Source organism: Tamandua tetradactyla, chromosome 16 (assembly GCF_023851605.1).
Source record: "Tamandua tetradactyla isolate mTamTet1 chromosome 16, mTamTet1.pri, whole genome shotgun sequence".
NCBI lineage: Eukaryota > Metazoa > Chordata > Mammalia > Pilosa > Myrmecophagidae > Tamandua > Tamandua tetradactyla.
The window spans coordinates 80,358,160-80,502,338 of record NC_135342.1 but is presented as its reverse complement, the minus strand read 5'-3'; the positions used below and the strand labels follow the sequence as shown (position 1 = coordinate 80,502,338).

At 45.6% G+C, this 144,179-nt stretch overlaps 1 protein-coding gene and 1 long non-coding RNA gene across 9 annotated transcripts; both read right to left on the bottom strand.

The window, feature by feature from the left end:
• Positions 1-36,362: 36,362 nt before the first annotated feature.
• Positions 36,363-119,139, bottom strand: IRF8 (interferon regulatory factor 8). 8 transcript variants are annotated; one of them, XM_077133227.1, is made up of 10 exons: positions 119,074-119,139; positions 105,006-105,126; positions 56,490-56,664; positions 51,072-51,255; positions 48,446-48,534; positions 47,493-47,598; positions 46,331-46,381; positions 40,717-41,103; positions 39,290-39,405; positions 36,363-38,692 (listed from the first exon to the last, which is right to left on the bottom strand). In XM_077133227.1, the coding sequence occupies exons 2-10, from the start codon at positions 105,074-105,076 to the stop codon at positions 38,516-38,518; spliced, it is 1,356 nt and encodes a 451-aa protein (XP_076989342.1). In that variant the 5' UTR covers positions 105,077-105,126; positions 119,074-119,139; the 3' UTR covers positions 36,363-38,515. The 8 variants fall into 8 exon arrangements, with proteins under 8 accessions (XP_076989342.1, XP_076989344.1, XP_076989345.1 ...); XM_077133229.1 differs by lacking the exons at positions 105,006-105,126; positions 119,074-119,139 and adding exons at positions 59,515-59,599; positions 60,159-60,255; XM_077133230.1 differs by lacking the exon at positions 105,006-105,126 and having other exon boundaries at positions 119,074-119,128.
• A 14,018-nt stretch (positions 119,140-133,157) lies between these two features.
• Positions 133,158-136,818, bottom strand: LOC143660398 (uncharacterized). Its single transcript, XR_013164010.1, has 4 exons — positions 136,785-136,818; positions 134,534-134,589; positions 134,116-134,261; positions 133,158-133,803 (listed from the first exon to the last, which is right to left on the bottom strand). It is a non-coding gene; the product is annotated as an uncharacterized LOC143660398 (long non-coding RNA).
• Positions 136,819-144,179: the final 7,361 nt, after the last annotated feature.

Below are 144,179 nucleotides of genomic sequence, written 5' to 3'. Positions count from 1 at the left end.
CTATACTGATGAAAGGCCTGAAGGCCAAGAGTCCAGCACTCTGGCCACAGAGTACATACCTCTGACCTTGCTCTTTTTCCATCTATCCTCACTGCCACCCAAAGGTGCCAGGAGGAAAGTAAGGTGGTGCCTCAGTTTCTTAGGAACTCTGCCTGCTCTATGGAGGATCCAGAAGTGGGTGGATACAAGTTTCCCACAAAACATCCTTAGAGGCCCAGTTTCCAAAGTGCATCCAAACCTCTGCTCTCTTGGCCCCCACAGGATAGGTCAGGTTCCATGCCTGGGGAAGAGAGGAGGCAAGGTAGAGTTCAAGAGCCAGGAGAGTATGGTCTTGAGCCCTTCGTGCTGGAAGGGAGACGCCATCCATTTCCTTTCCTGAGCATGCTGGATTTGTGGAGGGCCTGCTAAGGCTTCTGGAAAACACTGATGTGGATTGGTCAGCGGCAGCAGACAGGAAAACCTGGCTGTTTTGTGAGCACACTACCCTGCTTGTTATCCGGTCACAATCATTTGCTGACCCTTTTCCAGTTCAAGGAACCTGGACACCCCAAAGGGGCAGCTCGTTGTGGTGGTCAAATATTGGAGTTTGCAGTCAGCTGGATCCAGTTCAAGTATCAGTTCTGCCTGTCCCCAGCTGTGTAACCTGCAGCACATGACTTCACCTGTCTGGTCTTGCTTTCTCCTCTGCTAAACAGGGATGCTAACAGTGGCTCCCTCTCGAAGCTGTTAGGACGACCAACTTAAGAGGATGTTCACCCAGCACTTAGCACCCTCCTCCCTTGTAGTGAGCATCAGTAAATGTGTCTAGTCATTGATAAGAATTCAGGGCACTTTACAGTTTGCAAAGCACCGTCATGGCCTTATCACCCAAATGAGCTGTGGCTCTGGCTGGAAAAGCAGATTCAACCCATCCCAAAGCAGGAGTTCTGATCATTCCCACCAGCATTTCCCTTGTCCCCACCCCTTCCAGCTACCCTAAAATCCTTGTCTCCCCCAGCATAGCTCTTCAGAAAGGTTGGCAGTCAGCCCTGAGTTGAGTTTCCATGCTGATGCTGACTTGTGGATGATTTGGGGCAGGTTACTACCCTTTTCTATTCCCAGTTTCCTCATCTGAAAAGCTCCAGGGGATTTTCTGCTGGGGCTAATGGCCGGTGCCTTCATTGTGATTTTCATACTTACCGGATGTCCTGTCTGTACCAGAGTACTTCCCATACCCAGAGCAACCTTAGGATGTTAAGCCGTTATTACCTACAGGTGGGGAAACTGAGACTTGGGAGGTGGGGAAAGGACTTCCAGAAGGCAACACAGTGAGTGAGTGGGAGAGAAAGGATTTTAACCCATATCATTCAGATTCCAAGCTCACGCTTTACATGATGGTGCCTTGGGTTCAATCCCTCCATGCCCAGGTAACCTCCTTCTAAATGACCCCAGACCATACCTTGTCCATAAACTTGAAATTGTATGGTGATGATAATATAAGGAAGACCAAACTCGAGGGTTTATGTACTGTCTAAGTCTCACCCGTGCTAAGAAAGCAACCGTCAGGTTCGCCCATGGAGAGGAGAGAGTGCAGCCTTCTCTGAATGCAGCACCCTCCTTCCATGAATGTCAAGTGTGCACCTGTCTGTATAAACCCACACCAGGTGTGCAGTTACGAGAATAATGTCATCAGATATCTTCCATCCAAAGCAATAGGAGCCTGAAGATAAGGAATAAAGAAAAGCTCAGAACATTCCACTCAGGCTTGCTCCAATCTGCAGCTTCCTTTACCAGCCTCTTCTTGAAGGAACATATCTAAGCCCCATCAGGCGAGTGCATGACTGTTTCACTCAACTCTGCTTCTCCAACACCTGAGATTTTGCCTGGCGTGTAGTTAGTGCACAGTAAATATTTTCTGAATGAATGAGTGAGGGACTTAATGACTATAATCCCTTAAATATAGGGCTCGTTTCCTATAATGATCTATGTTGCTGTTGTCTGCACTGTGCTCTCATTTTATTTACGTATTACAGGTAAATTTTTCGGCATCTACTTAGAACTCAGGACTCAGCATGTACAAGTCAAAATCTGGATTCTGATATCGGCCTTGTTATTGATTCCCTGAGAGACTTAGAGTCAGTGTTGCCACCTCTCCAGCCTCATTTGACCCAAACTTTGCATGTTCTACAGAAAAATATAAATGCATTCCCACACAGGACTGCAAGGCCTGTGCGGGCTGGAGGCAGCTTGCACAGGTCCCTGAGAACTGATGGAACACCTTCCTCCCAACTTCACATTCAGTCGGCAGCTTAGAAAGCAGCATGGTCGGGGTATTTACACCAGGGAAATCAGCAAGTGCTCAAACCAAAACTTCCGTTTGTTTCCTAGAGAACCAGTTGTTAAATTTCTACCAGCATACCATTTCAGAAGGCTCACATTTCTTCGAAATACCTGGTCTTCTCTTTAAAATCCATGTGGATCTTGCAATTACTTCAAGAATATTTTTTAAATTTAATTTTAAAAGCATAATCCCCAGTTGTATCACTTTATCTCACCACCACCCGCCCCCATCTTTATCATTAAAATGGATGCTCCAAGAAGTCTGCCAGGTTTGTCCAGGGTGCATAGCCTACCATTGAATTTTCCAGTTCAAAAAAGACAGAGCATTGCCTGATCTCTAGATATCCTTCCAGACCCAAGATTCCAAAGCGTTTGTCTCCTTTCTTTAATTAGCATCAATGGAAAGTAGGATTTCCTTGTACTGGTTCCTGTCATGTGGGGAAGAGAGAAGCTGTGACTTAGGCAGGTGCCAGCACACTGACTGCCAGTCATGTCGACTGTGTGGCGAGCATCTGGGGGAGATGAGGCCAAGCAGAGGTTTGAGTCTTCCAGAACAGTGGTTCCTTCAAGGGTCTTGCAGCCACCTGCATCAGATGCACTTGTTGACTTGACTAAAATACAGACTCCCAGGCCGTGCCCCAGACCTATAAAACTGGAGCCACTGGGGGTGAGGCCCAGGTATAAGACTGCTATCAAGGTCTCTGACTGCAGGAGAACATTCCATGGCCCTGCTGTCCACAAGTACTCTCCAAGGTTAAACTAACTAATGAGTAACAGTGATGGCCTTGAGTTAGATGGCTCTGGGGGCCAAACCCCAGTCAACCATTCTTTGTGTAATGGGGAGCAAGAGCCTCTGCCTCTTTAAGCCTCGGTTTCCCCCGCTGTAAAATGGAGGTGATGATTTCACTACCAGAGATTGTTTAAGAATGAACTTACCTGCCCCTCAGCTGCATCTGAGCTATAGGTTTTTTTTTTTGTTTGTCTGTTTGTTTGTTTGTCTTTTTTTTCTTTTTCCTTTTCTTTTTTTTTACTATTATTATTTTTATTTTTTCTCTATATTAACATTCTATATCTTTTTCTGTTGTTTTGCTAGTTCTTTTTCTTAATCGATGCAAATGTACTAAGAAATGATAATCATGCATCTAGGTGATGATGTTAAGAATTACTGATTGCATATGTAGAATGGAATGATTTCTAAATGTTGTGTTAATTTCTTTTTTTCTTTAATTAAAAAAAAAAAGAGTTCAATGTCACTTGTACCAGAAGTCCCAGCTTCTGACCTCCCTCCTGACCTCAGACCCGCCACACCAACCAGCCCCCACAATTTTGCAAGCCAATTCCTTAAAATAAATCTGTGTGTGTGTGTGTATACATTCCCTATTAGTTCTAATTCTCTAGAATCTGGAGACACACACTTCCCAGTTAAGTTTTGCTACAAGATATCTTGTCCTCAAACCTTTGAGCAGTATGAGCTGATTCACCTTTTTTAAACTTTTTGAAATTATTTATCATTCAAGTCAACAGAATGTCTGTGTAGCTTTACTCTATTATAGAGAAGAAAAAAAAAAGAATCTTCCCCCAAAAGGCTGGAGGTTGTGTCTATTTGCCATTTGGAAGTTGCGTGTCAGAGTCAAGATGGAGGCCCCAGGACCGAGAGGTTTGGGGTGAAGTCAGTCCAGGCTCCCTGAGGGGCAGGTCCGTGTCATCTGAACCACTTGTGCCCACCCTGGCTCACTTCCAAAGGGGGGGTCACGGTCCCTGGGGACTGAGGGGACCCAGGCAGTGTGCGTGGCTCTGTGTGCAAAGCCTGAATCCTCCAGCACCCCAGGTAGCCAAGCAGGACCTACAACAAGTCCTTGCACAGATAGAGGCCTGGACCTCCATGTTCTTCTCTCCCTTTACCTAAACCCCCTGCCCAACACCTCAGCTCCCAGAAGTTGTTCACACCAGCATCTCTGAGGCAGGAAACTGCAGAAAAGCTCAGCAGGGAACATGCATCCCCAGGGCTCCCGCATGAGCCAGGCATTGGTAAGCATGGCAAAGCGGCCAGGCCCTCCCTAACCAACTTGGTCACCCATAGCAAGGGGCCTGAGAGTGTTCCTAAGCCTCCTTTCAGGAAATGTTCTTTCAAAGAGTATTTTTTGAGCACCTACTATGTGCCAAGAGCTGGTGATGGGCCAAGAGTCAAGGCCTGCCACCTGCCCTCATGGTGCTGACAACTCAGGAGGGGCTACACTCTATTCGATGGTCGGTAAGGACAAAGACCCAATGGAAATGAAAGCCAGGTAACAGCACACCTCTGAGGAGGTGACATCCAGGCAGATGCCTAAATGGTGTAAAGAGAAGTCTTGGGATGACTGGGACAAGAGAGCTCCTGGAGAAGAGAACAGCACTGCCAAGGCCCTAGGGACAGCCAGGAGTTCAGTGTGGCTGAAGGTGAGGATGGGGGGCAGAGGAGGGGTGGCTTCATTTCCTAGGGCAAGCATAGCAAAGTACCACAGCTCTGGGGGCTAGAAGTCCAAAGTCCAGGTGTGGGCAGGATCCTGTGCCCTCTAAACCCTGGAGAGGAGGCTCCTGCCTTGCTTCTTCCAGCTCCTGGTGTCAGCTGGCCATCCTTGGCGCTCCTGGGTTTGCAGCTGCAGCCCTGCAATCTCTGTCCCCACCCTTGTATGGCCAACTGCTTCCATGTGTCTCCGTCTGTGTGTCACACTGGATTAGGGTCCACCCTACTCAAATATGACCTCATCTTTGCTAATTCCATGTGCAACAATCCCATTTCCAAATAAGGTCACAGGTACTGGGAGTGAGGACTAGAACATGCCCTTTCTGGCGGACAAAAGGCAATCCCAGCACACGAGGTGTTGGGGGCCATTAGAGTCAGGTCCCTCCTGGTTACCCAGTAATGCCACTCCTTCAAGTCACCCAGAAAGGCATTCAACAGAAGCAAAAGTCCACACACAAAGGATCTGCAGCCCTTCCACAGGATCAAAAACCCCACACCAGTGTGGCGATGGCTGAAGAGAGAAGACTCCCAGACTCCAGGGATCCCCACAGGCTCTCAGGGTGAGAGTTGTGAACGTTCAGTAGCAATGAAGAAAAGGTGCATGATATAATGTTAAAAAAAAAAAAAATACAGTTCAAAATGGTGCTCTTGCGGCAGGACGAAGAGGCTTAAAGAGGCCGAGAGCTATTGGGCTGGAGTGGGGGGAGTGAGCAGTGTGGGGAAGCTGGGCTTTTTTTCTTTTTCAATTTTTATTTAATACAGTTGCCAGATTATTTTTATAATTAAAAAAAAAAATTAAGGAGGAAAATCTGTTCAAACCAAACCCAGGGCTGAATGAGGGGAGGCAACAAGAAGGCTGGTTTCCCTTCCTCATGATACCACCGCAGCCCCCCACCCCCCAAGTTTCAGGGTTTCTCACCATCAGCTTCTGGAGCCCAGCCAGCCCAAGAACACAGCACCCAGGCAAGGAGGGTGCCTTACCCCAAGTAGCCACGCAGAGACCTTTGCCCCTGAAGAGGCTTCTTGTCCACAGCCTAGCTAGACATCTAAACAGTAGGGAAGAGTAGCACAGATTCTTATAGACCCTGGGAAAGTCTTGCCCCCAAATATCTCCTGGCCTCTGCCTTATCTGCCATCACTGAGACCCAGCTGGGTCACCAGGGGCCTCTCCTAACTGCCCCCAGGCTGCGCTCTACAGCCAGAAGCTAATCAGAACCTGCCATGGGCCTGCGACTATCTTTGGGAGCTGCCACTTGCCCTTGACACACAGCCCAGGCCATGAGGGGATACACGGGGGGGTCTCGCATTGGTCTCGCTTCCCTCTCAGTCTCACCTGCCCCCTCCGCTCACCTCCACCCTCCCCTGGTACCAGCAGGATCAAGCTGGCTGCTGTTTCCTAGATGCCAGGCTCCCTCTTGCCTCTGTGTCAGTGCCCACACTATTTCCTGAGCATACTGCATTCAGCTCTGCCAGGCTCAGTGCTCAACTGAGTTTTTAACATTCAACTCAGACACTTCCTCCTCCAAGCAGCCACCCCGGACCTTGCCCCATCTCAGTGTGGATCAGAGTTCAGAATGGGGTCCTCCATCCACTGAGTTACCGATCACAGCAGGCCAAGGGTGTGTCTGTGCCCCTCCCTGGCCTACACTGTTAGGCAGGGTTGTTTAATGGGCCCATGTTGCAATGAGCACTAGAAAAAGGAAGCACAGGGCACTGGGGAGTGGGATGGGAGGCCTCACATGAGGCTGGGGACAGATGGCACAATCCAGAAAAAGGTGGAGTGCCTGGACAGTATCTGGCCCTCAGACCCCACTGAGAGAGCCCTGGTATCATGTGCCAGAGGACAGTCACCATCCCAGGCTGGGAAGACAGAAGCCCCTCCCAGCACCCAGGGCACAATGGGGCAGTAGGAGCCACAACAAGCATGGAGCAAGGCCAGTCAATTGCTACCTTTCAGCCCCCGGCTGCTGGGAGTCCTTCTGCCTTCTGTGTCATGGGGTTTGACATCTACCGGAGAGGAAGTGGTCTGGGCATTTGCTAAGAGAGCCCCCCCCACCACCTGAAAGTGGCAACATCTGAGCCTGAACTGACCGAGTGGGACCCCCACTGGGATCTAGGCACTGTCAGTGCAGCTGGGGGGCGAGGACCAGGTTGGGGCAGCCATGGAAAAGACAACCTACTTTCTTGACCACCTTTCATGCACATCTAAGTGATGGTAGCCTTTTTCAAAATGGAAATACTATACAAGTTTTATGTTCCAATCATTAAGAAAAAAAAAAAAAGAACTATCCATTGTATAATCAATTCATAACACATGGAAAAAAATACAAAGATGAAACCAGGAACTGGACCCACCCAAGCCTCAGACCCAGAAGTGTCTGGGAACTTTAAAGAGAATTTTCAACAGTGAATCTTAGGTGCATGTTAGAATCATCTGGGAGCTTTTAAAAGTATAGCTGTCTGGACCTCACCTCACCTAGCCCATGGAATCTGTAGGTAAAACACAGGCAATGGACTTTAAAAGCTATAGAACTTGGAAGTCTGGGGAGGTAAGCAGTCGGCATTTCTAACTGTCCCCAGGTAACATGGGCACAAGTGTGACCTCTGTATGCCCCTAGTAGGCCCCCCAGGATCTTGGAAATGAAGATGATGGGCCAAACAGCCTACTTGCCCAATGAGCCCAACATCTCCACCTAGAAGCATTTGTTTTCCCACTGCTGTCAGACTCTTCAGCAGGAAGCACAGTCCCTGGAGAGGCATCCATAAGAGCAAAGGAGGGGGAGATGGGAGGGATAAAGCAGAGAATCTTCTGGAATGTCTCAGGCCTGACCAGTGGCAGAGCAGTTGTGAGGCAGTAGAGGCCTGGGTTCGAGTCCTGTGCAACTCTTTCCCCGTGGGGTTGGGCTGGGCAGGGAATCCCTCTGGGCCTCTGTTACCTGCACATGGAGGTGAGTAGGCTTCAGTGTCTGCCTGTAAGGGATCTTCCAGCCCTGAAATCCTGTCTCAGTTACTATTTTCCTGATTCCTTTCATGTCAGGGTAGCACAACTACACATGATTTTCAATAGAAATGATGCCTCGTTTAAGATTTTGTTGTATGATTTCAGCTTGCTTCCTCCAACTCTTATTTCACCCAAAATGCTCAGGGCTTTGCCTCCAAACCCACCCAAAATGGACCTGCAGATGGAAAAGCAGTCATCAAAGAGTCAAGGGCTTCTAGTTAATGGATCTCCAAAATTAAAAATAAAAGGCCTCGGGACCCATCCCATTTGGTTCCGGAGTCTTAACGGTTTCATATTTTAACCTCCCTCCAGGTTTCCAGCTGGTCTCTACTCAACACGCAATGGGTCCAATTAAATGAACAGAAACTGGCCTGGGAAGGGCGTGGCGAGGTATTTTGGTTGAAGCCCATCTGTGAAGCTGTGGGGCTGGGAGATGAGTGGGGAGCCAGTAGGGCCAGCCTACCCCACCATGGGTGTGGTTTCTGCATCTGCTAAGGCTCCAGGAATGTGATGTGCCTTTGTGTTGTGGAGAATGAAAATGTGGAAGTAGCTGGCTGAAGTCAGACAACAGAGGATAAAGACTGGAGAGGGTGGTCCTTGAGCACCCCAGGGAAGAGTCCAGGGGGCTGTGAGAGCTCTCACTCACTGTGTGGTCTTAGGCAAGCCACTTAACCATTCAGAGCCTCAGTTTCTTCATCCATGAAATGGGAACAATGAAAAGAACACACTGTGCTAGGCAGAATAGTGGGCCTCCTACACCAGCCAAAAAACTAATCCCCAGAAGCTGTGAATATGTTAATATAGCAAAGAGGAATTAAGTTTGCTAAGCAGCTAACCTTAAAAAAAGGGAGATTATCTGGGATGGCGAGTAGAAGAGGGAGGAAGAAGAGCAGGTGATAGTTAACAAGAAGTGAGGGAGGACAAGACTCTATCTGCCCTTGTCGGCTCTGAAGAGGGAGGAAGGGGCCACGAGCCAAGGAGTACAGGTGGCCTCTAGAAGCTGGAAAAGGCTAGGCAGCAGATTCTACCCCCAACACCTCCAGAGGGAACCAGCCCTGATGAAACTTTGATTGCAGCCCGGAACAGAAAGAGCATGTGGACTTCAGAGTTCCAGAACTGGAAGATGATTAATGTATGTTGCTCTAAGCTACTAAGTCTGCGGTCATTTCTGCGACTCACATGGATCTTGCAGATTTGTGACTGCTAAAGGCACACATGCATTTACAGCAATTGGCAGAGTTTGCAACATTGCAAGCTCGCAGCAAATATCAGCTAATTTTATCACATATGAGATCAATTTGGAGTTTGGTGCTGACCCCCTTCTTGAGATGCCCAGTGGTCCAGAGGCTTTGAGCAGCCCCCCAACAGCTGCTTTTCAAGGATGGCCCCCAGGTGATGGTAGACCGGACCCCAGGCCACGCAAATAAAACCTTAGGCCATTCAATCCTTTCCATTCAACAGTCATGTGGACTCAAGTAGGAGAGAAGGCTCTAGTACAGTGGTGCTCAAACTTGTCCCAGGCATCAGTATTCTATAAAGCTCCCCAGTGATTCTAATGTGCAACCAAGAATGAGAACCACTAATCTAGGAAGAATGCTGACCAAAGTCTCAACGCAGTCAGCGCTGGTTCCTGAGACAATGGTTAGGGCCAACCACAGGGCATGAGCCTAAGCACTTCATAAATCTATATCCTTAAACTAGCCTGGAGGGTGGGTACTAATATTAGCACCCCCATTTTATGAATGAGGAAAGTGGAGAAACTCGCCCAAGGTCACCCTGACAGAATCTAGACTTGACGTTCCCTCTTTCCTCTTAGCGGAGGACCCTTCCTGCCAGCTCCCCCGGAATCCCGGTGGTGAGTGTGGGCTGCGGTGGAAGGAGGCTTGCCTTGGGTCTAGAGAGATCTGCATTTAAGTTCAGACTTGGGGCTGGGGGAGTCAAGTATATTTTTCCATTACTCATTAACTATTACTTTTTGGTCTGCTGCTCTCTTTGAAAACATAGACACTGCAAGCCAAGCCTTATCAAAATGAGTATCTCTGCAAAATAAATTCCACATTTTTTAAAAAGATGCTTCATTTGTAAAAGAACCATAGTATGTTTAGTCCAAAAGACTCTACAATTTTGAGGGTGTCAAAGGCCCCAAGGAACAGGCTGAGGTGATTGGGCTGGGTTTATGGCTCATTACAGGGAAAGTGAACAATCGTGATAGAGTCTGTGAGGGTCACAGATGAGTGTTAAGGGAAACTGCTGGAGGACTAAGGCCTTCCTGGGCAACCTGGGGAGCACCTGAAGGATGGGGGCTCACTCTGGATTGGGTGCCATGAGAAGGCCAAATTCTGTGCCTGGGGAACCTCAATAAATCTCTGAAGAGGGAGCAAACTAAAGCAAGGAGGAAGCTGTGATTGACTGGCAGGGAAGCAGCACCCCATCACTGTTGCCAAGAGAGGGAGTGGGATTTTGGGAGGTGATTTTATAGTCACCTGGTTTTCTCTCACTCTGTGGTGGCCTCAGGTGACCTTGTATGGGCTTGGTGTTCTGTGAGATTCTGTCCACCAGGACAGCACAGCCCAACTGTGCGTGACAGACCAGCTTCCATACATCAGCTGCTGCTTTTTTCCTTCCTCAAGAGTAATAAGAGTAAATTCTTCTAAAAATACTCTGTAATCCCTGGTTTTCATGCTGGCCTTCCCCTTCATGCCTCAAGCGCGCAGGCTCTGCCTGGACGTCGTAAACATTTCCCTGCCCCACCCCTCGGCTGGCTTATTTATGAAATTAAACCATGTTTTCCAAAGCATTTTCCACACACCATTTCATGGGAGTACAGGAATAAAAGCATTCTGTGGACTTCTGAGTGTGGCAAACACTGGGTTCTTTCTGCAAGACTTTTCAGAGCTCTTACATTGTGAAACTCTGGGAAAATCTGGAGTGTTTTCAAAACTTGTTTGACTGCAAACTTTTTTTTTTCCTAAAGTAAGTAACAGGACTGACCTCCTATGGAGCAGAATTTATGAAATGCTGAAATAAGGCAGGGAGTGGGGGTGTCCCAAAGTGGTTTCCAACTCATAGAATGCAAATCCATAAGGGGCCAAGGGAGATCACTCCCCATTATCCTTTCTCACAAACATGTAAATGAGTACCGTTCAGATAGCCCAAAGGCTACTGAGATCAATTCTGCTGGCAAAGCATGTTAGAGAATCCAGAGCAGCATTTGGTAATTATATATGTTAATAATCCATGGGGATGAAAATGTGAAATGCTCTACCAGGACTGAGTAGTCTAATCTAAACCATACATACACACATCTCTGGCCTGTCTCTCTTTGACTTTTCTCTTTCCTCCAGCTAAAAATTAGCCTTTTTTCTGGTTCTTCCATTGAGTGTGCCCCTTCCCCAATCAGTGCCTTCTCACATGCTGTTCCCTCTGCTGGGAAGCCTGCCCTTACTCCTGGGGCAAGGTTAGGTCCCCTGCTGCGTTCTCCAGCAGCTCTTTCCTCTTTCTTTTCTGGTACCTTCTAGAACTAGGTTTGGCCCATGGTGGGTGCTCAATAAACATGTGTTTGATGATTCAACCAAATATGAGGGCTTATATTTTAATATGTAAACGGTCTCTAAGTCCCCAAAAACATTGGAAGCCATGGATCAAAGAGGTGCACAGGAGTACGACCACAGGTGAACCTGGGCAAAAAGTACACAGATGTCATCTGTATTATTCTTACCACTCTTGTGTAAACTTGAAACTATATGCCAACAAACAGTATTTTATTAAATAGATGTATGAGATCCCTTCTGTTTCAAGTACACAGGATTTTAGGAATTCCTCTTTCTTTCCCTCACACAAGAAACATTTACTGTGCATTTCAATGCTCTAAGCGCTTATCAATACACTGAATCTTTGCAGCCAGCCTATGAGGTTGGTCCTGTTAGTTTCCCCATTTTACAGATGAAGAAATGGAGGTTCACGGGGAGAGCAGTTTGGTGAAATTACCCTTAAGGAAGTAGGGGAGCAGGACCCAAACCCAATGGAAACTCTGCACTATTGAACAGGCCCAGAACAAGTGGCAGATTCAAGCATAGATGTCGGTTACGGGGTGTGGGTCCAGAGATGATGACTGCAAAAAATAGGTGGGGTAGGGTTTGCTGCCAAAGGGGTCTAATTCCGTCCCTCACACATGCCTCCCCACCGCACCTGGGCTGGCTTCTAGAAGACCAGAGGGCCACAGAAACCTCAGCCAAGCGTGTTGCAACAGCTCACCCGGCCACACGCCAAGCTGGCAGCCACTCAGGAAGACACGGAGCCCCGGGCGCCCAGCACAGCTGGCAGTGAGGGGCAAGCGGCCACTCCAACGAAGCGCAGAGAGGCATCCAGACTCAAGGCCAAGAACAGCCTGTCCCTCCCGCCAGGAAGACCTTCCCTGATTCTCAACCCCACATCGGGGAGTGAGGTGAGACCCTGAAACCAAACCTCCTCCAACCAGTTCCCCTTCCATCGCTAACGAAACATGGGACTTCCACCCCGAGTCCTTTTTGGGAGTCACTTGTTCCTTAAGGCAGGACGTGGAAAGCTGGATTTAGGAAGTTACCAGGCATCTTCAGCATGCAACTTCACATTTTCACTTTTCTTATCAGAAAGGTGTGACTAATCTTGCAAGCAAGGCACCATTTGGCTGTGGAACTATTTTGATGCTCAGGGTCCCTGAAACTCACCTCTCCTGCAGCATGTATACGAAGGTAGGGGTCTGAGATGAAACGAAATTCAGAATTGAGAAGAGCTGAAATAGAAACGAGAAGAGTTGGGGCCAGGAGCCAGAGCCGATCCCAGCGGCTCTGCAGAGTCAACGTTCACAGCCGCTCCTGGCCTGGGTCCCTGTACTGGAGGGGGGCATCCTGCCAGTACAAACCATTCTCAAAGGTCTCAATAGGGACACAGCACCATCCCAGAGAGGGGCGCAGGCCCCCAAGCCCCATAGATCTGGCTCCACCCAGGGGCACCCATGCAATAGGCAAAATCACTTCTCCGAGCGTCTCCTCTAAAATAGAGCAGCATGATGCCCACCCCTCCCCCGATTATGGAGGACCACATCAGTAAGCCCATCAGTTGGTGCTATGCATTCTGATGACTATTATTTATTGAGCTCCTATTTATTCTGTTAACCAAACGGTATTATCAAACATTTCAGTTTTCATTCCTGGCAGGCTCTGAGATATAGAAGGCAGGAAGCAGGAGAAACAGGCTTTTAGGGTGAACAGAGTGGGTTGAAATAAGGGATTTGCTTTGGACATTTTGAATTTGGGGTGCCTGCAGGCCATTTTGACAAACCAGGGATGTCTGGTAGACAGTTCTGAAATCCATTCCTAAAGACAGGGATTCAGAAGTTACTGGTCAATAGCTACATCCAAAACCAGATACGGCCATCTGCAAAGACCAGGGCTGACCTGGGGAAGAAAGGCCTTTAGAGGTGGGCAGATGCCTCAGAAAGTTAAACCTAGAACTACCACACGACCAGAAATTCTACTCCTAGGTGTGTGCCCAAGAGCACTTCGCACAGAGGGACTCAGACACTTGTGTTCCAGTGTTCATCATAACATTATTCACAACAGCTAAAAGGTGAAAACAACCCAACTGTCCGACATCCCCAGATGAAGGAGACAGAACGGAGTCTCCCCACACGGCGAGCTGTTTGTTACTCAGCCACAGAAGGAAATGAAGTCCTGAGACCTGCCACAGCACGGATGGACCTTGGAGATAGCATGCTCAAACCCAAAAGGACACACTGTCTGAACCCACGCATGAAATACCCAGGAAAGGCACATTCACAGAGAAAGACAGTAACAGAGTACCGATCACCAGGGGTCGGGGAAGGGCTTTGGAGAGGTGGTTGTTACTTGATGGGTACTGAGTTTCTGTTTGGCACGATGACGTCTTAGTAACTGACGATGATGATGGTGGCCCAGCATTGTAATGTCATTGATATCACTAAATCGGATCCTTAAAAATGGTTAAAATGGCAATGCTAATGCTATCAAACCATTATCACATTTAGAAAAATTTTTTAAGTGAGGGGGAAAAAATAAGGGATGGGCAAAGAGGAGACAGAAAATTAGTTTCCCACCTGGCAATGTCACCGATACTCAAACACCTGAGACAGTTTGTGAGTCTGGCTAAAGGAAGCTTCTCATGAACCCACGGACACTGTTCTAGACGCCCTGAAGAGAGGTGGCTGTGGGGCCCCACCCCCTCACCCTCACCTCTTCAGTGCCAGCTCTCAGCTGCTGGCTTTCTCCAGACCCTGTGTCTGTCCTGCCGTCTGGGCGGGGTGGGGGCAGTAGTGCCCAGGAATCCACGCCCCCAGGGACAGTGCTCTTAAATGTGCTTCTGCTTCTACCGCAAGAAATAGGCACTATCCATTTCACCCCTATTCCATGGTGAAGATGCTAGCACACAGAGGCACTGACCCCAAGGCACACAGCTGAACAGGGGCAGTGCTGCTAGGCTTCCAGCCGGGCCGCCTGCTTGGGTCACACACATGCACAGGCTCGGGTCTCCTTCCAGCAGCACCAGCAACAGCACCCACTCGGGGACCTGCCTGGCACCCAGCCATCTCTGACCACCTCTGAGGACCCCTCAGGAAGGAACGGCTGAGTTGTGCCATCTTGCCACTGGGCCCTGCCCCTTGAAGTCTGTGTGTATTTCAGCCTTGCCACCCATGATGGGTTGACTGTGTCTCCCAAAAAACATATATGCAAGTCCTAACCCAAGTCCCATGTGTGTGACCTTATTTGGAGAGAGGGTCTTTCAAGAAGTCACTTAAGACGAGGCCAAACTGGATCTGAGTCGCCCTCAATCCACTACAACTGGTGTCCTTATAAGAAGAGGGGATTTTGGTCACAGACAAACAGAGAGATGGCCAAGTGATGGAGGCAGAGTTCAAGTTATGCCACAAACCAAAGAATGCAGTAGACTGGCAGCCACCACCGGAGCCCCCCAGACCTGAGTGAGAACCCAGCCCAGCTGACACCTTCATTTCAGACTCGCAACCTCCAGACTGAGAGAACCCATTTTTGTTGTCTGAAGCCACCCCGGAGTGTGGGCTTAGCTATGGCAGCCTTGGGACACCAGTACCCCCCAACTCAGAGGCTGGCCCCCTCTCACTACCTCCCAGTGCACACCCAGGCCGTGCCCCCCACAAATCCCTCCTTACTAGAGGAAGCTTCTCTCCACACTCTAGACCCAAGGTTTAAAAATAAAAAAAAAATAAAGCTTGGTTCAAAATTAGCACAACACTCTTGCACTCAAGACATGTTTCCTGTGTTTTTTTTTTCTTTTGTGTTTTTCTGTGAGGCTTCCAAAAAAGTTCCCTCAGCAAAACTGAGACCAAAATGGTAAAGTATGCAAATATGATGGCACAACCCAGGACCCCTGTCTGTGCCCCTGCTGTGCCCTCATGGGACAGTCTCCAGAAACTGGAAGGAGAGGCAGCCCAGTCCCCAAAGCCTAGATACGATCACCAAAGCTGTGGGCACAGGAGGCACTCCTCGGACCCCATGTCCCAAGCCTGTCTGGCTCAATAGCTGGAAGGTGGATGAATAAACAAACCCTATGGTTCAAGGGCTAACAGAACCAGTGTGAGAGAAAATGCCCAATGCTTGCCTTGGCAGGTGTGGGCCCACACACAGACACAGACCCACACTCTGCACACTGGCAGGACAACCTTGGGTGCCGAGACCCCTTTTGCCAAATTTTGGTCCATGTTAAATTTCATGTTGTGTTCCAACAGCAATGCATTCTATCACAGGTGTCAGAAGAGAAGTGAGGGCATGAGCCCTGGATTCTGACTGTCACGTCATTGACTGGCACACTGGGTAACCTTGAGCATGCTGCTTAACCTCTCTGTGTCTCGGTTTCCTCACCTATAAAATGGGAATGGCAATAATACTACCTCACAGGGCTGTCACACAACTAGAGATGATATAGGAAATGCTCAAAAGATGGCAACTCTTAGCCACGAGACAACAAGCCCCACGGGACTGGAACTTTATGTTTCCACCCACCCACGCAGACCCTTGGCTTGGCACAGAAGTGCTTAGTGAATGCCCATGGGGTTGGTTAAATAATTAATCCAGTATCTTTAAGACAAACACTGAGTTGGGTGGTCTGGAGTGTAATTAGCTACAAGAAGTGGGGAAGAAGGAAAACGCATCTCTCTTGGAACTTGGCAGGGGGGTAGAAGAATGGCCCCCAACAGCACCCACACCCTCATCCCTGGGACCTGTGAATATGTTACCTTGCCCAGCAAAGGGGTTGTAGGGTGGACGATGGAATCAAAGATGCTAACCTTAAGATAGGGAGCGGCTCCTGGGTTGTTCTGGTAGGCTTAATGAGCTTACATGGGTCCTTAAAAGCTGAAGAGAGAAGCAGATGAGTCAACATCTGAGTGACATCCTCTAAGAAAGATTCTGCCAACCACAGCTGCACTATCTGCATGTGCAAAGCGCCAGCTAGAACTGGCTGTGAAGATGGAGGAAGGGGCCATGAGCCAAGGAATGCAGTGGGCTCCGGGACCTGGGAAAGGCAAGGAAGGACTCTCCTCTAGAACCTCCAAAAGGAATTCATTTCTGCCACACAGATTTCAGCTCAGAGGTCCCATGTCAGACTTCTGAACTTCGGAACTGTAAGACAATGCACTTATAAGACAATGCAGTTGTCCTAAGCCACCAGACCACAGTCTTTTGTTCCTGCAGCTATGGGACACTAACACACGAGTATAACAGAAAGCACTGTCAGGGAAGCGAGACATCTTGCTCACCCAGAGACAGGGACGAATGGGCCACGAAGTGCTCTAGGCATCTCTGCCCTAGAAGGGATGTTATGCTGCAGTCGACCCTCAGTGCTACTTTAATGGATTCCTTTGATGTTATTTTGATGCTTTTAGCCTTTTGGGTGATTGACCACAAATCTTAGGATTCAAAAGCATGTCGCCAATATACCAACACTGGGTCATCAATTGTAACAAATGCCCCACACTAATGCAAGGAGGTCAGAAGAGGGGGAATCTTGATGGAGAGTGGATACGTGAACTCTGTTTTTACTGCACAATTTTTCTGTAAACCTAAAGCTGCTCTTAAACAAGAAGCCTACCAAAAAAATTTTTAAGCATGTTACCAAGAGAAAAACACTGTGATTGTCCTTCTCTGACTTCCCTTCTGACTCCTGCACTCTCCAGACACGAAATGGACTATGGAAACAATGGACAAAGATATTTCGGAAGTAAACTACTGCTCCTTTTACCCAGTTACGACGGGCTGGATACGTCCTCAGTATTCTGTAGGGGATATTTGTCACAAATCTGCGCTGCCCAGCCTTCAAACCCCTCTGGTCTTTAGGGACTTTCCCATCCTGTGAGGGGGGCTAGAAATGCTGGATACTGGCTTTCCCAGCCTCCTCTGAGGCTGGGTGCCACCAAACAGACCCCTGGCTCTGGCTCTGAAAATAGGGACCCCAAAAGGAAGGGAACCGGGGCTGGCTTCTTACCCTCTGCCCCGCTTCTTCCACCAGTGTTGTACCCATCAACTCCTCTTTCACCTAACTCAACCATACTCAGCACGCACTGTTTACAACTAACCCTCATAACTACTTGCACAGGCAAGGCACGGGGGACAGCAGTTGCCTGCAGGCCACTGCCACCCACCCCCTCAGGTCATTCAGCGGGTGGGGGTGGGGTGGCAGTCCCTTCTGCCACCTGAGAGGGCTCAGAGAGGTGAATTCGCATCCCTAACGGTAATTAACCACCCCAAAACCAGGCAGATCGGTAGAGGAGGAACTGGGAAAAGGCTCCCGAGGACAAACAGAGCTGGGCCCATCCATAAAGGCGTCATGCCCCAGGGGTCAGGTTTGGTATCAGTGCCAGTGCACCCGGAGGAAGGCGGGTCGCCAGCCTGCAGTCGCTTCACCTCCTTCCCCACAAAGGCCCGTCCAAGCCCTGGCCCGGTCCCGGGGGCCGCAACTCGTCTCTAAACAGCACCTTTAAAGGGGTTACGGCCAGTGGGAATCTCACACGACTAGAAACCTTATAAGCAAGGGGAAATCGACACAATCAGTTACCAAAAGCCACAAGAGGAGACGGGACGGCCAGGTGAGCACGTGACGGGGGAGACGGCTCCAGACCCGGGGACGACGCCTTCCTGAGGCTTCACCCCCGCCGCGGCCGCCGGGCTTTCCCGCACACGGGCCATGTGGGAAGGGCCTCAGCGCGCGCGTGACGGGCCCTCGACGCCCAGCAACGCCGCCAAGGGGGCGGGCAGCCGAGGAGGTGACGCCCGGGAGGGGAGGAACCGAAGCCGGGGCCCTCCTAGGGCTGGGCTGCATTTCCGACTGGTGGTAAGAGGCAGGGGAGCCGACGAGGCGCCACCTCACTCCTCAGGCCCGGCCAGCCTGACTCCCCGGGCAGCGGCCCCACAGGCTGCGGGAACAGGGCGGCATCACCCTGCCAGCTCCTCTAGACGTGGCCCCACGCCTCGGGAGGTGGGACCACCTCGCTCTCAGAGCCAACCAGCTGCACCCAGCGGCTTTCCTCACATCTCATTGGCCAGAAATCGGTCACGTGCTCCTTCTTGACCCAATCCCTGCCGGGCTGTGGGGGTCATCGTTAGACTCTGATGGGGAACCCTTAGCTGCCTGGGGACCTGGGACGCGGTCCCTCACGGAGGGGACGCAGCGATCCCTGAGGGAAATCGAGCTTCTGCCAGTTAGGAGGAAGGAGAGAATGGATTCTAGCGCTCAACAAGTGTCCCCTTCACTGGCCAACTCTGATTCCGGTTCTGGCTCTGTCACCTACCAGCTGCATGACCTGGGCAGTCTGCTCACCCCAGCGTCCCCGAGTCTCCATCCTGTGCCAGGGTGGCAGGAGCAGACCCCCCAGGGGTGGATGGGGGGCTGGGATGGGAGGAGGTGTGCCCCGTCTCTGGCCACCTTCCCTCTGTCACTGGGAAGACACTCCACCGACCTCGGATGCTAACTGTCTTCCCCACGGAGCCCTTTCCATCAGACTGAATGCGCTGAAGCCTCGCCGCACCCTGGGTCTGTTTTCTCCAGAAGAAATCCTTGTGCTAGAAGCTTCTCTGGCAGGACACTCTGGTTCGAGGCCTTCCAGCGGGGCAGTAAGCTTGCACGTGATGAGCAATAAAAAAGGAGAACACGAGGCCCGCATTGGAGGAGGGTGAGGGTCAGCCCGGGACGTCCAGGCACTTCAGCAGCTGTCACTACCCCACTTACACTTGCACCCACTTGTTTGTCATTCCACAAACGGGCCTGAGTGCCCACGGTGTGCCAGCGACCACACTGGACACAGAGTGGTAACCATCGCATTATGGTTTTTGATGTCTTTGCTACTTTTAAAACAATCCTATTTGACATGAAACTGGGATTGTAAGCCTTGTTTTAAAATAACTCTTTTCCTCCCGCACAGCCTGAGATAATGCGTCTGACAATGATGTTCAGATTTTCCAACTACCAATCACCTTTAGGACAAGCCTATGGCTGTGACGGCAGCCAAGGAGAGTTTCTAGAAAAGCGCTGTGCTTGCGGTCATCTTGAGTGGAAGATCTCGGTGGCTAGAGCATCATGGTTGGCTCTCAAACCCAGAGAAAGGAAGCACCGGGTTTAACCTCAAAACAAGGAAGAACATAATAGCCAAGAAAAAGGGGGGGGGGGGGGTGTGTGGAAAGTAATCCTCTAGAGCAGAAATCCTTAGCCACAGCCTGGCCTGGGAAATTTTCCAGGGAAAGATGCTTCGAGGCCATCTCCAGAACAGCTTGGGAGTATGGCAGGACGGAGGACTTGAAGTCAGGGGGCTGAGAGGAAAGGCAAGTCTCCAGGAAGATGAACGGGTAAGGCGAATGAGAAGGAAGTGGCTTTGTGAGTCGTCGGCCTCAGAGCAGGCGGGGAAGCAGAAACCTAGCCAAGCGGGTTGCAGAGCTATTTTCAACCTTGGGGGTTTCACCCCAAATGCTCGGCATAGAGTAGCTCCCCATGAGGTGGTCAGGGCCCTGGACTCAATAGAAGGGCAAAGAGAAGTAAAATGTGGGAAGAAGAGAAGGGTGGGGGTTGTGACAGGGCAAGGTGTGCCACAGGGTAACCTCAGGCACACGATCCCCACTCTCTGGCCCCCGTCACCTTATCCACTCACTAAGGCTCAGTATGAACCTTGCTGCTTTGACAAGTGGCCACAAACTTAATGGTATAAAATAATATAAACATCTTATAGTCAGAAGTCCTAAAATCAAGGTGTCTAATAAGGCTGTGTTTCTTCTGGAGAATCTGTTTCCTTGTCTTTTCCAGCTTCTAGAGGCACCCAATTTCCTTGGCTGGGGGCCCCTTTCTCCATCTTCATAGCATCTTTACGTCCCCCCTCTCTTTGATTTCTGCTTCTGTCGTCGTATCTCCTGCTCTGACTGACCCTCCTCCCTCCCTCTTTTAAGGACCTTGTGATTACATTGGGTCCACCTGGATAATCCAGGAGAATTAATCCATTTCCAAACCCTGAGCTTGGTCAGATTTGCAAAGCCCCTTTTATTTTACAAGGTCACAGGTTCTTGGGATTAGAGCCTGGACATCTCTCGGAGGCATTGTTCTGTCCACCACAGGGTGCTACCCCCTTGAACTTAAGTCTGTGTAAATGGAATGAGTCTTCCACGAAACATGGCATCAATTGCAATGATGGAGAATGTCTATCATGGGCTTCCTTTCCTCCAGCTTCCACAGTCTTCCACCTAATCCTCCAACATTGCCACAGGTTAAGTTGCAGTCTACAGAGAAGGAAACTGAGGCTCAGGGGGCCAGGGCTGAAGGGCTGGTCAGTGTCCACACAGAAGTAAACAGCAAGCTGGGAAGTTGAGCCCACACGGATCCCTCCCCTGAGCCCAGGCTCTTGGCCACGTCAGTGTACTGCCACCCTAGTGTCAGAGGCAGGACTTAGGGTACCTAGTTAAATCAAGACAGATCAAAGGCTTAAGATGAAACTTACAAAGGGTAAATGTCTTTAAACAACTCAGCGGTCACAGCTGCGGGCACAGTGGACAGGGTGTGTCCCACTCCCTTCAGCCCATGACCCCTGAAGGACTCCGGAAATAGAATGCACCCAATGCCCCTAAAAAGCCCAAGTGACTCCAGAAACGGAGGCTTCCGATCCCAGTCCTGCCACCGCCCATCTACATCTTCCTAGGTAAATGACTTACCTCCCTAACCTCAGTTTTCTTATCTGTGAAACAGGGACAATAAAATAACCTGTTTCACTGGCCATGAGACAATCGGACAGTGGCCATACAAGGACATGGCATGGGGCCTAGTTGTGGTTCTTACGAAGGAAGAAGGAAAGGGCATGTGCATGTGTGACCAAGGCTTCCAAACACCACAGCCTGTGGAAAGCTCTGGTGCTTTGTGGGACATCGTCATGGGAAGATGTCATAAGGTGTCTGATCTCAAGACACCCTCCTGCTGGAAAGTCCCCACGTGCATGTGGGGATGGCAGAGAGCTGGGAAATCCATCTCCCCCTCCTTCCTCAAGACAGCTGGTGGGCGGCCCCCCTTCCACCCTACACTCAGCCCACAAATGAGAGCCCCCCACATGTGGGCACAGCTGGCACACCCAGAGTGGCCCACCAAGGGCTGGAAGCCCCAGAGCAAGAACTCACCCCCAGAGACTCAGCTGGTCAGATGAGACAGCAGAACCTCACTGGGGGAATAAGGGATCTGATCATTTAAACTCTGCTCTAACTTCCCCCGAGGACTCGGGTCCTTGTGGGTCCTAGCAAGAGACTAGACTGAGAGCCTGGCTCAGACTGGGGTTACAGGGGACAGACTCTAAGATGGGGAATCATGCATGAGACTCACTGGGAGAGCCAATGGGGAGGTGTACCTGGGAAGGGAGTGGGAGCGACAGGACTGCACCATGGGAGATACTGACTCGCAAGGCAGCTGTAGCTGGCCTGGGACTCAGCCCATCCCACAGGGAGCAGGAGAGCCCTTAAGAGCTGTCCTGCATGACCGTCATTGCTCAGAGTGTCCCCTGAGAGAGGCAGTTCCCGGTAACGCAGCCTGAGCAATGACAGCAGACACCCCCCTGCCCTGAGCTGTCTTACTGGGATACCACAGTCTCCCCTTCAGAGGAGAAACTCGAAGAATCGTTTACATTGAAACCTGTGTGGGATACTGAGTCATGAGCAGCATTTCCCTCATGCCTCTCTTGCAGAAGTTTCAAAAGGAAAGAGGCAATCCTCATGCTTTGCTGGTGGGGATACAAAATGGTGCTGCCTGCCTCTGTGGGAAGCAGTCTGGCAGTTTCTCAAAAGGTTAAACATAGAATTACCCTATGACCTGGCAAGTCCACTCCTATGGGTGGGGTTAGAGAGCAACCGAGGCTGGGAGCCACACCAGGGCAACTCATGGTCCAGGCACGTTCACCCACAGCCCTCATCGAGTGTTTCAGGAACCCAGGCTTGGAGCTTGGACACAGTAAGGGTAAGGGGGTCATCAGGGGACACGCTGCCATCCTTGCCTTCTGGGGGTTCACAGTCTAGTGGGGATACTGGAAAGGAAACCATTACAATGGAGTGGGGTCAGCACAATGATCAAGAGAACCCTGTGACCTGTGGAGCTCAGAGCATGGTCCTTCAACCTCAGGGGCTCGGGTGAGACCTTGACGGAGGGCATATGGTTTGAGCTAGGACCTGGCAAACCAGGAGGAGTTAGTCCGGATGATGAGGAGGGAAAGGCATTGCTGGCGAGGGCATGGCAGGGACAAACACACAAGGTCAAGCATACACATGGGGGCTGCCATGTGGAAGTGTGGTGAGATACCCTCTGAGTCCCTGGAGGCACCTGCTCCAGGCTGCTCATGGTAGAGACTTCGGACCTTCTCTTGGCTTCAACACCAAGTCCTATTTACTGACAGGGCCCACTTGGGGTGGCCAGGGGATCTTCAACCTGTTTAGCGACCCACCAGGCGCTCTCCATACGGAAGACAAATCAGACTGTGAAAGGAGTGGGCCGGGCCAGAGTGTAAGCCAGCACCTCAAACAAGGGTGTTCAATAAACATGCAGCAAGGAGCCCAGACCATGCGTCATGGGGAGATTGCAAACTCAAACCAGTACGAGGCATCACTACAGCCAACAGAATGGCCGAGACGCACATGTCTGGAAGTGCCTGGTGTTGTGCATGGCCATGGTGCCAGCGGGGAGGAAGTGGGGCGACCCCATGGAAGACCATGCAGTAGCCGTTGCTCAGTCTGGACGAGGGCAGCCCTGCTGGTCCCGCTCAGAAGTGTGTGCACACATGAGAGCCTTCCCGGCAGAACCACCTGTCAGAGTGAGCCAGATGCCCCTCCCTCCGCGGGAGACTGGACCAGTCATGACCTTTACCCCATGGATACACCCTTGGCGATGGAAAACAGCAGAAGAGATCAAGCGCAAGGGAACACTCACCATGTTTATCTGTCCACGTAATTCATACTAGAACATTAACAGAGCAAGCATGTGCTTGGGGGTTCATTGGTTGGAAAGGTAGAAAGAAAAGCAGGGGGTGATTACCCTAACAGTGTGGGCAGCATGGCCCTAGAGGGGTGGAGGGCTGTGGATTCTAAGGCACCATGACTGGCTGCAGGGGTGCTGCCACGTGCTTTTGCTTGGACTGGGTGGTAGGGACACTGTGTTTGCCTTGTGAAAACTCAGAGAAATTTGTTGCTGCATTGTGTAGTTTTTTACCTGCTTGTTGTATTTCACACTATAAGAGGATGGGAAAGATGGAGGAGGAGTAGCGGAGGAGAGAGACAGAAGGAGGAGTAACGGAGAGGAGAAAATGCAGAATCACCTGTGCCGACCAGCTCACCTCTGCCGTGGGCCCTCCAGGATTGGACCCGGTGTGGTTTCTCGATGCATGCACCTGGACGTGGGCTCACACTTAAGTGCCAGAACCACCCACTCTTGATTTCGACTCAGTTCCACCCATGATTCCCACCTGACCACCCACTGACTTCTCTGAACCATGTGCAAACAGCTTCCCTGTGGCCCCTGCACACCCACGGCTCTGCCAGGGGCAGCCAGGTGGCTTATCACAGGTAAGACAGCCTGGAGAATGGAGGAAATGCAAGAAGATTTTGTTCTGGTTTTATATGGTGGGGAGAGGTGGGAAGAGAACCCCCAGAGCCAGAGACCTGTCAGCTCTGAGTCGAGCCCTTGGAAGGTGTAGATAAAGTATGAAGAACATGTTGGTTTGGAGGATTCAGGAAATGCAGCTGCAATGACCAGGAGCCAACACAGCTCAGCATACGCCACATTGAACGGGCCTGGATTTTTCACAGTGCTACTAGTTCATTCATTGCAAAGATGCAAGTTCTTGCTTATTGACACAAAGGGAAAAGAGGAGCTGGTGTGGGACTGGTGCAGGCAGTAATGGTGCCGACCTGTGAACAGAGTTCTCCAGAGACGAGCTCTAGGTTTTGCATTGGCCCAATCTGCTTTGATGATTTTATTAACAGCATAGAGACCTAGAAGACAAATTTATCAGATCTACAGGCTGTATTTTATTGAAGGTCCAGCTGATGTGTAATGAGATGGGATTGATATTGCAAAAGAACTCAGCAGTATAGCTTGTAGTACTTAAACTGGACTGTCACAAGGATACATGTGCATTCATATACTTGAGTTGGAAAAATCACACAACTTAAAAAGAGACACAGTATCAATGCACTCATCAGAAAGAAGAACGATTCATGAGTCAGAGAATTAATAAGAAGTTGGGGGACGGGCCACGGTGGCTCAGCAGGCAAGAATGCTTGCCTGCCATGCCCAAGGACCCGGGTTCGATTCCCGGTGCCTGCCCATGCTAAAAAAAAAAAAAAAAAAAAGTTGGGGAAAGGGCCAGCATGTGAAAATCAGGAAAATGCCAAATAAAGCAGCACCAAGGTCATGTCTGCGTTCAGATCAGCAAAGGGCTCCACGGAGAGCACCCCTCGGGGTGGTCGAGGGGCCCAGTCGGGGGGCTCTCTCCCAGAGCTGGAGGGCTGGGCTTCCAGCTGCAGCACAGAGGGCGCCAGGCCGTCCGGCCACCGGCCCAAAGTGATGACTGAGCGCCCGCTTGGGCTTGGGTTCTGCTAGGTGCTACCTGGGAGAGAGAAATGCCCAAGGCAGGAGAGGGCTTCTGAAAGCCAAGCGCAGGTGCTTAGGTGGTGAGCACACAAGCCATGGTGGGCCCAGGAGGTCTGTGGACAGCGGGACAGCCACCAGGGAGAGGGACGGGGCTGGCAGGGTAAGAGCCAGCCGGGCTCAGAGGACACACAAAGGGGGAGCAGCTGCCTGGGCAGGGAGGGAGCTGGCTTCCGTTAGGATCAGATTCTGCTCTGAGTACGGAACAGTGAAACTTATGTCTTCTTTTCTCATCAGAGAAGTTGTAGGGTTACAGAACAATCGTATATAGAATACAGGATTCCCAGATACCTGTCAATAACCCTTTGCATGAGTGTGGAACATTTGCGCAATCAGGGAAAACACATTTTTGTCATTGTACTATTAACTAGTCCATGGTTTCACCTGGGGCTCTGTATTGTGTAGTTCCATGAATTTTTAAAATTTTATTTTTATACTAATACCATATATACAACCTAAAATTTCCCCCTTTAACCACATTCAAATATATACTTCAGTGCTGTTAATTACATCCACAATGCGCTGCCCTCACCGCCCCCCAACCGCACCACTGACTCTCTGCTCTAATATTTTTTCTTTTTTTTCCCAGCTACTTAAAAACTCAGCTCTCAACCCACTGAAGTGATTTCACAGCCTACTAATAGATCACACCCCCGTCTGCAGGTTACTGGAAGTGGGGGCACACGCTGACTGTGCAGCTCCGCCCTCCCCACTGTGTCCCAGAACTGCTCTGTCTTGTTCTGTCCCTATTAACCACTTCGGAAGGACTTGGGGTTTCGACTTTATCGGTGGTCCGGCGTCATAGGAACTACTGTAAGATCTTTGAGGGCCCTCACACAGCTCCAGGAAGGGGACGCCAGGCCCCAGGAGTCCAGTACCCAAGAACTGCCTTCCCGTCAGCCCCAACCCCCTCATATGCAGTCCAGAGCCAACCAAGCCATGGCATGTGTCAGTCCCGTGCCCAGACTGCAACCCCCGAGGCCTTTCATGTAAAATAATCTCATTGTGACTTCCCAGCCCCATTCACCAGTTGACAAAACCAAGGTTAGGAGTGGTTGAGGGACTTGCCCAAACATGGCAGAGGTGGGTGGGGGCAGCCCTGTCAGGCTTGGCCTTCGGGGTATGTGACTGCCCTTCCTGGCTTAGGGCTGCGGGCAGGGCAGTGGTGGGCCAAGAGGGGCGGTGGGCCAGGCGGCAGTGGTGGACCAAGGGGGGCAGTGGGCCAAGGGAGGCCACTGCCACTGAGCTCTGCTGCCTTCCAGTTTTCACAGCCCAGGGCAAGAGACATGATCTCAGCTGAAGTCAAAATCAGAAAGCTAGAGGGAATTACCTTGGGTTTCGGGGAGGCTGCTGTTCTCACCTTCACCCGAAACTTCCGAAAAGCATGCTCATTTTGAGCAAAATCATTTCCTGGACAAAAGCCTGTAGCTTCGCTGGGCCGAGCAGGTGTAGCTGTTTGGAATGTGTTGTTTTCCTTGCAACTGCACAAAAGCAGCCCGTGCTCAGAGCCCCTCAGGGTCTTCAGGCTGCCCCCTGCCACCCCATCCCCCTGCCCCCACCCCGCCCCCACCCCTACCTGTACCACGTCCTCACAGCATTCTCCACCCCCACCCCCGCCAGGCCCAGCCTCCAGGCCCCACCCTGAAGCCCTCCACTAGCCACCGCATCCTCACCCGTCCAGGATCAGCCAGCTCCACTTCCTCCAGGAAGTCCTCCACCTCTGTCCTCCGAGCTGTGATGTCTGTGCCATCGCCTGGTGCAGATCCCATGGCCCGGGATATAGGGAGTATGTTCGTCCCAGTCCCGGTGGGCAGTGAACACTCATCCATCTGAGAGCAAGTTTCTTGGCATGGCCCCCATGTTGGAGACTTAGTGTCCAGTCTCCAACTGGACACTAGAATGAGAGACACACTGGCCCTCCCATCACAGCTCGGAGCCTCCTGCAGGCCTCTCACTGGGTAGTGTTGGCATTTAGGAGGGACCAGTCTTCGCCCAGGGGTGCCTTCCTGGGCATTGGAGGGTGTCAAGCAGCAGCCCCAGCTTTGGCCCACTCAATGCCAGAAGCACCCACACAGCTCTGACAACCAAAACCATCTCCAGATATCCCTTGGGGGACAAAGCTGCCCATGGCTGAGAATCACTGACTAGTGGAAAAGATTGAGGATGCCCATTAGACAATTGCAAGAGAAATGTGTAATTGCACTTGCTAAATGCCCCGCAGCTTCCATATTGCTAGCCCTGGAAGAGGAGCTACTTTACAGATGAAGACACAAGCTCCGAGGGGGGGGGGGGGGGGCCGGGGATGCCTTAGCTTCAGAAGGGAGGTGGCCTCCAGGTCCCAGCTATGGTTGGCAATGCATTAGAGAGGGGTGTTACTGGCATATGCAGGCTGCAGGGGCTCCCCAAGGACTCAAAATTCATGAACAAGGACTCCCCTTTGGAGCTTAGGCTGCAAACCCAGCGCCTAGTGGAGTAAGGGAAACTTGGGATCCCCGAACAAGCCCCGGGCCACAAAGTGTGAGAGCCTGTGTCCATCAAGGAGGGCCTGGGCATGGAGGAAAAGGAGGGAAACAGATTCTGGCTCTGCTACTCCGAGCACTGCCCAAGGTGTCCTGGCTAAGCAAATGTGAATGGGGTTGGAGAGGGCTTCCTTGGCCAAGCTGCCCCAGAGTGGGCATGAAAACGCAAGAAAGGGGCAGGGTGGTAGCGGCTGAGCTACGGGCCATCTGGCTGGACTCCCTGGGTTTGGATTTTGCGAAGGGCTGATTTTATGGGTGTAGTGGGGCCTAAGGCAGAGAGGTCAGCAAGCTTTTTCTGTATTCAGGGCTAGATAGGAAATAGTGTCAGCTTCGCAGACCCTACGGTGTCTGTCACGAGGACCAGCCCTGTGGCTGCAGCACAAAAGCAGCCAGAGGCGATATGTAAATCCGTAGCTAGGTCCCAATAACATTTTATGCAGAAATAGGTGATGGGCCAGATTTGGCCTGTGGGCCGGATTTGCTGACGCCTGGTCTAGGGGAACCACAAGAAATAGTGCAGGGATCAGAACAAGCAAGACCAGAACTGTCACCACCCTCAGCCTAAGGGACGAGGGAGAGTGGTTACTGTCCCCAGGGGGAGTCATGCGGTATCCTCTGCTTGGGGAGAGACAGAGCCACCCCAAGGCCACCCTACGGGGAGAAAAGTGGGGTGTAAACACCCCACCCTCTACTTCCTCCCTCCTTAGAGCTCCTGCTGTGCTTTTCATTGGTAGCTCAGCTGGAAGCCAGAGGGCTGGCGTGGGGGGGGGGGGGGTCAGGGTGTGGGGGGCAGCTGCACATGGTCCCTAGAGGTCACACTCCTCAGAAGGAGGCCAGGGACAAGGTGGAGGCACCTGCACACAGGTGAGTCTCAGCCATTACTCTTAAGCAGCCTTGGGGGAGAGCCCCTTCTAGACATCTCTCAGCTTCCTCCACTCACCCCCACCCTCTTGGCCATCTGCGTGATTGCTGCCCTAGTCACTTCACCACCTGGAGCAGCCAGACCATGCTGGGGACCCCAAACCTCTGGTGGGTTTGGCAGTTTTAAGAATGTATCATCAAAGTTTAAATCTCCATCCAGCAGTGAGCTGAGGGGAAGGCATGGACCACCAAATCAGGAGGTGAGACCTCCTGGACTGAGGACCAAGGCCAAGGCCAGAAGGATGAGTCACCTTTCCCCAGGCCTCCAGGACACTCCGCACCATTGCATGCCATCGAATCAGCTGCTGGGAGGCAGGTCCCTAAGAGGAGGGGACGCAAGATGACCTTGGGAAATAGCAGCTACTCCAGGCCAGCCTCTCCCTTTGAGAGCACTTCCTGTCGTCCCCTTATTAGAGCAAAGCCACTCCAGTCAGCACAACAGTTGGCATTTATGTGGCGCCGATGGTGTGCCAGAGCCTTATCTAAGCACTGTGCTTGGATGATACTGTGCAGTGGATACTCCTGGAGCATCCGGGTGAGGCAGGAATGATGGATAATTATGGCTGAGGATACTGGAATTCAGAAAAGAGAAGTTCCTTCTCCAACATCACCCAGCCCATCAATCACAGAGTCAGGATTTGAACCCATTTCCTAGCCCATGTATGCTCACCTCTCAAGGCGTATTTCCCAAAGTTTTTCCCCCTTTCTCCTTCTCATCTCCAAACGCCACCCTCCCCTTCTCCTCCAGGCCAGCCTCTCTCCAGGGACCCTGTCTGGCCCAGTGATGCAATAGCCCGAGGCAGCCTTGCAGTTGAAATGTCCTGAAATGCCCAGCACAGCAGCCCATCTGCTTCCTCTGCTCACTGCCTCCTGCCTCGGTCAAGGACCAGAGCAAATGTGCAATGACACCAAAGCAACAGTCATTTTATTTCTGGGCTCCGGATTTCTAACTGGCTGGATTGCTCAATGCCTCACTTCAGACCCGGGGAGCAGGGAAGAGGTCATGCGAAGATAACATCTGGGTCTGCAAAATGCACTGTGATTTCTTCCCCCAGGAAAGCCTTTCAAGAAAACAGCCAGTGTCCCTCCCTCGTGGGTTGCTCTGAGGGATTTTTAATTTCAGGTTTTTATTGTTTCTAACTCCCCTTGGCCTTCAAAATTGTTTAAAGGGAAAAAGGGAAGAGGCTGAGTCCTCCATGCCAGGTCCTTGGTTTAAGTGTGTGTGGTCCTCATAAAGCCAGGAGCCGCAAGGCTTAGTCTCAGAGGAGAAAACATGGCACAGCCACCAACTGTCAGTTCAAATTAGCTTTAAAAAAAAAATGAGCTAGAATCCTCCATTTGCATGTGTTGAGAACCACCCGAGGTCTGCAGAAGGCCATCTCGTCTCCTGTCGCCTCCACTGGTCGTGTCCTAGAGGCCCAGCTGTGGCACTTTCCCTCCCAGCCCTGCCCCTCCCTTCCCTTCATCTTATATCCAGATTTTGAGCCTCTAACCCAGTTCCCCTTTGGCAGCCAAAAAGAGGGGTCTGGGGGCGCTCTCGCCCTTGCAGTAATAATTCCTGCCCTGAAGCTTGGCTTAGCCACCACCCCCTGCTGTTTTCCTCTTTTTTTTTTTTTTTTTTTTTTTTTGTTATAATAGGGAGAATGGGGCAGGAAGGGAGCACCTACTATGTGCCGGACAGCTGCAAACACCATTTCCTGCATCCCTTCCTTCCTCCCACAGTCTGCACAGGACATGCCTGTCAGAGCCTCTCCCCTTACAGCACATCGGCCGCCCCAGCCTGAACCAGCCAGTCACCCACGCCCATTCACTCAGCAAGCATTAACTGAGTGCCACCACATGCCAGGCCATGCGATGGGGGCTGGATTGAGTGGGAAACAAGGCCAGCAATCCTTGTCCTCCACAGGAGAAGACAAAGCCCAATTGCATTACAACGATTCAATGTCTTGCTATTGTGATTAAGCAATAACAACACTTTTTAGTGCCTTCTGTGTCCCAGGTACTCGCTAAGTCATTCAATGCTCATAATAGCTACTACTCTCAGCCCCATTTTACACATGAGGAAACTGAGGCACAGAGAGTTTAAGTAACGTTCTCGAACCCACACAGCTGATAAGCATGGAGCTGGCACGTGCACCGATTGGAAGCCCGCACTCCCCATCACGACCCGCCATCCGTCTCCATAACAACTGCTGCACTTCACACAGCTGACGCCTTCGGGCCCCACCATGTCCAGTCACCCTTCCCTTTCCAGCGCATGCGGCGACTCCCAGAAGCCAGCACTGGCCTCCCGGCGGCTGAGGCCTCTCGCTGGCCTCCCACAGGTACAGCTGGTAGGAAGTGCAAGTAGCTCACCTGGGAGCAGCCCCGAGCCAACCCCCGCAGGAGCAGAGGTACAAATACCCCTGGTTATGTGGGCTTGGCCAGCTTCCAAAGTTTCCCCCAGGTTCAGCCTCCTGGAGCCCACAGGGGCACAGGCATGACTGTTGGAGGTCATGGCCTCCTCCCAAAGAAATCATTTGCGCTTAAATCCTTGGGGTTGGGCCTTTCTTGGGGAATCCAGACCGGACCCTGCACAACCTCTGCACAGGGAGTGCTCACTCGGATGAACAGCTCATTGCTTGCCAAGCTCTGTTATAAATTGCTGGGATGTGTTAGCTCAGTCCTCACAACAAGCTGACAGATGGGAAACTGAGGCACAGGGCATTTAAATAACCTGCACTCACCCACTCGGCTGAAAGCGGTGGAGCTTGAAGTTCCCCCTGGATGTCCTGGCTGCAGAGTCTGTGCCTTCAGCCACCAGGGACCTTGTCTCCATGTAATGAGAACAACCCTCACATTATGATGAGATCCTCACACAAGGTATTGTATTAGCCTGAGCTTCAGGGATGGCTTCCTGGAGGAAGCAGTATTTAAATTTGAACCTGAAGAGTGAGGAAGAGGTCATAGTGTGTCCAAAGGGCCTGAGGTAGGAAGGTACCTGCGAGGGACAGGAAGATTCTATGAGTTTGGATTTCATGGAGTGGGAGAGGGTCTGGAGAGGGCCAGGGCTGAGAGCCAGGACCTGCTGCTGTCCACTGGAGGGAAGGTTCCCTTCGCCTGGCCTGGAACTGATAAAAGGCCACCTTCTCCTTTCTGAATCTTAAAATATCTTCTCTGAAATGCCTTTCTAGTAGGTCCCCAGGCCCTTGAAGGGCAGCCTTCTTTGTACAGGGTGGTTTCTTTCTTTTCCAACTTCCAACTGACATGCCAGGGTGGATTCCATGTCCAAGACCCTCACTCACTTTGAGTGAGATTTCAGCCACCCCAGCACTCACTTTGAGTGGGATTTAAGCCACCCCAGGGCTGCCCCACAGCCGTCCAGGCAGACTCTCAACACTTCCCATCTCTGACTGTCGGTCTTAGATACAGTGCCCCAGGGCCATCAGTTCTGAGTCACCCCAGCCTTGCCCCCAGAGGCCTGGAAGCTCCTGTGCAGCTAGAACTCCTGGCTCCTGGTCCACAGTTCCTGGATCTCTAAGGCGGGGAGTTGGCTGGCCCAGTCCTCCCTGCCCTCCCTGCAGCCAAGCCCCAGCTCCCCCAATGCCTCCACTCTCCACCTCACTCACATGCCCACCTCACCCAGGGCTGGACCCACCTGTACCACCTGTGGTTCTAGAAAGATCTGTGGGCCCCCGCCGGGGTTTTAACTGACCTGTGGCATGCTATTGGAGCATCTGATTAGTGTGTGCATGTGTGTATGCGTGTGAGCGTGCACCTGTGTGCCTGTGTGTGCATGTGTGTACACTGTGTGTGAATGCATGTGCACATGTGTGTATGAGTGTGTGACCGTGGGCTGCTTCATCCTTCCTGTTCTTGGTCCATTTATCCAGGAATCATCTCATCCATTCCCAATCCCCCTTCCCTTTCTCTCCCTCCCCTTAATAAAAATACACCTCTGGATTTGGAGTGATTAATCATTTTGGAAATAGATAGCAGTGATGGTCACACAACATTATAAATGCAATTAATGCCACTGAATCATACACTTAAAAATGGCTAAAATGTCAACTTTCATGCTATATATATATATATATATATATATTTTACTACAATTTAACACATCTTGAGACTTTATAAACAGATGCAGATTCTGCAGCAATAATAGAGTCCCAGCCTGCCAGCTGGGGCCAAGGTAAACATCAACCCCCACCCCCAGCCCCACCCAGTGGTTCAGTAGAGGGGATCTCATGGATTACAAGGGTGAATGTGGGACCAGGAGACCCCCCCCAGGCCCCACCTAGAGATGAGTGACAGGTGGAAGCCACTGTGCCCACCAGGCTTGACGGACCAACCGGTGTGGCAATGCGGGGCTCCCAGAACCCAGAAGCTGCTCCCCCAGGGGGGCAGGGACCAGGGTTGAGTGCAAGCCACTATCAGGGACACCACCCAGACAGGGAGAGCAGGAGAAAGGCCCAACTGCCCCCCACCCCGCCCTCCAGGCCCCTCCCTGGCAAGTCCACTGGTGTCCGGCTCCCAGGACCTGAGACCTACGTTTGCAGCCGTGGCCCCAAGTGGAGGAATCAAGCAGGGCTCCCAGCCAGGCACTGCCTATCCAGCTCCTATTGCACCCATGAGGCAGGTATTGTTGTTCTCACCAGTTCACGGGCGAGGAAACTGAGGCAGGGCCAGGTTACATGACTTATGGCTAATGGGAGGCGTGGCTGATCTAGGCAGCCTGGGGGCAGCCCCCACTCTTAACCACCTTCTCATGTCAAACAGTCCTGTACAGCCAGAGCTCTGCTGTATCACAGGCTCTGCCGCCCAGAGAAGCTTGTAAATGATTCCCTAAATAATGCTAGAAGAACCTACTTTCCTCTGAAATTTAGGTTTCTCTCCAGGTCTCCTTTCCCCCAACCTACCTGCTCGGGTGCTTTCTCCTCAGAGGATGGATGTGCTGGGCATCAGGTACAGCTCCATCCAGCTCCGGCACATATTGGCTGTGTGACCTCCAGCAACTCATCAAACCTCTCTGAATCTTTGCTTCCTTGTCAGTAGAATGGGGACAACAATGCCCCCCTCCAAGGCCATTGGACTGATTAGAAATTAAAAGTGTAAATGTCAGGAGGGGCATTTTCTAAAGGGTGTTCCAGGAAGAGTTGCTGCAAGGAGAAAGGTCTCGCCTTGATTCCCCTTTCTAGCTAGTGCCACCAGGATCCATTCTCCCCTCAGGGATGCCTGGAATACTCTTATCTTTTCCAGCCTCCCCTGTAGCTCAGAATGGCCAGTGAGATGTCAACACAAGGGCTAGTGGCAGTTCCTGGGAGCCTCCTACAATAACAGCTGGTATTTGGCATTCGCTCCCTTCTTCCTCACTCCCACCCCTCCTCTGTCCTGCTGCTGGGAATGTGGAGGAAGCTCTTGCAGCCATTTTGAGCCAGGAGGTTGAGGCTACCCTGAGGGACAATGGAGCAGATGCCAAGGTTACTTAGCCCTAACCAAAACGTTCCCCCCTTGTCCCCTCCTCCCCCTGGTGGGGAGGGAATCTTTTTTTGAAAGTAGCTATCAGAGTTATACTCAGAGAGGCGACTGATATCCACAAGAGAAGGGCTGGGTTCCTAAGATGAAAGAGTCGACTATCATGCTCCCAAGGAAAAGGGCTCACCTGCCTGGCTGTAAGTAAGGGGAGCAGAGTGGAGCCGGGGAGAGGGAAAAAGCAGGAAGGGAGGGAGTCAGGGAGAGAGGGACAGAGGAGAGGGAGGAAAGGAAGGTGGGATGGAGAACAAGGGAGAAGATGTTTCTGGGGACGAGTGGCCATGCAAGTCTCCCCTACTGTTTAAGCGAAGACCCCAGATATTGCGGAGAGACAAAGGCCAGCAGCCTGGTGCCCTGTCCATGTTCTGACCCACAGAATCTGTGAGCAAGATAAAATGTTGAGTTTCTTACCACCTCTCAGAAGAGATGACTGCAACCAGCCGGCCCCAGTAGGCTCTGCCTAGACTGCCAGGCCTGGTGGGAACAAAGCAGGAATCACACACATGTGGCTGTCACCCCCTTCGGGGTCCCAGCTGGATTCAGAGAGAGATCAGCTCCCGCAGGGGTCGGCTGTGTCCACCCGTCCACGGGCATTGTCTAAGACAGGGCATCAGACCCAGCGAGTTAGGGAAATGTTGCATTAAATGGGTTTCTTACTACGAGAGGGACCTTGTGATGTGCCAGTGTAGAATGTACATGACCGAGATGAAAATGTCCTTTCTGTACCCTGTTTTTCCTCCCACTTTTACAAAAATAGCCAGATTTCCCATTGAGAAACTTCCCTTATCCCCATATCTCAGCTCACTGCGTTGTTAAAAAGTCATTGATTATTGATCATTTCTTAGAAAGGGTGGTGAAAATATTTCTGAGTACTGAGCTGCAAAACTTTCTATTGTGGAGGGTGTGGATCCCGCAGGGAGGAACGCCTTCCTGTTTCCCTCAGGCACATCTTTATGGGCAGACAGTCCCACAGCAGACCCAGAGCCCTGCCCAGACCATCCCTTACATAAGGGCTCCCCCAGAGACACCACGGCTCTTGTCCCCGGGGTCTCTACCTTCAGCCATTTGGGCATTGCAAAGGAAAACAAAATTGTGCATCTCAGATGGATTTTGCAAAAGTTAGATTGCACTGAACTAAGTGGCAATCACTTGGAAAGTGGAAATGCCTTCGTTGTTTGAAAAATGTGTTTAAAAGACAGAGTCAAGTCTACTTTACTTTCCAGAAGGTTTCAGCTTCCCTTCATGCTCCATAAGCTGATCTGTTCAGAGAAGGGCCAACATTTCCAAAATTAGTTCACACTTAGGGCCCTGACAATGTTTTCTAGAACCCCTGGATATTCCTGAAGCATCCTGTGCCCCAATCCCCTCCTCTGTAAATAAGAACACTTCTCAACCTCTCCTCTCCCTCTGAGGGGGCTGCAAGAAATTGAGGGATTTGCCAACTGCCTGCACAGGAGTGTTGAGCTCTTGGGAGATGCAAACGACATCAAGTTTCCATATTTGGCCCTGAATCCATGGAACAGAAAAGAGCTTGCTTATAAATAAAATTCCTAGCTACAGTGTGCGGGAATTAATGTGGCTTTCATTGCCAAGTCTTCTAAGAAAATCCCACTGTCCTCTTCCCTGAGGAGTTAGCAAGCCAGCGAGCTCAAGTATTGCAGCAAGATCTTGTCTTGAAGCCTCTCACAGGAAGCTGCGCCCTGGTACACAAGGGGCCTGCGGTCAGCCAGACACGGGCCTTTGCCTCAGTTTCTTCGTCTGTAAGGCGGGAATGAGAATGGCCACAGCCTCGCTGGGCACACGAGTGGGTGGGAGGGGGACTGTGCACTGCCTTGCGGGTGGCGTGTGTACCTGCATTTGGGTCACTTTGTCCTGAGTTACTCGGGAACACGTCCCACTGGACTGTGAGTAAACTCCAGGAGGCCCGATGGGTCCCTCATGCCCCCACTCCATCCCAAGGGTCCACCATAATGAGCGCTCAAGGAAGAAGTGTCTGAAGGGAAAGATGCCCCACCACGTGGCCCTGCCTGCCTGGGTGGCCCTCCTCCAAAAGCACTTCCAGTAGCTTCCAGGACGGCGCTATCAGGGCCAAATGCTTCCTTTCTCCCCATCCTTTAGCAGACTCATCAATCAGTTCCCAGAAACCCAAACAGGCCCTTAGCTTTTAATTAAAACATGATGTGCCCCCACGACCCTGAGGCTTTCTCCAGGAAATTCTGAATGGCTAGGGCAAGTCTTCATACATTTTCAATATGGTTTTGGGGATAACAAAAAAAAAAAAATCTTTAAAACCCCAATGCAGGCTTGTTTTTTAATTCTCCCTCAGAAGGATCTAGAACCTAATGAAAATGATCAAATATTTGATGGTGAATAAAATAAAAAGGAGCACATGTCAGCTTTTTTTAAAAAAGAGCATTTTATTTTAATAATGAATAAAAGATCAATATACTTTTTAAATGGATATAAAAATAAATATTCATTCAACATATTAAAGATGTGTGCTTTTACATTCGAGTTGGAGACTAAAGTCTATTATCATAAACACTTCGAAAAATAGGCCTGTTATTCTTAAAAATATAATGCTTGCTTTGTTGGCCAAAGGTGAAAAGCTGTTTTTGCTGGAATTTCCCTATATTCAAATGTGAATTCATACACATCTAAAGGATCTATAATTATTGCCTCCTACAACATGTGGCATCTATGTCACCTTCATAAATTAGCAAAGGAAAAGTACACAACCTTCTTCGGTTCACCAGGCTTTAAATCAGTGACTCCATTCACGGTTAGAGGTCACAGGGTTGGCTGAGCTGGGTAATCTTGTCCCCAAACCTAACACCTTCTTCCCTTCTGGAAACGAAGGTTGACTGGTAGGGCCCCTTCCACCCTGAGTAAAGGACAGTGGTGCCCCAGGCTGAGTTAAAAAGGAGAAAGAAAAGAGAAAAGCTCTTCTTCGCCCCACTCTGGAGGGAGTAGAAGGCTGTCTACACCAACTTCGGAAGTGACTCAGCCAAGTCTACAAGTCTGCACTGGCTCACATCCCTAGCAGAAGGGGTGCGCCCGGAGGCACCCAATGGACACTGTCCAGTCTCTGCCATGCAGGTGGATTACACAGACACACTGACAATTTAACACAGAATGTTCTTTTAGAGGAAAAATGTCAAGTACTTTTTAATCATCTACATTTTGAAAGTGATTTTAAAATGGGTTTGGAGATACATCATATCACATGTTAGAAGGGGAACTAACCTCTGGATTTAAGCCTTCTGTAACTGTATGATTTCACGGTAAAAAATTTTGACCCAATTTTCAGTGGGCAAGTACCCTGTCTGCTAATGAATAGAGAAGGTTCTACCGGGACTAACGCTGAGACTTCTCCATTGGGGCCCACATTTTACTGTTTGGCTGAAGGGCAGAATGTGGTGGAGAGGGGGCCATCTTGAACCTCGAGGAGCATTAGGGGTTGGGGGAATTAAATGATCTCCTGGAAGGCATGTCCCCTACACGGTCCACTGCATGATCCTCAGGGACAGTGCAGGGTGAGAAGCTAACCCGCTCCACCCATTCCAGCCTGCGCTGGGCCTACCAGGAGCTGAGGAACGGGTGGGCTGGATTCAAGGCACTATCATCAAAATGCTCATGGGAGCCACAATTACTTCTTCAACTTGTGGTTTATAGCCTAGCCACTTGGAAAAAAAAAAAGATTCAAAGCAGTTTACAATAGGACACATAAAATAGGGCAATTAAAAGTAAAAAAAAAAATTAAACAGATCAAAACCATTTAGAAAAATATAAAAGAGAGAGGTATCTGGAATGATTTAATTACAGAAGTGAAAAAAATAAGTTGATCTCTAAGCTTCCTAGACAGAAAGCCACAAAGAAAATGTTTTCATCGTCTGAAGATAAAAGCACACCAGTTCACCTGGCAATGGAGATGTTTCGCTAGCACTGAATTCTAGGAAGAATATACATTCTTCCAACAAGCCAAGAGTTTTATGTTCACTTATTACAGGATGGCTGGTATCTAAATATTTTTAAATCTTATTAAAATGCTTAAAAGTAAAAAGATACTTTGCATAGAATCAAGCATATGAAATCATAAATCTATAGCTTAAACAAAGTTGGAGACCAAAACAGCCTTGTTTTTCACAAGGTAAACTTACACTTCAAATGTCTTTACTTGAAGCAGGTATTTGCTAACAATATTGAATACCAAGTCTTTGGGAATGTCAATTATCCCAAAATGCAGAATCAGAGCAACTAATGATAATTTGAAAAATGCAGAAAAACTTTTTTTTTAGTCACAGGTGTTGGTTACAGCATTCAGACCACTTGGTATTGGTTTCCAACATTTATATTTAAACAGCAGAGCTGTGACACAATTTTGTTTGAAACTTCAACCCCGCAAAGAATGCCCTTACTAAATTAAGAGCAAAGTAAGCTGACAGGCCCCAAGTCAAACGAGGACCTACAACCTTCAGTAACGACAACAGTAATTGTACTGAGGAAATGTGAGGTGCGGCTGGGGTGGACCGCAGGAGAGACTTAAACAGTGATCTGTTGGTTTTCTCTGAAAAAGGGTCTCTGGTGTGAGGCACAAATATCCGGAAACATCCGGAACACCTGGTCTGGCTGGGACTCCTCGGGAACCTGCATCACAGAGCCGGCACCACAGCTCTTCCCAGCTTCCTCCACCAGCTGCCGGACATAGAGTTGCTCAATCTAAAGGGATCACACACAAGGTCAGAGATGGAAGTGGGAAGTGAGATGGGGACTTACTTTGACTCTAACCAGATTCTCTGTTTACCCTGGTCCAAAGCTATCTTTCCTGAAGTTCCGTATAGTACCACAGGAGTGAACCCAGAATAGGCAGAATGTGGAGAAAGGGCAGATGGAGTTATTGCAAAGACTCTCCTGGATACCCTCCCCAAAGTGTCCCAACCTAGGTGGTCAGGGCCCAGAATTCCACCATTAGAGTTTCATTTCTTTGACTATAGTCAAATAAGGGCATACAAAACCTTAACCTGTCAGTTAGAACTTAAGGCAACCAAGCAAGTGGAATATTTACAGAGAGGAGGTTTTGATTAAACAAAGAAAGAAAGAAAAACAAAAACAGCAGATAGTGAGTCTCAGAATATGAGAAGCCAATTCAAAGAGGACAAGAATCCACTTTCCCCCAACTTGAAGGTCTTGCCAGGCTGGCACACACATGGTGCACCCCCAGTCTTTGCTGCCTCTTCTCCAGCCCAAGTATGAACTTGATCCTACTGTGAGGGTCAAGGAAATTTGAATATAAGCCTCAAAAGTGCCCATTCTTACCTGCACGAGAATGAGTTTGGAACGCAAAGGAGCCATATCAGGGAATTCTTCTCCAAAGCAGAGCACAACCCTGCTGTCTGGAAGCCGGCTCTGGCTGTTATAGAACTGCTGCAGCTCTGGAAAAACATGCCCAGGGGTGTTCACAAACAGCCGAGGGGTACTGGGAGACTGGGAGGTGAGAGCTGGCAGGGACAGACGGACTTCTTCTTCCACAGAGGAGGCTTAGCCAAGGAAAGGCACCGGCCACTGCAGAACATGGTCTCAAACCAGTGGCCTTTTGGCCAAACTTGAACCAGGGACCTGTTTGGCCATTTCCAGGTGATTGTTAGCTTTTTAAATACCTGGATTTGAACTCCTCTCAAAGTGGTCTGGCATTTGGGATACGCCACTCCCCAAAACCTCATGCTCAGACACTCATGCACAGGACCTGTCCCGCCCCTGAAAGCTCCTGAGTTTGCAACCCCTATAAGAAGAAACAGCCTGTGCTGACACGCTAGGCCAGAGGTTCTCACAGTGGGGTCCCCAGACCAGCAGCCTCAGCCTCGCTGGGAACTTGTGAGAAAGGCAGACTCTCAAACCCACCCCATCCTCTTGGAATGGGAGGCCCCGGGGATGGGGCCCATGTTCTGTGTTCTAACATGCCCTGGGGGGGGGGGGGGGGGCGCGGCAGCAAGCTCAGGTGTGGGGAGCCCTGGCCACACCAACCCCCTTCACCAGGCAAACTCTTCCGCACCCTCCCACCCGGGCTCACATCTTCTGCCCCCGCCCCACCCTGCCAGGCCCCCTCCTCCAGGATGCTGGCCAGACTAAGCCCAGATGGTAGGATGGACATGACACCACCTGCTGGCCCGTGTTGGAGAAGAGCAGAGAGCTTTGGAAGCGCAGAAAAGGGAGCAAAAAGCAAACCTTTGAGGTGGCCAGATGTATTGACTTTAGACCTCTCATCATTCTAGAAGCTCAGACACCCAGCCGTGATATCCTAAACTTACACCTCACAGAATAACAGGCGCTAACACGCAGCAGCTACGCGTGCAGACGCTGTCATCAGGGTGCAGTGTGTATGATGACACAGATGAAGTCAGCCAACCTCAAACGTGCCCATGAGCCCCGGGGACCCTGTGAAGATGCAGACTGAGTCGGGTTCCAGAGGCCTGGGCTGGGGGACAAGAGTCTGCATTTTGAATTGGCTCCCAAGTGCACACTCCACACTGCAAAGTGTTAAGTTTCTAATCCTCAGGAGAACCCTATGAGAAGTGCTACATCAGCACCCCCACTTTGTTTCAAAGCTGGTCCCCAGGATCATTCTGCAAGAAAGGACAGAGGCAGGATTCACAGCCAGGCAGGCAGGGCCCCAGGCCAGGCTAAGTCCCCATGTAAGTGTGTCCTTCCCCTGCCTCCAAGTGACCTGCAAGGCTTGGGGGACCCACCTCGGAAGAACTGGCTGGTATCGAAGACCTTGACCACCTCGTCACGCTCCAGCTTGTTGGGCCTGTCCTTGAAGACCACGGCGTTGCCGCTGCAGAACACACGGCCCTGGCATAGCCGCTTGACAAGCACACCCTGCCGGCTGCTGTGCAGGAGCACGCCCCGCTCCAGGTGCCCGAACAGTTTCCGGGTGACCTGCCTCTGCCGCTCGCTGGGGATGACATCGGCTGGCGGGAAGCAGATGAGCTCCAGGCCCTCGGGCCCGTACAGCTTACCGCTGGGCAGGCCGGGCTGGCTTAGGGAGAGGCGGCAGCCCTCGGGGCAGGTCGTGGTGGCCTGGCCCACCAGCTTGCCTCCGTAGTAGAAGCTGATGACCATCTGGGAGAAAGCTGCAGGGATAAGAGGGTGGTGGCGTCAGGGGACCCAGGGAGCTTCCTTGTCCTTTCTGAGCAAATGCCCAGAGGCTTTCTTTCAACACAACAGGGAGTCTTAACTTTGCTGTGCCTTTGCCCTCCTTGGCATTCCTGGGGAAGTTCATGGACCCCTTGTAGGAATAGTTTCTTAAAGCATAAATAGAGTACACAGAAATACTAAAGAAAGAAATTATTCAAAATTTTAAATACTGTCACTGTGCTAACTGTACTTCTCCATTAGCATTTCAAATGCAAGATCTGACAGCGGATCTAAAACTACTGTAATTTAGAAGTCAGGCAAGTGCAAGCGATATTTCAACAGCTGTAATTTCTTACAAAAATATGTCTGTCCCAGGCACAGCTAATGACCCTGGATGGTTACTTACATTCATAATTGAAGGAAGTGTGAACTTCCAATTCGAGGTTAGTAAAAATAAAGACATGACCCTTTCCTCAACAAATTCATGAATCCCCTGAGATCCCCTCAGGGTTCCCTGGGTTCCAGATTAAGGACCTCCGCAAAACCCTCCAACCAAGCCTGTTCTCAGGAAACGCTCTGAAAAACACCCCAACTAAGGCAGCGTTCCCCCAAATCCATTCTCCACATCACTGGGGAGCCAGAGGATGGTGGGACAACACGGCACGGAATCCCGAAGCAGTGAGTGCCCCCTCTGTGGTCCTTGCTCTTCAATGGCCTCATCAGACGCCAGTGGATGTTTCACACCTGATGCTCGACAACTCCCTTTTTCTTTATTGGCATGAGCAGACACAGGGAATCGGACCCGGGTCTCTGGCATGCTAGGTGACAAGTCTGCCACTGAGCCACTATTGCCCGCCCGACAACTTCCCTTTTAAACAAAGGGACTTAACTTGGGGCTCCGAGCCTTGGGCAGAGTTTCCTAACACTGTTCCTGGTTCTCACTGAATTTGTTTTTACCTCTGACCTCCCACTTGCAGCAGGCAACATTTGCTTTCCTTTCACAGGGAACAGCAGAGGATTCTCATTTAAAATAAACTTCAAGTTTTTAAAAAGTGAGCAGATCTGGAGAAAATTATGATGCCAAGGATAGTCCAGGTGATACCTGGGTACAAGAACTCATTATGAAGGTGGGGCTCAAGTGACTGAAGTTTGGGAACCCTAAACTAAGGTGAGAATGGAGGTAAGAGCTAAATGCAGGGATGCTACAGGAAGAAAATGCATTTTAATAGCCTTCAACTAAAAGGTACTAGTTACATGCACTAACAGTGAACAAGGCGAGTCCGAGGTGCCTTCTAAGTACCCCAGACCAGCAGTCCAGGGCTGCCTCCTTGAGCCACACAAGTTGTGAGCTGCCTAACTCTTTGTGCCTCCTAAAGCTGTGCAGTACATAACCTGCACAACCACCAGAGGCAGCCCTACGGGGACTGCTGTGGCTCCATCACCTGCATCAGTGCTGCATCCCCAAACTGGGCCCTGTTCAATCAATATCTGCTGAGACTACAATCAAAAGCCTCCCTCCTACCATTTCCGGGCTCTGCTTTAATTCCACACTGGAGCTAAAGGGGGTTCTAGAATCATGCACCACAGGGAGTCTGCTGCAGGTGCTCCTGCTCAGCCCTTTTATTTGACGCCCGGGGAAGTCAAGGCTCAGATAGGGCCACTCAGCAGTAGGTGGCCACACTGCCATTATCTGCACCCACCATCCTTCCTAAGGTGGTAAGTCTCTATCCCCTGAGGATGCAACACATTCCACTTCCTTCAGTCCTGCAGCAATTCTGTGAACTCCTTCCCAAATGAAAATAACCCTCCAGATGCCCCTGTCACCCCTGTGCCCCTCTGCTCTTCCATTCCCATGGCCTGGTCTCAGCTGCCCCTTGGCCCAGTCTCAGATGCCCCTTGACATGTGAACAGCCCATTTCACCAGCAGCAGCCAGCAAAGTGTTTTGGAGATGGCCCCAATGGGACCATTCTAATGACCACACAGGGCCATGGCCATCTAAGACCAAAGGTGTGAGGTGAAAGAGGCCTGAGTGGTGGATGCCTCACCTTATGGGTTAGAAGTGGAGGCCCAGCAAGGAGAAGCAGCTTCCCAGCACCCCCAGGAAGCCACTCACCCACCAAAGGCAGTTCTGCCAGGAATAGGGCCTGGCCACAGAGGTCATGTGGGAGAAAGGCCCAAAGCACGGACCAACCACCTGACTCGTAATCACAGTGCACTGCTGCCCAGCTGTGCGGCCCGGGACACGAGGCTTCATGGCTTTCTACCTGTTTCCCCATATGCAAAGTGAGGATAACAGCACTCGCCCCATCAAGCTGCTGTGAGGACTGGATGAGCTCGTATCTGCGCTGGATCATGCGAGCCCCATAAGAGTGGTTATTAAATAAATTGGAGTAACTGAAAAAGAGTATCAACGTGGCAGATGTGCCAGGTGCTCTCCCTGGCTTAGATTTCTGAGCACACTCCCTACAATCACCCTCTGAGGTAGGGGTTGGTATCATCATGCCCACCCCCCAGGTGAGGAAAGGAAGCACAGACAGGTGGAGGTGCTTACCCTTGCTGGCATGGTGAGCACCTGGTGGAGCCTGGATCCACTCCTCCCCAGCAGGGTGGCTCCTGGCCACGATCCTAAGCACCGGCCCCACAGTCAGCGCAACACCTCACTCTCTAAGAAGGATTTCAAGTGCACATAGTCATGGGCACTAGCTGGCAGCTGTAAGAGGGTTAGGACCAGCCAGCACAGCAGGATGGTGTTAACAGGGATTTGTTGCTAACATTTTATTTGGGAAGATTTTACATAAAAATCCAAACCCTGAGCCATTCCTGCCAACCCTAAAGAATACCTGGAGAGCATTATCTGAGATTCTACAAAGTTCCCATCCAGTAGGATTACTTTTCAGAAACCTACAACCTCCCAATGGGTTCCTAGGCCAGGTAAGTTCTGAAATGCAGAGGGGCCAGCTTCTCCAGAACATCAGATAGTTTCATCTCCCTACCCCATACTATCGACATCCTTTCCAACATGAAAAAGTTAGAATGGCAGAGCCCAAATACCCCTAAAGACTGGGAGAAAGATCAAAGGAGAAGGTGGAGTTATAACAGAGAAGACAGGATTTAACAAAGGAGTATGACTGCTAAACTATTCTACTGACATTTCTTTTTAGTCTCCTGTGTCTTGGAGCAGCTAAAGGAAAAACCTAAAATTGTAGAACTGTAACCCATAACAAACTCTGAAATCTGTTCTCTAACTAATTGTTGTGGTATGCTTTGAAATGTCTTCCTTTTTGGTATAAAATTATATTTTTCACTATTAAAAAAAAATCCAAACCCTGGCTTCTCTAGAAAAACTGAAAACCCATGTCTGGCCCAGCAAGCCCAGGGGGCAACAATCACTACCAAGCAACCCCTAGTGGCATGGGCTTCTGAGTTTGTCACAGTCTCCAGCACTCCTTGATGTCTTCCAGCTGCTCATTTTACTCATTGTTACCTGGTCCCTGTAGGGATAAGAATTAAGGACCCCTGGCACCAACATATTTACATACAGTGCTGTGGGGGTGTGTTTGGGTGAGCTGAACAGGGGGCTACCAAAAGTCCACAATTTCTGAAAGAATGTCTTCTGATTTTCCTTGCAGGAAGCAGGGGTCTATGAGTCTTCGAGAGCAGCTTTGGGATAATACAAGAAAACTTCCTCAAGCATCTTCCCCTCTCGTTCAGATGGCTCTCTTGTCCCCAAAAAGCACTGGTCAGCAGACCCTGGGGTCACAGCCCAGTGCTCACCAGGTCAACGGTTCAGTCCTGTGACCAAAAAGTCTGCTCTGCACAGACCAATGGAGCCCAGGCCGAGTGGAGCGCAGCAGCTGCACAGCTGACCTGATCTCAAGGACAGGCATGAAGCTGAGGGTGCCTGGGTTGAATGAGGCACTCCTGCTTACTGGCCTGGGACCCTGGGCGAGTGGTTCAACTCAGTTTCCTAGTCAGTGAAGCCGAGATGATCCCAGCCTCCACTCCTGGGGCCGCTCAAAGGCCACACAAGCTTGCTCAGTGAGGGGTGGTTTCCTCCTTGCTTTGGACTGCAGGTGAGAACTGCCTCCACCCCAGAAAAAATTCCCGTCCCTGATGGCCTGAGCAAGACATTTCTCCTCTGAATCTCGTTTCCTCATCTGTGCAGGGAGGCCCGAATCCCCAACCCTAAAATCTGTGACCTGTCTTAACATTTTATTTGGGAAGACTGCACGTAAAATTCCAAACCCTGGCTTCTCTAGAAAAACTGAAAACCCAGGTTTTCATGATGAGCTAATAAGTTTTCCCTTCTCACAGAGCCTTGCAGATGCGGAGGCCAATGCTGCCACTTCCTTTGCTTGAAAGATGGTGCCCGCAAGCCCTGAAAGCCATTCTCGTAGCTGCAGGAGCACTCAGACACCTCCACCGCTGCCATAACCAGGACCAGCACAGAGGCTCCTCACCCACAGGGACAGAGCATGGCCAGGACAGGCTGGAGGCTCCCCACTCTGCAACCTACGAACTACATAATCCTGGATTTCTGAGCCTGTGAAATAGGAAAATAACAGCACCTACTAAGAACTGGGGGAAGTGAAGGTCTAACTGAGATGATGCAGCCATGAAGAGTCTAGCATGATCCTGGCACCCAGCAGCATTCAATAAAGGTCAGCAACCATTACCGTCATCATCACCATCATCACTGCCATCATCTACCATCACCACCATCACCAACAGCCTGCCACAGCCACCATCACCACCATCATCATTGTACACTTGGTTGGGGAAGAAAGTAAGAGAAAATTGGCATCAGTAGCATTGACTGAGCAATTAAGCTCCTGCCAGCAAGTTTTCACAATCACCACATTTAACCCTCACAATACTACTGTGAGATAGGTATTATAATTATTCCCATTTTGCAGATGAAAGGCCTGAGGTTCTAAGAGGTCCAATGACTGCCCCTGGGATAGCACAGGAGAGGCAGAGCTGGGCCTTGAGTCTGTTTGTCCACATACTCTTTCCCCTACAGTTATACCTAAAAGAGCTCTTTGTATCTATTTGTTGGCCCAATCCAAGAAGACACACGAAAAGTATGGGCCTCCTCTTTGCTCCTGAACCAAACTGCAAGGAGGAAGAACCTGGTTTCCAACTTCTAACACCCAACTGGGTTTTGTGAAGAGTCTTCAAAGGACACCCCATGCCCCCAGCAGCCCAGAGCACCTGCCTACCTGAGTGATGCGTGTCGTAGGCTGCATACCCCGTGACCAGTGGCAAGGTTGCTGGAGAAAGAGAAGAGCTGATTCAGACCCACCCAGATGTTCTGTTCAGGGAACCAACCACCCGCTGCCTACTCCAGAAGATTCTTAAAAAGCCTCCCATGGCGTGCTCCTGAGGCCCCACCACAGGCTTCCGGCAGAGTCAGTGTTCTTCCCTTCCAGAGCAGCAACCCGTGTTACACAAACACAGAAAACCAGATCTCAACCAAAGCAGAATGGAGCAGGAGACTTCCTCTATGCTGTGGGATTTCTAGTCCGTGTGACACTGTTGGGCCACATCTCCTCCCCACCCCCCAAAGGCCAGCTCCCAAAATAGCACTGGAGTGCATGCCCCTCAGCCACGGCTTAACCCCACAGGGGATTTGAGGGTCCTAGTGAGCCTTCCCAGGGTCCTAGCTCAATAATGCCACCCCAAGGCCTGGCCATCCCTGAGACCTGCTAGGTCAGCTGTTGCCTGCTGGTCTCCCACAGGGGACAGTGGGGAGAAGGGTCGAGGGAGGAAGCAGAGTCGCTGAGGAGCCAAGAGGGTCTGGGTGTGGATGAAAACATTCAGTGTGCCTCATCCTAAACTGCCTCGTTTAACCCTCCTAACCCCTGGGGCCAGTCCTGGGGTCTCCATTTTATAAATGACCAAACTGAGGCCTCAAATTCACAACTTAAAACAATTCCCCCCTTCCTTGCCTGATCTCTCCTCCCTCCAGCTGGTTTGGGCCGTCTGAGACTCAGAGGGACTCCTGAATGTCACAACAGACTGGTTGACTTAAGGCCAAGTGCCCAGGCAAGGGGCCTGAGTGCCCAAGAGCTGTGCCTTCCTCGGACCTTAGAAAAGTCCACTGTGCTCCCTGTCCTCCGTGACCCCAGGAGTGTGGGGAGGATGGAAACACGAACCGTCTCTATCAGAAAAGCAGTGTGGGCCTTCACGGGAGGCAGAGGGTACGGCTGGGGCACACTGGGCTGTCCTCCAGGCTGGAATTCCAGATCTGTGTAATCGCCCTTAACCTGGAGCTAATAGCTTCAGGGCTCTGAGCTCAGGTGCCTTCACACAACATGGATGATAACAGCATCCTCACACTTGCCTTGGGTTGCCAGAACAGTCCCAGCCCCTGGCCCTCACCTGAGCTGGGCTGTTGTGCCCACCAGTCTGGGAGAAGCTGGCTCCTGCAGGCCTCTAGTGGGGAAGGGCTCCTTTTGATCATCCCCATGTACTCATCCACAGTGGGCTGTGCAGTAGGGGGATAAGAAGAAAGGAGAGCAGTTACCGAACTTCCAGTGTGGGGCTCCAGTGTTCATAAAACGAAACACATTTATCAAAAGCCATCTTGTCTTCATCGCATAAGACAAAAGGTAACTTTTACTTTGCATCTTGAAACACCATCAACTATAAATTCACCAGGCTTAGGGTCAAACCATGTGACTTAAATTATGAGCCTCTCTGGTTTATTAGCTTAGCTAGTTTATTGGCCTTTACATGGAATTGCCTGTTGCAAAAGCAAATGTACCAAATCACCCAGCTGCACATCTCAGTCCCATTCCAGGACACCAATGAACAGTGATGCAGCGCAAAATCGACTGTCCGTGGGCTTGGGAACCTCGCTAAATGAGCCACATGTAGATTGTCGAACTCTGGCCCATTCTTTAAAAGAGGGTGATAAAGCCAATTAGGAAACATTCTGAATTCTGATTTTCCTGTGACCCTGTGTGGCAATCCAATTATCCCACTCTCTTAGCTAGGTCGGCAGAAAAGCTGGGCCTGGAAAACAGTATGTTGTTAGAGAGACTTGAGGCCAGGAATTCACTCAATCTGCTGCTAAAGACCACCCAGAAACGTAACAGCTGTCACTAGCAGCAGAGGTGGCCCAGCTGAGAGGAGATCACACTGGGCAGCCCAAGTCCTGACAGCTACGCTATTCCCAAGGATTCTATTTTTGCTACTTTCTTATTAAGAAGGATTTACAGAGTGCCAGCACTGCCTTTTCCCAGAGCTGTGGGGGGTTCTTTACTTATGCAACGTCCGCCCTGAGTAACACAGCTAAGAAGCCAGGCTCTGGCAGCACTGCCTCCACATACCTCCTTGATCAGGTCGTCAATTTCTGAGCGGCCACACTCCATCTCCGTGGACTCGCTCACACAGCCCGGGGCCACCATGCCTAATTTGCCTAGGGAGAAATAGAGAGAAGCTATGGCCGATGGCACCATCAAGGCCATGATCAGTTTTTTTTTTTTATTAAATGCTGCATTTAAGGGAAATAAAAGTTAGTATCTTCATAGGTTTGAGAAAGGCATAGAAATTCTTTCCCATGCTTCAGTCATTTGATCAGCAAAATCAAAAGAGAGAAGTTGGTCATTTGTGGTTTTTTTCCTAATGCTTTTAAAGGAGAAAGAAAGCACTTTGGTGTCTCCCTTCTATTTGCCATGCTCTAAAATAAATCAGTTATCAAATATCCTTTATACCAGGTGTTTACCACCCTACAAAGGTTACTTTGATGAGTTGGGACATTGAAGACACTCAAAGATTTCCTGGTTAAATGTGTCTGCAGATGGGGTCTTTTTTTTTTTAACTCTAGCTGGCTGGAAGTCTCTTTTTGGCCTTTCTGAATATGCACACGTGCAACTGTGTGAACGCTCATGCGCATGCCCGACTTGGGGGACATAAACCAGCCTAAACGCACCCCAACATTCCCACCAGAGGACTCTGGACCAGTCTCATTTCTTCCTCCTTCCCCACGCCTCTTCCTGGTCAGAAACTTGCCTTAGTGAGTTCACCAGTGTGAAATGTACCAAAACCAACCAAAATTGGTTGGAGTTAATCAGTCCCACAGATCTACAGAATCCACCCATCACTTAATACTGACTGGAATCTGAAGCAATTCTTATTCAAGAATTCACATAGAAGAGGCTGCTGGGTGGAGCCAGGGCCAGCGGGCACTGCCATGGCAGCACGCAAAGCATGGAAGGACAGAGAACATGGACTTTTATGCAAATGAAGTGTGCCTTAGCCCCTGAGAACCTGCTTGGTTCTTCTTTACCATCCACACTTGCAGGTGAGGCTGGCCACACCCCATGCTGCTAACAAGCCTGGGTTCCCTGCCATGTCAGGTTCAGCTGATTCTAGGGGGCAGACCAGGCCACCTAGACGGTGCCATTCCTTCAAAGAGGCGCTGGTGGATAAAGGCCTCGTGGGTGGACATGGCTGGGAGAGTGGCGGGAAGATTAAGATCAAACTTCCCCACTCCTCCAAATCATAATTTGTTTTCTTGTGACAAAAAAAAAAACTATCTAAAACTGGGAAAGGAGGCAGAAGCAAGACTGTTTGGCTTCCAGGCCATCTGAGAGTTTTATCTAGCAGGTCTCCCTAAGCACCGTCTGATTCTCCAAGGGAAGGAAGGTCAGTTTGTTTGACTAGCTAAGGATGACGGCTCAGACTCAATAAAGCCAGAAGCTAATGTGCTGACAATTGTGCCAATGACCAGTATAAAAGCAAACCTTGGAACCCTGCGTGGTAGGCTCTGGCCTCTGGCCTGGCAGTCTGAGCTTAACTCTCTCTCTGTCTTTTGCCGACCACAGACATCACTGTCACCTCTTCTCTTTCAAACAAGTTTTGTCATCACACTGCTTCCCTAATTTATGCTCTATATAACTCTCTGGCCCAGGCTCACTGCATATTTGTTTAAGTCACAATTTTAACTTTTCTAAATTATACCTGGACACCCCCACAGAAAGAGGAGCCCAAACTCAGAAGCTGCACAACCTAAGCAGTTTCGGCCAAGGTTATTCCTTTTTCAGGCATCCCTGGACTCTGAACCAGCTTCCAAGGAGAAAATCATGGCATGCCAATTTTCTAATTGCTACACCACACGGCCAAGAAAGCCAATGTGTTGAAAAGATGTTTCTAACCAATGATGGGGTGTAGATTTTCATCTTATGGGCCGGCTCAGCTTCTTTACAGTTGCATGCCATGCTATTTTGAAAAGGATTCTGAGGCCAGCTCCCAGGTCAATACACCACGACTACTGAGCGGCATGTCTGAGCAGAGCACAGGAGTCAGGAGCAGGGGCAGGCATGACAGGTGTTGCTATCCCTGCTTCAATCCCTGCACAAATGCTTTCTTGGGATTTGAGAACTGGGAGAGACCTCCAGGGTTCTTGCACCCCAGCGTTCCCAAACAATGATCAGGACCTAACAATCTACTGAGGCATATCCAGTCTCCAGCAATGAAGCCAGTTCAGAATTTCACCCCCAACCAGCATCATTCATTTTGTCCTCATCCACTATTTTACCCCTAGTAAGGTGCTAGAACATGAAAGGAGCTCCTCATCACAAACTGTTCCAGGATACTGGTTCCTTCCAAGAGCATTCCTGAGCTCTGGGGAGGCTCCAGAACATGCTCCTGGCTGCACAGGAAGTCAGCAGCAAGGCCAGGCTGCAGCCTAGTCTCCAGGCCTCCGCCCCTGCCTCCGAAGCTTGCCACCTCTCACTCAACTGGAAGCTGCCACGTGGACAGCAGATGGTGAGTGAGGTCAACAGAAAGACATCTCAGCATCTGCTTACACAAAGGAAAGAACTGTTTTGTTCAACAGAAGGCGCTGGCTCCAGACCCTGGGCGCTGTGACCCTAGCCCAGACCCCCGCTCTCTGGTGAAGGCTGTGAGCCCAAACAGCCTCCAGGAGACTGAGTGCCTATAAAGCATAGTTACATTTTTGCTCTTCCTCAGGGACGATTCGGTAAACTTTGTATGGCTCGGAAATGTCCAACTGAGACCGGTCAGTCACTTCCTCAAAATCTGGGCTCTTGTTCAAAGCACAGCGTAACCTCGTCTTCCAAGTGGCTGGTTCAGCTTTGTCCCCTTCCTTAAACTTCCCTTTAAAAACTGCCCAGGCCTGAAGAAAGAAGAAAGCAGCACATTAAACACACGGCCAATCTTCAACCCCAAACATTCATCGCTGCCATCAGGAGCAAGGAGCCAGCACATGTCTGACCTTCCTGCAAGTATTTTTTGACCACCAATCCTTATTCAAAGAATTTCAAGCCTCAGAGAGATTTCAATCAGACCACTTTCTTTAACAGATGTGAAAAGACTCACCCAGGGAAAGAAGTTCCCCCAAGACCGTGCAGCTGGTGTCTGGCTGAGCTGGAATTTGAACCCAGACCCGAGGCTCATCCCAGACACTGCACCCAAGAAGCCTTTTAACAAAGTCCATCTCTGGACTAAAGGGCCTGGAGAAGCCTGAGGTTAAGCAGCACAAAGAGGAAGTTACACATGGTTTCACTAGAATGTCCAAAACAAAAAACAATTTGCTGCTTCAAATCAACCCCTAGCTAAAATTTAGCATGAAAAGGGAACATGATGCAAAAAATCTGAATTTGGTCATCCACTGCCCTGCTACTTTTAATAGACATTTGTTTTGCATTGTGTGTTTATTCTAGATTTTTCTCCCCAGGTCACTGTTTAAAATTCAATGAAATGTTTTTCCTCTGCTGTTTTTTGTTTTTTGCTTTTTTTTTTTAATAACTCTGTTTTCTGACCTCTCCAAGCAACAATCTAAACAATGACCAAAAATTCAAAGCTGGAAAGTTAAAACAAACATTCAGAATGGGCAGTATTTTTTTTAAATAAAACAAAACACAAATGGGCATATTTTAAAGTTTTGACATTGGAATACACACCTACTGTTGAGAAGGCAACTGCTGTCACATGAAATAAACCTTTGGTTTTAGGAGAAATCAGACAGTGTCCTCCAGCTAGTGGCAGGACACTTGTGAATACCCTGATTTCATACCTGGGAAAATCTCCTTTAAACAGAACCGTTCACATTTTATCCTGATATCCAAGGGCTAAGCAGATACATCTGTAGTGACTGAAGTGATACTAGAATTGAAGGCAATGCTCAACCCCCATCCAGAAAAAAGCAATTCCAGGAGGTTCAGTAACTTTCCCAAGATGACCCAATCTGAGATTAAAGACCAGCTGTTGTGGTTTCCAAAGCAAAGGAATTTCCATTCTGTCTTCCTTGCCACAGCACAGGTTCTCAAACTCAATGCCCAGAGCAGTCCCAAGAGCAGCTTGTTAAAATACAGATTCCTGGGCCCTGCCCCTCAAGATTCCCATTTGCAGGTGAAGATTAGATCTGGGAATCTGCAGCTATGGCCGGCATTCAGTGACTCTGAAGCTCCATAAGGCCAAAAGAGTCATCACAGCTCCATTTAAAATAGCCCTGGGTTGTTTTTTATTCTCCCTCAAATATGACAAGGACGGTCACAGATCAAGGTCAGTGCACTCTATTCCATAGATGCTCTGAGCTCAGATTTTGCATCTCTGCCTGAGTTAAAAAAAAACTGGAAGCACATTCCTATTAGCAAGCAGGAGCTTACTAATGGTTTCCTTTTCAGACAGATGCAAAACTTCTCTTTAGAAATATTTTTTAAATTAAATGGTCTTCAATTCTTCTATCCCTTATTAACTGCATATAGACTATGCACTGATATTTTTTTATAGAAGCAAACCATGTACTCACTGAACACAAACTTCAAAATTCTATTACTTTAAATCAGGGTTTCATAGCTTTGGCACTACTGACATTTGGGGATGGATAAATCTTTGGGGAGGGGGCCCATCCTGTGCATTGAGGGATGCTGAGGAGGCACCCCAGCCTAACCACAGATGCCAGTAGCACCTCCCACCAGTTAGCACAACCAAAAAGTCCCCAGGAATTGCCAAGTATGTCTAGGGGGTAGGAGTGGGAGCTGGGGGTGAGGGCAGCTATAAAATCATCCAGTTAAGAACCACTGGGCTAATCCACACCACAAATGAACCTTGAAAAACCTGCATTTGTGGCAATATGATGATCAGCTGATACCCATGCAGAAGTGCACCGCCTGCAAGGGATCATCACATCCATTTGCTCATTTCACACTTGTACCCACTCCATGAAGAAGGGCAGGACACACTAATTTCTCAAAACAGGGCCACGTGGCCTAGTAGCACCCAGCTGGGCAGCGTAGATGCAGCTTCCAGCCTGGGACAGGGCAGGGGCCATCCTAAAAGTCAACTTAGTTTCTAAAAACCTCAAATAAGAAAACAGAGTGATTCCAAGGCACACCCAAAATAGCCACCACAGCTGTTTCACCTCCACCGAAGTCAACCAGCCAGCGTGACATTCAGGCCCGCCAACGCTTCCTGACCTAACACTGCTGTCTCATAATTCGTTTTAAAAACTAAGTGCCGTTTTCTTTTTCCTTGGAAACCTACTGAACTTTAACAGCCTGTGCCTCTGAGGAAGTCTGACTCCAGGAGGCCCATTCCAGCACCAAGGAATCCTCCCCTGATTTAAGTAGCTGGGTATGTGTTTTCCCTCATCCTTAAGAAAAGGGGACATTATAATTGTTTAAAAATGATATTTTTAATAGATACTACATATTTTTAAATAGGTATGATACACAGATCTTGGGGCCCATCCAGGATTGGAAGCAACTGGGTAAAGTATCTTCTTCCATCTCTTCTCCACCCTGTGACGCTGACCTCAGAATGACACCTGCAGACAGTGAAGGAGCAGGTGGTGGAACTTACTTCTTATGATCCACTTGGTAAGGTGAGGAAGCAGGCACAGATATCTTTATCTTAACTCAAATGCTTGCAAGGTTTTCTTTGGATATTTGAAACCAAAAGTCCTCGCGTGGGCCTGACACAATTCTGACCGCTGCCTTCTTCCAACAGCAGAGTTGCATTTGGGTGGTGGCAGCGACGTGTTCCCAGAGAAGGGAGACAAGCAACAGCGGCACGTGGCTCAGCCTGCTGCTCCCCCACTATCCTCCCAGCTTGGGGTGCATATCTGCCATCTCCCTCCCACCCCATTCCTGCTGAGATTGTGGACTCATTTCAGATTGCCACACTGTGCAACTGCGTAACCAACGGAAACATTGGGAATCTTGCACATTTTTCTAAAGGCTGTTGAAACTGCCATAAAGAACATTGCATAAGACACATAAATCTGGGGCTCTATCTCATTCCTGCCTGAGTGTACACTGAAGCAGGGAGCAGGGTAAGGGAGACAACCATGCACCTACACCAGCAAGATGGTTCACTGATGCTCAACCCCAAACTGGGCCCGCAGCACCCAACACCTCTGGTCAAGCCTGTCAGTCTTGACCAGGGGCAGCTTCAGCAAGTTCCTGACATGGGCAGGAGGAAGAAATTTTGTCCCCCAGGAACATTCAACAATGTCTGCAGACATTTTGGGTTGTCACAACTTGGGGAGAATGGTGCTTGTCTCTAGAGGCTGGAGGCCAGGGAAGCCACTCATCATTGTAAAGTGCACAGGGCGGCCCCCCATGGCAAAGAATGATCTGGCCCCAAACGTCAACAGTGCTGAAGTTAAGGAACCCAAGCTTATAGTCATCCATAATCTAGAATTCCCACCTGGCTGGATGGGAATAGGGCACTGCTTAAATTTAGCTTAAGCCACTCCTGAGAAAGGTTCACATGATGCCAAAGGCAAAAAAATAAAGAACACTCCACAATCAAATACAAGAGAAGAATCCAAATCGTAACAAAGAATGAGAAGGAAGGTGCTAGTATTCCCAAACTCCAGCTGTGTCCAAGGCTTCTTGACGCGGGGTCCCTGACCTGAAGGAATCTGGGGGCATTTGGAAGACAGGAAAAACCCTGAAGATGTGTGTGCAGCACTCCAAGATGCCCATTTTTCTTGGGACAATAACAAAATGGCCACAGAGTCTCAAAGAGAACCACAGCTCCAATGACAGCATCGACAACCGTGAGAGCACAGGGCCCACTCCACACAGGGCAGGGACAGGAAGTTCAACATGCATCATAAGTCAGTCTGAGCTATTTATGGACCACTTTCCCCACCTGAGGTAAGGCTGTGATCGTGTGTCATCTGTGTCCTTTTATGTCAGAGGATAGTCATCCTAAGAGCCCAGCATCAAGCCCTGGGTCGTGGAGGGCCTTGCACCCAACCCTCACCCTGTTCTCTGAAGTCTGGTCCTGGCCCTCCGTAACACAGCCCAGCCAGCCTCTCTGCATTGCTTCCCCATGCTCACTCTCCCTTCCCTGACCTTGGCCCCCAGACGCCCACAGAAAGACGCACACAGCAGCACTTCATAACCTCGGCTGTGAGTCAGACCACCCATGGTACATCTCTTTTCAAAAGTGAAAGTTTGGGCTCAACCTTGACCTTGGGGCCCAATCTCTCAGGGTGGGGCCTGGACATCTGGAGCCTTAGAAAAGCCCACAGGTGACTGATAAGCCACAGGTGTTCCTGATAAGGGCTGCACACTGGGCCTCACTGGCTCCTGTCTGTTTATCAGGAGTGCTGGGTTATAAGTGATGCTGGCAGCTGGGCCACCTGGGTTCAAATCCCAGCTCCACCATACATGAGCGTGTGAGGTTGGGCAGTCACTGCCCCTCTCTGTGCCTCTCTAGAGGGAGGATGAGAATAGCACCTACCGCATCGGACTGCAGTGAGTAAACAAGACAGCCCATGTGGGGCCAGGCCTGATAGGACAGACTCCAAGCCCTGGCTGTCAAGATGCAAATTATGGAACTAAATTGCAAGTTTACAGTTTGGGGCACATATCATTCTCAAGGGAGAGGAGACTATTTTTAGGCCCCAGTTGCAGTTACGGACATAACACCAGACCTTGCATCTCACACATCCGGGTTGGCCAATGGCACCAAGCAGAAGCCAGTAACTTCTGAAAGAATGAAAGACTGAAATCTTTTCTAGTTCACCCTGACACCCTGACAGCAGCCCAGGGACTAAAGCTTTTAATATAAGAGCCCCAAAGAAATACTTTCTTTTACTTTACTGGTGTCAACGCGAAAGAGATAGCAGAACAAGAGAGGAACATTCCCTTGATTTCCATATTGGAAAAAAAACGATATTACTATGACCTCAAGTATGATTAAATAGTAAAATAGATGTAAAAACCTCTTAAGACATACATTTTGGGGACTGTTTGGCATTCAATCAATTGATATCTATTTTATAATGGATTTTTTTAAAAAAGAAGAAAAATACCACCAACACCTCCACCTACCCATGAGAAGTATAGGACTGCATGTGCCAAGCCCCTGGGAGGGAGTTTGGGTCTTTACCTTAAAAATGGAAGCATCCACTTCCTGGTTATAATCTTGTTTGCCGGCATGTTTCCAAGGGATCCGGAACATGCTTTTCTCATCATTTTCCCAAATCAGTCCTGGATACAGGTTGCTGTCAATTTGTTCAATCAGCCACTGTCGGAGGCGCCGCCCACCATTCCGGTCACACATCCTTGGAGAGAAAAATGCACTCTGTGATATTAGCATATGTTCTCATTAAAAATGTCACAAAGCTCATGTACTTAACAGCCAAGGACTGCTAACAAGAAAACCAGAAATCCGCAACAAAGGTTGGGGCCCGGCTTCAGGGAGAACCCACAGATCCAGGGCTGGGCAAACACCTGCTGTGGAAAGACAATACTTGCTTCCACGACCTCAAACCCAGGAATGAAAACTGAAAGCTCCGAAAGAAATCTGCACCATGCCAGGCAGCCAGCCAGAAGTTTGGACCCACTGATATTTCTGCCTGTACTTTTTCCAGCTTTCACCCAACATTTAATGTCAGGCAAATAAAACCACATCTAACAGCATCATTTCCTTTTCAGCACAAGACAGGACAAATTCACTTTTACATGCTCAGGTACACTGAGTAAGAAGCCCATTTCCCTAACAGCCAATGTAATTATCTGATGACCAGACCGACCAGTGTTCCTTGAAGGAATCCATATGGCCTGTGAGCTCCTGGAGGAGGAAACCCTCAAGCAATGCCTGGAGTTAACCGTTCTAGCTGTTTCCTCCCAGCTGACTTAGTGATTAAAGCAGGACCTTGGGACTGAGAGAGACAGAGCTGGGGTCCCTTCGCATCACACCACCTCTCAGCTGAGTGATCCTAGATCCTCACTCAGCCTCACGGGGCCTCCGCTAACAGGCAGTGATGCCACCTCACTGTCATATTCTACAGAGTGGCCAAGAATTAGAGGTGGTGCCTGGACCCTAGAAGATTGTTTCTAAATAACAGCTGTTATTATCACCCAAATGTTTTTCCTCGAGACCTCTTAGGATCAACTATGAGACGAACAAGAAGAGTAAAGAAATTAACTGCACGTACCCAACTGCAAAATTAAACAGACCGGACCCTTGCCAATAGGTGCATGATCTAGGGTGACCCCAAAGACATCCCTCAGCAGGACAGTCTTGCCAGAGTAGGCAGCCTTCCCAATGGCACGGAGAGACAGAGCGGTCATGCCCTATCAACTTAGCACCATCATTTACTAGAACAGTGCTGGAAATCCCCTAGGCATTTGGATAGACGCCCACCCCACCCCCACCCCCAAAAAATAGCTTTCTATGCTTCCAGTTAAAATATGACTTCTTCAGGCGAACCAGTGTGAAACGATCTGCAGTGACAGGACATAATGTCCCCAAGAACAGACATTCAGAGCCATGCCTCTGCATGAAGTGGGCATTCTAGAAATTTCAGCCATCTGCAGGTGGCTGTGGGGCAGGAGCACGGTCAGTCCCAGGGAGAAGGAGTTCAGATCCCTCAAGTGCTGATTTTAATTTTTTCACCCAGTAATCTCAGCTGTGCATTTCTGGGTTCTAAAAGGGATATGAAATAAGAATCAGACTTAGAATTGGCAACTAGCAAACAGCAAAGGTTCTTTCTTAATGAGACCTTGGGAAAGTCACTGAACCTCTTTAGGGCTCTTCTGGACTATAAAATGAGGGAATGTCAGAGTCCTAGAATTCTAAAAAAGTCCATCGTGTTTCTAAAAATCAAGGGACAAATTGGGGAGGGCTACCTACTGAGAGTCACTTTCTAGGGGACAAAATGACTGAGCAGAGTGTAAATTCCTACCAAAGGAAGGCAAGCAGGAGAATTTTCCCTAGCTTGAGGAATGTGCCATCTGGAAGGGGGCAAGGAGGGTCAGAAAAAAAGAGGGGTTTGTGTCTGCATGTGTCACTGAATGAGAAGCTTCCACTCTAGCATTTTGTTCGTCCCCACCTTACTTACAAAGGAAGAATCCATGGTCCATAAGCCTACTGAAATCAAAAGCAAAATTTTGTTTGTGTGGGCATTTTTCTAGAAAGAGGGTCAATAATTTTTGTCTGGATTCCTAAGGGGTTCCCAAACCCTGAATTGTTAAGGACAGCTGCCTGGGTGATTTACAGGAAAAAGAAAAGCAAGAAAGAGATACAGCATAGAAAGGAAGACTGAATCATAGAATATGAAAGCTGGAAAATACTTGAGAAGTATAACCCAACCCTCTTTGTTCAAACTAGGAGAAAGTGGAACCTACAGGGGCCCAGTAACCACCCGAGGACCCCAGTAGACCTGTGTCAGGACCAGGACCCCCAGCCCCCCGCCAGGCTTGTCTTACTTGCAATATAGAGAAAAACTAGGGCTCAGTTATGGGCTCCAAGCACATGGTAGCCCCATGTGACAACCTCCCAGGTTCAGGGCAGCATGGAGGCCTGACTATTGCAATGGTGATCTGTAATTGAACTACTGAATGCCAGCAAATTCATTTCACCCAATGCCAGGCCAGGGAAAACTACAGCAAAGTCACATGTTTATGACTTCCTCTTATTTGGTTTTCAGGTTATCCTTTCTCTGTTGTCCTATAAATGCAACAGAGAAACTGCTAATCTGCATCCTATAAATGTGTCCTGGGGTCAGGCTTCCGAGGTAAGGTGAGCAGGGGCTTCCCTGGGCCATCAGGCACCCCAGGATAGATTCCAGGATGTGCCTGGGAGGGCAGAGAAGCAGGACTCGGCTTCCCCCACACCAGTGAAGGTCTCTGGATCTCTGTTCTGGCTGCCACCTCCCCCTTCACCACAACACCAAAAAACACCAAAATCGTTTCTCCCTCTGGCCCCAGTTTTTCTGAGTGACTGAACTGTTTTCAAGCATTTTTGCAAAGGACCCCCATATCCAAAAGGGCATGCTTGGAATCAGAGCTGAAACGTGGTTTAAAAAAAGGAGGGGCCATGGAGGGGGGAAGCTTAAAATTCTGAGAATTGAGCTGCTAGTTTCCATTCATAAAGACTTCACAGCTCGGGATGAGTAACGTCCTCTCACCTCTGAAAGGCTGGCCGGGCTAGGGGCTAACGAAACCAAAGTGCTTTCCTTAGGCGTGACTCCATACAGAATTTCGGGAGGAGGGCTGGAAGAAGAGGGACTGGTCTGTAAGGGAAGCAAAGGATCTCAAACCTGACTCAGAAATCGTATCCAGAAACATGGTGTTGTAGAAAGAGTCGTTAATCGGTATCAAAAAATCAGGCTGCTCCCCCTTTCACAATCTCACCCCACGCACAATTACAGTCGTTGGTAACTGGGCAGTTTCACAATTGCGAACCCCCAGCCTCACCCCGTGCAGTGGGATCTTGGCGGGACGATGGCGGAGGTCTTATAACAAGGGAGTCGCTCATTCTTTCGTTAAATCTGCCACATTTAAAAGGTTTTCCAAGAACATCAGAGTTGAAGAAAAATGAGATTTTAAAAACATCAACCTGCCGATCTGTGGGAACTGCCACATAGGTATCAGCGACTTCGACATTCCTTTTGGACTCAGGTGGCCAGAGAAGAGGGAGAAAACGGAGAGAGGAAAGTGGCGACTGAGCTGCGCCCGGTGGGGGGGCATTGAGCAATTTCAGCCCTGCACCCCGGGCCGACAAGGGGACCCACCTGCCCCACCCGCGGAGGGTGCGGGCCCGCGCCCCTACCTGCCTCCGACGCGCGCCGTCCCTGCTCGCCGCTGCGTCCTGCGCCCGCCGCCTGCGTTCCCACGCTATCGGGGCGATGCGGCCGCGGGCTCCGGGGCCCTGCGGGGCTCGGGCTTAAGGACCGGGGGCGGGGGCAGGCCCCGCATGTCCCGCCCCCGCGCCGAGCGACGGCCGCGCCAGCCAATGGCGCGCGGGAAGCGAGCCCACGCCGCCCAAAGGGCGCGCGCCGCCCAGCAGCCTTCTGCTAAGCGCAGGGCTTTCCGAGAAATCACTTTGCTGTCCAGGCGGCGGCGCGGGGGCTGCGGAGGGTCCCTGGCCTTTCCGGACCGGGGGGGGGCCGCACTCGCGCCCTCTCCTCGCGGGGGTCCCGTGGGCTGCGCGGAAGGGGGTTTCCCACCGGGATTCCCGAGGGCCGCGGGGGCATGCTCCCGGCCGGTGTCGCAGGACCGAGGTCCGAGCCGCGGCGGGGCCGAGGGCGGAGGTGAGCCCCGCGGCAGGGCCTGGTCGTCTCCGCCAAGGGCCCGCATCGCGCGCAGCGGGCTGCCGGTAAGGTGCCCCTGGGACGAGCCGCGCACCCACTGGCTGCCGGGGAAGATGACGTCCAGCTGAATCCGCGTCTGCAGCCGCTGCGGCTGGAAGACCAGGCACACACTTGACGCTAGAAAGTCCCAGTTACAGGCGGTTTTGTATTAAATTCTTTTCCCAAAAAAATACAAGTAAAGACGTGCCGTGTAATCTGTCTCCGGTTTCCAGGTTCTTATTGTCAATCTGGGAGGGAGGTGGGTACAACATCTGGGAAAGAAATGAGAAAGGAAGGAAGCTAAAGGGGAAAAGAAGTGTTTCCCGCGTCCCCTTCCAGGGTGGTCTCAGAATGGACAAAATAGGGTCAACTGGCTTTTATTCACCAGTTGGAGACTCAAACACAAGCAGCAGGGTTCGCCAGGCCATTTTATTGGTCAGGCTTTTCAAGGTCCTATGAAAATGTTTCAGACTGAAAAAGAAATTTTACAGAAAGTAAAATTAGTACAGAAAGTACACTATAAAACAAATTAATAAATGTTCAAATATAGGTCGACAAAACGTGAACATCACAATTGTAATTGATTAATTGAAAATCATTTCATTAGATTTAAAAACATCTGTAAGTCAGAAATCACTTAGTGAGGATTTCTCATACATTATGAGCTCTGGGAAATAAATCATAGCAATCATAAATGAGTACTCCAAAACCTTATCATCTCAATTGAAAATTATTTTTTTAATTTAAATTCTTAAGAGTATTCAGATAACATGGGAGTATTTTAATGTTTGTTGTGGTGTGGAAAGGAGCTCCAAAAGTACGAGCCCCTAGGATCTAAGGTCTGACAGCTGTCCACTGTGTACATTTATATGTTTTTTCACAAACATGCCCCCTAAATGTACCCAGATTTACACAGAAATGCTACCCGCCATGCAAAGATGGGAGCACAAATTCCCACTCCAGTAAGTACCCTGCTTAAAGAGGGAGTAAGCGGGTACAGACCCGTCGGGGTGGAAGGCCACCCCGGCTCCAGGCCCCCAAGTGTGCTGCTGGCAGCAGGGGTCACTATGCACATGAACTGCTCACAGACCTTCAAAGGGCTCCTGAAACCCCAGCCTGTCACTGTGGGGCTCCTCACTGTGCAGGGGCAAGTTCTAACCCACTGTGTTTAGTTCTGCTCACCAAACATTTATCAACTACTATGAGGAGGCCCCAAAAATGAATAAAATAACTCTGGTGGTTCCCCCACTTCAGCTACCTGGCCAGCATCACGGTCTCAGTAAATGACAGCTCAGATTTCCACAGGCGCTCACGTGCCTTCCCACCTCCACGCCTCTCATTTCCCTGTTGATAGCTCATTGCTCCCCTGGCAAAAGCCTTTCTACGTGGCCTCCCAGTACCAGTCACAGCAGGTCCAGATGCCCATCCTGGCATCTAAAAACCATGCTTATCCAACCTTACCTCTTACTCTCATCTGGCTGGAACCCCGATTCCCATGGATGGCAGCAGATCACAGCAGCTAGGATGGCAGGTGTTGGAGTTAAGCCCCTAATTCACTAAAGGCATGATCCTGAACTAATGACTTAACCTTCCTAAACCTCAGTTTTCTTATCTGTATAATGGTGATGATGATCATATTAGGTTAAATCATGTGAAACAGCCAACATTCAACTGTTTTTGACCTCTGGGAAGGGCAATTTCATAGAGTTCAACCTACTGTTCCTGTCTCCTGGGATTACTGAGAACTAAGGGAATCATGTGTGTGCATGAACCCTTTACTCCACCCTTGTCATCATTAGAGTAGGAGGAAAAGTCTTCCTTTTGGTCAGTCTAGAAAAATGGACACAGCAATTCTTGACTGCAGTTTCTGGCTGCCAGCTGCTGTCCCATCATAGCCTGCCTTGGGTGAAGATTAGAAGGGGCTCCACCAAACTGACCAGCCCCCTCCCCCACACATACACACCTCCCTGCCAGCTCCTCCCTGGGGTCAGACTGGTTCTCACCTTCTCAGCTACTCTCTTAATCACTCCTCTCCCGGGCTTTTAGGAATTCTCATCTCTTTAGAGTCCCTTTTTCTTTCTTCCTACCTTCCCTAACTCCTGAAGAACCTGCTTCCCAACATTCCTGAGCCCCCAAAACCACCTCTTTGCCCTCCTTCCCCATCTGTTTTGTCTCTTCCACTAGATTTTCAGCCTAAACTGTCAATCTTTCTGTTCTACCTGATTTATTCTCATGGCAGAGCCGAGGGGAGGGGAGGAAGGAACAGCACCTCTAACAATCAAACCCTCTGACCAGTCTTACCATGCCTGTGTGGCAAATGAAATGAGCAGGCACACTGCTAACAGAATCCCTGGCTCTTCTCCACTCTATCACAAAGGCACCTTTCTCTTACTCATGATCTTCCTAGTCTTAGTTATAGGGTGCCCTTATCAAGAGGGGACTAAGGGTGTTCAAATCCATCCAATGCCACATCTCAAATCTTAGAACAGAATCTGGAACAAAATAAAGCTCAATAAACTGGCACAGAAGTGGATGATGGATTATTCCTGCTCCTGCTTCCACAAGCACCAATTCAGTCCGTAAGGAACCAAAGTGGATGTGACACAGACCCTCCCCCACATGAAGCAAATAGATCCGATAACCCTGGGCCCCTCCACCAGAACAGGCAGAAAAAAGGACTCAGGAGAGAAGAAAGATAAGAGAACAGGTGAAGATACCTTGGCAGAGAGCTATTTGTGAGACCCCACTGCTCCCTTTGCACTCTCCAGACCCTCATTTGGTGAGGGGTTTCCAGACAGCACTAAAGCACATCACTGAGAAACACAGAGGAGAGGTGCTCGGCTCACTCCTGTACCAGGTCTGACTCCTACCCTTGAAATCGACAGGACAAGAGTGGCATTCAGTGACCTGTGCTAAGAGAGGCCTGCAGCCCACACTGTGAGGGTACAAGGAACACATGTGGGCTTCCCTGCCTCTCAGGAGGGGAGCCAGTATGGGTGCTGTCCTACAGAGTCTCTTGGAGGGGAAAGACGGGCTCAGGAGAAGAGGCTGGGAGGACACTGATACTCAAAAATCCCAGGGCTGAGTCCCAACAAGCAGATGGGAGAGAAACGACTATTGGGGTTGAGTCAGGAAAGAGAAGCCCAGTGGGGAACGAGGGAGAGCACCCTGAGGTGCCAGAGAAGGTCTGTCTTTTAGCCCACCCAGGATGGCACCTTTAAAAGAAGGGGCACTAATGCTGCAACCAAAGGAATACTGGATAGACAGGCAGGAAACAATAAGGAGTAGAGGTCAGTTCAGATCACTGATCAGAGAGGTACGAAAGCTCTGAAGAATCCACAGTTTTGCTGGGATCAAGTCAAGCTGGAGATCAGAAATATTCAGCAGACAAAACCAGGCACTGGCTATTAAAAAATAAAATCATGAGAAGCAATCAAGAAATCAATAAGGGATAGTCAAATATTTCTTAAACAGGACAAAGAAAACACTACCTGTAAAAGAAAATAAATAAATTGAATTTGATTGAAATTAAGAACTTACGTTCTTCGAAAGATGCGAGTAAGAGTGCAAAGGCAAGTCAAGTCTTGGAGAAGATATTTTCAACACATATATTTAAAAAAGAGCTAACATACAGAGTATAAGAACTCCTATGAATCAATAAGAAGAAAATAACCTTGTCGTAGTACCAGCAGACATATAAATCACCTGTCAGAGGCAGTGTACTGCATGGAGAGGGGTTGTCACCTGACAGCATATATTTTACATTAGAAAACTCAATAGCAACAGTGAAAATCATACAAATGCACTCTCTCAGTAATACAAGGCCTTAATATCCTTGAGCTTGAGCCTGGGAAGATGTACAAGTCTTTCTTTTCATTAACAGGCTTTTTAAAAACAGTTAGGTTTATACATAAACCGAGCAGACAGTACAGAGAGTTCTCATCTACTCTCCCTGTCCTCTTATTGACATCCTGCATCAGTGTGGGATGTCATTATTAACTAAAATTCACACTCTGTAATGGAGCTCTCTCCTTGTGTTGTATAGTTGTGTTTTGACAAATGCAGAATGTCAAATATTCACCATTACAGTATCACACAGAATAGTTTCACTGTCTCCAAAATGCCCCATGCACCCACCTGTTCATGCCTCACCTCCCCCACCCCAACACTGGCACCCACTGACCTTTCACTGTCTTTACAGTTTTGCCCTTTCCAGGACATCATCTAGTTGGCATCATCTAGGATGCAGCCTTCTCAGATTGGCTTCTTTCACTAAGCAATATACATTCAAGATTCCTCTGAGTCTTTTCATGGAAGACTTGCCTGCTTGCCTGCTCGACTGACTGATTGATTATTTATTTATTTATTTATTTATTTACTTACTTACTTATTTATTTCATGGGCAGGCACCAGGAAATCAAACCCCAGTCTCTGGTATGTCAGGCCTCCGCCTGCTGAGCCACAGTGGCCCGCCCATTCATTTCTTTTCATAGCTGAATAATATCCTACTATATGAGTGCATCACAGTTTTACCCACCCACTTGTTGAGAGAGGGACATCTTGGTTGCTCTTAAGTTCTTTTAAAAGAAAACCAACAGGGTGGGCCACAGTGGCTCAGCAGGTAAGAGTGCTTGCCTGCCATGCCCGAGGACCCAGGTTCAATTCCCAGTGCCTGCCCATGTAAAAAAAAAAAAAAAAAAAAACCCGACAAACTTTCACAAAATTGATCAGTTTTGAAAGATTATTAGTACCACTGAAGTGGGTTTTGTGGGTGTGAAACAAAGGGCAAAAAATGTTAATCGGTACCTTTTTATCACAGCATTGAAATTTGGTCTACTTAACTGATCAAGTCATGTTTTTGCCCTGATTTTATATACTTGTATTGATCAATAAATATTGTGATACTTGAAAACAAGCAAAAGAACTAAAGAACATAATCAAAGGACCCACATCTCCAGAATGGCTAAGACTAACAATATGAAATGTGGGAAAGAAGCAGAATGCTTAAGACTTTCAAATGCTGCTGACAGGAGTACAAACTGTTACAACCACTTCAGAAAGCAGGATTAAACCTACACCTACCCCACACAGCTGTTCCTCTCCTAGACAGATCTCCAAAGAAACGAAGGTATGAAGTCCACAAAAGACACCTACTAGAAACTTAACAGCTGCTTTATTCACAACACCCAAGAATGAAAACAGCCCAAATAACAAGTCAACAGGTGATGGGGTGAACAAACTGTGGTATATCCATACAGCACAACCCAATAAAAAGAGCAAACCTCCGTGCCCTCCACCCCATGGATGACTCACAGGGACTTGATATTGAGCAGAAGAAGCCAATGCAAGATGATGCTGGGAGCGTGATTCCATTTGTACAATGTACAAGAAGAGGCCAAACAAACAGGTGACAGGAGGGCCCAACAGAGGTCACCCCTGGGTGGCAGAGTTGGAGTGGGGGTCTGGGAGTTGAGTGGGAACTGACTGGGACAAACTCCAGGAGAGCCTTCTGGGGTCTGGAATAGCCTCATTCTCAATCCAGGTGTGTACTCACAGGAAGATTATCCTGCATGCATTTAAGACTTGTACAACAAAAACAAATACAGGGTGGTACCGGGAGTAGGGTATGCTGGAATTCTCTTATGGGGTTGTATTATTTTTGTAACTGTGCCAGAGTTTGAAAGTATTTCAAAAAAAAGTATCAAAAGTAAAAAAAAAAAACAAAAAAAAACATGAGTACAACAAGGATACCTGAACAAAGACAACGAGTTCAACATCTTTGTACTTTGTAACGTCTAATGTACTTTCTCTAGGTCAGGACCCAAGACCCAATCAGGCAGGGGCAGCCTAGAGCCCACAGGTGTGGGAATATATATGACTCACCTGGAAACCCACTTAGTATTTGAAACTTGACAGTTTAACCTGGCAGATAAGGTAAAGGTTCATTTGTTCAACACAGAACAAATGGCCACAGATATCAGGCAATTAGATACCCAGTCCATGCACATGTGTGCGTATATATGGGTGCCACCATACATATCTGTGGCACAACTGATAAATGTTTTTATGTAAGGGGCTGTCTTCCAATAAAAGTGAAGCTTATTTGGTGTGGTGAATTGGGACTGATTCAAGGGCCTTGGGAACAGAAATATTCAGAAACTAGGAAAAACCTGTCTGTCCTGAAGATGTGAACTTTGTCCCCATTGCTTAGCAGTAATTTCTCTTTTACGGAGTCAGTTTGCTCTATTTGTTCAAGGTGGGTTTAGATGATAATTTACTAGCTGCTAATGTTGCCCCAATCTCTTCTCCAGAAGAATAACTAATAAAAATCTGAGATAAGTCTGCTTCTTTATGTCTTAATTCATTACTTTTAAATGCTCATTCATTCATTCATTACTGAATGCCTATAGGGAGCTAGGTATCTAATTCATAACTATTCTCCAAGAGTTGTCAAAGTATATAAAAAGGTAATGCGAAGAAAAATCACTGTATTAAGCATTCAATAATTTATTTTGTCCTTTAAATGTAGACTTTATTCATATTTATTACTAGTGGAAAAGCTTAAAACAGTCCAAGAAAAGTAAAACTCTTCAGATAAAAGATGATGCTAAGCAAAGATAAAAAATATTTATAATATTTGGGGCTATTGCTACAAGATACGAGTTTACCAAAAATATCAATTCTGCTAAGTAGATATGAGTATTTTTAGAATTTTAATATGCATAAGAAATACCTCAGCCACTTATCAAAGCCACAGATTCCAAGAAGAAGCCCCAGAGATGCTAATTCAGTACATTTGGGACAAGGTCCAGGAATCTGCAGGCTTATTAATAAGCAATGCCTAATAATCCAGAACAAATGTGTCTCCAAGTTACCTTTATAGACATACAGAAAACATATCTCTAATAAATGTATGGGTGAAGTACAGGAAACAAACCATTCAGATAAAATCACAATATGAGCACGGCTAGAGACTATAAAAGTGGTGTCCTCGACCAGAGCACCAAGACGGCCCAATGGGAGAGAACAGCCTCTTCAACAAACGATGCAGGGAAAACGGAACATCCACATGACAAAGAAGGAAGGTGCACCCTTGTTCAGACCATGTACAAAAATAACTCAAAATGGATCAAAGACCAAAATATAAGAGCTAAATTTCCACAACTCTTAGAAGAAAACCTAGGGATGAATCTTTATCAACTTGGATATAGCAATGATTTATTAGATATGACACCAACAGCATAAGTGACAAAAGAAAAAATAGATAAATGGGACTTCATCAAAATTAAAAACTTTTCTGCATCAAAAGACAATATTAAGAAAGTGAAAAGACAACCCACAGAAGGGGAGAAAATATTTGCAAATCAAGGACTCTTGAACTTTCACAACTCATATATCTAATAAACTGATGAATGGCTAAACAAAATGTCATATATATATCCATACAATGGAATATCATTCAGCCACAAAAATAAATGGAGTACTGATACATCCTATCATGTACATGGATGAACTCTGAAAACACACTAAGTGAAAGAAGGCAGACCCAAAGGCCACCTATTCTATGTTTCCATTCATGCGAAATATCCAGAGTAGGTAAATCATAGACAATAAGCAGATTAGTGGTGGTCAGGGGCTGGGGGGTGGGGGGAATGGGAAGTAACTGCTAATGGGTATGGGATTCCCCTTTAGAGTGAGGAGAATGTTCTGGAGCTATACAGTGGTGATGGTTGCCCAACACTGTATGCTATTTAAAAAAGTTAAAATGGTGAATTTTATGCTACGTGTATTTTACCACAATAAAAAATATAAATATAAAAACTAAATGTCAAAAAAAGTTCTCCTAGAACTCCATCTTTATACTGGTACTAAAAGACATACCAAAGTCTCTATAAAGTAAACAGTAAATCTTTAAATACTCTTCATTTCAGACTTTGGTGGCATCTGGTAGTTAAATATCAATGGACAGATGTGCCCCCATGGCTTATGTCAATCCATTTAATAATAACCTCTGCTTTAATAATTTTTCTAAAAATGGAAAGAGGTAGCTAGGGAGGTGGTGAGCTGCCCCTTCGTGAAAGCATAAAAGGAATGATTGAATGATCTCCCATTAAAAATTTTTGCAGTGTCCTATGTAATTTGAGAAAGTGCACTCTTTAATTCCTAATCCATGTCCCTTCCGATTTTATGATTCTAGCTCAATTTCATCACCTAATAGGGATGCAATAAAACCTTCCTAAAGAAAAGCAGTTAAATCCATCTATTTCTTCACCAGAATCCCCTGGATGGCTTCAATGTGCCACATAACTCACCATCAAGAAGGGTGCAAAAATGAACTATGAGGCAGAGCTTACAAGTCTCCAAGACTAAGGCTTAAAGAGGGGACCTGCATCTCAACCACTGTATTATAAAACTCAACGCAGAAAACTGGGGGCAGAACTAATTCGCTATACAATCTTTTTTTTTATTATTAATTAACGGAAAAAAAGAAATTAACCCAACATTTAGAAATATACCATTCTACATATGCAATCAGTAATTCTTAACATCATCACATAGATGCATGATCGTCGTTTCTTAGTACATTTGCATCGGTTTAGAAGAACTAGCAACACAACACAAAAAGATATAGAATGTTAATATAGAGAAAAAAAATAAAAGTAATAATAATAGTAAAAAAAAAAAAACCTATAGCTCAGATGCAGCTTCATTCAGTGTTTTAACATGATTACTTTACAATTAGGTATTATTGTGCTGTCCATTTTTGAGTTTTTGTATCTAGTCCTGTTGCACAGTCTGTAACCCTTCAGCTCCAATTACCCATTATCTTACCCTGTTTCTAACTCCTGCTGGACTCTGTTACCAATGACATATTCCAAGTTTATTCTCGAATGTCCGTTCACATCAGTGGGACCATACAGTATTTGTCTTTTAGTTTTTGGCTAGACTCACTCAGCATAATGTTCTCTAGGTCCATCCATGTTATTACATGCTTCATAAGTTTATCCTGTCTTAAAGCTGCATAATATTCCATTGTATGTATATACCACAGTTTGTTTAGCCACTCTTCTGTTGATGGACATTTTGGCTGTTTCCATCTCTTTGCAATTGTAAATAACGCTGCTATAAACATTGGTGTGCAAATGTCCGTTTGTGTCTTTGCCCTTAAGTCCTTTGAGTAGATACCCAGCAATGGTATTGCTGGGTCGTATGGCAATTCTATATTCAGCTTTTTGAGGAACCGCCAAACTGCCTTCCACAGTGGTTGCACCATTTGACATTCCCACCAACAGTGGATAAGTGTGCCTCTTTCTCCGCATCCTCTCCAGCACTTGTCATTTTCTGTTTTGTTGATAATGGCCATTCTGGTGGGTGTGAGATGATATCTCATTGTGGTTTTGATTTGCATTTCTCTAATGGCCAGGGACATTGAGCATCTCTTCATGTGCCTTTTGGCCATTTGTATTTCCTCTTCTGATAGGTGTCTGTTCAAGCCTTTTTCCCATTTTGTAATTGGGTTGGCTGTCTTTTTGTTGTTGAGTTGAACAATCTCTTTATAAATTCTGGATACTAGACCTTTATCTGATATGTCATTTCCAAATATTGTCTCCCATTGTATAGGCTGTCTTTCTACTTTCTTGATGAAGTTCTTTGATGCACAAAAGTGTTTAATTTTGAGGAGCTCCCATTTATTTATTTCCTTCTTCAGTGCTCTTGCTTTAGGTTTAAGGTCCATAAAACCGCCTCCAATTGTAAGTTTCATAAGATATCTCCCTACATTTTCCTCTAACTGTTTTATGGTCTTAGACCTAATGTTTAGATCTTTGATCCATTTTGAGTTAACTTTTGTATAGGGTGTGAGATATGGGTTTTCTTTCATTCTTTTGCATATGGATAGCCAGTTCTCCAGGCACCATTTATTGAAGAGACTGTTCTGTCCCAGGTGAGTTGGCTTGACTGCCTTATCAAAGATCAAATGTCCATAGATGAGAGGGTCTATATCTGAGCACTCTATTCGATTCCACTGGTCGATATATCTATCTTTATGCCAATACCATGCTGTTTTGACCACTGTGGCTTCATAATATGCCTTAAAGTCAGGCAGCGCGAGACCTCCAACTTCGTTTTTTTTTCCTCAAGATGTTTTTAGCAATTCGGGGCACCCTGCCCTTCCAGATAAATTTGCTTATTGGTTTTTCTATTTCTGAAAAGTAAGTTGTTGGAATTTTGATTGGTATTGCATTGAATCTGTAAATCAATTTAGGTAGGATTGACATCTTAACTATATTTAGTCTTCCAATCCATGAACACGGTATGCCCTTCCATCTATTTAGGTCTTCTGTGATTTCTTTTAACAGTTTTTTGTAGTTTTCTTTATATAGGTTTTTTGTCTCTTTAGTTAAATTTATTCCTAGGTATTTTATTCTTTTAGTTGCAATTGTAAATAGGATTCGTTTCTTCACTATACAATCTTAAGAGACAAGCAACAGCAACTTAAATTTGCAGTTGCTTTGTCTTCAACAATTTCTCATTTTGTTCTCAAAACAACCCTGATTGTTTACCCCCACTTATCAGATGGGAAAACTGAGACTTAGGGAGGTCAGTGCCATCTGACTTCAAGTCCACGGCTCTTTCCAGGCTGCACGTTGCTCTGCGCAGGGCATGAAGCTGTAGCCAGGAGCAGAGAGCGCCCATGCCTCCATTTCCTCCCTTACGAAATAAAAGGGGTGAAGTAGTTAGACCTTCTAGATCCAATAATCTACATAATTTCTCCATGCAGAGTTGTTCTACAAACTAAAAACAAGCCAACCAGGAACTTATAGAAGGAGACAGGAGGGGAGGAGCTGGGGACAGGGCACAAATGACCAAAATTTCTTTACAAATTAGTACAAATTAGTCATTTCCTTCCTGATGGCCGCCTTTTTGTTCTGAGCTTTTCATTTCCACCCTGTCACCCACTCATGCAAATAATCACATCATCAATTTTGAGTGAAGCCAAATACAGGTGCACCTGGCACCTGCTTGGCACCCTGCCCTTGGGTGGGGTTCACACATTAAGTTCATGTTAAATTCACCGGTCACGTCGGGATGTGCACAGCCTCACTCAGCTCTAATTCTTGGGTTGCTGTTGGGACCTCCGGGGTTTGGAATTATCCTTTATAGGATAACCTCCAGGAATTCTTTTTCAGAATTTCGTACATTAAAAACCTGATTATTTCATCCCCTGCCCTAATGCTTCTTCTGGAGGGCCCGCAGGTGCTGCTCACCACCCTGAAACTTCTTCACAGTGCCTGGACTCTGGCCACCCTCTCAAGCTATAACTGTTAGACGTTTTCCCTGAAAACTGTTTTGATGCTGTTACTTCCTCCTTTGTTGCTTGGATTGGGTTATTCACAGTTCAGTGTGTAAATATCCTTGAATGATTAACCCTGATATGAATTTATCACTGGGTTCTTCTCTATCCATTCCTTCCCTCCGGTCTCCTACAGTGGCACTGCAGTCAACTCACCTACAAGCATCTTAAATCTGTATTATAGAAGAGTGTGCATCTCATTCACTTTATGAAGCTTTTACAAGCTCGATACAACATCTGAACAAGTACAATTCAAAAGAAGAAAATTATATACCAATCTCACTTAGAAACATAGATTCCAAAGTCTTAAATAAAATATAAGCAAATCAAATTGGCACTGCAGCTTTTAAATTGTGACCAAGTTGGGTTTGTCCAAAGAATGCAAAAATTTCTTATCATCAGAAAATATGTGAATATGATGTACCATGTTTACAGTAAAGGATAAAATCTATATGTGGCAGAATGAATTATGTACCCCAGAAATCTGAGACATGTGCCGTGACCCCTGCCCGCTGGGAGAATCTGCTGTGTTTATCCTGCTGTTAGGTGGAAAACTTGGTGAATGACTGATGAACAAGGCTGAGAGTGGCTATCAGATGGGTTTTTAGCCTCAGGTGCTTTCCTTCTTCATTAAAATCCTTGGGGTGCACTGCAGGGCAGCTAGTAATGATGGCCCATTCTACAATGGGCTTTGAATTGAAGATTTCCTTTCCCAGAATGGCAAATAGCTGGCATTCATCCTTCCTCTACTGCCCTCACCCCCACAGTAGACATGGTCAGCTGATAACAGTATGTTTTCTACCTGCACCCCTATGCTAGCATTCTTTTTAATGTAACATTTTTGAAAAAAATTGCCAATTAATTTGATTTTGCGTATGAGGGATTTAAGGAGTGATCACAATGCTTCCCATCAGGACCACTAGACTATAGGAGAACAGGCTGAACATAGCCTTCGGTGGTATTAGTATGAGTGACTGACAGCTGGGCCAGCTGAAGGAGGGTGGGCCTTAATCAGATAATCTGAGACTTTTATAAGCAGAAGATTGAGAACTAGAGAGAGAAAGACATGGGAGGAGCAGGAAGCTGAAAGTCTATGGAACCTGGAAGAGAAAGGAAAGGACATCATCATGTGATGGGAAAACCAAGAAGCCCGAGGACTGCCAGCCTGCCAAAATGCTACTGACCCTGGGAGGAAGGAAACCTTCTAGCAGACACCTAATTTGGACTTCTGGCCTCTGAAACTGAACCAATAAATTCCTGTTGTTTATGCCAATCTACCGTGTGGTATTTGTCATAGCAGCATGAAAATCAGGACACTATATGATCACCTTAAGTCTTAACTTGATGAAAGGCATCTGAGAAGAACCTGCAGCAAAAACCTTTTCTTAGGTCTATGGAAATCAATCTACTAAAAGACATTCAAGACCCTTTGGAGAAAATTGCAAAACATTATTGGAAGCTACAAAAGAAAAAAATAACTGAATAAAGATTATACTATGTTCGTAGACTGGATAATACAGCATTCTAAAAAAAAATAGCCAAAACAATTTTGAAGAACAGTGTGGAGGAATTTCCCCCACCAGATCCCCAGACTTAGTACAAAACTTAAAGTTGAAATTGAGAGCAAGTGATAGCAACACAAGGTTAGAGATTTAAATTGATGGAGCAAGATGATCAGCCTAGAAACTGTGCCCCATATTTGTGAATGCTCAATGTGTGACTGGGGAGTCATCAGTAATCAAAGGGGAAAGGTGGATTGCTAATAAATGGTGGAGTTATATCGATTATCCAGAGCAAAAGTAAAAGAAAATTTGTTCCATATTTTTCAAAAAACAAAACAAAATTCAGATAGATTCAAGATCTAATTGTAAAAAGCAACATTTAAAACCCCTTAGACAGGTGCAAGTGGTAGAATTCTCACTTACCATGTGGGAGACCCGGGTCTGATTTCCACCCCATCCACTTCCTTTCCACCAAAAAAAAAAAAAAAGGACAAGTGGTGCTGCAATAACAGGATAGTCACATGGAAAAAGAATTAAATGTGACCCCCACCATACAGCATCCAAGAAAAAAAAGAAAAGAAAAACCTTAGAAGGGGACAGGAGAAAAAATATGGAACTATTAAGGTTTCCCATCAGGGAAACACTGATACTGTCTCAAACATTGCGGATTCCCAAGTCAATACGCCAAGCCCTTGATCTTATAAAGCTTATTTGTGTAGCAGAAACATTAAGCCAACCTATAGTTATGCCTAAGAATAACTTCCAAAAAATTTCTCTTGTTGCTCAGATGTGGGCTCTCTCTCTCTCTAAGCCCAACTCTGCAAGTTAAATCATTACACTCTCCACTACATGGGTATGACATCCAGGGGTGAGAGTCTCCCTGGCAACATGGGACAAGATTCCCAGGGATGAGCCTGGCCCTGGTACAGTGGGATCGACAATGCCTTCCTCAATGCCTTCCTGACCAAAAAGGAGAAAAGAAATTTAACAAAATAAGGTATCAGTGGCTGAGAGAGTTCAAATGGAGTCAGGAGGTTATTCTCATGCAAGCTTCAGCCAGATATTGCTATTTATCATGGTTTGCCAAACCCCAACCAAAACCACTCCTGTTAATCCTAAAGAACACCTAGGGCTCTATCTGAGATTCTACAAAAGTTTCACACACTAAGATTACTTTCCAGAAACCAACAATCTCCAGATGAGTTCCTAGGCCAGATAAGTTCTGAAACCCAGAGGAGCCAGCCTCTCCAAGAACATCAACTAGTTCTTTTCCGCCTTTGTTGATTTAAAACTGTTATGTACCCCAGAAAAGCCAGGTGGAGGTTCATTCAATACTGTTGGGTGGAATCTTTTTTATTGTTTCCATGGAGATGTGACCCACCCAACTGTGGGCGGTGCCATGGAGATGTGTCTCCATCAATTCAAGGTGGGTTGCTTACTGGAGTCCTTTAAAAGGGAATTCATTTTGGAAAAAGTTTCAGTGATTGACAGAGCCCAAACAGCCAGAGACCTTTGGAGATACAGAAGGAAAACATCTCCAGGGAATCCTTATGAAATGAGAAGCCAGGGGAGAAAGCTAGCAGAGGTCACCATATGCCTTCCCAGCTGACAGACGTGTTCCAGACAGCATCAGCATTTCTTGAGCGAAGGTAACCTCTTGGTGCCTTAATTTGGACATTTTCATGGCCTTAGAACTATAAACTTGCAACATAATAAATTCCCTTTGTAAATGCCATTCCATTTATGGTATATTGCATTCCAGTAGTTTTAACAAACTAAAACAACCCTATCCAATATTATCAACAGCCCTTTCCAACACGAAAAACTTAGAATGTGAATAGCCCAAATACCCCTAAAGACTGGAAGAAGGATTAAAGGAGAAGGAGGAGTTATAACAGAGAAGATAGGATTTAACAAATGAGCATGATTGCTGAATCATTATATTGACATTTCTTTTAGACTCCAGTATATCGGATCAGCTAGAATGAAAAACCTGTAATTGTACAACTGTAACCCACACCAGACTCTGAAATTTGTTCTATAACTAATTGTTACCATGTACTTTGAAATTTGTTGCTTTTTTATATACATTTTATATTTCACAATGAAAAATGTTTAAAAATAAAAAATAAATCCTCTTAGAAGAAAATAGAGAAATAAGTATATAACCTCAGGGCAAGGAAGGGTTTCTTACACAAAAAACGCAAAACCATACAGAAATAATTTATCCATTGAACACTGCTGCACCATGAAAAAAAGAAATAGTAAACAAAACCACAGCCTAGAAAAATATATTTGCAGCAAGCCGTACAGACTATTATCCAGAAAGTATAAGGAACCCCTTTAAAACATTAAGAAACAGGCAAACAACTAAATAGAAAAATAAGCAAAAGGCAAACAAAATGTAGAGTTACCATATGACCCAGCAATTCCATTCGTAGATATACATCCATGAGAAATGAAAACATGCATCCACACAAAAACTTACCCAATGCTCATAGCAGCACTATTCATAATAGCCAAAAAGTATAAACAACCCAAACGTCATTCACTGATGAATAAATGTGGCCTTTCCATACAACGGAATATTATTCAGTCAAAAAAGGAATCAAATTCTGATACCTGCCATAGCATGACGATACTTGAGTGGAAAAAGCCAGATACAAAGGCCACATATTGTAGCAGTCTACTTACAGGAAATGTACTCTCCAGGACTGGAGAGTTTGGAGGGCAATGGGGAGTGACTGCTAAAGAGTATGGGGTTTCTTTTAAAGTGATGGATATGTTCTAAAATGGACTGAGGCAACGGTTGGAAAATTTCAGCGACTATGCTAAAAAACACAGAACTGTACAATTTAAGTTGGTGAATTGTATGGTATGTGAAATATATCTCAATAAAGCTGTTTTCAAAAAGATGTAAATGGATAATTCATCAAAGAGAAAAAGGCAATGAGCATGTAAAAAAGATGCTCAGCTACAACAGTAATTAAGAAAATGCAAGCCAAGACGATGAGGGAGAATTTCACATACATCATATCAGCAAAAATCTCAAAGTCTTGTTAAGGCTTGATACCAAGCCTTGTCAAGAAAGTAGAGAAATAAGAATGATCAAACAAGCTGGTGGAGTGTAAACTGAGTTAATTACATCAAAACTACAGCTGGGCAATGTCAAAGAAGGCTAAAAATGCTCATTCTCTATTTCTAAGCAAAGACCCCAGGGAAACTCATACATTTGCTCAGTAAGATATAAAAAAGTATATTTATTTGAGCAAAGTTTGTTATGGTGAAACTGGGAAGCAGTAATGATACACATCAAGAGGTGAGTGGATAAACTGTGGTCTATCAATACAATATAATTCTATGCTGCAGTTCAAATGAATGAGCAAGAGCCATAAGTATCAACACAGATAAACCTGAAAAACAATTTTTAATAAAAAACACAGGTAATGGAGTAAATACATGCAACAGAATTATGCGTTGTTTGTGGAGTCATACATATGTAGAAATAAAAATAAAGCATGCACGGGAATGACACGCTGAATTCATGATGGTTTGTTACCTCTGAGGAGGGAGAAGTACACTGAAATCAACAAAGAGAAGCCACCAGCATCCTTGTGAGGAAAAGCACTGGTCTAGACTGCTACCCTGCAGCGTTCACGCGAACACACGGTAAGCACGGCGATAGACATAAGCCCTGGAAGGAAGTGTCCAGAAAGATCACTGACCAGAAGCCCAGCTCTAAAGGCCCAGGTCCCAGGATTGGGGGCCCACTGGGGAGGGCATTCAGAACAGGTGAGTCCAGAGAGCCGAGAGCCAGGGCATCCCAGCAGGCAGACCCCAGGACCAACAACTTTCAGGCAGGGACATGCCTGGGGGCCAGAGCCAGGAGACAGAATAGGTTAAATGAAAAGCAGCAAGTCAGAGGAAGGATGACTCCAGAGAGGGGCGCCAAGGAGGACAAAAGGAGAGCCAGGCCAGGGCAGTCGGACAGCAGCAGCAGCCCACAGCACACAGAGACACAGAAGAGGGGAACGCTGCGAGGGGAAAATCTAGGACAAGGCCAGAAGTTAGAAACTGGTCCTGGAACCAGTACAAACTTTTTAACCTAAGTGTTTAGAAAACATACAGACTGTGTGTTCAATCCTGGGTAGGTATAAAGGCACCCAGAGGAGGAGCAGCACAAGGTCTCCCCTCCCAAGAAGCTCAGGGTCTCTCCAGTGGGGAAGATGAGACAGGTGTGTCTATTCCTACAATTCAGAGCAAAATGTCTGGAGGGTCTAAACAAGGCCAGTGCCCTGGGCACTAGAGGGAAAGACTTGGCCCCACGCTGGAGCCCATCCACAGCCCAGGGGAGGCTGAATCCCAGCACCTCCACAGGACACACGTGGAAGCGGAAATGCGGCTAAAAGGTGGCGGTCCACCTGGACACAAAGAAGAGGAGAAGGCCCAGGATCGCTGACGGCAAGTGAGAAGGGCCCAGCCCACTGCATCTGAATTCAGTGAAATAATCAGAAAAGACTTCACAGAGGAAGCTGCGCTTGAAAGGGGCATTAAGGTTTGAGAACAGCTTCTTCCAGGCAGAGGAAGAAAAGGCCCAAGCAGAATGAGAGATACGCCAGTGACCCCCTGAAGCGCAGAGAGACCGGTTTTTCTCCTCGTGGAATCCACCTGCCTTCGCCATCTGCACAGCAGGTAACCGCAGACACGGTGGAGCAAGCCCTGGGGACAGGACAGCAGGCACCCTGGGCTGGCGGCAAGGAGCTAAGTTTAGGAAAGGAAGGAGAGCCCACGGGAAGAGTGCAGGAGCCATGCTGAACCGGGCGCCCGGGCAGGCCAGGCAGGGCTGGGACCCACACCAAGGGCTTCCTCAGGAGAGCCACAGGACAGAGCGCCTCTCTGGGGGTTGGTGGGGTGTTTTCTTTTTCTTGACTGTCAAGAGGAAAAGGTAATACGTGTGTCATTCAGAAAGTTATCTGTGGGTGCTGCTCTCCCTGACCGTGGGAATGGGGGCTCTCTGAAGAGGGATCAGCCTTTCCCGACGGGAAGCCCGCTCCAGCTGGCCAGCATCATCTCATCTTTCACACGGATCTCTCTGAAACCTAACAGATTCTATCCAGAAAACATTACATTTCAAACCCTCAATTACAAAAAAAAAAAAGTGGTTTCAGTGTTGTAACCTTAACAAACCCTACACAAATTCCACACAGAGAAAAAAGTCAAACTCTGTCTCTGCAACAGCGAAGCATCCCGAATAATACTGGGTCGACCTCATAACAGACTAAACCCCATGGAAGTGTACACGTTCCAGTGGAGAATTTGATAGTAAGAGAATTCTATCTCAATAAAAAGGAAATGAAGAGAAAGGGGAATAAAACTGCAGCAGTGGGTCTAGGAAAGAAAACTGTATAAGCTAAATAAAGTAGTTAACTTTCTTGACTATTGTGCTATTTCAGAAAAATTATAATCAACATTAAAAATTAAAGTCACCCAAATTTTTCTCTCCACATATCATGAGCTATTGACCAACACGTTTTTCACCCAAGGTTTCCCACTTCTCTCTTTTGGTTTTACTTGAGAAAATTTAAACCTATGTCACCCAGAGGTATTCCTGCTGCCTGCCACTTCAATGCGTATGTGCTCGTCCATGAAGGGCAAAGGAGGACAGAGAGAAGGGCAAGTGTGGGGCTGGGGCGTTGGGCAGCAGGAGCTGCTGGGGACGACTGAGGGGATGACATCTAAGCTGAAGTCTGAAGAGCAAGAGATGCCAGCAAACAAGCAGGAGGGGAGCCAGTGTCCCAGTCACGTGAAGTAATGTAGGTGAAAGGGGCTGGAAACAGCAAAGCTTCTCAGCAAGACCTGACAAAGCAATGGCTTCAAAGGCTTCAAGAGAAGTGGCGAGGAGGCAGGGGATGTGGGCATTGGGCTCGAGACTGGGCTGCAGGGAGTGCGCAAGCATGACACTGTGATTCTTCACCCCAGGTTCTCTAGGGTTTTCCTCCTGCCAAAGAGCCTTGAGCAAGTGCCATGCTATAGCAGGTACATGGGGGAGGTTTTCAGTCATTCAGGGGGTTCCTGAGTAGACAGTTTTTGAGAGAAAAAAACTGCACTTGTTATTCACCATCATAACTTAACTCTGTTCAGAGGCTTTTTAGAGAGAAAATATACATGATTTTCTACTTGTAAGACATGAGATTTGCCCAGTATGGAGTGAGGAATGCAAGCGAGTTCCAACAGTGTTACAGATCAGTAACCCTCCAGGTGGGTCTAAGAGCTACTCGAGTGTTTTGAATCATGGACCCTGCAGTGGGTTGAATGGTGGCCCCTCAAAAGATATGCTCACATGCTGACCTCCAAAACCTGTGAATGTGACCTTATTTTTAAAACAGACTTTGCAGAAAAACAGCATTGTCAGAGCCCAGAGCCCGCTCCTCCTACTTAGCAGGCACTTTCCTAACAGCAGCACAGTGGACATTTCCAACTGAGGGCAGTAACCCCAACACATAGCTCTGGCAGGGATGACACAATGAAGCCGATCCATGCAGGGAAGCTTTTTGGAGCGGGGGGGGGGGGGGGAACCTTCCAGTGCCTCCGAATTACTCTCATCACATCATGCTGTTACTTTTCAAAACAACGTGCTCCCAAGATGCTGACTTCTCTGGTCCATACAGGAGCTCCAGCAAGGAACTGGAACTTCTTTCCATTCCAGGATGGGCCAAGGGTGACCCAGGATAACGCGCTTCCTCTGGGCTCAGGTGCATGACCAGAAAAGGACAACTGGAGGTCGGAGGAGGAGAATGCTCAATTTAAGCTCTTGACAAGCAGCTTGTCATTGTTTTGAAATTCTCTGTCCACAAAGTTAAGCTCTGCCACAGGGCCTCTGATATTTTGATTTTTATTAAATCCTTTCCCAGATGGTAACTCAAATGGTTACCACTGTGTGGATCTGCCTGAGCTCATCATTTGTTCAGAATCAGGGGAGAGAGAGATGGTTATTCCCTGGACCCCCTCCTCTTCCCTCTACCCCTACCCAAGACATCTTTCTCTGATTCACGCCTGGTAAAGGAAGACTCTCTGTACTCTTTATGAACAAATGCTAATCTTACAATAAGAAAAACTTCCCAATTCCAGCTAACTAAGGAATATAGGATGGGGGAAAAAAATGAAATTGCTATTTGCTTGAACTAGTGCAAAAATAAATAAGTAAATGTGGATATAAATACATTTCCCCTCCTGCTGGAGAATTAAAGGTTAGCCTGTTCTGCAAAAAGTATTGACAAGTTTAAAGAGAATATACAGATAACTTCATGTAACCCTGTAAATTGCTTGTTTTCATTTACTTATGCTTTTGTCTCCTACTATCCACTATTGATTTATTTTAGGGAAGCCCTCGATTAAAATTGGTTTTACTTTTTATAAAAAGATACCTGTAGGAAATTTCCTCAATGTAGAAAAACATAAGGAAAAAAATTTTTCCCTGAAATTCAACCACCCAATAAAACTATCACCAACATTCAGTTAATACGTTATCCAAACCCTGGATGGGTAGAGATACAGATTACATAAACAGAGAAAGAGAGAGGTAGATAGGGGATTGGACAGTCAGACAGATACACAGAGAAATAAATGATATAAACATAGATATAAAAGAGAGGTAGAGGCAGATTTACATAAACAAAATCAAACATTTTCTCGTTTATTCAGCAAGATGTTGTGGAGGTCATTACATGTGAATGAGTACAGATATACATCATCCTTATTAAAGGCTCCCAGTGTGTAGATAAACTGTAATTTATTTAAACAATCCCCTACTGTTGAACATTTCAATTGTTTCCACTTTTCCTCATTTATAAACAATGCTGTGATAATTATCTGTGCTCATATAACTCTATGAACTTGTCCAGTTACCTCCTTGGATACATTTCTAGGTCAGGATTATCCATCAAAGAAACTACACCTACAATTTTTGGACATATTTCCCAATAGTCCTCCAGATGGGCTGTGGCGTTTTATGCCCGACCAGAGTGCCCGTCACTCCGGCTCCCACCAACACCGAGCACTGCTGCACTGTTTTCATCTCTGCCAATCAAATCAACACGCTCTAATACAATGCTATTGTTACGTGCATTTTTTTTCTGAGTAACGCTGAGGTTGAACGTATTTTCACATACTATAATTATAGGCCATTTTATTTTTTCTTGTTTATGTTCTTTGCTCGATATTAGAGTATGTTTCTTTTTCTTTATTCAGTTTTAAATATAGCTTCATTCTTTCTCTGTTATGTATTACAAATACTTTTTTTTCAATTTGTTCTTGTTAACTTTGATAACGGTGTTTTCTTTTGTTTCCTGGCACAGAACATTTTTATTTTGTATAATCAGATCTACCAATCATTTCTTTTGTGCTTCTAGATTATCTGTCAGACTCATAAAAGACTACTCTACTCCAAGATTACAAAAGGTTCACCCAAATTTTCTGTAAGCAATCCCATGTTTGTATTTTACTTATAAATATTTCATTCTCTTCTGAATTTATTCCAAGGTAAGCATGGCTCCCCCTTATCATACCAAATGGCCGGCCAGTTGTCCCAATACCAGATGCTGAAAAGGCGAGCCTTCCTCCTGGTGGCCTAAAGCACTCTCCCTGCCGCTCTCACTGCTGTGTGAGGCTCCTTCTGCATTCTCTCTTCCTCCTTGGTCTGGAAGCCTATTCCTGCCTCACTATCAACAGTGCTTCATTACTGCGGCTTTAAACATCATCCCTGAGACTTCAGACTTGCTGACATCGGGTTGAACACACGCTCCCCTGCTCTCTCCTACTGCTTAGACCAGAAACCTCGCACACGCAGCAACCACCTGAGGACCCTGAAAAGCAAATTATAGCAGGAGAGCTGGGAAGAAAATTAAAATTCAAAGAACTGCTGTGAGGGCGGCAGGGACTATATGTTGGGTGTGACAGAAAAAAAATTCCAAGAGAAATCTCATCTCTTTTTCTGGCCAGGGGACAGGAAGGGGGGCTGCTGCGGGAGCCAGCGGAGGAAATCCCCTTCCGTTTCTCTTCTCTCCGCTCTCCTGGCCCCGATCCAAAGCAAGGCCTGGTCACGAACTCCTCCCCATGAGGGTGGCGGCGGTGGCAGAAGTGCAGATACTTCCAACTCTGAGAGAAAATGCTTCCTCCTGACCAGGGGAACCGGAAAGGGGGACTTGTAGTCCAAAGACTGAGAAAGGAAACCCGTCGGTTTTTTTCTCTCTTTTTTCTCCTGCTGCTGCTCGCTAAGGCAAACCAGTTGCAGGGCCTGACAGCACAGGGAAGCTAAAGCCCCAGCTTTCTGGCCAGAATAACTGGAAAAGGGGTTCTTGGGTGCCAGAGAGTATGAGGGAAATCACGGAGCGGAGGGGGCTGGAGAAAGGGGCCCTTTATTTCTGTATCTGGCATCCTGCCAGCCCGAAGTTGCCCAGGTGCAGGACAGACCCCTGTGCGGTCAACCAGCAGCCACTTCCCAGACTGGCCGCTAGGCGGCGAGCGCGCGGGCCAGGCCGGCAGGGCGGAGGCTGTGAAATGAAGCAGGTGCTGGGACTGCAGCCCACAGAGGGCGGCCGCACTTAGCAGGCTGAACAGACCCAGCATGGTAAGCTGAGAGTGCACACAAGTAAATACTCTCCAGAGGAACGGAGCAGGAACCAGAGCCTCATAACATAATACTCCAAATACCCAGGATGCAAGCCAAAATCATTTGGCATACAAAGAATCAAGAAACTCTCAACTCTCAAGGGAAAAGATAATCAACAGACACCTTAGCCTGAGCTGACCCAGAAGTCAGACTTCACCATGGCTGCTACAACTTGCTCCATGTAGAGTAAGCAGGGTGCACAGAACAAATGGAAAAACAGAACTTCTCAGCAAAGAAACAGAAGGCATAAAAAGAACCCAGGAGAAATCTTAAAATGGAAAAGTTCAATAACAAAAATTTTTAAAAATTCACTGGAGGAGCTCAATAGTAGAACAGAGGTAACAGAGGAAAGAGCTGGTGAATTTGAAAATTGATCAATAAAACCTAAGCTGAACAAGAGAGAGAGAAAATATTGAAGAAAACAAAATGAACAGAGCCCCAAGGGCCTGTGGGACAATATTAAAGGCCTAACATTCACACAACTGGAGTCCCAGGAGGACAGGAGAAATAAATTGGTGCAGAAAAATTACTCAAAGAAATAACAGCTAGAAACATCTCAAATTTCGTAAAAGAAATAAATTTACCCATACTCTAGAAGTATAACAAACCCAAAGAAATTCACACCTTGATGTATCTTATCATTCTGCTGAAAACCAAAGATAAAAAATTCTTGAAAACAGTCAGACGAAAACAATACACTGCACACAGGGAACAGTGACAGGAACCGCACGGATTTCCCACCACAGACATGTGGCCAGAAGACAGTGAGCCGTACTTTTAAAGTGCTGAAGAAAAGAGTAACCCAGAATTCTGAATCCAGTAAAAAAAAAAAAACACATCCTTCTGAAATAAAGACATTCTCGGATGAAGCAAAACGAAGATAATTCACTGCCGGGATACCTTCTCTAAAAGAAATGCCCAGGAAATTATTCACATGGACGGGAAACAGAAAGAGAGATAAACGTAGAAATTCAGGAATAAATGAAGAGGAACAAAAATTATAATATTGGGGTAATTATAATAAAATATTTTTCTCTTCTTAAGTTCTTTAAAATATGAATGACAATTGAAAGCAAAAACGAAGGCATTGTCTCTCTCTCTTTCTAAGCCCAACTCTGCAAGTAAAATCATTACACTCCCCCCTACACGGGACAAAACATGCAGGGTTTTGCAAAAGCTTTCCTAGCAACATAGGATATGACTCACAAGGATGAGCCTGGCCCTGGGACTGTAGGATTGACAAGGTCTTCCTGGCCGAAAGGAGGAAAAGAATTGTTACAAATAAGGTATCAGTGCTCGAAAGTTCAAACAGTCAAGTGACTACTCTGGAGGCTACTCTTATGCAAGCTTCAGCGAGATATTGTTACTTATCACGGTTTGCCAAACCCCAACCAAAACTATTCCTGCCAACCAAAAAGAACACCTAGAGCTTTATCTGAGATTCTACAAAGATATCATGTATTAATAATGATTACTTTCCAGAAACTTAAAACCTCCAGATGGATCCCTGGACCAGATAAGTCTTGAAATGCAGAGGAGCCAGCCTCTCCAGTTCCATCCCCCATCCCATACTATCAACAGCCCTTTCCAACATGAAATTTAGAATGGGCAGAGCCCAAATATCTCTAAAGACTAGGAGAAAGATCAAAGGAGAAGGCAGAATTATAATAAAGAAGACAGGATTTAACAAATGAATATGACTGCCTGAACCATTATACTGATATTTCTTTTAGTCCCTGTGTCTTGGGACAGCTAGAAGGAAAAACCTAAAATTGTAGAATTGTAACCCATACCAAACTCTGAGATCTGTTCTACAACCAATTGTTGTGGTGTGCATTGAAATTTATTGTTTTTGTACACGTTATTTTTCATAATAAAAAAAGAACAATAAAATGCAAGGGAAACAGAAAAAAACCACGTGTCATTGTCTGCTGGGGGTTTTGATATATGCACATGCAATACTTTTGCATAAACATAAAGGATTATATATGATTATAAGTTTTCTAGATTTTTACATTAAGTAGTCAAATATTAACCCTAAGAAGACTGTAAAAAGTTAGGTATGTATATTGTAATTCCTAGAGCAAACACTAAAAATTTTACAAAGCATACAGTCAAAAGTCATTAGACATATTAACATGGAATACAAAAAACATATTTAAGTAATCCAAAAGAAGGCCTTAAAGAAGAAACAGAGAAAGGAACAGGAGGGACAAATGGAAGACTAATAAGAAAAATGGGACATAAATTCAACCATATCAATACATACATTAAAAGTAAATAGTCAGGAGATCCAAGATGGCGTCTTAGTAAGGTACATGCGTCTTAGTTCCTCCGACTCCAAATCAACTAATAGGTGAACAGAAACAGTACAAAACAACTCCCGGGGCTACAGCAGGGAATGGACACACAGCGTAACCAAGTCTGGGCTGGCTAGTCTGACTGCGAACCTCAGCTGCGGTGAGTGAGATCCCCGAGCGGTGGGCGATTTCCCGAGCAGCCGCAGCGGCGGCGGTCCGAGCTAATCCCTCCCTCCTTCCGGGGCTGGCTGAGAGACTCGGAGAGACAAGCTTCCCAGCCAAGGCGGCAGGCGCCACACTTTTGCGGGCGGCTTCGAGTCCGCGACTACAAGTCTCGGATCAGAGGGCTATCCAAAGTCTGAGCTGGCAAGTCTGATTCCGAGTCTTGGCTGCGGCGAGACCCCCGAGCGGCCGCAGCTGCGGCGGTCCGAGCTAATCCCTCCCTCTTTCCCGGGCCGGCTGAGAGTATCGGAGAAGTAAGTTCCCCAAGCCGAGGCAGGCGGCGCCCTTCTTTTGCGGGCGGCTTCGAGTCTCGGCTTTAAGTCCGCGGCTACGAGTCCCGGATCAGAGGGCTATCCAAAGTCTGGGCTGGCTAGACTGACTGCGAGACTCGGCTGCAGTGAGACCCCCGAGCGGAGTGCGATCTCCCGATCAGCGGCAGCTGCGGTGGTCCGAGCTATTCCCTCCCCCCTTTCCGGGCCGGCTGAGAGTATTGGAGAAGCAAGTTTCCCAAGCCGAGGCAGGTGGCACCCCTCTTTTGCGGGCGGCTTCGAGTCTCTGCTTCGAGTCCGCGGATATGAGTCTCAGATAGGAGGGCTATCCAAGCCGCGGAAGCCCCCCCCCCACGGGAGGCTTCCTGGTCCGGTGGGGAATCCCCCAGGCCCGCTGCGGCCTGCAACCAGCCACAGGGTCCCCTCAAGCCGTGGCAGCTGACGCCCCCACCACGCGCGGCCCCTGAACCAACGGAGAGATTTGGATCCGAAAGCCCCAGGCCACGGAGATCGGTGACTGGGGGAGACCCATTCCAAACACTTGAGACAAACGTGTGCCACGTGCGCCACGTACTGGGCAAGATAAGAAAAACAGATCCCAGAGATTTCACAGAAAAATCTTACAACCTTGCTGGGTCCAACACCCAGAGAAATCTGAATAAATGCCCAGACGCCAGCAGCAGAAGATAACTGTCCACGCTCAAAAGATTGAGAATATGGCCCAGTCAAAGGAACAAACCAATAGCTCAAATGAGACACAAGAGCTGAGACAACTAATCCTGAATATACGAACAGAAATGGAAAACCTCTTCAAAAATGAAATCGATAAATTGAGGGAGGACATGAAGAGGACATGGGCTGAACATAAAGAAGAAATAGAAAAACTGAAAAAACAAATCGCAGAACTTATGGAAGTGAAGGATAAAGTAGCAAACATAGAAAAAATAATGGATAGTTACAATGATAGATTTAAAGAGACAGAAGATAGAATTAGTGATTTGGAGGATGGAACATCTGAATTCCAAAAAGAAACAGAAACTATAGGGAAAAGAATGGAGAAATTTGAACAGGGTATCAGGGAACTCAAGGACAATATGAACCGCACAAATATACGTGTTGTGGGTGTCCCAGAAGGAGAAGAGAAGGGAAAAGGAGGAGAAAAACTAATGGAAGAAATTTTCACTGAAAATTTCCCAACTCTTATGAAAGACCTAAATTTACAGATCCAAGAAGTGCAGCGCACCCCAAAGAGATTAGACCCAAATAGGCGTTCTCCAAGACACTTACTAGTTAGAATGTCAGAGGTCAATGAGAAAGAGAGGATCTTGAAAGCAGCAAGAGAAAAACAATCCATCACATACAAGGGAAACCCAATTAGACTATGTGTAGATTTCTCAGCAGAAACCATGGAAGCTAGAAGACAGTGGGATGATATATTTAAAATACTAAAAGAGAAAAACTGCCAACCAAGACTCCTATATCCAGCAAAATTATCCTTCAAAAATGAGGGAGAAATTAAAACATTCTCAGACAAAAAGTCACTGAAAGAATTCGTGACCAAGAGACCAGCTCTGCAAGAAATACTAAAGGGAGCATTAGAGTCAGATACAAAAAGACAGAAGAAAGAGATATGGAAAAGAGTGTAGAAAGAAGGAAAATCAGATATGATATATATAATACAAAAGGCAAAATGTTAGAGGAAAATATTATCCAAACAGTAATAACACTAAATGTCAATGGACTGAATTCCCCAATCAAAAGACATAGATTGGCAGAATGGATTAAAAAACAGGATCCTTCTATATGCTGTCTACAGGAAACACATCTTAGACCCAAAGATAAACATAGGTTGAAAGTGAAAGGTTGGGAAAAGATATTTCATGCAAATAACAACCAGAAAAGAGCAGGAGTGGCTATACTAATATCCAACAAATTAGACTTCAAATGTAAAGCAGTTAAAAGAGACAAAGAAGGACACTATATACTAATAAAAGGAACAATTAAACAAGAAGACATAACAATCATAAATATTTACGCACCGAACCAGAATGCCCCAAAATACGTGAGGAATACACTGCAAACACTGAAAAGGGAAATAGACTCATATACTATAATAGTTGGAGACTTCAACTCACCACTCTCATCAAGGGACAGAACATCTAGACAGAAGATCAACAAAGAAATAGAGAATCTGAATATTACTATAAATGAACTAGACTTAATAGACATTTATAGGACATTACATCCCACAACAGCAGGATACACCTTTTTCTCAAGTGCTCATGGATCATTCTCAAAAATAGACCATATGCTGGGTCACAAAGCAAGTCTTAACAAATTTAAAAAGATTGAAATCTTACACAACACTTTCTCGGACCATAAAGGAATGATGTTGGAAATCAATAATAGGCAGAGTGCCAGAAAATTCCCAAATACGTGGAGGCTCAACAACACACTCCTAAACAACGAGTGGGTCAAAGAAGAAATTGCTAGAGAAATTAGCAAATACCTCGAGGTGAATGAAAATGAAAACACAACATATCAAAACTTATGGGACGCAGCAAAGGCAGTGCTAAGAGGGAAATTTATTGCTCTAAATGCCTATATCAGAAAAGAAGAAAAGGCAAAAATTCAGGAATTAACTATCCATTTGGAAGAACTGGAGAAAGAACAGCAAGCTAACCCCAAAGCAAGCAAAAGGAAAGAAATAACAAAGATTAGAGCAGAAATAAATGAAATTGAAAACATGAAAACAATAGAGAAAATCAATAAGGCCAGAAGTTGGTTCTATGAGAAAATCAATAAGATTGATGGGCCCTTAGCAAGATTGACAAAAAGAAGAAGAGAGAGGATGCAAATAAATAAGATCAGAAATGGAAGAGGAGACATAACTACTGACCTCACAGAAATAAAGGAGGTAATAACAGGATACTATGAACAACTTTACGCTAATAAATACAACAATTTAGAGGAAATGGACGGGTTCCTGGAAAGACATGAACAACCAACTTTGACTCAAGAAGACATAGATGACCTCAACAAACCAATCACAAGTAAAGAAATCGAAGCAGTCATTCAAAAGCTTCCTAAAAAGAAAAGTCCAGGACCAGACGGCTTCACATGTGAATTCTATCAAACATTCCAGAAAGAATTAGTACCAACTCTCCTCAAACTCTTCAAAAAAATCGAAGTGGAGGGAAAACTACCTAACTCATTCTATGAAGCCAACATTACCCTCATACCAAAACCAGGCAAAGATATTACAAGAAAAGAAAACTACAGGCCGATCTCTCTAATGAATATTGATGCAAAAATCCTCAATAAAATTCTAGCAAATCGTATCCAACAACACATTAAAAGAATTATTCATCATGACCAAGTAGGATTCATCCCAGGTATGCAAGGATGGTTCAACATAAGAAAATCAATTAATGTAATACACCATATCAACAAATTAAAGCAGAAAAATCACATGATCATCTCAATTGATGCAGAGAAGGCATTTGACAAGATTCAACATCCTTTCCTGTTGAAAACACTTCAAAGGATAGGAATACAAGGGAACTTCCTTAAAATGATAGAGGGAATATATGAAAAACCCACAGCTAATATCATCCTTAATGGGGAAAAATTGAAAACTTTCCCCCTAAGATCAGGAACAAGACAAGGATGTCCACTATCACCACTACTATTCAACATTGTGTTGGAGGTTCTAGCCAGAGCAATTAGACAAGAAAAAGAAATACAAGGCATCAAAATTGGAAAGGAAGAAGTAAAACTATCACTGTTTGCAGACGATATGATACTATACGTCGAAAACCTGGAAAAATCCACAACAAAACTACTAGAGCTAATAAATGAGTACAGCAAAGTAGCAGGTTACAAGATCAACATTCAAAAATCTGTAGCATTTCTATACACTAGCAATGAACAAGCGGAGGGGGAAATCAAGAAACGAATCCCATTTACAATTGCAACTAAAAGAATAAAATACCTAGGAATAAATTTAACTAAAGAGACAAAAGACCTATACAAAGAAAACTACAAAAAACTTCTAAAAGAAATCACAGAAGACCTAAACAGATGGAAGGGCATACCGTGTTCATGGATTGGAAGACTAAATATAGTTAAGATGTCAATCCTACCTAAATTGATTTACAGATTCAATGCAATACCAATCAAAATCCCAACAACTTATTTTTCAGAAATAGAAAAACCAATAAGCAAATTTATCTGGAAGGGCAGGGTGCCCCGAATTGCTAAAAACATCTTGAGGAAAAAAAACGAAGCTGGAGGTCTTGCGCTGCCAGACTTTAAGGCATATTATGAAGCCACAGTGGTCAAAACAGCATGGTATTGGCATAAAGATAGATATATCGACCAATGGAATCGAATAGAGTGCTCAGATATAGACCCTCTCATCTATGGTCATTTGATCTTTGATAAGGGAGTCAAGCCAACTCACCTGGGACAGAACAGTCTCTTCAATAAATGGTGCCTAGAGAACTGGATATCCATATGCAAAAGAATGAAAGAAGACCCATATCTCACACCCTATACAAAAGTTAACTCAAAATGGATCAAAGATCTAAACATTAGGCCTAAGACCATAGAACAGTTAGAGGAAAATGTAGGGAGATATCTTATGAATCTTACAATTGTGGCGGTTTTATGGACCTTACACCTAAAGCAAGAGCACTGAAGAAGGAAATAAATAAATGGGAACTCCTCAAAATTAAACACTTTTGTGCATCAAAGAACTTCATCAAGAAAGTAGAAAGACAGCCTACACAATGGGAATCAATATTTGGAAACGACATATCAGATAAAGGTCTAGTATCCAGAATTTATAATGAGATTGTTCAACTCAACAACAAAAAGATAGCCAACCCAATTACAAAATGGGAAAAAGACTTGAATAGACACCTCTCAGAGGAGGAAATACAAATGGCCAAAAGACACATGAAGAGATGCTCAATGTCCCTGGCCATTAGAGAAATGCAAATCAAAACCACAATGAGATATCATCTCACACCCACCAGAATGGCCATTATCAACAAAACAGAAAAAGACAAGTGCTGGAGAGGATGCGGAGAAAGAGGCACACTTATCCACTGTTGGTGGGAATGTCAAATGGTGCAACCACTGTGGAAAGCAGTTTGGCGGTTCCTCAAAAAGCTGAATATAGAATTGCCATACGATCCAGCAATACCATTGCTGGGAATCTACTCAAAGGAATTAAGGGCAAAAACTCAAACAGACATTTGCACACCAATGTTTATAGCAGCGTTATTTACAATTGCAAAGAGATGGAAACAGCCAAAATGTCCATCAACAGACGAGTGGCTAAACAAACTGTGGTATATACGTACGATGGAATATTATGCAGCGTTAAGACAGGATAAACTTATGAAGCATGTAATAACATGGATGGACCTAGAAAACATTATGCTGAGTGAGTCTAGCCAAAAGCTAAAAGACAAATACTGTATGGTCCCAATGATGTGAATCGACACTCGAGAATAAACTTGGAATATGTCATTGGTAACAGAGTTCAGCAGGAGTTAGAAACAGGGTAAGATAATGGGTAATCGGAGCTGATGGAATACAGACGGTGCAATAGGACTAGATACAAAAATTCAAAAATGGACAGTACAATAATACCTAATTGTAAAGTAATCATGTTAAAATACTGAACGAAGCTGCATCCGAGCTATAGGTTTTTGTTTTGTTTTGTTTTGTTTGTTTTGTTCTTATTATTATTACTTTTATTTTTTCTCTATATTAACATTCTATATCTTTTTCTGTTATAATGCTAGTTCTTCTAAACCGATGCAAATGTACTAAGAAACGATGATCATGCATCTATGTGATGATGTTAAGAATTACTGATTGCATATGTAGAATGGTATGACGTCTAAAAAAAAAAAAAATGGTCAGCACAATACTGCCTAATTGTAATGTAATTATCTTGGAACGCTGAATGAAGCTGCATCTGATCTATAGTTTTTGTTTGTTTGTTTTGTTTTTTTTTCTCTTATATATTTTTGTACTTTTTATTTTTATTTGTGTTTTCTCTCTGTGTTATCACTTTGTTTCTTTTTCTGTTGTAGTGCTATTTCTTTCTCTAAATCGATGCATATGTACTGAGAAATGATGACCATACACCTATGTGATGATATTAAGAATTACTGATTGCATATGTAGAATGGATTGATTTCTATTGTTGTGTTAGTTAATTTTTTTAATTAATAAAAAAAAAACTGAAAAAAAAAAAGTAAATAGTCAAAGCACAAATTAAAAGATGGAAACTGTCAGATGGGATTAAAAAATTATAGCCAGCTATATACTGTCTTCAAGCAAATTACTTTAAATATAAATATAATGGTTAAAAGTTTAAAGATAGATATACATTGAAAAAACTTAGGTGCAGAAAGCAACTCACAAAGTTAAATGTAGGATTATGACATAATAAAGCAACCCCACTCCTTGATAACTAATAAAAGAAGTAAAAACATAAATTGGCACAAAAACTTGTGCATGAACGTGCAGAGCAGCTTTACTCTTAATAGCTAAAGAATAGAAACAACTCAAATATTCATCAACTGATGAACAAATGAACAAAATGTGGTATCCGAGCAATGCAATCTTATTCAGCAATTAAAAGGAGTAAAGTTCTGATTCATGCTATAACATAGATGGCTCTTGTAAACACTGTCCTATGTGAAAGAAGCCAGATGCAAAAAATCATACATATGATTCCATTTATCTGAAGTGCCCAGAAGAGGCAAATTTATAGAGACAGAAAATAAATTAGTGATCACTCGGGCTGGGGGTCAGGGGACAGAATGAGAACAGTGACTGACTGCTAACAAGTACAGAGTTTCTTTCAGGAAAGCCAAAAGTATCATAACATTTATTGTGGTGAACATTACAAACCTGTGAATATACAAAAAAAAAGGGAATTGTACACTTTAAATGGGTGTGTAGTACAGTAATTGTATCTCAATAAAGTTATATTTTTAAAAGAAAGATAGACTGGCTACCTTAATATCAGACAAAGTATGTTTCAGAACAAAGAAAATTACCAAAGATAAAGTGGGCTAATACATAAAAAGCGTTGATTCAAGAAAACAAAACAATCCTAAATGTTTATGTACCCAACACAGAGCTTCAAAATACATGGGAAAAAATGATAACTCTGAAAGGAGGAATCGACAAATTCTAAAATTATACACAGAGACTTCCAGAATTTGAAAAAATTCCTCTCTCAGAAATTGATAAAAGAAGTAGACAGCAGATCACCAAGAACGGAGAGGTCCTGGAGACACTGTCCACCAACCTGACATAATGCATGGAGAACACTCCACCCAACAACAGAACACGCTTTCTTTTCAAGGGCACATGGAACTTCAAGCAAGACAGACCAAATCATAAGTCGCACAACAAACCTTGAAAATAGTTAAATAATTGAAATCATATAAAATATATTCTCTGACCATAACTTAATTAAACTAGAAAATGAGTAACAGAAAAATATTTGGAAAGTCCCCAAATATCTGGGAACTAAACAATGCACTTCTAAATAATCTCTGGTCAAAAGTAAGTCAAAAGGGAAATTTAAAAATATTTTAACTGAATGAAAATGAAAATACAACATATCAAAATTTGAGGGATACATCTAAAGCAGTGCTTAGTTGGAAGTACATGGCATCAAATGCTTATATTAGAAAAGAAGAAAAATTTCAAATAATTAATCTAAGCGTCTATCTTAAGAAACTAGAAAAAGAACAAATCAAGTCCAAAGCAAGCAGAAGGAGATAATAAAGATATTAACAGGTATCAATGAAATTGAAAACAACAGGGAATGTCAATGAAACCAACAGGTGGTTCTTTGAAAATATTAAAAAAAAAAATAGCATAACCTCTAGTCATCTAAGAAAAGTAGAAAAAAGATAAAAAATTACCAAGATCAGGAAAGAAATAAGGGATATTTCTATAGATCCCAATGACATTGAAACCTCATTCAAGATGAAATAGAAAACCTGAGTAGTCCTTTATCTATTGAAGAAACTGAGTGGTAGTTAAAAACTTTCCAAGAAAGAAAACTCCAGGCCCACATGGTTTCAGTGGCAAATTCTACTAAACACCTAATGAAGGAATAGTACAAATACTAAATCATCATTTGCAGAAAGTAAAAGAGGAGGGAATTACTGCCAAACCATTTTATAAGTCCAGCATTACCCTGATACCAAAACCAGACAAAGACCATCCAAGAAAGGAAAACTCCAGACCACTATTCTTTGTTAACACAGACACAAGCCCACCACAAAATATTACCAAATCAAAGTCAGCTACACAGATAATACATCAGGACCAAGTAGGCTTTATACCTACAATGCAAGACTGGTTTGACATTTGAAAACCAATCGATGTAATCCACCATACAGACAGACTAAAGAATAGAAAATACACTATTATGTGAATATAGATTAGATGCAGAAAATGCATTTGAATAAATTTGATAACATTCATAATAAAAATTCTTGGCAAAACTGGAGTAAAAGGAAATTTCTCCAAACTGCAAAAGGACAGCTACAAGAAACCTACAGTTAACATTATACATTGCATTAAAAGAGCAAATGCTTTACTTCTAAGTTCAAGAATAAGACAATCATGTCCACTCTCATCCTAGAGAAATGAGAACATATGTCCACACAAAAACCTGTATGCAAAAATTATAACAACTTTATTCATAATTACCAAAAACTAGAAACAACCCAAATGTCCTTCAGTGGATGAACAGAAAACCGTGTACTACCACACAATGGAATACTATTCAGCAATAAAAAGGAACAAACTACTGGTACATACAACAACATGGACGAGTCTCAAATACATTAAGCTAAGTGAAAGAATCCAGTTACAAATGATTGCATTAGGTATGATTCCATTCATATAAAATTCTTGAAATGGCAAAACTAAAGGGATGGAGAATAGGTCCATGGTTGCGATGAATCAGGAGCAGGAGAATGGTCTTCTACAAAGAAGACGCACAAGGAAATTCGTGGAGAACAAAATTTTTCTGTCCTGATTGTGATGGTGATTTGTCAAAATTCAAAGAACTGTATACCAAAACACAAGTGATTATTATTGCATGTGAATTTAAAAATAATTTTTTAAAGCAACCAAAGAGCATGCACACACACACCACATATTTTCTGGCCATCTTCCCATGTTTATTCTTATAGATGAATTTTAGAATAATTGTGATTTTATTTTTTAAAAGAGTTCATTGGTAATTTCCTTGGAATTATATTACATTTATAGGTTAATTTATGGAGAATTGACATTGTTTCAGTAGTAAGTCTTTCTACCCAAGAAAAGTTGTCTTTTGTGTCCTTTAGTAGAACATTTTCAATGTCTTTATTATGGGTTCTGCATATTTTTTGTAAAATTTTTCCTAGGTTTCTCATGTGTTTTATTATTATTGTGAATGGACTCTTTTTCCATTACAATTTTCTAATTACTATTATTGACTTAAAAGGAAGATACTGATTTCAGAGTACTTCTTTTATAACTGGCCTTCCTTATTGTTAATAGGATCAGTTATTAATTAATATAATGATACATTAGCTTACATCATCCACAAATAGTCACTGTTCTTTTCCACTGTTTAGACATCTGACTTCCCTTTTCTGATTAAATGACTAATACTTCCAAAAAGCATTAAGTAATCCCACTTTTATTTTCTATGCTTCACTCACTTCTAGCAGACAGAACAGCTGTTCAGCCTCCTGCTTTCAAGTATCATTTTACTGACCTAAAAGATGAGTATAGAGCCCATACACAGTTTTGTCTCTATAACTTACAACAGTTTCCATTAATCAAAAATTAATGGCACATTTCTGTTTGGGGAGATGGGAAACTTCTGGTAACAGGCAGTGGTGAGGGTTATACAACATTTGTGAGTACAATTAATCCCACTGAATTGCATGCCTGGGAGTGGTTGAGAGGGGAAAGTTCATATGGTATGTGTTTCCACAATTTGAGAGACAGAGAGAAAAAAAGAGGGATACTAAAAAGACAATAACAAGTGAAAGCAGTATACAATCCTGGACTGGATCTAATATGGAGAACATGCTCAAAAGGACATTACTGGGACATATGAAAAGTTGGAACACAGACTGAAGGCTTTCTATCAATGTTAAAATTCTTGAACTTCAATTACTGTACCTCAGGTAGATATATAAGTGAACATTCTTGCTCTTAGTAAATGTGCCTGGAAGTATTAGGGTTCAAGGAGCATGATGTATATAACTCTCAAATGTTTAGAAAATGATTGGATGGAAGGAAGGAAGGAAGGAAGGAAGGGAGGGAGGGAGGAAGGAAGAGCAAATATTGCAAAATGTTACAAGTTGGTGCATCTGGGTATCTGAGTGGGTGTATACTGGAGTACTCCTTATGGGGTTTGCAGTATTTTTTAAACTGTCCTGTCAGTGTGAACTTATTTCAAAATAAAGAGTTAAAAAATAATTGCACATCAATATTGAACAATTTTTAAGGAAGAAACCAATCTCCCAATCCCACCACTCTAACAGTCAATTGTTTTGCTCTTTCCTTCCCGCTTCCCAGACTCTACCCACATAATTTTTACTCAGTTGTGACCATGACACAGCAAATCCAAGACCAAAGATGGAAAGTACTTCCTGGGTTTTATGCAGAAGCTGTGTACACAGTCCCACCTCTCCAAAAGAAATGTGTGCTAGGAGAACTGATAACAGGAAAGAATCGTCGTGACAGGCAACTCTCCATATCAATGTGAGATTAAAGGAAGAAGGAATTGGGAGTGAAAGCTGACCTCACTTTCCCTCATGTTCCCCCCAAAATGGCCAAAAGGAAAACAAGGATAGTTTGGAGGGTAGCCGCATTGTCAGGACTGGTCCAGGCAATTAAACAAATAGAAAGCCCACGAGAGTTGGGTCTCAGTTCTGTCCCTAATATTGAGTACTTGTGGGACCGTGGACTAATCAACTTGCCTTAGCTTTTGTTAATTCTGTAAAAAAGAGCAAACTGAATTTCTAAGGACTCTTCCAGCCCTAATTTGGCATGATCTATTTCTTTGGAAGAACTGGGCAGCTGGGATGGGAGTTATGCCATCAGAGCAAGAAATTTGATCAGCGATTCCAGGTTATTCAAGACTGTGAAATCAAAACATGTTTGCATTGGAAAGGAAGGGCCAAGGGTGACCTAACATAACTTCCCACCCCTTGCAGGAATCCCCTCACTGACACCCTTGACAGCCTCTTCAAGTCATTACAGGAATAAGAAATTTGCTATCTCATAAAACAGTTTCTTTTTTTAACAGTTAAATGATTAGCAAATCCCCTCCTGAAGTGAGACAAAATCAGTTCCAATTTTATATTTAAAAATTCAAGTGGGGCAGGCAATGGTGGCTCAGTGGCAGAGTTCTCACCTGCCACACCAGGGACTCGGATTCATTTCCCAGTACCTGCCCAAGCAAAAAAAAAAAAAATTCAAGTGGGGGCTGACCTCTGTAATAACACACAGCACAGCTCTTATCATTACCATAGTAATATACTTTCTTTGACATTCAGTGAACTCATTGGTATGCAGTCAAGTGTGGTGATGTTTATCATATGGCATATTATCAAATGGATTTAAGTAGAGAAAATCTATTCTATAGAAATTCTGTTCATAATTGGGAAGCCCATACTCACAGGTTATGTAAAAACTTCAATGAGTTGCTTTCTAATGGTAATAACAATCTTTAAGATGGTGGGTATATTCCTACGCTAGTCCAAAATAAAATATAAATTTGGAATGCAATTCTTTTGCCATTCTATTAAATGAAACAAAAAAATGAGTAAAAAATGGTTAAATATTACATGGTTTTTCTATTATTACTGTAACAAGTTAAAAATTTAGTGGTTTAAAGTAACACAAATTTATTATCTTACAATTCTGGAGGCTAGAAGCTGTACACAGGTCTCACTAGGCAAAAAACAAGGTGCTGGCAAGAACAGGTTCATCCACAGGCTGTAGGAGTGAATCTCTTTTCTTCCCTTTCCATCTCTGAGGTCACGTGTATTCCTTGGCTCGTGGCTCCTTCCTCCATCTTCAAAGCCCACATACTGCATCTCTCATACCTTCTTTCCATGGTTACAATATCTCCTGCTCGCTTTTCTGCCTCCCTCTTTCACTTTTAGGGACCCTTGTGATTAATTAGGTCCATCTGGATAATCTCCCTATTTTAATGTCAGCTGATTAGCAATCTTAAATCCATCTGCAACCTTGAATCCCCTTTGCCATGTAATGTAACACATGTACAGGCTCCAGGGATTAGGACATTGACATCTTTGGTGGGGAGGAAGCTTTATTCTGCCTATCACAAGGTTTACTCAATTACTAATACTTGATTTAAAAACTGTCAGGGGAAAATAACCAAGTGCATAGCCATTTTGCTGAGATTTCAAGTGGATATCTGCACACTTTCTAGGCTGTGTGACAGTCCTCACTGTAACCACTGTTATTCAACATTGTCCTGGATGTTCTTGCCAGAGCATTAAGTAAGAAAAAGAAATAAAAGACATCCATACTGGAAAGGAATAAGTAAAGTTTTCCCTATTTGCAGATGACATGATCCTATATATAGAAAACCCTGAAAAAACCACTACAAAGTTCCTAGCACTAGTAAATGAATTCAGCAAAGTGGCCAAGTATAAGACCAAAACACAAAAATCAACAGTGTTCATATATACAAGCAATGAACAACTGGAAGATGAAATCAAGAACAAAAATCCATTCACAATAACGACTAAAAGAATCAAATATCTAGGAATAAATCTAACAAAGGACGTAAAGGACCAGACACAGAAAACTAAAAAACATTACTAAAAGAAATCAAAGAATACCTAAATCAATGGAAAAATATCCCGTGTTCACAGACCAGAAGATTAAATATCGTTAAGATGTCAACCTTACCCAAAGCAATTTTACAGATTCAACACAATTCCAATCAGAATTCCAGCAGCCTTCTTTGCAGATATGAAAAGTAAATCATCAGCTAAAAAGCATATGAATACTCCCAGGAAGATGGCCAAATAGAGTAGCTCGAGATTAGCCCGGCTCCATGGAAAAGTTAGAGAAGGGACAGGAGGGCGACTTGAGGTGGTGATTTGGGAGTACGCTGACCTGGGAGAGTCTTCTGCACCACATGCAGCACCCTGGTCGCAGAGGCCAAGGAACTGAAAGACAGAGAGCTAGAGCCTAGGGCAGAGGCGCAGGGCCTGCGGGAGTGCACGGACGGATGAGAGCCGGGACTAGGACGTAAGCCAGGCCACGTTCCTTGGACACGCTACCCTCACCAGCGCAGCCCCAAGACCAGAGACTCACCCCACATCCCACACACCCGAACCCTGTCACCTGCTCCCATTTCCCGCACTCCAGACGCCCCCACCCCACCAGCCCCCAGTACACGGACCTGCCCCACACCCCCATCCCAAGTGCAGTCCAACCCACCTCTCCTGCACCCCTCCCAAGCACTGCCTCCCCCTCCCTGTTTCCTTCAGACTGCTGCCAGTGCATAAAGGCTGCGAGCACTAACCTCCATACCTAGGCTACCCCTGCCCCCCAGCCACAGTGTCACACAGCCTCATCCCACCCCGCCCCCGCCCCCAGCTTTACGCATCAGTTTGTGGCATGCCTAGGCCCAGGCATGCACACAGGCCCCCAAACACGTCATTCAGCTCTGGGAACTGCACTTTACAGCAGTCCTAGAACCATGCCTGCACACGGCCCTCAGCCCCACAACTGGGTCACATCTGCCCCCAATTCACGAAGACATAACTCCAACCTGCTACCATAGCTCTACACATGCGTACAAAGAGCTCTGTGCCTTAGACCAGCACACACACATTCTCCCTGGTCGCTGGGCACCCGCAAGCATCAGCGTAACATCCCCAACCTGCACCTACACCTGCCCTGAAACAAATCACTGCACCGAGTGCCCCACCCCGTACCCTGCTCCTGCTGTACATCCATCCCACAAACACAAGGCCTTAGACAACTGAAAGAAATCAGCTCCCAAAGTAAATCAATCAAGATATTTACATGCCATGAAGACAACAGAAGATCACTAAGCATCTCACAATGCAGACAGATATATTAGCCCTGCCTAATGACCAAATTAAAACACCTGAGGGGGGACAGACATTGGAACAACTAATCAAAGATGTTCATTCAACTCTACTTAATAAAATAAGTGAGATAGCAAATGACATAAAGGAGATCAAGAAGACAGTAGAAGAGCATAAGAGGAATTTGACAGAATAAACAGAAAAATAGCAGATATCACAGAGATTAAAGATTCTGTTGACCAAATAAAAAACATACTAGAGGCACACAACACCAGATTTGAAGAGACAAAAGAAAGAATAAGTGATATAGAGGACAGGATAACTGAATTAGAAAACTCAAAACAGCAAATGGCAAAAAAAGATGGAAAAAATTATTTGGACCTTAGGGAAATGATAGCCAAAACAAAGCACACAAATATAAGAATCATTGGTGTCCCTGAAGGAGAAGAGAGGAGTAAAGGGCTAGGAAGAGTAGTGAGGATATAATGGGGGACAACTTCCCAACCCTCATAAAGGACATAAATAAACAAGTCTAAGAAGCCCAATGAACTCCAAACAGAATAAATCCAAATAGGTCTTCCCCAGGGCACATACTAAACAGTCTGTCAAATGTTGAAGAGAAACAGAAAATCCTGAAAGCCGCAAAAGAAAAACAATCTACTACATACAAGGGAAACCAAATAAGACTGAGTTCAGACTACTCAACTAGCACCTTGGAGGCAAGAAGGCAAAGGTATGATATATTCAAGATTCTGAAAGAGAAAGACTTCCAGCTAAGAATTCTGTACCCAGCCAAGCTGTCCTTCAAAACTGAGGGAGAGATTAAAGTTTTCACAGATAAAGAAGTTCTGAAAGAATTTGTCAACAAGAGACCAGCCCTACAAGAAATACTAAAAGGAGTTCTGCCAGCTGAAAAAAAAAAGGAGAGAGAGGTCTGGAAGAGGGCACTGAATTGAAGAGAACCACTAAGGGTAACTTAAAGAATACAAACAGAAAGAGGGAAAAGAATATATAGATCTGACAAATAAAATAAAAAAGATAAGACGGTGGATTCAAGAAACATCTTTTCAATAATAACTTGAATGTTAATGGACTAAACGTACCAATTAAAAGATACAAATTGGCAGAATGTATTTAAAAACATAATCCAGCTATACGCTGTTTATAAGAGATTCATCTTAAACACAAGGATACAAATAGATTGAAAGTGAAAGGATGGAAAAAGATTTTCCACGCAAGCTATAACCCAAAGAAAGAAGGAGTAGCTATACTAATATCAGACGAAATAGACTTTAACCATAAAGATAACATAAGAAACAAAGAATTATATACTAATTAAAGGGTCAATTCACCAAGAAAATATAACAATCATAAATGTTTATGCTCCCAATCAAGGAGCTCCAAAGTACATGAGACAGACGTTGGTAAAACTGAAGGGAGCGATCGGTGTTTCAACACTACACCACTCTCCTCTATAGACAGAACAACCAGACAGATCAACAAGGAAATAAAGAAGTTGAATAACTTGATAAATGAACTAGACATAACAGACATATCTGGTCATTGCACCCCAAAGCACAAGGATATACATTCTTCTACAGTGCGCATGGAACATTCTCCAAGACAGATCATAGGCTGGGGCATAAAACAGGTCTTTATAAATTTAAAAACACTCACATTATTCACAGCACTTTCTCTGATCACAATGTGATAGAAGCTGGATCTCAATAACCACCAAAAATGAGAACATTCATAAATATATGGAGATCAAATAACACACTCTTAACCACTTGGTTAAAGAAGAAACTGCTAGAGAAATCAGTAGCTTTCTGGAGATGAATGAAAATGAGAATACAACTTATCAGAACTTATGGGATGCAGCAAAGGCTGTGCTGAGAAGGAAATTTATTGCCCTAAATGCCTATATCAAAAAACAAGAAAAAGCAAAAATAAAGGACTTAACAGCACACCTGGAGGAACCAGAGAAAGAACAGCAAACTAACCCCAAGCAAACAGAAGAGGAGAAATAACAAAGATTAAAGCAGAGAAAAATGAATGGGAGAACATAAGAACAATAGAAAGAATCAATAAAACCAAAACTTGGTTCTTTGAGAAAATCAATAAAACTGATAGGCCACTAGCAAGACTGACAAAGAAAAAACCAAGAGAGGATGCAAATAAACAAAATCAGAAACAAGAAGGGGTGCATTATCACAGACCCTGAAGAAATAAAAGAAATCATAAGAGGATACTATGAACAACTATACACCAACAAACTAGACAACTTAGATGAAATGGACAAATTCCTGGAGACACACAAACACACTATACTGACTCAGGAAGAAACAGAAGATCTCAACAAACTAATCATAAGTATAAAGACTTAGTCATCAAAAATCTTCCTACAAAAAAAAAGCCCAGGGCCAGATGGCTTCACAGGGGAATTTTATCAAACATTCCAAAAAGAACTAACACCAATCTTGCTCAAACTTTTCCAAAAAAAACTGAGGAAAAAGGAACTCTACCTAACTCATTTTATGAAGCTAATATCATTTTAATGCCAAAACCATGTAAAGATGATATAAGAAAGGAAAACCACAGGCCAATCTCCCTAATGAACATATATGCAAAAATTCTCAATAAAATATTAGCAAATCAAATCCAACAACACATTAAAACAATTATACACCATGACCAAGTGTGGTTATACCCAGAATGCAAGAATGGTTCAACACAAGAAAATCAATTAATGTATACAGCACATTAACAAATCAAAAAGGAAAAAAAATCACATGATCATCTAGACTGATGCTGAAGAACATTCAACAAAATTCAGCATCCTTTTCTGATAAAAACACTCCAAAAGATAGGAATCAAAATATATCAATAATCATAATATATCAATATGATAAAGGAAAATATGGAAAACCGATAGCCAGCATTGTACTCAATGGAGAGAGACTGAAAGACTTCCCCCTAAGATCAGGAACAAGACAAGGATGCCCACTGTCACCACCATTATTCAACATTGTGTTAGAAGTTCTAGCTAGAGCAATCAGGCAGGACAAAGAAATAAAAGGCATCCAAATTGGAAAGGAAGAAGTAAAACTCTCATTATTTGCAGATGATATAATACTATACTTGGAAGATCCTGAGAAATCTACAGCAAAGTTACTTGAGCTAATAAACAAATTCAGCAAGGTGGCAGGATATAAAATTTATATGCAAAAATAAGTAACATTTCTATACACAAAAAGAAAAAATCCCATTCAAAATAGCAACTAAAAGAACCAAGTACTTAGAAATGAACTTAACTAGGGATGTAAAGGACTTGTACACAGAAAACTATATAACATTGCCAAAAGGAATCAAAGGAGATCTAAATAGGTGGAAAGACATTCCCTGCTCATGGATAGGAAGGCTTAAAATAATTTAGATGTCAATACTTCCAAAACTGATCTACAGATTCAACACAGTACCAATCAAAATTCCAACAACCTACTTTGAAGATTTGGAAAAGCTAAATACCAAATTCATCTGGAAGGGAAAGGGATCCCGAATAGCTACAAGCATCCTAACAAAGAAGAACAAAGTGGGAGGATTAACACCCCCTGACTTTAAAACCTATCATAATGCCATAGTGATCAAAATAGCATGGTACTGGCACAAAGACAGAAGCACTGACCAATGGAATTGAATCGAGAGAGTAGAAATAGACCACCAAATCTATGGTCAACTGATTTTTGACAAGGCCCCCAAATCCTCTGAACTGGGACAAAATAGTCTTTTCAATAATTGGGCATGGACTGAAAATGTAGAGCTGTGTTCCAGTAGCCATGTTGCTTGAGGATGATTGAATAATGATACAGCTGTCACAATGTGACTGTGTGATTGTGAAAACCTTGTGTCTGATGCACCTTTTATCTACCTTGTCAACAAAGGAGTAGAACATATGGAATAAAAATAAATAATAGGAGGAACAAATGCTAAAATAAATTTAGTTTAAATGCTAGTGATCAATGAAAGCAAGGGGTAACAGGTATGGTAGGTATAATCTTTTTTTTTTCTTTCCTGTGTTCGTTTTATTTCTTTTTCTATTGTTTTTTTATTTCTTTTTCTGAATTAATGCAAATGTTCTAAGAAATGATGAATATGCAACTAAGGGATGCTATTGTGAATTACTGATTATGTATGTTGTTTTACTTTGTTTCCTCATTTTTTTAATTAATAAATAAATTTTAAAAAATAATAATAATTGGGCATAGAAGAACTGGCTATCAATAGCCAAAAGAATGAAAGAGAACCCCTCTCTTACACCCTACACAAAAATTAACTCAAAGTGGATCAAACACCTAAATATAAAAACTAGCACCATAAAGCTTCTAGAAGAAAATGTAGGGAAACATCTTCAAGATCTAGTAATAGGAGGCAGCTTCCTAAACCTTATACCCAAAGCACAAGATAAATGGGAACTCCTCAAAATTAAATGCTTCTGCAACTCAAAAGACTGTCAAAAAGACAAGAGGCAGCCAACTCAATGGGAGAAAATATTTGGAAATCACATATCGGACAAAAATTTGATTTCCTGTATATACAAAGAAATCATACAACTCAACAACAAAAGAACAAACAACCCAATTATAAAATGGACTAAAGATATGAACAGGCATTTTTCTGAAGAGCAAATACAGATGGTTCAAAAGCACATGAAGAGATGCTTATTTCCATTGGCTATAAGGGAAATGCAGATCAAGATTACAATGAGATACCATCCCACACCTATAAGAATGGCTGCTATTAAACAAACAGGAAACTATAAGTGTTGGAGAGGATGTGGAGAAACTGGGTCACTTACCCACTGCTGGTGGGAATGTATAATGATGCAGCCACTGTGGAAGACTGGCAGTTCCTTAGGAAACTAAACATCAAGTTGTTCTGACTCAGCAATAGCACCACTTGGTATATACCCAGAAGAACTGAAAGCAACAACACAAACAGACATTTGCACACTGATGTTCATAGCAGCATTATTCACAATCACCAAAAAATGGAAACAAACCAAATGCTCATCAACAAACGAGTGGATCAACAAAATGTGGTATATACATGCGATGGAATACAATGCAGCAGTAAAACAAAATGACATCCTGAAGCACACGACAAGATGGATGAGCCTTAAGTACATAATGCTGAGTGAAATAAGCCAGACACAAAAGGGCAGAGACTGTATGATTCCACTTTTATGACCAGCATAAAGGTGTAATCGGAGGCTTATAATACAGAATATAGGGGACTTAGAGATACATAGAAGCAAGAGATGGGTGAGTCGTTAACTAATGAGGTTGAACTGCAATGTACAGTTAGTTAGAATAGATAGGAGTGAAGGTGGTTCTCTAGTGGGTCTATAAGTAATATTACCATATTGAGGATGAACAAGATTGAAAGGGGTTGTATAGACCTACGTGTCTCACTGATTGACACTAGAAATATGAATTTGTTCTCGCAAGAATTACTTCAGAGATATGATTCTTGTTCAGAGTGTTTAAGTCCAGCATACAGGGGGGAAATTGCTATTGCATGCTATGAGCTATGTCCAAAAGGAAACCATCAGCACTATCACAGCAATAGCACAGGTAAATAATGGGGGGAGGGACAAGAGGTAAGAGGAGGTTTAGATTTCCTATTTGGTGAAGGTGTGTTTATTGGTTTTCTTTCTCTTGGGAATAATGAAATTATCTAAAATTGAGAATGTTGATGGACTGTGGACTTTGGGTCCTATAGATGATGCCCTATGAATGCAGGTGGCTAAAGGATGCACTGACAGAGAAGTAGATTGGCCAACGATGGTGTATACTAATGAAGAAAGGTTGTGTTGCTACAAAAAAGGAAGTTGTGAGGCATGCAACAATGTGAATGAGCATGTGGAACATTTGGTGAGACAAAATAAGCCAGAAACAAAAGAACAAGAATGGTATGGTCACCTTGAGAAAATACTTATAAGAAAACAGAGGCCTAGATTGTAAGCTTTTAGAGCAGACACAGTAAATCCAGAGTGGGGATTATTACTTCTGGATTTTGAGAGGCTGTTTTATACATATAACATCTTATTTAGAGATAAGAACAAAGCCGAACAGGTTGGGGTTAAAGTAATTCATTACACTGCGGTAAGGAAGATAGTACCTTTATTTTAGAACCACACATACTCTTTGAGACCAATGGAAGAAACGTTTATTTGGTCTGGAACTAAAATTTTCTGCAGTGCATAATTTAATTCAACCTATCTGTATAGCTCATTTGAACAACTGAAACACAGGGAGCACAGAAAAAGAAAGAGGTCCTTTCATCCTGTATACATTATTGCCATGCCTGTATACATCCTAGAGTATATTAACCAGATAATCAAAAAGTATTGGCAAAGTCCCCTGAGGGATGACAGAAAAATATGGAACTATTAAACCTTACCATAAGGGAATTCCCTGACACTGTGTCAAACTTTAGGGACACCCAAATCAATAAGCCATGCCCTCGATCATGAGGCTTACTCTTGTGAAGCTTATGTAGGTAGTAGAGAAGTTTCGACTACCTACAGGCATACCTAAGAGTTACTTCTGGAGGACCTCTTTTGTTGCTCAGATGTGGTCTCAGTTTCTCTAAGCTCAACTCTGCAAGTGAATTCATTGCCCTCCCTCCTACATGGGACACGACATCCAGGGGTGAAAGTCTCTTGGCAACATGAGAGGGGACTCCCAGGGATATATCCAGACCTGGCACCCCGGGATTAACAATTCCATCTCACCAAAAGGGGGAAAAGAAGTGTAACTAATAAAGTATCAGTGGCAGAGAGAGTCCAAATAGAGTCAAGAGGCAACGCTGGAGTTTGCTCTTATGCAAGCTTCAGTTATACTTTGTTACCTATCATAAACTGCCAACCCCCAACCAGGACCATTCCAGCCATCCTAAGAACACTTAGGGCAATATAAAAGATTTCACAAGGGTTCCATGCACTAGAGTAACTTTCCAGAAACCTACAACCTCCAGATGGGTCCCTGGTCCAGATAAGTCCTGAAACCTAGCCCAGTCTCTCCATAACATCAGACAGTTCTATCTCTCTACCCCATATTAGTGACAGACCCTTCCAATATCAAAAACTTAGAATAGCCATAGCCCAAACACCCCTAAAGAGAGAGATGGAAAGATCAAAGGTGATGGTGGAGTTATACAGAGAAGGTAGGATTTAACAAATGAATAGGAATACTGAATCATTAAAATGATAACTCCTTTAGCCTCCAGTATTTTAGAGCAGCTAGAAGTAAAACCCTAAAATTGTGGAATTGTAACCCATGTCAAACTCTGAAATATGTTCTACAACTAATTGTGGTGCTGTGCTTTGAAATTTATAGCTTTCTTGTATATATGTTATTTTTCACAAAAAAAGTGGATTGTGATAATAAAAAAATATTTAAGCTTTCTAGCCTCCTATATTCTGGAGCAGTTAGAAGGAAAAATCTGAGAGGACCGTATGGTAGCCCATGACAAACTCTGGGATCTGTCCAGTAACTATTTGTTGAAGAGTGCTCTGAAAACTATTGCTTTTTTATGTCTTTGTTTTGTGTATATTATGCTATACAATAAAAAAAAGTTTTTTAAAAAAAAGCATATGAAAAGCTGCTTATCTTCATTGGTTATAAGGGAAATGTAAATTAAGACAACAATGAGCTATCACCTCACACTTATAAGAATGGCTGCTATTAAAAATGTTTATTTGGTACAAAATTTATGTTTTGACTAGTGTATTTCCTAATATAACTTATGTAGACAGCTTAACTGAACACCATAAATACATGGAACCTTGAGTAGGACCTGAGATTAGGTTTGTCCAGAGTTGTTCCCCAAGTTGAATTCTTGATATTCTCACAAGCAGTGCAGACAATCAAAGCTATAGGCTGAGCCCCCAATCTTGGGATTTGTTCATATGAAACTTAACCCCACAAAGGATAGGTCAAGCCTACTTAAAATTAGGCCTAAGAGTTACCCCCAAGAGAACCTCTTTTGTTGCTCAGATGTGGCCTCTCTCTCCAGCCAACACAACAAGCAAACTCACCACCCTCCCAGTCTACATGGGACATGACTCCCAGGGGTGAGGACCTTCCTGGCAACGTGGGACAGAAATCCTAGAATGAGGTGAGACTCAGCAACAAGGGATTGAGAAAAATCTTCCCAACCAAAAGGGGGAAGAGTGAAATGAGACAAAGTGTCAGTGGCTGAGAGATTCCAAACAGAGTCTAGATGTTATCCTGGAGGTTATTCTTATGCATTAAATAGATATCACCTTTTTAGTTAAGGTGTAATGGAGAGGCTGGAGGAAAGTGCCTGAAAATGTGTTCCATTAGCCATGTTTCTTGAAGATGACTGTATAATGATAAAGCTTTTGCAATGTGACTGTGTGATTGTGAAAACCTTGTGTCTGATGCTCCTTTTATCTACCTTTTGATAGACGAGTAAAACATACGGATTAAAAATAAATAATAGGATAGGGTTCCAAGATGGCAGCTTAGTAAGGTACATGCGTCTTAGTTCCTCCTCCTCCAAAGCAACTACTAGGTGAACTGAAACAGTGCAGAACAGCTCCCGGGGCTACGGCAGGGAATGGACACACAGCATACCCCATTCTGGACTGGCTAGTCTGACTGCGAGACTCGGCTGCGGTGAGATCCCCGAGCGGCGCACGATTTCCCGAGCAGCGGCAGCTGCGGCGGTCGGAGCTACTCCCTCCCTCCTTCCTGGGCCGGCTGAGAGTCTCGGAGATGCAAGTTTCCCAAGCCGAGGAGACTGGCGCCCCTCTTTTGCGGGCGGCTTCTAGTCTCGGCTTCGAGTCCGCGCGAGTCTTGGATCAGAGGGCTATCCAAGCCGCAGTGCCCCCCCCCCGCGGGCGGCTTCCTGGTCCGGTGGGGAATTCCCCAGGCCGCGGCGGCCGGTGACCGACGCCCCTCCCCCACGGGCGACTTCCTGGTCCGGTGGCGAATTCCCCGGGCCCGCTGCGGCCGGCGACCAGCCACAGGGTCCCCTCAAGCCACAGCGGCTGACGCCCCCACCACGCGCGGCCCCTGAAACAACGGAGAGAATTGGATCGGAAATCCCCAGGCCGCGGAGAACGGTGACCAGGGGGATCCATTCCAAACACTAGAGACTACGTATGCCACGAGCGCCACCTACTGGGCAGGATAAGAAAAACAGAACCCAGAGATTTCACAGAAAAATCTTACAACCTTGTTGGGTCCGACACCCAGGGAAATCTGACTAAATGCCCAGACGCCAGCAGCAGAAGATAACGGTCCACACTCAGAAGATTGAGAATATGGCCCAGTCAAAGGAACAAACCAATAGTTCAAATGAGATACAAGAGCTGAGACAACTAATGCTGAATATACGAACAGAAATGGAAAACCTCTTCAAAAATGAAATCGATAAATTGAGGGAGGACATGAAGAGGACATGGGCTGAACATAAAGAAGAAATAGAAAAACTGAAAAAACAAATCACAGAACTTATGAAAGTGAAGGATAAAGTAGAAAAGATGGAAAAAACAATGGATACCTGCAATGATAGATTTAAAGAGACAGAAGATAGAATTAGTGATTTGGAGGATGGAACATCTGAATTCCAAAAAGAAACAGAAACTATCGGGAAAAGAATGGAAAATTTTGAACAGGGTATCAGGGAACTCAAGGACAATATGAACCGCACAAATATACGTGTTGTGGGTGTCCCAGAAGGAGAAGAGAAGGGAAAAGGAGGAGAAAAACTAATGGAAGAAATTATCACTGAAAATTTCCCAACTCTTATGAAAGACCTAAAATTACAGATCCAAGAAGTGCAGCGCACCCCAAAGAGATTAGACCCAAATAGGTGTTCCCCAAGACACTTACTAGTTAGAATGTCAGAGGTCAAAGAGAAAGAGAGGATCTTGAAAGCAGCAAGAAAAAAACAATCCATCACATACAAGGGAAACCCAATAAGACTATGTGTAGATTTCTCAGCAGAAACCATGGAAGCTAGAAGACAGTGGGATGATATATTTAAATTACTAAAAGAGAAAAACTGCCAACCAAGACTCCTATATCCAGCAAAATCATCCTTCAAAAATGAGGGAGAAATTAAAGCATTCTCAGACAAAAAGTCACTGAGAGAATTTGTGACCAAGAGACCAGCTCTGCAAGAAATACTAAAGGGAGCACTAGAGTCAGATACAAAAAGACAGAAGAGAGAGGTATGGAGAAGAGTGTAGAAAGAAGGAAAATCAGATATGATATATATAATACAAAAGGCAAAATGGTAGAGGAAAATATTATCCAAACAGTAATAACACTAAATGTCAATGGACTGAATTCCCCAATCAAAAGACATAGATTGGCAGAATGGATTAAAAAACAGGATCCTTCTATATGCTGTCTACAGGAAACACATCTTAGACCCAAAGATAAACATAGGTTGAAAGTGAAAGGTTGGGAAAAGATATTTCATGCAAATAACAACCAGAAAAGAGCAGGAGTGGCTATACTAATATCCAACAAATTAGACTTCAAATGTAAAACAGTTAAAAGAGACAAAGAAGGACACTATATACTAATAAAAGGAACAATTAAACAAGAAGACATAACAATCATAAATATTTACGCACCGAACCAGAATGCCCCAAAATACGTGAGGAATACACTGCAAACACTGAAAAGGGAAATAGACACATATACCATAATAGTTGGAGACTTCAATTCACCACTCTCATCAATGGACAGAACATCTAGACAGAGGATCAACAAAGAAATAGAGAATCTGAATATTACTATAAATGAGCTAGACTTAACAGACATTTATAGGACATTACATCCCACAACAGCAGGATACACCTTTTTCTCAAGTGCTCATGGCTCATTCTCAAAGATAGACCATATGCTGGGTCACAAAGCAAGTCTTAACAAATTTAAAAAGATTGAAATCATACACAACACTTTCTCGGATCATAAAGGAATGAAGTTGGAAATCAATAATAGGCGGAGTGCCAGAAAATTCACAAATACGTGGAGGCTCAACAACACACTCCTAAACAACAACTGGGTCAAAGAAGAAATTGCTAGAGAAATTAGCAAATACCTCGAGGTGAATGAAAATGAAAACACAACATATCAAAACTTATGGGACGCAGCAAAGGCAGTGCTAAGAGGGAAATTTATTGCCCTAAATGCCTATATCAGAAAAGAAGAAAAGGCAAAAATTCAGGAATTAACTATCCATTTGGAAAAACTGGAGAAAGAACAGCAAACTAATCCCAAAGCAAGCAAAAGGAAAGAAATTACAAAGATTAGAGCAGAAATAAATGAAATTGAAAACATGAAAACAATAGAGAAAATCAATAAGGCCAGAAGTTGGCTCTATGAGAAAATCAATAAGATTGATGGGCCCTTAGCAAGATTGACAAAAAGAAGAAGAGAGAGGATGCAAATAAATAAGATCAGAAATGGAAGAGGAGACATAACTACTGACCTCACAGAAATAAAGGAGGTAATAACAGGATACTATGAACAACTTTACGCTAATAAATACAACAATTTAGAGGAAATGGACGGGTTCCTGGAAAGACATGAACAACCAACTTTGACTCAAGAAGACATAGATGACCTCAACAAACCAATCACAAGTAAAGAAATTGAATCAGTCATTCAAAAGCTTCCTAAAAAGAAAAGTCCAGGACCAGACGGCTTCACATGTGAATTCTATCAAACATTCCAGAAAGAATTAGTACCAACTCTCCTCAAACTCTTCAAAAAAATCGAAGCGGAGGGAAAACTACCTAATTCATTCTATGAAGCCAACATCACCCTCATACCAAAACCAGGCAAAGATATTACAAAAAAAGAAAACTACAGGCCAATCTCTCTAATGAATATAGATGCAAAAATCCTCACTAAAATTCTAGCAAATCGTATCCAACAACACATTAAAAGAATTATACATCACGACCAAGTAGGATTCATCCCAGGTATGCAAGAATGGTTCAACATAAGAAAATCAATTAATGTAATACACCATATCAACAAATCAAAGCAGAAAAATCACATGATCATCTCAATTGATGCAGAGAAGGCATTTGACAAGATTCAACATCCTTTCCTGTTGAAAACACTTCAAAGGATAGGAATACAAGGGAACTTCCTTAAAATGATAGAGGGAATATATGAAAAACCCACAGCTAATATCATCCTCAATGGGGAAAAATTGAAAACTTTCCCCCTAAGATCAGGAACAAGACAAGGATGTCCACTATCACCACTATTATTCAACATTGTGTTGGAGGTTCTAGCCAGAGCAATTAGACAAGAAAAAGAAATACAAGGCATCAAAATTGGAAAGGAAGAAGTAAAACTATCACTGTTTGCAGACGATATGATACTATACGTTGAAAACCCGGAAAAATCCACAACAAAACTACTAGAGCTAATAAGTGAGTACAGCAAAGTAGCAGGTTACAAGATCAACATTCAAAACTCTGTAGCATTTCTATACACTAGCAATGAACAAGCGGAGGGGGAAATCAAGAAACGAATCCCATTTACAATTGCAACTAAAAGAATAAAATACCTAGGAATAAATTTAACTAAAGAGACAAAGAACCCATATAAAGAAAACTACAAAAAACTGCTAAAAGAAATCACAGAAGACCTAAATAGATGGAAGGGCATACCGTGTTCATGGATTGGAAGACTAAATATAGTTAAGATGTCAATCCTACCTAAATTGATTTACAGATTCAATGCAATACCAATCAAATCCCAACAACTTATTTTTCAGAAATAGAAAAACCAATAAGCAAATTTATCTGGAAGGACAGGGTGCCCCGAATTGCTAAAAACATCTTGAGGAAAAAAAACGAAGCTGGAGGTCTTGCACTGCCTGACTTTAAGGCATATTATGAAGCCACAGTGGTCAAAACAGCATGGTATTGGCATAAAGATAAGTATATCGACCAATGGAATCGAATAGAGTGCTCAGATATAGACCCTCTCATCTATGGACATTTGATCTTTGATAAGGCAGTCAACCCAACTCACCTGGGACAGAACAGTCTCTTCAATAAATGGTGCCTAGAGAACTGGCTATCCATATGCAAAAGAATGGAAGAAGACCCATATCTCACACCCTACACATAAGTTAACTCAAAATGGATCAAAGATCTAAACATTAGGTCTAAGACCATAAAACAGTTAGAGGAAAATGTAGGGAGACATCTTATGAATCTTACAATTGGAGGCAGTTTTACGGACCTTAAACCTAAAGCAAGAGCACTGAAGAAGGAAATAAATAAATGGGAACTCCTCAAAATTAAACACTTTTGTGCATCAAAGAACTTCATCAAGAAGGTAGAAAGACAGCCTACACAATGGGAAACAATATTTGGAAACGACATATCAGATAAAGGTCTAGTATCCAGAATTTATAAAGAGATTGTTCAACTCAACAACAAAAAGACAGCCAACCCAATTACAAAATGGGAAAAAGACTTGAATAGACACCTCTCAGAGGAGGAAATACAAATGGCCAAAAGGCACATGAAGAGATGTTCAATGTCCCTGGCCATTAGAGAAATGCAAATCAAAACCACAATGAGATATCATCTCACACCCACCAGAATGGCCATTATCAACAAAACAGAAAATGACAAGTGCTGGAGAGGATGCGGTGAAAGAGACACACTTATCCACTGTTGGTGGGAATGTCAAATGGTGCAACCACTGTGGAAGGCAGTTTGGCGGTTCCTCAAAAAGCTGAATATAGAATTGCCATACGACCCAGCAATACCATTGCTGGGAATCTACTCAAAGGAATTAAGGGCAAAAACTCAAACGGACATTTGCACACCAATGTTTCTAGCAGCGTTATTTACAATTGCAAAGAGATGGAAACAGCCAAAATGTCCATCAACAGACAAGTGGCTAAACAAACTGTGGTATATACATACGATGGAATATTATGCAGCTTTAGGACAGGATAAAATTTTGAAGCATGTAATAACATGGATGGACCTAGAGAACATTATGCTGAGTGAGTCTAGCCAAAAACTAAAAGACAAATACTGTATGGTCCCAATGATGTAAATCGACACTCGAGAATAAACTTGGAATATGTCATTGGTAACAGAGTTCAGCAGGAGTTAGAAACAGGGCAAGATAATGGGTAATTGGAGCTGAAGGGTTACAGACTGTGCAACAGGACTAGATACAAAAACTCAAAAATGGACAGCACAATAATACCTAATTGTAAAATAATCATGTTAAAACACTGAATGAAGCTGCATCCGAGCTATAGGTTTTTGTTTTGTTTTGTTCTTACTATTATTATTTTTATTTTTTTTCTCTATATTAACATTCTATATCTTTTTCTGTTGTATTGCTAGTTCTTCTAAACCGATGCAAATGTACTAAGAAACGATGATCATGCATCTATGTGATGATGTTAAGAATCACTGATTGCATATGTAGAATGGTATGATTTCTAAAAAAAAAACAAAAAAAAATGGACAGCACAATACTACCTAATTGTAATGTAATTATGTTAAAACACTGAATGAAGCTGCATCTGAGCTATAGTTTTTTTTCTTATATATTTTTGTATTTTTTATTTTTATTTTTATTTTTTCTCTATATTATCATTTTATTTCTTTTTCTGTTGTCTTGCTATTTCTTTTTCTAAATCGATGCATATGTACTAAGAAATGATGATCATACATCTATGTGATGATATTAAGAATTACTGATTGCATATGTAGAATGGAATGATTTCTAAATGTTGTGTTAGTTAATTTTTTTAATTAATAAAAATAAATACATAAATAATAGGGGGAACAAATGTTAATATAAATTTAGGAGAATGAAATGCTAGTGATCAATGAAAGGGAAGGGTAAGGGGTATGATACGTATGAGTTTTTTTCTGTTTTCTTTTTATTTCTTTTTCAGAATTGATACAAATATTCTTAGAAATGATCATGTTGATGAATATACAACTATATGATGATATTGTGAATTACTGATTATATATGTAGAACGGAATGATCACATGGTAAGAATGTTTGTGTTTGTTGTTATGTATTAAAAAATTTTTAATTAATTTTAAAAAAAGTCAACTCAACATGGATTAAAGACCTAAACATAAGAAACCGAATTATAAAATTCCTAGAAGAAAACATGGAAGCATCTTCAGGATGTTGTGTTAGGTAATGGTTTCTTAAACTTTACACCCAAAGCATAAGCAACAAAAGAAAAATAGATAAATGGGACTTCGTTGAAATTTAAAACTTTTGTACCTCAAAGAACTTTATTATGAAAGTAAAATGACAACCTACACAATGGGAGAAAATATTTGGAACCCATATACCCAATAGGAGTTTAATATCCAGAAGATTTTTTTTTGGCAATAACTCCAAATAGATTGTAGAAATATGCCTTCCTAAACTAAAAAGAATACAACTTTATGGTGACTGTATATAGGGGTATAAATCATTGAATATCAGTAAACAAAGATTTATTTTTTTAAATCCTTCAACTCAACAACAAAAAGACAAGCAACCCAATTTTAAAATGGGCCAAAGTCTTAGACTTTTCTAAAAAGAAGATATACCAATGGCCAAAAAGCATAGGAAAAGATGCTCAACATCAGCAGTCATTACAGAAATGCAAATCAAAACCACAATGAGGGGCAGACCACAGTGACTCAGCAGGTAGAGTTCTCACCTGCCATGCCAGAGACCTGAGTTAGTTTCCTGGTGCCTGCCCATACGAAAACACACACACACACACACACACACACACACACAATGGACACAATTCCACAGCCACCAGAATGGCTATTAAAAAATGGAAAAGTATAAGTGTTGGAGAGGATGTGGAGAAATAGGAGCACTCATTCATTGCTGGTGGAAATGTAAAATAATGTAGCCATTGTGGAAGACAGTTTGGCAGTTTCTCAGAAAGTTAAGTAAAGGATTACTATATTACCCAACCCCACCCAAAATAATTGAAAGCAGAGATTTGAGCAGATATTCACACACCAATGGTCACAACAACGTTATTCACAATTACTAAAAGCTGGAGCAACCAAAGTGTCCATCAAACACTGAATACCTAAATAAAATGTAGTGTACATACACACAAAATATTATAAACCATAAAAAGAAAGGAAGTTCTGATAACATGCAGTAATATGGATAAGCCTTAAAAACATCATGTAGAGTGAAACATGCCAGACACAAAAGGACTAATGTTGTATAACATCACTGACAAGAAATAATTAGAAGAGGCAAACTCAGAGTCAGAATCTAGAATATGGGCTACGAGGGGTTAGGGTAGGGGTAGGGGATAGGGAATTAAGGTTTAAATGGTAAATTTAAAACCATTGGGTTAATGGAAAATTTTGGTAATGGATGGTGGTGATGGCAGCGCAACATTGTGGATATAATTAACCCAGCACTGAATTATATATTTGAATAGGGTTAAAAGAGGAAATTTTAGGTTGTATATGTGAGCCGGTTTCAAACTGTTTTGTGCCCCAGAAAAAACATTTTCTTTAAACCCCCTTCAATATTGCTGGGTAGGATCTTTTTTATTGTTTCCCTGGAGATGTGACCCACCCAATTGTGGGTGATACCTTTTGATTAGGTGGCTTGTTAGGTTTCCACAGAGATGTGTTTCTACCTATTAAAGGTGGTGTTGCTTACTGGAGCCCTTTAAGAGGGAACCATTTTTGAGAAAAAACTTTTGTGCTGACAGAGCCCACACAGCCAGAGATCTTTGGAGATGCAGAAGGAAAACAACCCCCGGGAAGCAGTTTGAAGAAGCTTGAGGAGAAAAGCTAGCACCCATGTGCCTTCTCAGCTGAGAAAGCCCAAATGTCATCGTTTCTTTCTTTGGAGTTAAGGTATCTTTTGCTAGATGCTTTAGTTTGGACATTTTTATGGGCTTAGAACTTAATAAATTCCCTTTTTTAAAGCCATTTCATTTCTGATACATTGCTTCCTGGCAGCATTAACAAACTAAAATAGATGATATATGGGAATCCTACATTCTCTGCAAGATTGTTGTATAAACCCACAACTTCTCTAATAAAAAAAAAAAGAGAGAGTATCTGTGATTGATGTCACTAGTCAATTCTTACCCCTAGGGTCTCACATCAGTGCTAAGGTAGTGCTATCACTACCGCTCTTAGCTTATCAGTCTGACAAAGGATTTTCTGAAGGGTTTGTAGTCATTAGCGGAAAGAAAAAGAGGAGGCTGATTTCCTTGAGGTAAATAGCAAAGATCTGAAAGAAAGCAAGGAAGAGAGTTTAAAAGTAAACATTTGAGAAAGAATGGAGCTAAGAGAGGGGTAAACAAAGCAAGATGGAGGAGAACTGGGGAGACCAGCATGTGCTGATAATCTAAGGGGAAGAAAAGGACCTGGGGAGAACTGCTGATACTTCAGCCAGTCCCCAGCCCGTCAGGCACCTTCATTTTCAGGAGAGGGCGTAAATTGAGTTGGGTGACAGAGGGACATGCCCTGAGCATACACTCTCCTTTCCGGCATATGTATAAGAGTCTTATGGATCAAAGATGAGCAGATTGTCATTTAGGTTCCTTAAAAAATTAAGCAAAGAATTACCATGTGGACTGGCAATCCCACTCTTATGTACATACCCAAAATAACTGAAAAGAGGGACTCAAACACGATAGTTATACACCGATGTTTATAGAGGCATTATTCACATATCCAAAAGGTGGAAACAACCCTAGTGTAAATCGCCAGATGAATGAAGAAACAAAATGTGGTCTCTCCATACAGTGGAATACTATTCAGTGTGAAAAGGAATGAGATCCTGAACATCGATGAACCTTGAAAGTACTATGCTGAGTGAAAGAAGTCAGACACATAAGGACAAATATTGTATGACTCCAAGTATATAAAATATCTAGAAAAAGCTAATTCATAGACACAGAAAGTCAATTAAAGGTTAGCAGGGGCTGGGGGAGGGAAAGATGGGGGCTATTCCTTAATGAACACGGAGTTTCTGTTTGCAGTGATGAAAAATTTGTAAAATACATAGTGGTGGAGGCTGAACAATATTGTGAATGTAATTAATGTCACTGAATTGTACACTTAAAAATAGCAAACTTCACAACTAAATAAGATGCAAGCAGCTTCAGCTCAGAAATGGGGTGGGGATAGAATCCACTAGATGAGAACACGAAGCCTCAGAGAGAACAAAGGGTTTAAAGAAGAAAGCGACAGAACCCGTGTTTCATCTTGAAACTGTCTGATTCCACCCCTATGTCCTTTCTGGGGATTTCAAATGGTGGTTCTGGGACAAAGGCCACTCTGAGCTATTCTTCATAATTTGGGAAGCTAAAATAATCTTTCTTTTATAAATAATGATGTTATTCTACAGTAGTTGGGTTTTTTTAAACACCTTATTACAAAGTTAAAAGCATGAATTCCCCTCCCCAGGGTTTTCTCTTTTCCTACTGGTCTTTGAAACACAAAAGGGTGGTTAGTCCTAGACAAGACCATACTATACCATATCATACACACACACACACACACATGTATCATACACAAAATACATTTACACAAGCAGAATACAGTATGAGAGTATCTATGTTTCTATGCATATGATAAAGAATAACGGGAACGCAAAAATGAAAATATGATCTTAGGACGCAGACACAAAACTGTTTTTGCCTTCCCCCTACCCCTACCCCACCCCTACCCCGCATTCGTGCACTGTTTTTTCACCAACATTTGTTGTTGTTTTTCAAAAAAGTATTTACTTGTCAGGCAGGATTATTCTGTGGTCACAAACGACCCCCAGAACAATCAAAATCTATTTCTCACTCGCACTCACCCACAGCAAGCGTCTGCACGATTCTGCTTCACTTCAACCTCCCGCCACACGCGGCCACCGACTGAGCTTCCGCCCGGGCGTGACGTCACTTCCTCCTGCATGTCCTTGGCCAGCGGGAGTCACATGACCGTGCCTGAGCGCAAATGTGGAGGGAAGCGCGGCGGCTTGCGTGGTGGAAGGAGCGCGGTGGAGGCCTTAGAGGGTCCCGCTGACGCCGACGCAGCCGCGAAAGAGAAGCCGTTCGCTGCAGCCTGCTTCTTCCCCCTTTCCGTCCTTCCCCAGTCCCAGAATGGCGCGTGGAGCGCCCAAGTCGGTGAGACCCTGCTGCCTGGCGGCCATGGAAGAAGCACGTGGAGAGGTTGGGTTGCTGGCGGCCATGGAAGAAGCACGTGGAGAGGTTGGGTTGCTGCGGACGCAGTGCCAGTGCCTGGCGGGGCTCTGAGCAGGCAGAGGTGAAGCCCCTGTGCGGGCCTGGGACATCGGGCAGGAGTCGCTCTGCCCTCGCTGACCCTCAAGCCTGCATGAGTGGCGCTGTGCGGCAGAGGCCCTCAGCTCAGCCCTCCCTCACACATACAATCCTGCTGCTTCATTTCTCTCCTTAGATTTTTTTTTTTTTTTCAAATGGAAATTACATTGTATTTGTAGGCCACAGAGTAGAGTATTTTTTTAAGTAAACCACGCACTTTCCTCAGCTTCACCTGTTCTCCAAGCCAACTCACTCATTTACTATTTAAAAATTAAAACTCTGCTTCAGTATCCTCTTGACGCTGGTCTTCTCTCCCCTACACAGTTCATCATCTTTTAATGGCTCTTATTTCTGGCACCCCAACTAGTGAGCAGAAGACTGTAGGAAGATGGGAGAATGTTTTCCCTTCAGAGCTCTTTGGCCTTCAGCGGGAATTTCAGCCTGAGTTTAGGCCTGAGCTATCTGCAATAGCCATTTAGCCACATGTGACTCCTGAGCCCTTGAAATGTGGCAGGTTCAAATTGAGATGTGCTGTGGTGTAAAATACACCCCGGATTTCAAAGACTCAATAGGAGGAAAGAGTATGGAGTATATTATTGATGATTATTGTGTCAACCACATGTTGAAATGATATTGTTTTAGGTGTATTGGGCTAAATAACATATATTACAGTTAATCACACCTGTTTCTTTTTACTTTTTTAACATGGCTACTGTTAGGTTGCGGGGATAAGGGAGGGCTCTATGGCTGAACTCATGAAGTTACTTCCAAACGGGAGGTGAATCGTTACAACCAAGGTCTTCACCACCCACTGCTCAACCCTCTAGCATAATAATCCTTTGTTTAATGTGCTGCCCCTTTCATGCCAGCACCTAACCCCTGCCCTTAAAAACTGCACTTGCCAAAGCCCGTGCATAGACTCACCTCACTCCATCTTGGGTTCGGTGAGCTCTGCCCGGGAGTGTAGCCAATAAAGCACACTCACTTAAAATCATTTCGTCTACTTTCCTTTCTCTCAAATACCTCATATCTTAAAACCTTTCAGCTACTAGAAAACTTAAACTTCCATGTATGACTCATATTTCTGTTGGGTAGTTCTAGTTTAGATCATAATTACACAAAATGGAAGTCTGATCTTCAGCTGAGAGCAGCTCACAAAGCATATAAAGATGCTTCTCTTTCCCATTCAAGCCTCAGTTTCCCTCTGTACAATGAAGGAGGCAGAATACCAGTTCCAGCATAGATCAGAGAGACCTATGTTCAGAGGCTGTCAGTGCCAATTCTGTCTTGAGAGCCATGGACTGCATGTGGCGTGAATTCTCAGAGCACTGCTTCCATGATTTTAAAAAAGAAAGTGGTGATTCTGCTTGTCACACCTCACAGAAGTGCTTGGATTCTCATGGCTCTCTGGCACCCATAGAATTTCCCCAGCCACGTCCATAATCAGGCTCCATGTGCCTCACCAACCCCGTTTCCCCACACTTCACTGTCTAAACCTTCTTCCCCAGCCCAGCCCATTCATGATCCCTGAGAATACTGCTTGCTGTCTTCCACCCTTTTACCCCTTTTTTATCTCATTACTTTTTCCTGCAACATCCTGCCTCCTTTCTGCCCCCTCTGAACTCTCTCCACCCTTCAAGGGTCAGGTCCTTTCTTGGCACACTTCTGACCCATTGCAATCTCTCATAGTCTGACCACCCTTAGCTCTTCCTACTAGCCCTGCTTGGCTGACTCTTATACGCTGCCCTGTGGGCATCCAGTACTATGGCGGTGAGAATGGAGGGCTGGACACATCGCGGAACAAGAAATCAGGTACAATGGATGAACCATCTGTGCTAACTACTATGCAAAGGAACAGAAATTCAGTAAGATACATTTATGTCTGACACTGGGTCAACCAAAGAGGGTTTAAAGATATTCCTGGATATAAAGAAATGGCACTAAGGCACAATGACACGGAGACCTTAACTTGAAACAAGCGCTTAAACTCTGTAAGTTTGCATCAGAGGTTTTCTTGGATACTCATTGACCTGGGAGATGGATAAGATAAAGAAATACGGAAATAGAGGCTAGGCATATTTTTCAGGTTTTTGTGTCTTGTTCTCAAAAGGGAGTACACCATTTTGATCATTTGTCTCCATAAATTACAATATTTAAATTGGATCCAGTTATTTAATGCTTTTGAGCAAAGGACACTACAAACCTGCCCACAGAAAAAGGACTACAGTCCTCAGAGTGAATGGACATATTTTAATTAGCATCTCAGGTAAGTATATTATTTTGACAATCTTATATTTTCTAGTAAAATCAGAACAGAATATCTAGAAATAGGCCTACACATACATGGGCAATTGATTTTCAACAAAGGAGCCAAGGCACTTGAATAGGGAAAATGTAACCTTTTCAACAAAGGGTAATGGAACAGTTGGATATCCATAGAGGGAAAAAAATGAAACATGACTGTTACCTTGCATCATACACAAAATCAACTTCAAAAGGGTCTAAGACGTAAATATGAGCTAAAACTGTAACACGTCTACAAGAAAATACTGGAGAAAATCTAAGTGGCCTAGGGTTAGGCAAAGATGTTTTAAATAGGAAGCAAAAAGAGCAAAGTATGAAAAAGTAAAGACTGGACTTCGTCAAAAATTTTTTAATTCTGTTCTTCAAACGATACTGTGAGGAAAAAATGAAAATGTTAGGCACAGAAAATATTTGCAAAACATATTTTCAAAACATATATCTGACAAAGGACTTGTATCCAGAACATATAAAGAACTCTTGCCACTCAATAATATGAAAACAAATAATCCACTTTTTAAAATATGCTGATTATCTCAGCAGATAACATCATTCAAAGTAGATATAAAAATAGCCAATAAGCACATAAAGCATCATTGGTCACTAAGGAAATACAAATTAAAACCACAGTGAGATACCCTACCTGGTCACTAGAATGGTTAAAAATTAAAAGACTATGAAAGTCAGCATTACCCCATATAGCAGCTGTTCAAAAAGTTGAAAAAGTGATCAGACTTTGACTAGAGATATGAATGAAGCTGATCTGGATAGGACTAAGATATACCAGAATACAGGGTAAAGAATGATATGATCTCTATTTTAAAACTTCAACTTCTGTGTGAGACCAAAGGGAGAGATGTTTATTTGGTGCAAAATTTATATTTTTGGTAGCACACTATCTAATTTAACTTGTATGGTCAGTTTATTCAAATACCATATTTACATGTAATCTTAAAATAAGAAGCATGATCTTGTTGGTTTGTACAGGTCAGTGTGCCCTGCTACAACCCAGAGTACTTGGGCAGAGAATAAAATAGTATTTGCAAATCCCCCTGGAGGGACGTGGGAGAAAGAAAGAAATATTAAACTTCCCCACCTGGGTAATTCCTGATACTCTTACAAGCAGTGGGAACAACCAGCTCAATAGGTTCAGCCCTTGATCTTGGGGTTCACCCCTGTGAAACTCATTCTTGCAAAGGAAAAGCTAAGCCTGCTTATAATTATGCCTAAGAGTCACCCCCAGAGAACCTCCTTTGTTGTTCGGATGTGGCCTCTCTCTTTAAGCCAATTTGGCAGGTGAATTCACTGCCCGCCCCCCTACATGGGACGTGATTCCCAGAGGTGTAAATCACCCTGGCAACGTGCAATATGACTCCCAGGAAGAAGCCAGGACCCAGCATCACAGGATTGAGAAAGCCTTCTTGACCAAAAGGGAGAAGAGAGAAATGAGACAAAATAAATTTTCAGTGGCTGAGAGGTTTCACACAGAGTTGAGAGGTTATCCTGGAGTTTATTCTTATGCATTATGCAGTTATCCCTTTTTAGTTTATGGTGCATTAGAGTGGCTAGAGAGCAGTACCTGAAACTGTTGAACTGTATTCCAATAGCCTTGATCTTAAAGGAGATTGTATAACTATATAGCTTTTACAATGTGACTGTGTAATTGCGAAAACTTTGTGTCTGACGCTCCTTTTATCCAGGGAATGGACAGATGAGTAAAAAAATAAACAGAAGGGGGATAAAGGGTAAAAAAAAATTGAGTAGAAGGGAATACTAGTGGTCAATGAGAGTGAAGGGTGTGGGGTATGGGATATATGAGTTTTTTTCTTTGTATTCTTTTTTCTGGAGTGATGCAAATGTTCTAAAAACAATCATGGTGATGAATACACAACTATGGGATGATATTGTGAGCCACTGATTGTATACTTTGGATGGACTATATGTGTGTGACTATTTCTCAATAAGAATATTTTTTGTTAAATTGAAAGACTGATAGTGCCAAGTCTTGGCAAGGATGCAGAGCAAATGGAACTCATACACAGCTGGTGGGGATGCAAAATGGTACAACCACTTTGGAAAACAGTTTGCACTTTCTTAAAAAGATAAACATAAAGTTACCACATGAACCAGCCATTCTGCTTGTAGGTATTTACTCAAGAGAAAGAAACCATTAATTTCCACATTAATAACAATAAATGAATGCTTTATTCATAATCACCAAAAACTGGAAGCAACCCAGAGGTTTATCAATGGGTGAATGGGTTAACCAGTCGTGATGCATTCACACAGTAAAATCACACACCAGTAAAAGGAATGAACTCCTGAAACTGCAACGGATTGGATGAATCTTAAAAACATTCTATTTAGTTTAAAAAGCCAGACACAGGAAAGTACATAGTGTATGATTCCATTATAAACAATTACAGTAACGTAAAAAAACACAGGCATGAGAAGCAGATAAGCAGTTCCCAGGAAGCCTGGGGGAAGGAAAGGGGATTAACTGCAAAGGACCAGGAGGGAGCTTCTGGGGTGAGCAAGTCGTTGTAGTATCATGAGTGTAGTGAATATATGATTCTGTGTTTGTCAAAATACAACAAACTGTGCACTTAAAATTGGTGAATTTTATTGTATACCAATGACACTTTAACAGAGCTATGCCCCAAAATGCATTGCGCAGTGCAGGTAGCTGACAAAGTCAGCCATCCAGGGCATGTCCATAGCCTGCTGTCACCAGAGAACTGCTGGGGGTGGAGGGTTAGATTTCAGCTTCATTTTGCCAGAAGATTCCTCTAAACCTGGGTGAGTAAAAGCAAAACATTGTGCAGAATTTTTGGAGTGCCCCTGTCCCCTTGCCCCTAACCTGCCAGGGCTCTCTCCCAGGATGCCAGCCAAGACTCTCGGTTCTCTTCTGATTAGAGTCCTTTGACCACATGGTCCAGAGGGGCTGTAGTACTCAGCTGTCAAGTCAGCATAGATTTCCCAAAATGAGGTCCCGGTGGACATCCAGACCTGGACTCCCAGACTTGGAGTTCATCCATCCTGCGGACACTGCACAAAATTCCCACCCTGCATCCTATGCTGTCCAGTGACACTGGCTGAAGTTTCCACTGAGGGCAGTCTTGAAAAGAGAAGTGGTCCACAGAGGGCATCATGCATCATGGATGACGCCCATGGAAAGGGAAAAGGATCTCACTGCCAACACACAGCTCAGGTCTCAGCTTCCAGAAGGTCCTCGTTCACCTCTGAAGTAGCTAGTGAACCCCCAAGACAGGGCCTGGCACCACCTCCTGGATTGTCGTCCGCAAAGGCTAGTGCTGTCCCCATCTCCCATCCCAGCAGGAGACAATTGTTGCCATCGCTCCACTGCCATAGCCTTTCTGAAGATTTCCAGGGTTCCTTTGCTCTTCCCACAAATGCCTAAACCCAGCCAGTCCCATCCATGAGTTTCCATGCATGTCCAGACCTGCCTCTCTCCTGATTGACTCCTCCTGCCCCAAGGTCTCACAGCACTAGTACCAGGTCCTCAGATTTCACCCAGAGAGGCCTAATTCTGACACAGCACAGAGACCCACCCACCTCTGGGACCCACCTGCCTTGAGACCCCTGGGAAAGTCAGAAGACCACCTGCCGTGGGCTGAGCCTCAAAGGGCAGCTTCTGGCCAGCAAGATGTCAAGCTCTGCAGTGCGGGCTTTTAGCAGAAACTGCAGTCCCCAAGGGGGGCACTGACACGAACCATCAGCACTGCCATGGAAGCCCCCATCAATAATAGGGCTACCCCGCTGATTCCAGATCCCTAAAACCTCTGAGATGCAGGGCAGAGCCATCGTGTCACCATTGAAGAAAAGGTCCAAACTGTCATCATCCAAAGAGAGATGAAATGGACAGCAGCGTCATTGTGTTAAGGGGAAAATGACGGACATACCTTCTCCTGTCTGGACAAGAGGACAATGAAAAGGAGTCCAGATAGATATGTTCCATTGCCATGATTCTCCCAAAGGTGGAATGGCATGTCAGGCCCCACCAGCTGGAGCTCTGGGGGAACACAGTGCTGTTTCCACCAAAGCAATTTCAAGTCAGATGAGTTTTCCGCCGAGAACTTATGTGGGGATAAGTGGCCTCCTTGACCTTTCAGCTTCAACCAGTCCATTGAGTCACACCAGAGGTTATCAGCCTTGGCTGTGTTGACATTGGGAGCTGGATGGTGGGGGACAGACCATGTGTGCATTCTGGGATATTCAGCAACATCCCTGGCCCTGAACCACAGGATACCCCCATTCCCACTCCAGTAAAATGACCAAATATATCTCCAGACATGACCACATGTCCCCTGTGGACAGAATCACCTCCAGTGAGAACACTGAGTTAGGTCACTCCCACCTAATTCTGTCTCCTTTAAAATCTCCTCTCCTCCACTCCTTTCTCCCTTTCACTCCCAACCATCCAGTGCACACCCAAACTGCAGGCACCTCCTTGGCACTGTTCTGTAGCCTACAAATCTCCTGTCAGGGAACCAGAGGTGAAAGGATCTGTCAATAGTGACAGAGGCAGGAGCACCCCAGGGAGGGTCCTGAGGATGGGCCCAGTGGCGTCTAAAATGCCTGAGTGTCACTGTCCTTGGGTGATGACCATCCGGTTGGGAAGGGCTCTGGTCTGTGACTTGCCAGCTGTGCATTTCCGAAGTCTCCCAGGCATGAGTTGGGACAGCTCCCAGCTCGAGGACACCCTAATCCAACTAATCCACAAGCATTGAAAAGTTCTGAGCAGCAAAGCCCAAAGCACCAGACATCCCTAGTTTTTCTTCAGGCCCAGCTTTTAGTAACAGGGTGGTAGGATATAAAGAAACTGAAATGATAAAGAAACTGAACAGCAGGCACCATTTCTCAGAGCAGAGGACTGGGGGAGTCCCGCCAGCTGCCTGAGTCACAGACATTCTGGAATACACCTGTCAGGACCAATCCCACAGCACAGACAGAAACTCATTTGCAAACCTCTTGGTTCCTGGTATTTTCCCATTGCCCATCTTCAGGGGAGAGAACAAGCCCCGCTTGGTCGTGGTCACCGGGTCTAGACGAGAAATAGCTTTAGAGTTGATGAAATTTCATACGTGCCCCTGTGCTCATGTCTCAGTTGATCTGCTTACAACCAGAAGGTAAGTTTCTTGAGGACTTACACTTCCAGGAACCCCCATCTGTTCAGCACATGGTTCTTCCATGCCACTGCCATGAATGTACTGATAGAGCTCTGTCTTGGAGGTTAAGGTCATGCACAGGTAATCCTTAGTGCAAACAATGGGCTCTGGCAGGGGGAACAAATATGGGGCAAATGATGCCAGTGCACCCTAAATCTCCACCCAACTCCCCACCTGCCCCTCACCTCCTGCCACATATTGCATGAGATCAAATTGAAATTAAGAGTAGCCTTGAAGAAAAGTACATTTCAACAAAGTTTCCCAACCAATGCTCATGTGGTTTACTGGTGTGATGGTGAGGTTCTGGTGTCAACTTGGCCAAGTGATTATGCCCAGATGTCTGGTCAGACAAGCACTGGTTTGAGAATTGCTGGAAGAATATTTCATGGTTAGTTGATAAACCAGAAGGCTAGTGGATTAAATCATTAGTTGATTGCATCCATGGCTGATTACATCTGTGATCAACTAAACTGTGCCTCCCACAACCAGATAATTCAATCAGTTGAAGGCTTTTAAGGAAGAAGAGAGACCTTTTCACTGCTTCTTCAGCCAGCGAGCCTCTCCTGTGGCATTCGTCCAGACCCTTCATCAGAGCCATCAGCCTCACAGCTTGCCTACAGATTTTGGACTCTTCCATTCCCACAGTTGCATGAGACAACTTTATAAATCTCATATTTACAGATCCTTCCTGTTGGCTCTGTTTCTCAAGTAAACCCTGACTAACCCACTTGGGACCTGGTGAGGATGTTCTGAGCTGACCTAGGTACCTGAGCTCCTCCACCCCCACCTTCAAAGCAACTACCCTCAATCTGCAGCAGGAGGTAACATCCATTCTGCAGAAAAGGAAGGGGAACCTTTTCCCACAGAGACTGACCCACTTGGCAAACACCAAGCCCAGTTACATGCTACATCTGCCTTCCCCATGTCTAAAGCCAGCACTGAACAAGGCCAAGGAGAGCTCATGGCCAGCTGGGTGACCTCCCTTTACATCAAGACCTTGACCTTCAAGCAAGCCTTTCCCACTTCCCAGCCACCATTTCTCCATCCTTTTCCTCTCCCACTCTCCTGGAGAATTATCTCACACATTCTCCTCCCTCCTCAAACCTCAACATCTCCTTGATCGTATTCTGATTTCACTAAGAAAAAAGAAGTATCTAGAAGAGAAGGCCCAAAGGCTCTCACTCTGCAGCTGGAAAGTTCAGCTCCCCTTGGTCAGTGGTGGTCCTGGCAGTAGGCTCGGTGTTTAGGCCAGCAGTTCTCTAAACCAGGGGTCCTCACAGAGGTTAGCCTCCCTAACCCAGTGTGCCCTGATTCTCAGCTCACAGCCTAGTACCACCCACAGCATGATGCCACGTCAGGACCATGATGCTTGCGTATGTAAGCTTGCTGCTCCTGAGACCAACTAGAAAACCCTTGGGTTAAAAGATGGTGCAAGTGTGTTCTCCTTTCTTAATGCACCACCTGCGAATGGAAGGAAAGAGTAAAAGGAGAGAATGTTTCAAACTTAGGGCAGTTCTGTCAACAGTCCTTTCTAGGTTGCAGGAATACAGGGTCATTGTGGGAGACAGACCTGGAAAACATAGATATGGGATTTTGTCCATCAGCCCCACAAGAAAAGATAAAGTGTGGGGAACAGTTTATATGCCCAGGGGCAATCGTTCTAGATTTACTGGAAGTCTCACTTCATGCCTCTTGGAATATTTCACAATGAATCCTACAGGGCACTCAGCGTGAGGCACAATTAGGAAGCAACTCAATTTAACGAAAAAGATTCCAAGTGCCCAGTGTGGGCCCGTCCCTCACAGGTTGGGGATGTGAAATGGAGTAAAACATAGCTGGAGCTCTCCAGGAGCTGGTGGTCTGGATTAAATATAATAAAATGCCACAATGTGACACATAGACAGGAAATAAAACAATGTAGCCTGTCTTCCTGGACAGGCAAAGAAGGTGGGGCAGGGCATGTCAGACATCTTCAAGGATCCCTGCAGGAGTAGGAGGTCTGGGGGCTCATTCTGCTCAGTGGAGTAAGAGACTGACCATGGCAACTGCTGTGGGGAAGGCTGCGGGGTGGAGACCCTGACCATGGTGAGGGAACTCAGTGCTGGTATGGAGCTCTGTACCCCAGAAAAATATGTCCTTAATTCATGTCCCTGGGTGTGAACCCATTGTAAATAAGATCTTATGAGGTGACGTCAGTTAAGATGTAGCCCAATGAACATAGGATGTGTCTAATCTATTACTGGAATCCTTTATAAGGAGAATGAAATTCAGACACATAGGGAGAAGGCCACTGGAAGGAATCTGAAGGCAACAGAACCCAGAGAGGCCAAGAAAGGTTGCCACATGCATTGGCATGTGACAGAAAACCTAAGGGCCAAGGATCACCAGCAGCCAGCCCCAGAATGCCACCGTCTTCTGGGAGAAAGCATCATCTTGCTTGTGCCCTGATTCTAGACCTCTCCCAACCTCAAAACTGTATGCAATGAATTTGTTGTTTAAGCCAACCCACTGTGTGCTATTTATTTTAGCAGCCAGGAAACTAAAGCAGGCCTCTTGAAGGTCCATCCTAGATGGAACTAGGATGTAGAAAACAAAGAGGACATCATAAAGTAGAATATAGATGTAGATTAGCCAGGAGAATCTCTTTACAGATGACAGTTCGAGCAGCCTAACAGATACAGGGAGTTTATAAACTTATTTAAGTGGAAAGCTCAGGGGTTAATGTCGTTTCAGGCATGGTTGGATCCAGGACCTCACAGGCTGTTGTCAGGGCTCTATAGCTCCCTCCATCTCTTGGACAAGTGCTTTTTGCCTACACAAAGTCTGACTTCTGGCAGCTGCAGACCGACCAACTGCCTGCCAATTCAGTCCATTCTCCCCCGACAGAAAGAGAACATCTTTCCCAACAGCTCTAGCAAGAAGGCCTACATTTGCCCCACTTGGGTCCCAAGACATCTCTGGATGTGAGCACTGGGCTCTCCCCACCTGAAGACCTCCCAAAAGGAAGAGAAGCCCTAGTACCAGGAGACCCGAGGAGAGGTGCTGGGCCAACAAAAATGGGAAATGACCCACCCCACAGGAGCGCCTATTGACACTGGGGAGTCATACATCGAATAGTTCCAGTGGGTCCCCAGCTTTCTGCTGGGGAGAAACTACCTAATGGTTTCCAAAAGCTTGAAACCCCCAGAGGTGGAAGAGTCCCCTTCAGGAGGCCCCGAGGAGACTGAGGAGGGTCATGGCCAGGTGCGCCCTTTTCCCCCGGGAACCTGCCGAGTCTCCAGGTGGAAGGAGAGTAGAGGGGCCGTTGTGAAGAGGCCCCCAGGATGAGGCCCCTTCCCGGCCTGTAGTGTCCCAGGGTTGCGAGAAACAGAGTCCAGCCCCGCGCAGGGGGCTGCCGAGGGGACCAGAACCCCGAGCTTAGGGCCTTTTCTTTCTCCCCAGGGAAGGGACACCTCACAAGCAGGTAGGTGCAGGTGAGCACGGGGGACGAGCCAGCGCCGCTCATGCCGTCCCAGGAGGTCCGAGTTCGCACGTGCTTGAACGTACAGGGGCTGCCGGGATAAATGAGCGCGAATGGACTGGTGCAAAACAACTGACGTTTGTATTTCTCCCAGTTCCGGAGGCCACAAGTGGGCAGTCGAGGTGTCAGCAGGGCCGCGCTCCTCTGACCCTGCGGGAGGCTCCCTCCTGGCCTTTCGGCGCTGCTGTGGCTCCTGGGCTTGTGGCCACATCACTGCAGGCCCCGCCTCCGGCTCCATGCAGCCGCCCCCTCTGCATATCCCCTCCATGTGTCTCTGTCAAGGAACTTGTCACTGAGTTTGGGCCCCACCTGGATAATCCCAGGTGATCTCACCACAAAGTCCTTAGCTCCATCTGCATGACCCTTTTCCAAAAAAGATCACACGCACAGGTTCTGGACATCAGGTCACGGATGGCCATACCCTCCTGGGGCCACCAGCTACTGCCATGGGGTGGACATGCACCTGGCCGAGGGTCAGCCTCCTCCCCCCTCCCACCTCTTCCCTCCTCAGAGCCAGGCTTCCCAGACCCTGAGAGTGCCCTTACCCTGAAACACAAACACATGCATGCACACACACATGCACGCACAGGGCAGTCCACAATCTGCAAGTCAGGGCCCATGCCCAGTGTCAGTGCTCAAGGTCGCAGACAGAGATGCAGCCTGTAAGGTCGGCTCGTGTCCTCCTCCTAACGGTGGGGCTGACCTGGGAAGGTGGCGCCAGCACCTCTGTGAATAGGATCGTGAGTCCCTGCCTGCCCATCGTGGCCCTGCACTCACGACTGTGGGGTCACTGTCTCCCCAAACTCAGGATGCCGGGGAAGAAACACTTCGCAAGCATGTCTGTGAGTGTGACTCGTGTTGGGCACGTGTACTCTGTTGGTGAATTAGGGAAACTCCTGAAAAATCCATACTATTGGAAGTCCCACGGGATGTGAGAGCAGCATGCTGTGATAGGAAGGGATGCTGGACTGAGAGTCAGGGGTCCTGGGTGCGAGTTCTGACTCTGCCCTGAATTGGCCATGCCATCTAGGTAGATGTTGTTTCACTGATGACCTCTAATGAGCCATGGTTCTCCACATTCACTTCCCTCTGGGGTGTGCATGTTGGCTCTCCCCTCGAGAGCTGAGCTCAATTTCTCCCCTCCTTTAATGGCCTTGCGACACACTTTGACCAACAGGATAGAGTGGAAATGACTTGCAACTTCCAAGGCTAGGCTTTGAAAGGTCCACAGCACTGCTTTCACCCTCTTGGAAAATGCTTCATTATTTGAAGATGTGTAGGATGAACAACTTCCCAGGGGACTGCTGTCATGTGGACGAGCCCAGATGTAACCAGGGAAGAACCACCCAGTTGACCCACAGAATCATGAGAAAAAATAAAGCATTGCTGCTGTAAGCCACTACATTTTGGGTTTGTTTGTTATGCAGCAACGATAACCGATACATCATCCTATTCAGCTTCTTCCTCTTCCATGAACCTTGGTTTCTTCATCTAAAGAATGAGTTTGAATTTTATGGTCTCTAAGACTTCTTCAAGCTCTAATGCTTAATAGCATGGGAAAGAATCACTCCAGTTTTTTGCTTCCACCCCAATTACTTTGCTATACTAATAAATAAAAGACGGTAAAGATGTCAGGTCAACGAGAGCAGCAGAGGTGCGAGCAATGAGAAAGGCCTCTTGGTGGCTGGACTTGGTCCCCTCCCACAGACCCTGGAGGAGGGCAGTGAGTCTGCATCACCAGCTGTATCACCGAAGCAACAGGACCCCATGGGGGGGCGGCTCCCAAGACAAGTGAGTGTCATAGTCAGGTTCATGTGTCGACTTGGCCAAGCGGTGGTATCTTTTTGTCTGGTTGGGCAAGTATCGGCCTGTCTGTTGCGATGAGGACATTTCATAGAATTAAATCATGATCATGTCAGCTGTATCCATAGCTGATTCCATTTGTAATCAGTTAAGGGAAGTGTCTTCTGCAATGAGTGATATTAATCTAATCACTGGAAGCCTTTTAAGGAGGATTCAGAAGAGACAGGCTCTCTTCCTGCATTGGCCGGCGAGACTGTCCTGTGGAGTTCGTCCAGACCCTCCATCGGAATCGTCAGCTTCATAGCCCACCCTGTGGATTTTGGACTCTGCATTCCCAAAGTTACGTGAGACACTTACACAAATTTTATATTTGCAAGTGTTTCCTGTTGATTCTGGTTCTCTAGAGAACCCTAACTAATTCAGTGAGCTTGGCCATTCAGGGCATGGTCCTGTGGTCCCATGGACAGGCATTCATGTCCCACCTCCACCACTTGCCAGCCATGCACCCTATGCAAGTCCCTTTAACCCACCAAGCCTTGTGTCCTCCTCCTTGTGTCCAAAACACAGATGGACACCCATCTCATGAAGCTGTTGCGAAGATTAAATGAGGTGCGTGGAATAACGGGTGCCCAGCAGGCACTGGAAGGTCGCTGTCTGTGGACGCGGCACAGACACACGTGAAGATGAAGGAGAATGAACAGGAATGGGAATAACGGGACATAGAGCAAGTGACACCTATCATGCCTATAACGTACACATTTACTGCATTGTAGAGCAAAAGGTCTTAAAGCAAACTTCAGATCAGGACAGACGGGTGGTGTTCCAGTTTGCTAGCTGCTGGAATACAATACACCAGAAATGGAATGGCTTTTTAAAAGGGGAATTTGTTAAGTTGCAAGTTTACGGTTCTAAAGCCATGAAAACGTACAAATTAAACAAGGCTATGGAAATGTCCAATCTAAGGCATCCAGGAAAAGAGACCTTGATTCAAGAAGGCCAATGACAGTCACGGTCTCTCCCTCAACTGGAAAGGCACATGGCGAACATGGCAGCATCTGCTGGCATTCTCTCCAGGATTACTGTTTCAAGAAGCTTCACCAGGGGCGTTTCCCTTCTTCGTCTCCAAAGGTCTCTGGCTGTGTGGACTCTCATGGTTCTCATGGCTCTGTCACATTTTCCAAAGTGTTTCCTCTTTTAAAGGATTCTGGTAAACTAATCAAGACCCACCTGGAATGGATGGAGTCACATCTCCTTGTAACACAAGTCGTAACACAACTGGGTGTGTTACATCTCCATGGAGACAGTCATCACATTTCCAAACTACAGTGCTGAACGTGGATGAAAAGAATTGGCTGCTTCCACAAGATGGATAAGGATTAAAACGTGGCTTTTCTAGGGTGCGTAATCCTTTCAAACCGGTACAAGTGGGTTGGAGGCGAACCTCCCTGCACCTGCAGGGACCAACACAAGCATTGCAGTTGAATCCAGGCTGTGCTGTCTTCAGTGCCATAAGGAAATGGGCCTGGGGTCCCTGCCTAAAGTAAAAGGGCTCTTTCAAGAGCAGCAGCCCCAGGCCACTGGGACCCCACCCCCACCAGCACCAGAGATAGGGTCATTCTATTTTTCTCTGGCCCTTCTCTAAACTGCTAACTTCCTCATTGTACAATCTCATTGAGTTGATCTCCCACTTCAGGCTCATTTCCAAAAGTATTTAGACTCTCAGTCCTGAGAGGTTCATTCTCTAAAGTTAATATTTAACTTACCTTCACTCTATGTTAGGGGCTCCTTATAGTATTTGACTTCCAACTTAATAGCTGCCAGCGGGGGCATGGCGCCTCAGTCTCTCCACCTAAATGCGTGCATGTTGTGAAATCGAGGGTATAAAGGGATGTGGGATGCAGCTTCCTTCCTGTGGCCAATTTCGTGTAGACATGTCACAATTGCAGGGGGGAAAATGAGAGGTTAAAAAAATACACTGAACTTGCTGAAAAAGTTATTTTCTATAAAAGCTTCTCCCTTCCACTTAGGGAGAAAATAAACAAGGAGACTCTTCTTGTTTTACTACATTTGTGAAGATAAAGAAAACCTAGCTTAAGGTTCTGTGCCTAAACAGCAACCTTCTGTCCAGTATAGGGATGAAAATAGAATTGAAGGCCAATAAAACCAAACCCAGATACTCACCACTGGCTGACCTCACTGCCTGTCCATGCAGTCTCTGTTCAAATACTTTCTGTGACCTCAAAAAAAAAGACATAGAATGGGGTCCCTGCTGGACCAAGCTGAGATTTGGACAGGTCTTCCATTCTTATTCAGTTTCTTTATCCCTAATCCAGCCCTTTAAAAGTCTTTTACTGGGTCCTCAGAGCTAAGCCTCTCTCAGCCTTCGTCTACAGTGTAAAGACACTATTTTACCATTACTGTTGGATGGTAATTTTAGCTGGGTTTAGATTCTGGGCTGGCAGTCATTTTCACTTATCTTTTTGAAGCTATTATTCTACTCTCTTCTAGTCTATAGTTAGATTAATTGGTCTTCTGTTAATGTCTTCTCTCTCTGGCTGCATTTAAGATAGTTCCTTTGTCTTTGGTGTTCTTTATTCTTCTACAATGTGTCTGTTTAGGTTGCCCGCTGCTTAAACAAATACATGCAATGGGCTGGCTTACACGATGGGAACGTGTTGGCTCATGGTTTAGAGGCTGGGAGAAGTCCAAAGTCAGGACATCAGGAAGGTGATGACCTCTCCCAGAAGACGGCAGCATTCGGGGGTGGCCCAGCCTTTTCCGTGGCGTGTTTGCTTCACTGCACTGACCTAACGGTGGTGACGATGGTGGTGAGGTAGGGACATGCATGGGGCCGGCAAGGACTCAAATGGAGAGAGGAAAAGACAGAGCAGTATCAAAGGCCCTTGCCTCGAGCTCCTTCTTAGATTACTCATTGGTAGAGGGATTTAAGAAATATCACCTGGGTCCAGCAGTCAATTCACATCTGACCATTTTAAAATACCAGACTCAGTGCTGGGAAAGATAATGTATTTAAAAATCCCCAGTTTAACCTCAATTCCCCCAGGCCTCTTCTCTTGGTGGGGGCAAAGGAGACTCTATTGACAACTAGACAGAAACGTTTGCAGGTGCACAGCCCACCACCTGCATGGGTAGGATGTGACCCTTCCTTTTGGGTACATGCCTCCCCCAAATCCACGGGCAGCCCCAGGGGACTCCGTAGAGGCCAGTCCAAGGTGCTGTCCGGTCCAGTGGATGTCAGATGCTATCTCAGCGTGGACTTGCTTTGCAGCCCCTGATTGTCTTTTCACACTCTGATCAGCACAAATGCTCCATCCTCTGTGAAAGGCCCAGCCAGGCTTTTTGCCTTCTTTTTAAATGGGACCATTTATGCTTTTCTCCTACTTTACAGGATTCTTTTGTTGGTGGGTTGGAAACCAAACTCTTGTGTATATCAAGACTACCTTCTCAACCATGAGCTGACTAGAAATGAAGTTTAAAGGAAAAAATATATACACATTTATTTATATATCCCAGCATGTAACTTGTCCTTTCCTTTGCTTTAAGGTTCTTTTGATGAACAAAAGTTATTTGTATTAATATAGCCAGCTCACCCATCTTTCCTGGTGTCTTCTTAGGAAATCTTCTCCACTCCAGATTTTATTGCAATAATGCAACATGATAACCAACCTCAAACCCGGAGACTTACAATAACAAACACTTATTTTCCTTGCTCACGAGCAGGTGGGTTGGTGAGGCCTCTCACCTGGGACAGGTGACTACCTGGTTTGTGCCCACCTCTTGGAGGGCAGCAGAAGCTCTAGGGACCAACCTGCCCCTTCTGAGTGCATTCCCAGCCTCTATTAGAGTCCCCCTGCCAGCCTTTCCCAGGCCAAAGCAGGTGCCGTGGCCAGGCTCAAAGCCCACGAAGCAGGTATATCCCCACCTGCTCTGCAGGGAGGCACTGCAAAGCCACAAACACACAAAGGAGAAACTCCCAGGTGTATATTCTGTGACAGGACAAACAGAAAAATTGGAATGCAATCCAATCAGCCAAACACACATTTTCTACTAAAACCTTCTAAGTTTTGCAGGGTTTTTTTTAAATCACTGTTTCATAAACTCAGAAACAAATTTAAAAACAAAAGGACAAGAAACATTTTTTTTACTTTTTGTAAAATTTTGATAACATACATGACATAGAGTTTGCAATTTTAACTATTTTAAGTGTATGATTCAGTGGCATTCCTTTTACAAATGCTGTGCTGCCATCGTTACTTTCCATTACTAAAACTTTTTTATTACCCAAAACAGATCCTCTTTACCCATTAAGTAAGAATTTCCACTTCCTACGGCCCCCCCAGCCCCTGGGAACCTCTAATAGGTTTACCAGCACCCCATGTATGGGCGTAGCACATTTTGATTACCCACTTACCTGAGAATGAACACCTAGCTTGTGTCCACCTCTTGGCAATTATGATGAAGTTTTGTTTCTTAAGCTCCTTCTTACATGATGTGACAGAGAGATTTAATTTCCTCTTTTTCCCTCTGGCCAAACATATCTACAGCTCCGTTATGTTCACCAGACCTTCCCACTGCCCCACTGACCTGACTTGCCATTTCTGCCACATGCCAAAGTACTGGTCACACACAGACTTCTTCTTTCTAGTCTATTCCGTTCATCCATTTCCATGACTGCACAATCCTGCAATGTTTTCTTTAGTATAGCTTTGTAATTAGAAGTGATTCATCGAAGGACACAACTCCTTCTCTCCTCTACTCCTTCAGAAATGCTCCAAGAGAGAACAAATGCCAGAGTTCAGACCCTAATAGATTAGTTGGACCCTGATAAACTGTTCCCACCTTGGGCTGAGGCCTTGAAGGGGACTACGCCCTAAAAGTGAAGGTAAACTAGAAGTAAGGCAGCCTTCATACCGAAGACCTGAAATTCACCTGAGGAAGAAAAGGAAGGCAAGGTTTTCCTTAAAGGCCGCCAGAGCTTCTTAGAAAAGCAGTAGCAGTTGAGGCAGTGGGCAGTGGTGCTGGGAAAAGGACACTGACCCCAGGCCCAGGCTGCAGAACCTGGATGGGCACTTGACCTAATGTGGAGGCTGCATGGCTGACGGTGGAGAGGGCCATCTTTTAGTGGATGCTGGGAAAGTTGTGCTTCCATATGGGGAAAATGAAACTGGACTGCCATCTTACACCATATACAAAAACATCCATTCAGTGTGGTTCATAAACCCATTTATCATTTCACTGCCATGAAAGGCAAAGACCTTTAAAAATAAGGTAGGGTTTTCTCTTTATAAACTTGAGATAGGGAAATTTTCCTTAAGATGAAAAGAAAGGAAAAAGGTATTAACCATACAGGGAAAGACCAGTAAGTTTGACCACACTAAAATTTTAAACTTCTATTTATCAGAAGATGCAGTAAAAAAAATGCAAAAGCAATCCACAGAGTGAGAGAAGTTATTTATATCACATATACAGACAATGAGCTCTTACTCAGAATTCATTCAGATCTCCTACAAATTAACAAGTAAATGGGAGGCAACTTACTGAGAAATGGGGGGGTGGGAATTGAACCAGTTTTTCACAAGAGAAAATCTAGAAGGTCAATAAACTTGTGAAAATGTGCTCAGAGAAATACAAACTAAGATTACAGGGAGCTACGCTTATGCACGCCCTGTGACCCAGCAATTTCACACATGGGCACAGACCTGGCACAAGGTAAACCCCAGGGCACCTGTACAAAAGGGTCAAGGGCAGTATTGTTTGTAAAGTCCAAAATCTAGAGGAAAAAAAAACAAAAGCCTACCAACATGTGAATGGATAAATAAATTACTATGAAATCATACCAAGGGATCGATCACTTACTGCGATGGAAATGAATGGCCCACTGCCATGCACCCCCACGTGGATGAATTCTTAATAAAATGCTGAATAAAGGAGTCAGAGCCACCCCACCCCACCCCACCCCACCCCCAGAATAAAAATATGTATCCTATGATTCCACCGAAACCGCCATGGAACCCCACGAAACCAAATCACCACGGTTAGGGGCGCTCATACGGGTGGGGGAAGCAGAAGGCGCAGGAAGGGGCTCGGGCCAGCGGCTCCCAGAGAGGACGGAAGGCTGTGGCTGCAGGGGGCACGGAGGCGCTCCCGGCGCCGGCAATGCTTTTTCTTGATCTGGGAATTCTTTTAGGACATTTCGGTGGAAAACAGAACAGAAGGTGGCGGGGTAGGGCTGAGGGGCGGAGTGGTCAGGAAGGCGGTGCTGAGTCGTGGAAGCCCAGGGTGGGGAATCGATCCCAGCAAGTTATGACCGCGAGAGCCCCCCGCGAGGATAAGGGGAGCCCAGCATCTCATCATGAAAGCTTCCATCCCCATAGTGGGGCCCAGAGAACCCTGGTCCCACTGCCTGGACACCCCACGTTCTCTCAGCTTGCCTCCTCCAGTATCTGCCCACCTGTCTGTCCCTATCCATCCATCTGTCCACCTTGGTTTGTCCACACATTACTAGATCACAGACTTCTTTGCACTTCTCCTAATACCTCGATCTGCACGCCACTAATGCCTGTTCAACCGACACTGGAATGCACAAATGGTAAGTGTATAATGCTGAGTTTTGATTAATGTTCTTGAGCTCTGTAACCCAAACTTCTGTCATGATACAGACCTTTACTGACACCCCAGAAAATCCCTTTGTGCCATTTCTGCCTTGTTCCCCACCCACAGGTGGCCACTGCTGTGGCTTGTTGCCACCACATGGCCAACTCACCCGTCCTAGACTGCCACATAAATGGAGCCATAGAGGAGACACCTCCCAGGGAGGCTTGTCCCACTCAGCACCATGTTTTGGGGATTCATCCATTCTGCCACTGATGAATGCTGGGCTGGATTCATTTCTCTATGATGAATGCAGCGGTTCTGCCCATTTGGTGCCAGCTAAGAGAGTAAAAGGGGATGCGATCAAAAGTTGGGCACTGCCGTAGGGTCGACGGCGGCTGGCATGTGGTCAGTGTCCAGAGCATCTCCAGGGCCTGGTTTTGACCCCAGGCAGCAGGCACCCTTCAGTTCCAGCTCCCTCTGGCTGCACTACCCTCCCTCCTCCTGTCCCCTGCACTCAGAGGTAAACATGACCCTCCTGCCAGCAGCCTGCCCTCAAACCAGGCCCTTTCCCACCCTGCGCAGGGTGCTGAAGTTCCCGCTTTAACAAATAAAATGTGCTCTGTCCCAACAGAAGCCGCCTCTCTACGCACCTTCTCCCCTTCCGGAGACTGGGGGAGGCCAGCTCGGGTCGAGCCTGCCTTACCTCCTCCAGCAGATCCAAAGCCCCGTGAAGACCTACATCTGGTGTTTTGTCATCCGTGTAGCTGTGGATGTCCCACCCATAGAAGGGGCTCCATAAACACTTGTGGAAGGAAGGAAAGAGAGAGTGAGAGAGCAAGGAAAGGAAAAGAAACCACTGACGAGCATGGGACTGCCCCACGCCCCCATTTGTCTTGCCCACGTATAAATATGTGAGTTCCAAGATTACATAAGCTTTTTTTCTTAACAACAAGACTGAAGACAAGGCTTAAACAAAAAGAGAAGTGGGCTGGGGAGATGGAGTGAGAACTGGGGTTCAGACAAATGGCCTGAAAGAGCAAGTTCAGTGCTGAGGGTCCCGGACCAGATGACCTCCTTCTCATTGGGAAGCCAGCGTCCTGGGCTGAAAATGTCCAAATGCCCAGCTCTGCAAGGCAAGGAGAAGGACTCCACACATCCCCATCACCCAGCAACATAGATTCAAAGTTGCCATCAAGCACACCTTGTGCCCCGGTCTCCCTCCTGCTCAACCACAACCAGTGGCATTTCTTGGCCAACTAAGAGTATTAAAGGATATGCAGAATTCATTTCAAGCATACATGCTTTTCAGTGAAACCAGAGCCCCCAAGTTCTTCTGTCCACACTCTGAAGTGAGAACTTTTGAAAGCCCTATGGAATGAGGAAGGCCCACCTATCCGATGAGGTTGGCAGCCAACGCAAAACCCCCAGGACACGGTGGGGACACCCACCCCTGCCCTGCGCCATGTCAGAGCACGCCTGCACCCCGCCTTCCCAAACCCACAGAGACATAAATGGCATGAGGTCAGACAGGCCGAGGTGTTCCCTCTGAAGGTGGCGGCTGGGAACCTCAGACAGGGAAGTGGCCGGGCTAACTAGGGCACATCTGTCACTAAATGCCAGCCTCAGCTCCTTCCAACAGCCCCCTGGCTGTGCCATTACAGCAAATGTGCTCTGAGTTCCAGACACATGCGGGGGAGAATGCAAGGAAGAGGTCAAAGCAGGAAATACTTGGGAGCCGAAAGCTGGACCTGGAATGAGGGTTTCGGGAATATGTTCGCAGAGCAGCCACTGCTATATTTTACTGCACAATTGTCAGTAGACTAAGAATAATTAATAGACACATCCCTGGCCAAAACAACTAAAGAGAGTGAAATGTGAAACAGAAATGAACCAATTTATAAAAGACCTGCAATTAAGTATTTTATTTAAAAAGCCAAAGTTGAAACACGAGTGCTGATCATAGTGAGAGTTCTGAGCAAAGATATATGGAAGCGTATATTTGATGTCTGCCATAAAAAAGTAATAAAAATTCAAAACGAATATAGAGATGATTTGAATACAGGAAAGCCAGAATTGGGAAAATGAAAACAAAGGACACTGTGGTAACACAAGGACATCACTGTTGTAAAGACTTTGGTAGGCCACAAAATAGAGCGCGGGGAAAGCAAGCTGGCAATTGAAGACTCACTGCTAGCCTGGAGTGCGTTTGGGAAGTTCCAAAATGCCAAGACACCAAAGTAGTGTGGTTGGCAGCCAAGGGGCACCGGGGATGGCCCTGGGGCTCACGCAGCAGGCCTCAACTGCTCCTTGGAACTTGGAAATGGAGAGCCTCCCACCGTTCCTGGGCGCACGCTGTGTGTGCAGACAGGTGATGCTGGAAACCACTCTCTTCGGGGAGCCTGTGGTTTCTGTGCTTGCCAGGCAGAGGGTGCCTGTGTGATGCGCCCCCAGGAAAAGGCCGGGACACAGAGCCTCTAAGGAGCATCTCTGGTGACGGGTAAACAAATATGACACTCCACGCGTGTTGTCACAACTCGTCGCTGGAGAGTTAAACAGTTCCCATGTGACTCAACTGCAAAAGGACTCTAAAAGCTTGTGCCTGATTTCTCCAGACTTCACCCCACGTGCCTTTTCCCTTTGCTCCTTTTGCTGGGTATCCTTCACTGAAGTAATTCATCACGGGGCGTGGGGGGTGGGGGTGCCCGGCATGTGACATCATTTAATCCTCTCCACTGAGCTCCAGCAGATATTATCATTTCTGCTTTGTGCAAGAGGAAAATGAAGCTTAAGGAACGTTACAGCAAATACCATGCAGCAGGGTGGCTTAAACAACGGGGATTTACTGGCTCATGGTTTTGAGGCTACACGCCGAACTTAAGGTGTCATCAAGGCGATGCTTTCTCTCTGAAGACTGTGGCGTTCTGGGGCTGCCTGCCGGGGACCCTGGTCCTGGGCTCTTCTGTGTCAGTGCACACGGCAGCCTCTCCCAGCCACTCCCTCCTCTTCCAGGCCCCATTGACATCCAGAGCCCAGCCGTCCCCCAGTTCCCACTCTCTGTGGCCTTACCACGACCTTGGACAGTAAGGGTAAGTCCCATCCTGAGAAGAAACACCTCAAAAGGTCCTAATTACACTGAGCTCGCACCCCAGGAGTGGATTAAGCTTAAACAAGTGTTTTTCTGGGGTACAGGACTCCCCACGACTGGCCCACAGGCCCATGACCACGCGACCAGTCCGTGGTAAGGCCAGAAGGAAAACTCAGGCCTGCCCCATGGCCCCGGAGGGGAAGGAAGGGACCCAAGAGGGGACGGTGAGCAGGAACCAGCATCTCTTAAAGGTCGGTAAGAGGCCACGGGCAATGACAGGCCTGAAGATAAGTCATGAGCAATCCCAAGAATGGGGAAGAGTAAACAAATCCACAAACACAACAGGCCATGGGACTTCCAAAATAAATGCAGTCCGAGTATAAACTCTATCGGTTACCAAAAAGTAAAAAGTAAGGCCTCTGTTTCCCTCTCCGAGCTGAGTTAGCTCATATGAGTAAACGGAAAGCATCGCCGTCACCCAGCTTAAGGCCAGACCCAGGGCTTCAGGGTGACCCCTGCGAGCGTCCGGCACCTGGGCAAGGTGGCCCACCTATAGGAAACAGAGCGGCAGGGCTCATTGTTTTGAGGCCAACTGTGCAGCAGACACTTCTCCTCCCAGAGGCAGGACTAAATCCAGTCCCAACAGACGGAGGACAGCCTGCCGTGCAGGGCCGTGCTCCCCATCCTCGGAGGCCTGGGGCAAAGGGGAGCCCACCTACAGCAGGCCTCCCGCGGCTGGGAGGGGTTCCCCATGGGGGGAGCTTTAGGGGGCCCTGCACCTCGGGGACTGTGCAGGCCTGGGAAAAATGACTTCCAATTCCACAAAAACATTTATCCAGATTTGGCAAAAGTTCAAGGACAGACTCTGGAACCTTCAGCCCACAGAATAGGCTATATGTCACACTCATGCCCAGGGTGCTGCCAAGCGTGGGCCTGGGGCCCCATCCCTGGCTGCTGGAGATCGAGAGGCGGGCAGATAATTCACAGCCAGACAATGAGCCCTACCAAGGAGGCCCTCTGCCGGGATCGTAGGTCTTCAGTGGCACCTCTAGAGACTGCCCACACCCTCCAGAAGGGACTGTAGGGCCCCAAGTCCTCCATGGAAGGTTAGGGACTTCGGACCTGAGAAAGCTCCGGAGGAGGCTCAGACATGTGTGTGCACGCACGTGTGTGTGTGTGCACATGTAAGTGTGAGTGCGTGTGCTGGGCCTGGGTCACCTCCTGGCCCACCCAGCCTGTGTGAGGGTTGTCACTGTTTCCTCCTGGGGATGTGGCCTCTTGCCATTGGGTGGACTCTGGCTACACAGCCCGGCTCCCAGCGGCGGGCCGGCCCCGGCACGAGGACGGCAGTCCCCGGGCTGCCCATGCCGCTGGGCCCGGCCACTCCCGGCAGTGGCGCTTGGAACGGAGGCCCAGTGGGGAAAGGTAATGGTGGAGCCGGGGAGCCACGTCCCCGGACCTCAGCCAGAACCAGGTCAAGGCTACCTCGCGCTCCGAGTTTGCTCAGCGGTGACCTGTCCAACGCCCTGGGTCCTGGCAGCGCCCCGAGGGCTGGCCCACATCAGGTTTGGGCGCCTGCCTGTCCCCAGCAAAGGGCAGGGTCGTCTTCGTGAACTGACTTGCTGGAGCTGCAGAGTCAGGACTTGCCGGCCGGAGACGGGAGAGCCAGGCCCCAGGCGGAGGGCGGAGAGTAGCCAGGGCCTGGGGTCCTCACTGTCCACCCCCGGCCCCACGGGACAGCCGAGTCCCCAGGGCTGGGGAAGGAGTCGGGAGCCCCAAATCTAAAACCCAGGGGTGCCGGCCCCATCCGCGCCCCCCTCGCTCACCGGCTCTCCCCACACCCCAGCACCTTCCGTGTAGGTTGAAGAACATGTTCGCCTTCCAGCTGGGGCCCCATCCTCCCCCACGCCCCCCACGTGTGCCTGAGAGATCGCCTTGGGGCGCTGAGCCGCACTGGCCTCTGATGTCCTTTCCTGGGGGTGGGGGTCCCCGTGGTCGCGAGCAGAGCCGCTGCACACCCACCCCCTGCCCGACCTCCCACCTGCTGCCGATCTCACTCCATTTCACCTCGTCTACCACAACCCACACCAGAGCCTCCGCCTGCAAAAGCACGTGGGAAGGGGAGTA

Coding starts and splice junctions, on each gene's coding strand:
- IRF8 (XM_077133224.1), bottom strand. CDS start 60,076: ATGCCCCCCCACCGGGCGCAGCTCAGTCGCCACTTTCCTCTCTCCGTT. Junction 56,665..59,945: donor CAGTTCCCACAGATCGGCAG/GTTGATGTTTTT, acceptor TTTCTCTCCAAG/GATGTGTGACCGGAATGGTG. Junction 51,256..56,489: donor TGGATGCTTCCATTTTTAAG/GTAAAGACCCAA, acceptor TTCTTTCTTCAG/GCCTGGGCAGTTTTTAAAGG.